The sequence below is a fragment of the Solanum dulcamara genome, chromosome 5, assembly GCF_947179165.1.
Source record: "Solanum dulcamara chromosome 5, daSolDulc1.2, whole genome shotgun sequence".
In the NCBI taxonomy this organism is placed as follows: Eukaryota; Viridiplantae; Streptophyta; class Magnoliopsida; order Solanales; family Solanaceae; genus Solanum; species Solanum dulcamara.
In genome coordinates this window covers 76,706,251-76,825,456 of record NC_077241.1, presented here as the reverse complement: position 1 = coordinate 76,825,456, position 119,206 = coordinate 76,706,251, and the positions used below count along the sequence as shown (strand labels likewise).

Genomic DNA, 119,206 nt, shown 5'->3' with positions numbered 1-119,206 from the left:
ATGGATGGAGTAGCAAATTAATGGATTTATAGGGTGTGTTTGGTACGATTTTTTTCAACTTTTCATATTTCATTGATCAAAATATTTTCTTTAGGAAAAAAAAAATCTTATAAATGAGAAAAATAATTTATCTAATGAAAAAGTAATTTTCATAATCTCCTCCAAACCCACTCAACACCCAACACTTGACCATTCTGACTGTCTGGAGTCAAGATTTACAATAAAGTGGTTCAAAATCTGAAGAAGTAGACATATGAACTAGCCGAAAGAGGTTCGAATCTTCTATTTATACATAAAAAATATTTTAATCATATATAAATAGTATAATTTTTCACCAAAAAAGATTCGGATAAACTCCCTAACCATCATGTAGCGTTGGCCCTGATGACCTTCACCAATCACCACTCTCAAACCCCACCCCCTTTCATCCCATCCCATTCTATAATATTTCGCTAAATTACATATAAATATTTTAAAAATAATATTCTTTATATTTATTTATTAAATATTAAATAAGAAATAAGAAATTCACTTATTCTTTGAGAAAATATTTTAGTAGTAACACACACATAATCTATGATAACATAGAAAAAGATGATGAGATTTTGTTGGTAACTAAATTACCAACAGTGATAAGTAAATTATGATACCAGCTTTTTTATTCAAGACGAAATATATTTGAGAATTAGGTGAAATAAACCAAAAGTGTAGACACTTTTTCTCAAAAATATCTTTTTCTGGAAAGGTCCGGATTAATATGCTATTTTCCTTGAAAATAGTTCCACTAATTATTTCTTAAGAATATTCACCAAATCGTCAATTTGATGTAACATTTGACTTCTTCATTTTTAAAGTTATTTTCAATCCTTTTTATTCTTTTTAAAAGCAAAAGGATATAAGTGGAAGATGGAACCATTTTTGGGGCTATGATTTAATCGAATCCAATAATATCAACGTAAAATATAAATATATAAGTTCTAAAAAATTATTTTAAAAAACAAATATTATATTATGAATTCATAAATTTAAAAAGTACAATGAATTTATTCTTTAGAGACATCTGATTCTTTTCTTAAAAAAGACAAGTTCAGTGCTAGACAACATATGGAATGGTCAAGGTGATTCCAAGTTCACATGTTCAACAGATGTTCTGTCAATTTTATTTTTTGAATGCAATTTTAATATGAATTTTACACGGTGGAAAATAGATTTTATTAAAATAATTAAAATATATATATTTTGTGTGAAGACATTATTTTTTCTGAGAAATTATTGTTATATTTCAAAAAGAAAAACTATTTACTACTGGATACCTTATTAGTAAATATTTTAAATTTTATTTTCTTAAAAAATATTTTTTTAAAAAAATATTATTTTTTTTAAAAAAATCTTTTTTGGGAATAAAAATACTTTAGTCTTTATCTTTTAATTAATATTAATATTTATTTAATTTTTATCAAGATGAGATGTTTTAACCACGTGGAATGCCATGTGACAAGATTTTTACAAAAAATAGAGAGAGAAAAAAGAGTGTATTACACACACCACTGAAGTGTGTTTCTCAAACTAATAAGTGATAGTTTAGGTATGAAACTCACACTTTCAATAATTTAAGTATGAAACTCGAAAAAAAAAAATAATTTAAATGTGTTTTTAACACTTTATCTCATATATATATATATATATATATATATATATATATATATATGTCTTAAAGTCTTATACTACACAACAATATTCGTACATCTCCGGATTCAGTGCAAATTAAACCCATATCATCAAAACTTTATTGCTTCCTACTATTCTCTTTACTCTTTTCACTTTCTTTATTTGCTTTCACTTAATTCCTCAACGAACATATTTAACTGTTAATATCCCTGACGGGCTCGAGCTAGTTGATTTTTCTTGATACCTTTTAGGAGCAAAAAGTAACTAATCACTAAATAAACTGTTCAATTATTTTTTGATATCATCAAAGTATATATACATACTACAGTAAAAACATTGCTCAATTATTTCTTAATACCATCATAGTATATATATATATATATATATATATATATATATATATATATTCTGACAGCATCATGAAGGTCATGGAAAGACGAAAATGGGCCTTTTCATGCGAAGAAGAGACGGGACAATGCTATAATTACTTTGAGTCTTTGGTCCAATCAGGATAAATAAGTTGGCATAGGTCTAGTTTAAATAAATAGTTTACTCCATTGATCTATTTTGTATAGTTTTTCTTTTTTTATTATTAATTCAATTAAAATATATCTAATTATATTATAGAAGCGAATAGAGGAGCTTAGGGTCAATCGGTCATTTGACCGATTTGCCCTTTTCCTTTAATTCCTTATATTTATAATCTTGATATTTCTTTTATATTAATTCATTTGTCTTACTTTTTTATTTATATTATGTTATGTATTTAAAATTTATGAAAAAATAGTACTATAATATGTTATTTAAAAATTACATAATTACATTAAGAGTGCATGAAAAACATATTAAATATTTGATTAACTTTCAAATTTTACATGTGTCACATAAATTGGGACAAATAGAGTAACATATATTATTTGAAAATTACGTTTTGATTCATTTTCAAAATTTCAACGGTACCACATAAATTGGGATAGGAAAATAACATATATTATTTAAAAATTATGTTAAGAATATTATAAATCACAATAATTAATTAACAACTTAAAAATATTTTTAAAAAACATATTAAATTTGATTAACTCTCAAATTTTCAGATGTGTCACGTGCGCGAGAGAGAGGGGAACATATATTATTTGAAAGTTATGTTAATTAAGAGTATTATAAATGACAATAATTAACAACTTAAAATATTTTTAAAATATATGAAAATGTGCAATATAAATTGTGACAAAATGAATAACATATATTATTTAAAAATTATGTTAGAAATACTGTAATATTTAAAAATTATATAAAAATTTGATTAACTTTTCTAATTTTATTCATATCCATATAAAATGAAATAAATAAAATAATATATTGAACACATGCTTACACCATTTTTTGCATCTAGTATGTGGAATAGCCTTCAATAGAAAATGGTGATTTTTTTTTTAGTAGTGATTAATATTTGGATAATTTTGTTTTTAATGAATTTAGATTATAATCAAAGAAAGGAACAAAGCAGAAGTTCAGTTGCTGGTGATCATCATTATATTGTGGCAGCTTTACACTAAAAGTCACACAAAACTAAATAAGATTGTTTTCTAGTGGATTATTAGTCTGCAGATATTTGTTACGTGGCTTAAGTTTGTCTTAATAAAAAATAGATGAAAATTATTTACGTTTTGCCAATTTTTTTATTTTACAAATCAAGCTCACCCTCAAGTTTTAATAAACAATGAAACATCGTTCGTGTTTTGGTATAGATAGATTCAACAACCACAAAAAAAATGTTATCATGTTATAAACAATATATGTATTATAGTGAATGTCTATTATGTAATTTTTTTAAAATAAATAAATAAAAATCCTACTTAAGAATTAAATCAATTTATTATATAATTTCAGAATAAATTTTTTTAATACTTCAATTGTAGTTTTAATATTTCTCGTGACAAATTAAAGTGGGCAGTAATCACATCATTATATTGTGGCACGTCGAATATAATTATTACTTACTTTCCGGCAGACGCCGTTCACGTTTTCGGGGCATTTTTTTATACTAAAAACACACAAAACTAATAAGATTTTGTTTTCTAGCTTTCTCACTAAAAGACATGATGAAAGTAGACTAAAATAACATTTGTTTAATTCCCCCAATGATAGTGGATTATTAGTCTCGTATAGTATTTGTTAAACTTATTAAATCAAATAAACAAATAAAAAACTTAGTCAGAAATAGGGGTGAACAAAATCGAATCACAAACAACACTAAACTGCAGATTGAGTTAAATCAGAAAAAAATTGATTAATGATTTAATTTAATTTAATATGTTAAAAAACAATTATATTTAAATTAATTTGATTTTAATTAGAAAAAGTCAATTCGAGATCAACAATCAGACATTATATATATAATATTTAAATTTTATTTTATACAAAATAGTATTTACTTTGATATAATTTATAAATATTTCTTATACTTTATATATTTTTTATCTTTTAACATATTATATTAAGTTTGAGATTTAAAATTTTAAATAGTCAAATAAAAAGATTATAGTCCATAGATATTAATAACTCCAAATAAAATTTAAATTAATATAAATGCTAATTAAAAATTAATTTAACACTAAAAATGATGATAATATTGAATATTCTTTTAGTGTTAAAAAAGTATATGGCATATGATGATAATAAATAGTGAAAGATAAACTGATCAAGTATGACAATACTATAATAATGTTTTGGTTGTATTTAGTGAAAATCTTCATTTCAAATTATATAATCTCAATTTATCAAGCCGTGTAATGGATGATAAACGGATAATTACTTCCTCTATTTTAATTTATATATCCCAGTTTGTTTAAATATGAAACTTATTTTTTTTAAAATATTATATTTTAAAAATAAATATATTAAAATATTTCTAAATTTTATAATTTTAAATATAATCATCTGAATGAGTCAAATATAAAAAATATTTGATAATTTTCTTAAAACTGACTAATTCTTTGATAGAGAATATCACACGTGACACGTACGTGCTTTATAATGTATACTTTTGAATTTGATAAAATAAATCGAATCGTATCTTAGCATTGTTAAAAGGTGTTTTCTTACATCAACATACTTTACCAATTTTGTCCTTTGACCAAATTCACTTTAATTTTTATTTTCCTTTTCTTTTCTTTATTAGTATTATCTTTTTCAAATTGTGTGACTCAGAATATGCTAAGCAAAAAATAATAAGAATCTATATTATATAAAAATACATAAAAAAAAATTAAAATATTGATTGAACTTTTTGTTCTTTATTAAAAAAAAATTCTTTAGATAAAATCGTCTTTTCACCATTTTTTCAAATTACTATTTATTTAATTTTATAATATTGATTAGACTCATAAAATATATGAGAAGAAAAATTAAATAGTTTTCTTTTACTAAACTCCTAAAATATATGGGAAGAATATGACTTCAAAACCAATTAAGTTTTATCTATTAAATTCTTCCCTATTTAAACTATATGATCACTTTTCATTCCTCTTAATAAGCAAACACTTGCGTGATTATTTTTTTCCCAAAAGAAAATTTTAATCACTTTTTTATTGGGTTTAAATATATTTTAAATAGTACTTTAGATATATATATATATTAAGTAGCAAATAAAAATACTGAATTCTTTAATATACTTAAGAATAGTATTTGTTTTTTCCTTTTCTAATATTTAGAATTTGAAAAATCAACTAAATATTGTGTATTAATTATTTTCTTATTTGTATGAAAAGGTAATTATAGTAGACCATCCTAATTTGCCATGTGTTCAAAGGGATATAAATAATATATATGGCCTTTATAAGAATAAAAATAAAAAACAAGAAAAACCTTGAATAAGGTTTATTGTTAGGTGATTTGCTCTATTTTTTTTTTGAAATTTTTACCTTTGTATTATATCTCACGTTCTTTATTTTTTTTTGTGTGTTTTGTATTTGTTTAACTAGATTCTTTCTTTTTTTAATAATGTGATTATGATTTATGTTGTCGTGGTTTATAGCATAACTCATGAACTCTACCTTTCTGAAAAAATTCAGAAAAGAATTGATTGTGAGTTGTGACAATTGATGATTTACCAAAAGCAACAACAAATTTCAATGTCTTATTGGTGAGTAATGTTATTTATTTTTTATATTCGATTTGGATTAGTCATATTTATCATTGAAATATTCACATGCACCTTACTACAAGTAATTTAATTTTTTTAGTAACTATATTTAAATTTTCTCTCAACAATTAATTTTATATATCTAATTCAAAGACAGTAAGACAATACCACAAAGAAAAGAAGACATTCGTTAGGAATAACATTGATGCTTGAAGAGAGTAAGCAACATTCAACATCAATTTAATATTTCCACTAAGAACTAACCTATGGTCGGAAACTGAATAGCTGATTACATAATGAATCGATAATTTTTAGAAAATAATATTTTATGCCTAATATTAGACTCCTAAAATAACAATAAGTAGGTAAATATATGTAAGTGTATCATATATTTTTTTTCCAATTTTTCATTCATTCATTACAATTTTGTATTGTTAGAATAGATATACTAAAAATATCACAAAAATAGTTTAATAATTTGCCTCTATTAATAGTAAAGCTACAGATCGATAGCAATGTAAAATTTTGTATGAAAATTAATTTTATTCCTAATATTAGACTACTAAAAATAACAATAAGTAGGTAAGTACATGTAACTACATCATATATTTTTTTTATTTCAATTTTTTCATTCATTTAATTACAATTTTGTATTGTTAGATATACTATAAATATCATAAAAACAGTCTAATAATTTGCCTATATTAAGAGAATAGCTACAAATCGGTAGCAATTTAAAATTTTATGTGATGGTTGTCAATATAAAGTTGTCATCTAAAGAGCTATATTATTTTTATTTTATACTAAATAGAAAAACATGTTAATCAAAATAAAAATTAACTAAATGAGAATTAAAGTTTTGTGCTAATTTCATACAAACTTCTTTCATATTTTTCCATAGGTATACACAGAAAAGAAAAATGAGGACCAAAAGGCAAAAATCTAAAAAACCACTTTTTATTATTTTGATATAACAAGCACTTCTTAAAGTTTTTCTTTTTTTTTTTTGGCCTTGGGTACCTATCAAAAGAAATCTTTCCGTTTTATTGCTTAAACTTTTGATTCGTGTGCAAGTAGAAAGCTGCATAAGTCTTCTACTTTTTTTCTTCCTACATTATGATATTAATTTAGTAGCTAATCGTGTTGTTATTCTCTTGTTAGATAATTTTCAGTTAAGTTTTCTTTTATCGCAGCACTCAGGTTGTTATTTTTTATTTTATCACAATTCTATTTGCTATTGTTAATTTGTTACGGATAGTTATATTATATTATTATGCTCTATATAATATAGTCTTATTGTTTAGAGTATTTTTTTTTGCATCAATATCAATTCATTTATGTTATTGTTAATTTATTCCAAGTAGAGTTGTGTTTATATCATGATGTTCATATATAATGTAGTGTTCTTGTTTAGAGTGTGTTCTCGTGCATCAATATTTCACTATATTTCATTTTTCCTTAATTGTTAGTATAATATTGAATTATCACGTTTCTCTTTAAGTACACTTTTTACTTTAAAAACTTTATGCTATTTTTAAAAAACATTTTTATAATGATCTTTTTAAATATACATTTTTTATTAATTAACGCGATGCACACATGCAAAGCACGTAAACTTAACTAGTATTAAAGAATGGACGACTTTGATTTTACTCCATATTCCAAAGTTACTTTTTCGGCGTCCACTAAATATTATTCTTTAAGAATATTTTATATAGTCATTAGTATTCTATATTCGTATGATTTAAATTTACGTTTTATATAAGTCATTAAAGAAAAAAATGCTCTCATCAAGGGGATTTTTTCATTTTAAAAGTTCAAACACAAAATATTTAATTAATAGCGAATGAATCTTATATATTTAAAAAAAAAAAAAAATCTACTCAATCTTTTTACTATAAGGAGTAAAGTTAGAATTCTAATTACTGATTCTACTGAATTTAATAGGTATGATATAAACTTTGTATTTATATTTAAAAATTGGTTTAATATATGTATGTTTAATTTATTTAGAATTTAGCAAGCTATCTGTATCTATATTTATATCTTTTATCTATCTATTTATAATATATTAAAAACATGAAAATCTTTAAAATGTTGATTGAACTTTTTGCCCTTCATTAAAAGATTTCATTTTTAGACAAAATCGTCTTTTCACCATTTTCCTTCAATTAATATACCATTATTTTAATGATATTAAATATTAACGGTAATTAATATAATAAAAAATTAAATAAAGAAGGTTTTTTTATCATAGTCAAATTCCTACACGAAGAATCTTTTTCCAACTAAAATAAACTTAATCTAAAAAAAGTAGTCAAAAATCTTTCAAAATAATAGACAAAAAAGGTTTTTTAAAAATGTTGTAACAAAGGGGCCAGAAAAATAGGCCAGCAAAAAAAGGTTAAAAAGAAGAAGAAGAACGTCAAAACAAATATTGCCAAAACAAAAAAAAACTTTAAAAGTGGCAAAAATTTTCAACTCCTAATATTTAGAACTTAAAAATTAACTAAAATTATACTTCTAAATCTTTTTAAACTATATTAAAAGTCCTAGCATTTAAATCATTCATTTTTATTTAGAAAATGTAAGAATTTTTAATTTATATCTCATGATGAATATCTATTTCACCTGGGATTGTCATTTAGGTATAGAATTCTTCAACTTTTTCTTTGTTTAGGAATCTTGATTGGGTTAGGATAGTAAAATTGAGGTACATTTAGTTTTAGCCCATGTCAAACTTACTTATAAAATTCTATGTAAATCTGTTATACCGCAATTATAAATTATTTTTTTTCCTGATTTCATGGTATAATAATTAAGGATTCCTTTTTGTGTATATTTATTATTAATTAATACGATAAACACGTGCAAAGCACACTTGACTAGTACAGTTTTAAAAGCATGAATTTTTTTGCTTAAATTTTAAATTATTATAATACCCTCAATTTAAAACACTCAATTTATTACATGTTCTATATTTTATCCACATTGAGAGATTGTGTCATTCTCGAATGGTTATGACCTTTTTAAAAAATTATAATTTTTTTGATGAGTTGTGACAACCTTTTTGAATGGTTGTGCATTTTCAGATAAGTTATAATTTTTTTAAATGTGTAAACACATATTCATACTATATTTTTTATTGATTATAGAAAGATGAATTTTCTATATATATATTTTTTAATATATGTCACATTTTTATATTATACTTTGTTAGCTATGGAGCGGAGGGAGTCTGTTCACAAAATTTGAGGTATAGTAAATCCCATCTTGTCACAATTTACATGACTGCGGTTACATTACCAATGGAATCAGTGTGACAAGTAAAACACTCTTTTTGACACCAAATCCCAACTCCTTTTAGGCTGTTATTAATGTCCCCACTTTCCTCTTTTTCCACTCAATAAAAGGAACATATTTCTTGTTTTTCCTAAATGGATTTACCTATGATCCTTTGATACCCTCCTGGGCCTAGACCCCTGCAACAAAATTAAGTAGAAACATAAGTAACACATTATTTGGTTGTTGGTCATATACGAGTCATTTATATCAACACGGTGTAGTAATTAAACTACTTCGTTCTTAATAAGAGGTTTTGAGTTCAAATTTTAGAAATGAAAAAAATTATGTTGTAAGTGTCACCCCTTAATAGGTCCTGCAGTGCGCGATTCAAATTTAGTCGAAACTCCACGGACTACAGATACCTGGTGGGAAGCAAAAAAAAGAAGAGAGAGAGTCATTTATGTAGTAAAATTTGTGTAATTTCACACATTATTTGATTGTAAAAATAAGAAGAAGAAGAGGAGGAGATTGCATTAAGTTATTTTTTCGTTTTAAAATACTTGTCATAATTTATATTTTAAAAGTTCAATAAGTTAAATTTTGATTAATATTTTAAAATATTTTTTTTTCATCATATTAATATGAGAAGAAATATAATTTATACCACTTTTCATATAAATTTTGAATATCTGGATTTTAACTTAAAAATAATAAATTAATATAATTTTGAAAAATAATCAAAATGACTTTCAAGAAATGAAACGGGACAACTGTTTTGAAACAAGGGGGTATACTATTTGGTTGAATTTTTTTTCTTTTCACATAAAACATAGTATTGTTAGTATAATATTTGGTTCCATGTTTTACTTGTTGCATAATTAATTTGTATAAGTTACGACAGAAACTATATATTATTCAATTATTTTATTCAATGTAGAATATGGATAAGTAATGCATAAATAATTAGTCACGTATAATTAAATTTTGACTAACTAATTTTTGCATAACTAATACACATATTACTAATACATACATAACTAATTTATATATTACAAACACCTACGTAATTAATTTATATATAATTATTATCTACATAAATCTAACCACCAATTGAATTACCTCTAAGTACTCCCATTCATCTCATTTATCTATCGAAATTTAAGATGCTAATTTGTAAATATTTAATTAATCAATCATTTATACCTTTTCAAACTGTTTGAAAGACTTTATTTAAGTTGAGGGTATATCGAAAATAATTTTTTTATCTCTACAGAATAAATGTAAGATGTGTGCAACTCTCTTTATAAAAATTACATTGAGTATGCTATTATATCATCTATGCCTTCATCAGGAACTAGTTAGGGGGAGATGTAAATAATTTTTATTTACGATTTTATTTAGAAAATTTCTGTCCATATTATATGTTTTGATGGGAAAAGATTTAAATTTACCCTTGTATTTCAGGTAATTATTTAAAATTCATTGTATATTAATTTTTATTTTTATTAACACAAGATTCACACGCAAAACATGTACCTTAAGACTGGTATAAATGCATAATAAGCATGACACCTAGATGTTATTTTTTAAATTTTATTTTATTAACACAAGGAACACACAAGACGCATACCCTAAGATTAGTATGACAAACATGACAAACTAAATTTTATTCTTAAAATGAAAAGGGTTAAAAATATTTTTAATTAATAATTTGGTATAAAAAGCTTCTATTATTATTTAATGGATCAAAAATATTATTTTCTAATAAATATATTATTTCTTTTTCTGATAAACACATTTTATTCCTAATAAAAATATTATTTTCAAAGATAATCTCATTTTGTCAATTAACAGTAGAATAAATTCATGTACCTTTTTAAGCGATAATATAGGTCATTATATAAGATCATAGTAACTCTACCATTAATTTTTATTTAGATAGCAATAAAATAAATTTCTAATAAAATAAAAATTATTTTTTCTTAATATTTTTGAATTGAAGTAGGATAATAGGATAATTATTTGCTAATAATAAAATTATTATTAGAAAAAATTTATGTTTAAAAATAAAAAAATATATATTTATTTGAAAAATGACTTTTTAACCCATTATGTTTCGATTAAACAATTGACTTCAGGGGAATTTCCAAACCATATTACTAATTAATAGCATTTTTATTAAATTTTATATAATTTAAGAGCAATTTTTAAAAATCTTTTTCTACTCTTAAAATTTTATGTTTATTAATATGAGCAACACAGGCAAAACATGTACTTTAAAACTAGTATAAATGTATAATAAATATGACAACTAGATAAAAACAAATAGAGTAATTACTTTATTATTACTATTATTAAAGGAATACCTTTTTCTTAAATATTATATATAGAGAAAGTCAAAAAAATCTCAATAACTTAATTGATAAACTATTAAAATTTTTATTTTATTAATGTGAATAGATTCCCATTAGTCCCTCCCTTATTTTCTTTTTCACACTCTTAATTGTATCTAAATTTTTACTTATGTGAGTAAATTCATGTAATCCCCTTCCTATCTCTAATTTAAAATTGTAAAAACAAACTAGTGAGAAAAGAGTGTCATATAAATAAGTGTGGGCCCACACTTTTTCTTGGAGAAATTAAAAAAAAAGGTTAAAATAGTAATTAAGAACAAAACCAGGGTTTAATAAACTGACAGAATCCAACCCCAGCTGCGACGCCACTTTGGTTTTGGCTTTTTCTGTCAAGAAATTCGACGGTTTCACAACCCACCATATTCTCGAATGCTGAGTCCGTGCGCTTATAACAATATACCCTCAATTCTCTCATTATTTACGATTTTGTCCGGAATTTTGTGTTTATAGCTATTCCTTTTACTTCTTGAACCTTTCTGCTTTTAGCTAACTCTGTTGATTAAAGTCCATCAGCTTTTCCCAGAAACAAGACAGTAGTCTCTTCACTTCTCCTACCACCCACCCCACCCCACCCCACCCCCAAGAGAACAGCTGCTCAGCCTTGGCAAAGGTAAGTGTTAAAGCTTTGATCTTTTTGGTAAAAATCAAATTTTTGGAATGTTTTGATTAATGGGGTTGTTCATTCTTGATTCTTGGACTTCAATGTGGGATGATCATTGATTCTGTTTGGTTTTCTTGATGTAAAGATTACATTTTTATCCCTTCTTGAGCTATGTGTGTGTGTGTGTGTGTTTCTTGTTGTGTTGCATGTCTTTGTGTTCTTGATGATGAGGAATGGGGTAGGGCAATGTGGATTACAAGTTCTGTTTGATTTTTTCTTTGTTTGGATTAATGGGTGTTTGGTGCTTGAAATGGTTTGTTTATACAGGGGAGGGTTTTAAAATCAATGGGGTTTTAGACTTTTGTCCCTTTCTTTTTTTGGTAAAAGAAAAGAACTTTGGGTTATCTTGCTAGGTCCCCCCCCCCCCCCCCCCCCCCTTTTTTTTTGGGTGTGAATTGGTCCTCTTTGCTTTTACACTTGTGAATGTTATTGGATAATTTGCTTTTTTATGATGAAGCATCATAAATGATTGCAAGTTTGAATATATATCATTTGTTGGATGATGGTTTTTTCAATAAAAAGTTTCACAATTAAGCTGTATGCAGCATACAGTTTCCCGTCTTTGTTTAGTTGCATCTATGAGTTCATTTCTGTTATTTGATTAGTAGAAGATTGTTTTTCACTACTAAAGATGTGGTGCAGCGAATGGGTTGCTCCTTCCTTGACCAGAAGTCTCAATTTTGAGTCCTGGGTTGTAAAAAACCTTGGTAGGGAGTGCTTCTCCCAAATGGGCCCTACGCGCACGAATCTGCATTAGTCGGTCTCCGGTGTGATACCGGAAACTGGATGGGAAACCAAAAAAGGAAAAAAGAAAGATTGTTTTTTGGTGGATTGCTGCAGAGTCTTGATGAATTTTAGGTTTGAATGCTCTATTTTTAAGGAAAAAGGAGAGGCTCCCTGCTTATTTGAGAACATTGGGGTTAAGCCTCACCTTGCAGATAAATGGTGTTGTTTGAATCAGTTTCATTACCTGATTTCTTACTAGGGTAGAGGTTAGATTGTTATTTTTCTCATGCCAAGAGATTACTTTTTTTTGGTTGTTGTTGATTTGGCATGATTTTAATGTAAGAAAGCTGATTTTTTTAATCAACAACAACAACAACATACCCAGTGTAATTCCACAAGTGGCATCTGTGGAGGTAAGATATACGCACACCTTAACTCTACCTTTGCAGGGTAGAGGGACTGCTTTTGATAGACCCTCGGCTCAAAACAAATGTAACTGACACAGAAAAGTAAGAAAGAAAAATAGACAACAAAACAGTAATGTACAAACAAGTGTGACAACATATATTATACACATTGGAGAAAACAAAACTACTTGATTTGCAAGATTGGGAACTAGAGGAGATCTTTGAATATGGGTGAGCGACCTAACTATTTTGTCATGTCTTGATCCTCACTTCTTTTTCGGATGCCTTATCACTCCATTAAAAAGTTGATTTCTTAGACAGACGGTCACTCAACTGAAAATAATTATCTCAAATATCACTTTTCTTTGTTTTGTAACAGAAAAGTTAATTGAAGTGCTTGTGATTTTTATGTTACATGACAAAGAAAAGTGACTTTATGATATAATTACTATTAGTTGAGTGACCGTCTGATAAATTTACTCCTCCCTTACCGATTGCCTTCACTCCTAATGCAACAGAAGCAAATAGTGAAAAAAATTAAGATATATGTTTGTCTTCCCTGCTTTTTGTCGTTTCTATTTCTGACTTCAATTGTAATTACTTCCTTACCATTAATTTAGAAAGGAGGAGAGGCACATGTTCTTTTGTATTTTGGGCATTAAATGGGCAATGCCAAGTTCTACCTTGATGCTAAGCAGTTGGAAGAGTATTGGACAAAGGGGAGGTGATGAGAAATGGTGGCAGATTAACTTGCTGCCTGTATTTGGTGGGCTATATGGAAAGAGAGGAATTCAAGATTTTTTGAAGATACTAGCAGTTCTATCCGGAAAATTTGGATGAATTATCTTACTTTATTCTTTTTTCGGTGTAAAGAGAATATGTTGGGGGGGGGGGGGGGGGGAGGTGAATAGGGGACCTGGTAGATCTATTAGGCAATGTATAAGATTATAGGCTTATGGACAGGGCTGTTTATACTCTTTTGGGATTTGTAAAGTTCTTATCTTAGCATCTTTTCTGGTGTCAAGTTTTTCTGTAATACAATTATTACCTCACTCAAAAAACGAAAAGAAAGGAGGAGTGGGGGATTTTCTTGGCCATTGATGAAGAAGCATTAATATTTTACTAGTCGCTGCAACCTTTTCCTCTTTTTTTGGAAGGAAGTGAACACGCCTTTTGAGAAGGAAGAGACCTATGGCAACATCCACAATTAAAGACGTGGCTTTTTATTTTTTTTCCTTTTTAGTAGAGTGCACAATTTGGTAAGAATGAGATAAATGGAGAAAAAATATAAGTAGGAATACCGACTATAGGAGGTTCCAGTTCACTCCTTTGTGTCCCTGCTTTATATTAATAGATACATATAGATATAGATGTTTTGTTGGATGCTCACATTTTTCAATTTTCAGAACACAAATAAGAGCCCGTTTGGATTGGCTTTAAGTTGGTCAAAACCAACTTAAAGCCCCTTTTTAGCTTTTGGACGTGTTTGTCTAATGCTGACTTTAAGCCATAAAGTTCTTAAAGTCAGTAAAAAATGAAAAGTTAGGATTCCTAACTTTTTTTTCCAAAGTGCTTAAAGTCATTTTCTTTGACCATGGAAATTACTTTTATATCCCTTATATTTTAACTAAATTCCCAAACTACCTTTTTTTATTCTTTTAATCCTAAAATTCACATCATAAGCACTTTTATCCAAACACTCAACTGCTTATTTATAAAAATAACTTTCAGCACTTCAAAGTTCTAAAAGCACTTCATACATAAAAGTTACTTTTTTTAAGCCCATCCAAACGGGCTCTAAGTGTCATGTAAATTGTGATCTAGATGCTAGTGGATATAAACTGGCAGAGAGGAGAACCTTATCAAGCGAGCTAAATCAAAAGTGTGATTAGGATGACTATTCTTATATTGCATTTATCTCCAACTTGGACCTAGATTAATCAATTCTACAGGAATCAGAAAGCTCGGAAGGTGATTATGTTATTCTTCAATGTGTATTACTATTTGTTGATGCCCTTGACTTGTATCTTGTGATTTGATTTTCTTACAATCCTGCGCTGGTTACCTTTTTTTTTGAGTCGAGGGTCTATCTAAAATAACCCTCTACCCCACAAAGGTAGGGTAAGGTCTACGTACATCTTATCCTACCACTGGGTGTGTTGTGGTTGTTGGTCAATGAAGTAGGTCGAGAACCATGATGTCTCAGTTTTGAATCCCAGCTCAGGCAAAAGCCAAAAATAGCCTTGAGAGGTAGGAGAATTAGTCAAGGTGTGCACAAGCCGGCACCACAGTTGTAAAATATATGCCTTTTGGTAAAGTATAAAGAGTAGATGTTTACAAAACTTAATACTATTGGCCTGATGGGAATAGCTAGAAAGCTAAAAAATTGTCACTCTTTGGAACATTTGGATTCTCCAAAGCTGTAGCGGCGGCGTCCTACTTTCTATTATACTTATGACAGTACCTTCTTGTAAAATATCTTACCTTATCAAAAAAATTCTAGAATTCGTTATTAGACTGCTCCCTTTTTCCAAATGTTTTGTGGAAGTTCAAAGAGAAGCTCCTATGCAATTCAGATTTCATAAGTTTCTGTCCTAAAATAAGTGTTCCTGCATCTTTAAGGACAAATGCAACTTTGTTTTCCTCTTTCTTCCTGCGTTCTCATTTTGCTCAAGCGCCGCTTCTCCTCTAAGATTAAAGGAGCAACTCGTACATTTGATCCACTTGCAGTGATAATGGTAGGTCTAAGGGTTGCCAGTTTATCCAACGCCGTTACACAAAAAGTTTAACCTATGTGAAATTAAGACATTGAAAATTTCTGTTAGTTAGACAAGGCCTACATGCTATGCATCTTTATGTTTTGTGTGTTTTAGCGGAATAGAAGAGTTTGTTGCATCATCAAAATGTGTTAGTTAAAAATGCTAATTGATGTGTGTTCTTAGGTTGTGAAAGTGATGGAAGATATGATTGTTTATTCACTTATCCATGTACTGAATAAGATTATATTGGATGCCCTTGCACTCTAAAGCCAAACTATGTTTACGTTATTCCTAGAGCTAATAAAATGACAATTGCAATAATAGCATAAAGATTTTGGTTGGGGGGCTATTGTTCGGTGTCCAAAAGGCAAGTATGGTCTAAAGCTTGGTTGAGAGACACCGCAATAACAATGAAGTTTGGTGAAGGTTGTGTAGATTTTCGAAGAAGATGGGAGAATGAGATAATTTTTTTACTCCATTCTCTTCAATCAATCAACTATGTCTCAATTCCAAATTAGACGGGTCGGCGGGATACATCTTCTATATCCATCTGCTTTAGTTGGACTTATTTCACTCCAATACTAGATAATTTCTTAAAGAATATAGGGGCTCTTAAGACAATTATATCTTAATCTTAACTAATTTGTATCATTTATGTGGATCCTTTGTTTCCGTTATATTTTGTTCTTAGCCAAGTCCACATTGATTCCGAAAGTTTTATAGGTCTTTCAGACTTTACTCCATGAGATTTAAGGTCTACCCACCCTCTTTTTTCACCTTTAGTCTTCATAATGTCGTATGTATCGACCGGTACATTTGGAAATCATGATCAAATAGTCTTGGATGACCTCTCATTTTGGTTTTCTTGTTGTATCCTCTTGTGTGAAGCTTTTTATCTTTGTAGGATATCCATCTTGGCATTCACATTTTTATGAAACTCATCTTTTGGTTATGTAGGGTGTAACATAGTTGGTCTCAACTATTCTGTATAATTTTCCCTTTACTTTGTTAGGTATTGTTGGTAATGTAGCACTCTTATTACATCTTCATCTATTATGCCATGTTCTCTTAATTAATTATCTTATGGAACTGCTTCTACCATCTTGGGTGAAAAAAGATGAGTTTTGCAGCGCATTAGAGATCTTAAGGTCATTTAATTGACCTTAATCTAAAATATTTGCTGATTAGATGTACCACTTTGTGCACCTAAACTAGCAGAAGCATTGTTACCTCCTTTATGTGTTTTTCCTAACGGAAACACTTTTTTAACAATATCATCAAATCACCAAAAAAAATGGAAGTTGGCTCTCCTTGTAAAACGTACTCCCCTTAAATGAAAGAAATTACTCAGTTTTAGCATCTGGTATTTGAAAATGATTGTTGGAGATCTTTGCATGACAGGCTGGCAAGTTTACATCCAGGTTTTGGTTTTGAGTTAGACTGTCCACGGTCCAAGCCCAGACTTGGCTAGTAAGGCTTGCGGAGGTATAGTTCTTCTATGCTCCATTTCGATGCAAGTGATTGATTTCCATATATTGCTATTTTGCATGCGTCTCATATTAACATCTAAAGTTGTTACAGGGCATAGTTAATGGATTTCAAATCCCTCACTTTGTGTTGTCATCTATGGAACTAACTATTCTAGATAAAAAAAATAAAATATCAATTCAAAATCTTTGATATGCTAATTGTCCATGGTTACTTCAGGAGTTTCAAATTTTCAAATCAAATTACTTGGGAACACTGACAAATAACTCATCCCAAGTATGGCTAGTTCTTTTATTTTATAGATGTTTTTGTTCAGTTCTAAATATTAAATAGACCATTTATTTTATAAAAAAATGTCACTAGGGTTCTGGGTTTATTTAACCTAGCGAGACATAATAGCTATGTGGGCTTTTGATCATATATATGTTTGTAAAACATTTTTTCTTAAACAAAGCTTAGTTCACTTGTCATACTGCATAGGGATGGCTTTAATTCGAAGGCATTACTGAAATATTTTCTCATTGTTACATGAATTATGTTTACTTTTATTCTGTTTTTGCTTTGTAGTGTACTCTTGAACCACTTTGTTATTTTCCAGAGTTTAGATGGGGCATGATCTGAATATTGAGCAGCAAGTGCCAGAAGGTATTCTGAGAGGCATAAATTTCAGTATCTTATCAGAGACTGATGCAGTAAGTATATGCCAAACTTTTGGTGTAATTTAAATTATTAAGTGTGTCTGCTTTGTTCTCTTTGTTTCTTGAAATGGATCTACTCCCACCGGTCAACATAGCTAGTCTCAATTTTCTTTTTGGTCTGTCCAAAAATGGTGTCCAACAACAACAATAACATACCCAGTGAAATCTCACTAAGTGAGGTCTGGGGAGGATAGAGTGTACGCAGACTTTACCATGAGGTTACCTTGTGGAGATAGAGAGACTGTTTCCGAAAGACGCTCTACTCAAGTGCATCAAACCCAAGAAGAAGAAAACAATGAAAAAACATAACTTTTAAATAAGAAAACAGTGTACAATTGACAAAAGAAACAACAATAGCAGCAAAATAGTGTGGTAATCAAAGTACAATAAACAACATATGACGAACTACAAGTGTAAAACAAGCCTAAACCCTCACAAGGCAAGACAACATTCTAGCCCTACTAACCTTCTACCCTAATACGCGACCTCCACTTCTTTCTATCTAGTTTAAGGTCCTCGGTAATATGAAGCTGCGCCATGTCCTGTCTAATCACCTCTCCCCAATATTTTTTCGGCTTACCTCTGCCTCTCCGCGTACCGACTAAGTGGGCGTCTGCGCACCTCCTCACTTGAGTGTCTGCGCACCTCCTCTTCACATGCCCAAACCATCTTTGTCGTACTTCCCTCATCTTGTTTGCCATAGAGGCCACACCCACCATTTCAGTCTGTCCTAAAATGGTGTCCATTTTTCTTAAATAAAGGTCTCTTTTTCTCTACTAATAATTGCATTACTGTATTCAAATATACATTTGTTCCTAGAAATCTCAAACCCATCAGAAGTAATCTAAAAAACAAATTTTGAACCCACCTTTCTTTAAATTAGTCAATTCTTAATAGGCTATATCAAGTCGAACTAAGGCTTGTAAAATTTTAGACAGATTAAGTTGCTAATTGTAGTCCTGTCAAATTTTATTATCAAATGAAGCTGGTTCACATTTCTGCATTTCTTGCTTTTCTAGGCCAAATTGTCAGCTAAGGTAATTGGAGTAGTTAATGAAGTAACAGATCCGGCGTTGGGGTTTCCAAATCCAATCTTTCAGTGTTCAACATGTGGTGCAAACGATGGGAAAAAATGTGAAGGTATGAGAGAAGAAGCTGATGATTTGATAATAGCTGATGCATTACTGTTTGGACATCTTCACGGGAAGTAATCATTTTAACTTTATTCTTTTACATCCTTTCCAGGTCATTTTGGTTTAATAAACTTCCCATATACAATTCTGAATCCGTATTTCGTATCGGAGGTTGCTCAGATCCTGAAGAAAATATGCCCAGGATGTAAATCTGTGCGTCGTGATAAGGTCAAGGTCAGGTACTACATACTCAGTACTGAAACTTGATACGATATCAATAGTACGAACTTTAGCTGCACCGTTTATTTTTCCTGTAACATATGTGGTCAGCTATTTATGACAAGATCATCTTAGTAAATTCTTCAGGTGAAGCAGATATATGGAAGTAATTCCTTTTTCTAGTTAAGTTACTAACAGTTGTTTAGTGTTGCTTTAGTAAATGCACTTGCTCCAAGTTCCTGCTCCACCATTTAAGTTTTAGCTGATGTAATTTGGGTTCTGATAGTAAGGTTTACGGAGACAAAACGTATTGGCATATGTGTTGTGGTGAGATAGGATTCTATGCTGATATCCTGGACCACAGCGCACTACACATAGACTATATGGTATTTCTTGCGAAGTTGTATTTACAGCTGTGAGCATTTTCACTTTCCAAAAATGATGTCAGTTTTCTGTTCGTCTTGGTGGAATCAATCACCACAAATTGATTGAAATCAGGTTTGCCAGGGGGAAATAGCAGCTTGTATTTCATTATCAAAAAATAAACAGCAGTTTGTTTACTGGTTTGATTGAAGCATTTTGCCTTTTTCAGACCTCCATCTTCTTATGAGTATGGTTGAAGCATTTTGCCTCTTCAGACTTCCTTCTCTTATCGTCTATACATTTGCAGATAGAAGTGTTCATGTCCAGCTGGTTTAAGAAACTAGAAGCTATTATCATTTATCTGTTGCATATAGGATGTGTTTTTCATGATGTAAATATTTTCTTAGAAAATGCTTTCTAAGAAAATAAGTGTTTTTTTTAAACTTATTTTCTTATGTTCGGTATGCAAGCCAAAAAATATTATTCTATAATCTAGACAAATATTATGGGAGGTGAAGGTTGAGGTTGGGGGTGTAAGGTGGTGGGGATGGGGGCTACGGTGGTGGGTGGGATTGAAAATGAGGTGTGTTGGAAGGTGGGGAGGATACTATCAATGTGAAATGTCACTTGTGTAACTTGTTTGAAATACTTCCTTTGGGGAAGTCATTTTCTCATTTTTAAGGAACTTATTTTCCTAGAAAAAATGTTCTGCAAAAATTTTGACCAACCGAACATGAGAAAATCAGCGTAAAACTGTTTCTGGAAAATGTTTTCCTCTGTACCGAACACACCCATAATCTCTTGGCAAAAAGGTGCCCTGTAATATTGTCTGGAAGTAGTTTAGAAGACTCGGATCTAAGTGAATGGAGAGAAAACAGATATGGGCTCATTTTTCAATATGACATTTAGGCGTCTGTCTTTCTGGTTGAGAACTTCACCTTATGTTTATTCTTGCTATTCTAATAGGCATTAAATATGTGCTATTTATATTTTAAAAAATCCATGTTGTTATAGGTTGTTGGTACAGTACATGTGACATCGATAATGCTGCTGTTGTTCTACTTGCTCCCAGGGTGATAATTCTTTTCTTTGCCTTTTCCAGGGTGCTGATAGGACATCTGCTTGCAAATACTGTGATGTGAGTCTTATTGGTTGTAAGTTATAATATTCGTTCCCTTGTTTTTAATTTCTTGACCTCTATCTATCCAATAAGCAGGGAATTTTTAGAGGTTATCCGCCAACAAAATTTAAAGTATCTCCTAAAGACATGTTTGGGAGGACTGCCATTATCGCAGAAGTGAATGAGAATTTGTTAAAGAAGCTTCAGCAAACTACTGGAGGAAGTTTGGCTTCTGACTATTGGGATTTCATCCCATATGATGCACAACAAGAAGCAAGTGTAAATTCGTCAAATTACAAAAGAGTTTTATCACATGCTCAGGTAGCGATATTTCTTATCAGTTTCAGCTGGTTTCTTGCACTCTCCTGTCTGGTCAAAATTTCACCTTGTTTTCATCTTTTGAGATAACTTTTTTGGGGAAGTAAAACTCTATTTGTTGTTTTCTTCTGTTGATGATATATCTTATCTCCTACTGATTAGATACAACTCAGAAGAATAGCCCTTCATTTTTTGGGAAGTAAAACTCTATTTGTTGTTTTCTTCTGTTGATGATATATCTTATCTCCTACTGATTAGATACAACTCAGAAGAATAGCCCTTGCATTGATTATTAAGAAATTGTATATTGATGAAGACCTTCTTTGGATAGCATATATCTTTTGCCGTTTATGTAGTAAAATCAGAAGCTTTCTTCTGTTTCTTGTTTGCAAGTCTCATTGGAAGGTGAGATGAGAAATATAGACTGGATACTTCTAAGTTTAGCTGAATAAATTGCAGTATGTATATTTAACTTTGATTAAGGTGTTATTTTGGTCTTCAACATTTTTTTGGATAACCGTGGTGTCCGGTTCAGCTTGTGCCTACCTCGACTGATTCCATAGGTTACTAGGCACCTTCCACTAGCAACAAATACCAGGTAATTCTGTCCACCAAGGCTTAGAACAGATGTGAAGAAATCACCTAGTGTTTTATCTCTGCTGGAATTTGAACATGACCGCTAGGCCACACCGCTGACCGCGAGGCCACACCTTTGGGTGCTTCAGCCCACTTCATTGACCGCTAGGCCACGCTGTTGGGTGCTTCAGCATGTTTATTTTAAAAGGCAGAACACCTTAATAGGCACCAGTATTTGTACCAGATTTTAAAGCCGTCTCCTTTTCCCATATTTCCCATGTAAGTGCCTCCTCTATTGACGGACTTAATATAACTAAACGTCTCTGACCATTGGCTTATGTGGAGGCTGAGTAACTGATATGGCTATAGTGCGTGCTAATCATGTTGATACAACTTTTTGGATTAGAAAATAGTAAAATGAAAAAGAAATAATTATAAATCAAAAGGAAAGATAAAATGTACATCAAAAAAAGAAGAAAAATGAACCCCCTTTCTGTCACTCACTCCCCCTCCCCCTTTTCCTTTTTCTTTTTTTTGGATGAAGTGATTTCATTAAATTTCATTGGCTCTCTGAGCATGACTTAACAGCCTCCTTTTGCTTTTGGTTAGCTCTCAATGCTTATAGAGCCTTTTGTCTTTGGAGCAATCATCTTTGCATTAAAGGCATCAAGTAGATGCAAATAGTACAAATGATGGTGAAAGCAAAAGTGATTTTGTTAGCTCCATTACAGTGAGCCCTATACTAAAGATAAGAGCTAACGAAGTTCAAAAAATTGGCTGGGGAGTTTACAGGGGACAGATTTCTCCAGCTATATAAAAATATAAGACACTTAGCCTCGAGACTGTGATTAGGAGTTGCTAAAAAAGTCAGCCTGGTGTACTAAGTATCCGGCATTCACACAGGTTCCGGGGAATGGCCGCACCCCTAAGGAGTGTGATGTAGGCCCTACCCTGAAGCATGAGTGGTTGATTCCACGGCTTGAACTCGTGACTAATGGGTCATAATGGAGACAACTTTACTGTTGGTCCAAGGCTCCTCGTCGCTATTAGGAGTTTCTATTCTATAAAAAAATTCAAAGCAATTGAACAATACAGATGGTTAGAGTTGTTCATTAATAGCCATTTTTTCAAGTAGAGGTGTTTAAATGGAAAAAAAATTAGAGTTGGAGGGCCAGCTTTAAAATCTGGTGCAAGTATATGTGTCAATTTTTATATCAAGCCTTTTTAATAATGTCCAAGCTTTATTGGGGAACAGTGAACTAGCTTATCTCTGTGTTTTCACTAGTGATTTATGTTTTTGCTGTCTTTGCTTCTGATCTTTGGTGCATCTGATTAACTTTCTGACATTTAGGTATATAGCATTCTGAAAGATATTGATCCAGGGTTTCTTGAAGGACTTCTCAGAAGGAAGAACTCAATCTTCCTTAAAAACTGCCTTTTGACTCCTAATAGTCATCGTGTCACAGAATTTGGGCAGCACATGATATTTGTAAGTGAGAAAAATGTGTCTTTCCTTTGATGGTAGCATTGATATCCATTTTTGGCTCTCAGCTTTCTAATACCTGGTCATGTGCTGGTTTTAATGTCCCAGGATGAAAGTAATAGGCTTTACAGAAAGTTGATAGACTTTAGAGGGACAGCAAATGACTTGAGCATGTGTGTTTTAGATAGAATTAAAGTTTCCAAGGTAAGAAATGCAACCACGTTTCTTCTTTCCCTTTCTTTGTTAGCTTTTCGTAGAACTATGTTACATTTGAATTGAGCCTTTACTATTGCAGATACGTGCAGATAGATCTGTAATCAATGATCCTAATGCCCCTCCTACTGGTTTGAAGTATGTGAAAGAATTGGTTCTGGCAAAACGCACTAATCATGCTTTCCGCATGGTTGTAGTTGGTGATCCTAACATAGAGCTAGGTGAAATTGGTATTCCATGTCATGTTGCTGAGAATCTCCACATGGCAGAATCTGTAAGCTTACGGAATTGGGAAAGGATGACTGATCTCTGTGATCTTATGATTCTTCAGAGAGGAGGGATTCTTGTCCGTAGAAATGGTGACTTAGTTCGTATTAGTGTAATGGACCGGTTGCAGAGAGGGGATATTATACATAGACCTCTTATTGATGGAGATGTTGTGTTGATAAATCGACCTCCGTCTATTCATCAACACTCACTAATTGCTCTGTCTGTTAGGATTCTTCCAATAAATTCTGTTCTTTCTATCAATCCCCTTGTCTGTTCTCCATTCCGTGGGGATTTTGATGGTGATTGCCTTCATGGTTATATTCCCCAATCAATCGATTCTAGGATTGAGCTTAGTGAGCTTGTTGCTCTGAATCAGCAGTTGCTTGACGGACAGAATGGTCAAAATCTTCTTTCATTAAGTCATGATAGCTTGACTGCTGCTCATTTAATTTTGGAATCTGGAGTTTTCTTGGACCGCTTCCAGATGCAGCAGCTACAAATGTTTTGTCCCCGTCAAGGGGTGATGACGGCTATCGTAAGAGCACCATCAGGAAACATGTGTTATTGGACTGGTAAACAGTTATTCAGCTTGCTTTTGCCATCAGACTTTGAATATGTTTTTCCATCAAATGGTGTCTGTATTAGTGAGGGGGAAATTGTGACATCTTCTGGTGGGTCTTCTTGGCTGCGTGATGCCAGTGATAATCTTTTTTATAGTCTTGTTAAACACCATGGAGGTGACACTCTTGACCTCCTTTATGCTGCACAAACAGTTCTTTGTGAGTGGTTATCAATAAGGGGCCTTAGTGTTTCATTGTCCGATCTTTACATATCTTCTGATTCATATTCCCGCGAAAATATGATTGATGAAGTCTTTTCTGGTTTGCAAGAAGCAGAACGGTTATCTTATATCCAATTGCTGATGATAAAGTATAATAAGGATTTCCTTTCTGGAAGCATAGAAGAAAGCAAGAATTCCATGGGTTTTGATTTGGAGTTTATGTCCATCATGCAGCAGAAATCAGCTTCCCTGAGTCAAGCTTCTGCTAGTGCTTTCAAGAAAGTTTTCCGGGATATCCAGAATTTGGTATATAATTATGCAAGCAATGACAATTCATTTCTGGCTATGTTAAAAGCTGGGAGTAAGGGCAATCTGCTAAAACTGGTCCAACACAGCATGTGTCTTGGTTTGCAGCAGTCTTTGGTTCCAGTATCATTTAGAATGCCCCGTCAACTTTCTTGTGATGCATGGAACAATCATAAATCACATCTTGTTATTGAGAAACCGCATAAAGTTCCTGAATGTCCTGGTTCTTACATCCCGTGTGCTGTGGTTAAAAATTCATTTCTTGCGGGTTTGAATCCTCTAGAGTGTTTTGTGCATTCATTAACCACCCGTGATAGCTCTTTTAGTGGACATGCTGATGTTTCTGGAACTTTGAACCGCAAGCTTATGTTTTTCATGCGTGATCTGTACATTGAATATGATGGAACAGTGAGAAATGCTTATGGGAATCAAATTGTGCAGTTCTCTTACTACGAAGCAGAGCAAATTGCTTCTACTAAGGGCACTGGTGAAGCCCTAGAAAGTCATAACCATGCAATTGGTGGTCATCCTGTTGGTTCATTGGCAGCCTGTGCCATTTCAGAAGCTGCATACAGTGCTTTGGATCAACCTGTCAGTGCACTTGAGTCATCACCTTTACTAAACCTGAAGGTTATCTCTCTATTTCTGCTGATTTATACTTTTGGGTCGTTATACTATCTTGTGTTGGCTAAATCATTATTCTTAAGGATGTCTTCTTGGAATCTATGATCTACTAATTTATCTGTCAAATACTCTTGTAGAAAGATGCATATCCAAGTAACAATATCTTTTGGTGTCACATGCTAAAAACACATTGATTTAGGGTTTTGACAAGTGTTTAAAATTCATTTATAGTAGTTGCACCAATATTTAGAAAATGGTTCTACTAGCATCCTAAAGTCTTTTTAATAAAAGGGGACTTCTAAAGTTTGCCTAAATACTACCTTATTTAATTGACATTGGAGTAGATATCTCTTCAAAACAGCAATAGAAATACTAGTACCTTAAGACATTGGACTGTTAAAATGCTCCTGAAACTCTCTTTTGTACTTTAATAGTACCTGCTTGGTACTATTTATCAATAAAATACCTTACCTATATTAAGCAAAGGTCTCTTCAAAACAGAGTGAAATAGTAAACCGGGAGAAAAAAAGAGAGACTGAATTTTAACAGCAACTTCCATGGTTACATGAAGCTCTGTAGTGACTTCATATAGCTGACTCCAACTTGTTTGGGTGTTGTTGTTCTATTGACTTCCAAAGCTTCCATGTAGACTTCTGTTTCTTTCTTCATTGGGGTTCAAGGATTGGTTTTTGGATTCCCATGTAATTGCATCTTCTCTCAACATGCACGCACTATTGCAATGGTAAAGCATCGTGTATGCCCTTCATGCTGACTTTTTAAACACTTGTTGCAAGATTGTATGCTCTGTAATAATGTGATGTTGTGCTGGTTTCTGGTAGTCCATACTATGCCCTTTAAGTTATTTTTGTTGCTGAAATGCCTTGTAAAATTTTTCGGTATTTGGATGTGACTTGTACAGAAAATATTGGAATCTGGAGGAGGGAGTCGTAGTGGCGAGAAAACTGCATCAATGTTTCTTTCAAAAAGACTTGGCCGATGGGCTCATGGTTTTGAATATGGAGCTTTAGAGGTCAAGGGTCATCTGGAAAGGCTTCTTCTTTCAGAAGTTGTTTCTACAGTAATGATATGGTACACTCTCTTCTTGCATTTTCGTACTTATGCTATCCAGTTTTATTGCTATCATTTTCATTATTTCTCATCTGACTAGAGATTTCTATATTGTAGCTTCTCCCCCGAAACACGTAAAAGCACTCACAATTGTCCCTGGGTCTGTCATTTTCATATAGATAAGGTAATGCAGTGAGACATTCATTTCTTATTATTTTAATGGTTTGTTCTCTTAGATTTCTGTTCTCTTAGGAAATAGTTAAGACGAGAAGGCTGAAGTTGAGATCAGTTTTAGATGCTCTTAATATGAGATATAGAGCCGCAACAAAGAAAGCTGGGAATGATCTTCCAAATCTGCATATAACACGCAAGTAAGATACTCCGCTTTGTGTTTTGTTTCTTATTTGTTAATGGATGCATGGAAATGGGAATCAGAATATGAGGAAAGTAAATTCAGTTATTCTGTCCCAGCTTTTAATGTTATGAAATCGAATCATTCTGAATCCTCCACTACCTTATTGCACTTCTACTGTCTCTTGGTGACTGTTTGAGTTCTTGTATTCCTTTAATAACTCTTGTAAATGTGCAGGGATTGTTCAGTTGCTGAAGCCCGAAAAGAGAAGTCCGAAATTTGCATCACTGTTTCTATGGTTGAGACCTCAAAAGATCCTTCTTCACTTCTGGATACTCTTCGTGATGTGGTGATTCCATTCCTTCTTGAGACGGTGATAAAAGGTTTAGATCTTTTTTCTACTTTGTGAATTACTACTTAGCAAGCTGATGTCCTTGAGCTATGTTCTTATTTATTAGTTATCTTTTTTTGTGAAAGCAGTTTCATTTGTGCTGTTATTAGCAAACAACATGGAATCTGTTCCTGGCTTGTAGTGAAGGAGTTTCACTTGTACTGGTTATGAAGGGTTGTCTATTCATAGAACTGGATTTCCTTTTCTGTCAGTATCCATTCCAGCTGATGACTATTGAATCCATTGCGATTATGACTGCAGGACCAGATCTCAGAATCTTGTAGTGATTTTTAACTAAAATTTGGTTTAAATGTTTATATTGTTTAATGTTGGTTTAGAAGTCATTAAGTTTATTTGCTATTTACCTATGCATTGCTCCTTACAAATTAGTTTGATTTACTTGATGTTGCTATAAAGGAGAAGTAAGGTAATAAAAGAGAAACAGCCTTTTTCTTGCACGAGTTTACAAGAAAGGGAAAAGGAAGCTGCTTGATACGGCCAGTATCAGGATTAAATTATAGGTTAAATTTATAATATCTGATGATGTTTGATGAATGAAGATAGAGGTTTTAAAAGAACTTAATTGAGCTTTTGCGAAGCTGAAGTTACAGATAAGTTCTGGCATCTTGGACATTGAGTTGTCTAAAGTCATTTCTATTGGTTATATCCTGATCTTCATGAAGAAGAGTGCATTTGCATGTGAATTGTCACACTTTTGTGGCCTCATTAGATTATTAAAGTGATTGAATTCTTTCAACCAAAGATTGCAAAAGATTAATAAATAGCATCTATCACACATGACATTTCAAAGTGACTTTAAATTTGGACATTTGTTCTATCACTGAAAAGTTGTGGCACGATGTCTTCTTGTTGGATAGCTTTTGTTATTCTGTGGAGCTGCTATTCTGCTATCATATGATTTGATGTTTCATTTTTTTAGGTTTCTCCGCATTTAAAAAAGTTGATATCTTATGGAAAGAGTTGCCAAGTCCTTCAAAATCTTCCAGAGGCTCTACCGGGGAACTGTATTTGCAGGTCTTCATGTCAGAAAGCTGTGACAGAATCAAATTCTGGAATGCGCTTGTGGATAGTTGCCTCCAGATAAGGGATTTGATTGATTGGGAACGCAGTTATCCTGATGATGTCCATGATCTGACTGTAGCCTATGGAGTTGATGTAGCATGGGAGTACTTTCTATGTGTAAGTCCTGGTTGTGAGAAGATTACTTTTTTTTTAGTCATAATTTTCAACAGCCGTTTCATTTCTTTGTTGATATAATGCGACCACATTGTCCTTCCAGACCGGCAGTCATAGTATTTCTCCTGTAGTTTCTTGTCCTTCGATTTTGTTACTATCTTCTGTCTTTTGTACTTTGATTATCGCAATATTTTGTTGTAGTTAATGTTCCTTTTTTTTCCAGAATGCTTCCTCATACTTCCTATAGTATTTTTCCATGATTTCTTCGCTTCAGTTATTTCTTTTTCGATTAGCTTTGATATGCTTTTCCTTGAGCCGAGGGTCTATCGGAAAAAGCCTCTCTGCATCCAAATGTATGGGTAAGGTCTGTGTACACACTACCCTCCCCAAACCCCACTTGTGGGATTACTCTGGGTATGTTGTTGTATAATGCGGCCACATTGTTGTTATACCCAGATGTTTAACATTATTCCACTTACCATTCCTTTCATTCTATACATCTAGAATAAAATGGTACAATTCTTCTTCATAAAAGAAAAGGTACAATTCTGACTATGTTGAGTTGAAGTGCAGAAACTACATTCAGCTGTCTCTGAAACTGGCAAGAAAATCCTTCCCGAACACTTGGTACTTGCAGCAGATAGTCTCACAGCTACAGGAGAATTTGTTCCCTTGAGTGCCAAAGGGCTGACGCTGCAAAGAAAGGCTGCTGGTGTTGTTTCACCATTTATGCAAGCGTGCTTTTCGGTAATGTGATCCACATTTTACCCTTGTTGGCTGAAAGGAAAGAACTTGGATATAATTTTAAGTCTCACCACTTTTCTTACACCTTTTCCCTTTTTCAACTATTTAACTTCTAACATTACAAGTGATGATAATTAATATGTTAAGGAGATGTATCTCCAAGTTTTGAAACTTCGATGGATGTTGAATCCTATGCAGAATCCAGGGGACTCATTTGTTAGGGCTGCCAAGATGGGATTAAGTGACGATCTTCAAGGGAGTCTTGAATCATTGGCATGGGGAAAGACTCCTTCCATAGGGACTGGTTCTTCATTTGACATTATCTTCTCTGGAAAGGTATCAATGGGAAAATTTCCTGGACACTCAATATTGTAGTATTAATTACTGTTAATACCAGTGATATTATGTTTAGTAAAACTACCTTATTTTAATTCCTAAAATCACCTAAATAGTGTGAACACCGAATTTCTTTGTGAATTAAATTCCTATTTTTATGCATAGTTATACGAGATGTGCATTTTCCTTTTTTTTGCTACTCACACGTAAGATAGTATCTTTTTGAATTTAATCCATATTTTTATGCATTGTTATATGAATATGCAATTTCATATATGTGTATATATGAAAATTCAGTTCTCATACAAGTATACTACTAAATACATTACAATGAGATCTAATACATTAAACATACCATAAAAAGTTAGCACGTGACAAAATTAAATGCTCATACAAATTTAGTACGGAATACAATAAATAAATTCCAATACATTAAACATACGAAAAGGATACATTAAGATGACATATATTTAGTAAATGTATATTAATACAGTCAGAAAAATTAATACATAGAATTTGTATTCCATTATATAAAAATTGTATATAATGACTATATTTGAAGAGGGTAATTTTTACATTTTTATTGTTAAAATACATAAATATTTGTATGAAAATTCAGTTCTCATACGAATATACTACTGAATACATTACAGTGAGAACATTAAACTGTTTTCATGTGGGAAAGTTAAATGCTCATACAAATTTAGTACTAAATACAATAAATAAATTTCAATACATTGAACATGCACAAAGGATACATTTAGATGACATATATAGTAAATGTATATAAATACAATAGTAAAAGCTAGTACATGAAAAATTGTATCTCATTATATAAAAACGGTATCAATATAATGGATATACTAGAAAAAGATATTCTTTTTTATATTTTTATTGTTAACATACATACATATTTGTATGAAAAATCAGTTCTCATACAAATTTACTACTGAATACATTACAATGAAATCTAATACATTAAACATACAAAAAAAAACGTTTACATGTGGGAAAGTTAAATGCTCATACAAATATACTATTATATATATTGTAGTGAAATATAATACATTAAACATACAAAAATATATGTTTACACGTGGAAAAGTTAAATGCACATACAAAAAGGATACATTAAGGTGACATGCATATAGTAAATGTATATAAATACAATCGTAAAAGTTAATACATAAGAAGCTAGATCTAATTTACCTACAGGAGATCATTTAACCAATTTTTTTATGACAAGAGAAACACGCAGTCGCTACCTTTTGGGTGCGCATAGGGTAAACCCCCCGTTCCTATGCAATAGCTCGCAAAGAGCATCACTTGTATTATTGATCAACCTAGTAAACAACTCTTTTGCTTTGGCAATTTTTGGAGGATTTGATTCTTGCCTCCGTTTGTGGTTTTAATATCTTTTGCACCTCCTTGTTCCATGCCAATGATATTCTAGTTGATACCTTTCCAAAGAAAAAAATACGATAATGTAATTCTTGTCTATTATTGTCAGACGCTGTTAACATCTGATTTTGTCTTTTTAAAAATGTTACCTTGTAAACCCTTCGGGGTGGCCCAGTGGTTTGGGCTTGAAACTTCCATGTTGGAGATCTCAAGTTCGAAACCCCTTGCAGCGAAAGCAAGGGATTTGTCTTCTGGGTCGAGCTCGTCACACTAGGCTTGCCTAGTGCGAGTTACCTCTCGTGTGTGGTTTGCGAGCTATTGCATAGGAGCGGAGGTTTTACCCTGTGCGCACCCAAAGGGTAGCGGTTACGGGATTTCCTTGTCATTAAAAAAAATGTTACCTTGTAAATAATAGTAAAAGCACACCAGCTTATTGGGCATAATTATGACATGCTATTCTACCTAAAGTTTATATTACCTAATAAGTGAAGTAAACTTGCTCCATTTATTTTATACACTTCATGTATCTTCGAAGATAATGTGGCTTATCCTGTGAGCTGTTGTGTATAATTTTCGTTTCTTAATGTGAATGGATTTGTTCCAGTGTTGTCATTTATCATCCTTGATATGGCATCGTTTGTGTTTGTTCTATGGCAACATAATTTTATCCCATTAGACTTTATTCCCTCTATTTCTTCCCCTGTTCCGACCCCTTGCTTTTTTACTTTAATCCCCTATTCGTACATATTATGGATTCAATAGACCAAGTTAAGTGATGTGATAAAACAATTTAAGACTTTGGCTCACATATCTGGACCTTTTTAATCAGGGATATGAGCCTGCTGAACCGAAAGATGTGTATGCTCTGCTGGGCAACTTTGTTACATCGGATAAGCCAACGGTGAAGGTCACTCTTGATGAAGACAATGAAATGGATGGAAAGTCTCTTGCTCGGCGTCTTTATAAGCTTGATGATCTCAATAAGAAGAGTTGTAAAAGCCAGTGGTTAATTGCAAATCTGAGAAGTTTCCTTTCATTCAACGACATAAAAAAGCTCTCTCAGTCATTGAAACAAATGTTGTCCAAGTAAGAAAGTGCTTCTCTAGTGCAATTCCTAATTTATTCCTTTTTACAAAATAATGACTTCGATTTTCTATTTCATTGATACAGTTTATTTCTATTAAATTGTTGTTTTTTGGAGTTCATTTACTTTTTCTTGTGTTCCTTTGAAATAAGTTTCGAGGTTATGAGAATGTTAATGACTCTGATTAGTCTATGTTAATCTGAATTAGTTGGGTTGGAGAATATATCTGAGGAACATCTAGTTACTTTAGAATCTAACTGTAGATACTAACCGATCATGAAAGAAGAACATGAAGTCAAAGTGGTTGAAGAAGAAGAAATTATAGAAACCGACATGAGCACACGACAATTATTGCTGACAATTGAAGTACCCATTAGTTCTCACTCACTAACTTATAATTGTTAAAAATGGTGCAGATATGCTATTGATCGTGAATTGAGTGAAGCAGACAAGTCCATAGTAATGATGGCATTACAATTTCATCCCCGGAGGAGTGAGAAGATTGGAAAAGGAGCACAGGAAATTAAGGTGATCTAGATGATAGTGTTCTTGATTATTGAGAAATACTAACTAAAGTCGTGATATGAATGCTGATGTCTAGAAAGATTGGTTTATAGCATATTTGGTTTAAATCTCGCCATGTTCAATCAATACCTTCTTCATTTTCTGCTATATTTACTAATGGCCTTTTCCCTTTTATCACAGATTGGTTACCACAAAGAGTATGAAGATTCCCGCTGCTTTATGTTGGTGCGTTCAGATGGAACAGTTGAAGACTTCTCTTATCGCAAGTGTATGCAACATGCTCTGGAACTGATTGCTCCTCAAAAGGCAAAAACCTCTAAATGGTTGAATGGAGCATCAGCATAAGTTGCTGTTTTAATTCACTTGGTTACGGGTATGGTATGCGTAATAAATTTGGTGCGTGTTAAGTATCTGGCACAAATACGTGCAATTTTTGAACACCTGTTAGACACGGGTAGGTCAAGACAATTGACGTTACTCATGTAACATAGTTTGTACCATGTCCGTAAACCAATTTAGTATACCCCGTTATCTTATGCTTCTTTTTGCTGCTCCCACTAAGGTTTGTTTGCCTTTCATAGAGTCTAAGGCAAAGGGAAATTAGTGGGAGTAGCAACGAAAAGCTCTGAGGGGATTATGCATTTCTTGTTGTATTAGTAGAATGTTTCATCAATGAAAACAAATTTCAGACTTGCAGTAGCTAGGCCCTCTCTTTTCTTAGCCTAATTTTCTCCTAGTGACCTAAACCGCACGGGTTTGAGCAATGGTAAATTGTCTCAGTGTGACTGATAGATCATGGGTTTGAGCCGTGGAAGTAGCTATTAGTGCTTGCATTAAGGTAGGTTGTTTACATCACACCCCTTTGAAGTGAGACCCTTCCTTGGACCCCGTTAATGTGGGATTCCTTGTGCATCGAGTTGCCCTATTTTGATGGTAGTTCACCCGTCATCACTGCTCCATCCACTTTCACTCCTAAACACTACTGCTATCCACTGTTATTAACCACCACTATTCACTATCCAAAACACCATCGTCATCAGCTATCACTGCCATTAACTATCGTTTTCATTCATCACTCTAAATCATCATCAACCATAACTATAAATTGCCAATCAACGTCATTATTTACCACCATAATTATTTATCACAATCGTCCACCCTAACTAAGTTGTCATGTCACCACCAACTATTACGACAATCGCTATTGTCTGCTACGATCACCACTACTAGCTATTATGCACAATTACCACCATTACCCAATGTAATCTTCAATCGGCATTAACAACCATTGCTATTAATTATAAAGGGCATTTGAGAAGTACCACATAAGGGGTACTCATTTTTTGTTTTGACTGGGACGTTAGAAGGAAGAATTAGTGTTTAATTTGACAAGTGATTGTGGTCGAAACGAGCTAAAATAGTTGATATGAGAAGAAATATATGACCATATAGTCATACATTGATCTGACTAAATAAGATTTGTGTTGCATATTGCACATTTAGAGGGGTAAACACTCCTTATGATTATTTTTTTTCATTTTCAGAATTTAAACTCGAGTAATTTAATTAAGGTCCTACCATATTTATAAAATTAGGATTTTTTTGGCTTTATGTCCAAAAATGTGTCCTACCATGTTTCCTCCAAAAATTATATTCATTAGGATTATTTTTTTTGGCTTATGTCCATAAAAACCAAGCCAAGACTTTTCGCAACATATGTGGAAGTTAATTTTTCAGACGATCATTTAACTTGTAATATGATTGTGGAAAAATTATCAAACTTATTCGTATCAACTTTAAAAGCACAAAATTTCACTTCATTTTTTTCAAATTCATGAGATTAAAATATACCCAATTCAATAATCGCAACCAACAGAAAAAAGCTCTAGACAATTGGTGTTTAGGAATTTTACTTGGCACGAAGCTGATTTAGTCGGATCAGTAATTTTTTCCGATGCTAAATCGGTTAGATATTACATTTTAGACTCGAAAATGGTATAATCCCAAAAATAAATTCTTAATATTTGTTGAGCTAAAATGGATTATACATGCATGAATTTAGACCGTGATTAGAGGTGGAATCCCCAGTAGTCTCCAATATACAGAGTCCTCTTTCTCATTTTACATTTTCTTTTTCCTCTCAACAGATCCTCAGACACGACGAAAGAAAATCAAAAAAATATTGGTACCAAAAAAAAAGAAATGAAAAAATATTGATGAAGATACCAAATTGCCTTTTGTATTAAATTTGTAATTATTTATATTATTTTTCTTGGATCTTTCAAATAGCATACCGTACTACCGTATATACTTGTTTACTTTTCAACAAATTTCGTTGTTAAAAGGAAAATGTAAAATACTTTGAAATTAAAGTGCACAAACATACAACATGTGAAAGCAACATGTGAAATATTTTATTGGTGTAAAAAATAGTATTCTCCTATACAATAAGCGGATAGGAGTACACAGTTCTTAATTACTTTTATTTTTGTGGGTCAGAAAGGTTATTTCCGATAGATTATCAGCTCAAGTATTTAAAAGTTAAAACGATTAAAAAAGTAAGGTAATTAATAACTAAAATTCCAACAGTTTAGAAAGGTTTATGCAATTAACTCTAACATTAAAAATGGAAGTAGTTTATAATGTAAATTATTTTTGATTAAATCAAGTGATATATTCTAAAAATTGAGGCATTTGAAAGAAGAAACAAAAAAATATTGCCTATATAAGAAAGGACCTTAAAACAAAATGACATGATTTTTTTTTTATAAACCTTAGAAAAAGTATGTAGCACAATAATTCAAAGCAAAGAAGGCATGAGACATGTTACGATCCAAATAGGACTATATTACATATCGTCTTAAAAAAGAACACGTATCATTTAAATTTTAATTGTGCTTTATAAAATATATATTTTTTATCATTTCAATGTGAGATTCGTGTAGAATAATAACATGTGCAATCTCAAAAGCTTTTAGTCCATCTTCCATTAAATACGCCAAAAAAAAAATATAGTTTCATCAAGAAAAACAAAATGGAAAATGAAAGGTCAGAATAAAAGAGGGCAAGTTATAAGGAGAGGCCAAACATGAACAATAATGTTAGAATATGGGATAGATTATTAGACCTAGATCTAGAACATATGTTGTCCCTACGTGATGGTGTTTCTATAAAAAGACACTATATTTAACTAGTATAAATTAATAGGGGCAGGAAATGTATGATAACAACAATTTTGTTGACTTAGATCGAAAAAATGAATCATAAGGCTATTCTTTTGCTCCTCTAATTGAATCAAAAGAATTTTTTTGAGTTGATATGTAATTTTTTTTCTGGCTAAAGTGTTTTTTTTCTTCCTTATAATTAACATTGATATTTTAAATGAGAAATCGATAATTAAGTTTTGTTAAATCGGCTTCAATTTACATATAAAGAGAATTTTATAATTTCGAGAAAGATGAAAACTCTTGCATGTTTAAAATGGGGAAAAAAATATATCTTAGTGTTGGCCGAAAATGATATGCTCGAAAGAGTTGCATGTGATACTATATCAGTATGTTTGTTGTCTATCTATTATTTATTAAAAATATAAAGCGATATTGGATGAATTATTTCTCATCATTTCGAATAATTTTTCATAAATATTATTCTCTTTATTTTAAAATACGTGATTTTTTTTTGTTTGAGCACACTCTTTAAAAAATTATTTATTCCTAAAAAATAAAGAGTTTTTATTACCCCCTCTGTTCATTTTTACTTGTCATTATTTGACTTGAGATATTCATTAAAAAATAATTATTGACATAAGTATTTTATCACAACATTTCTATTAATTGATGTTTAGTATTAGGTCTTAAAAATAGATGTTTAGTATTTAATGCTAAGGTAAAACATGAAAAACAATAATTGTATTTTCTTGATAGGTCAAAAGTGATAAGTAAAAATGAAAATCTATTTTAAGAATAAGTGACGAGTAAAAGTGAACAGAGAGAGTAACTTATCTTAATTAAAATAAAGTACTCTCTCTATTCCATATTAGTTGAATTTCTAAAGTAATTTACATATATTAAGAAAAGCACTCAAAGGAGAAAATTTGAACCATATTTTTCTCTATTACCCTTTTATTTAATCAACCTCATAAAGAAGATTAAATATGAAATCATAAATGTAAGAAGTCCTTTATTGGAGTATAATCTTGTAAGTGGTGTAGTTTAACTCCTAGAAAATTACAAAACTTCATTAATGGAAAGGGTAAACATGAAAAAAGTTTCAAACATTTCTCTTAAACTTTGAATAATTCAAATATTTTAAACAATAAAAAAAACTCTAAAAATTCAGTTAATATGAAATTGAGAGAGTAATAAACTAATTAATGATTCTTGATTATGTAAAAAATTTCCTCTTTTTTCCGTTTGCAATTATTTGCATTAAAATGGACAAAAATAAGGCAGTTATTATAATGTAATTTTCTCGTTTTGTCACTTTAGTACTACCTCCGTTTGATATTAAATGAGCAATTTATTATAAATATTTATTAAATTAAGATAGAATTAATTAAAATTTTCCTATTTTACTCTTATAATTAAGCTGAGTAGGACCAAGACAGAGTACCTGGAGTGCCAGTTCAGTGAGACACCTCAGGAGGTTGGCGCGGAAGTTAGGCTCGGGGACCAAGCCATCCAAAAGAAAAGTAGTTTTAAGTACCTTGGTTCTATAATGCAAGGCAACGGGGAAATCGACGAGGATGTCACACATCGTATTGGGGCAGGATGGAGGAAATGGAGGCTCGCCTCCGGTGTGTTGTGTGACAAGAAGGTGCCACCACTACTTAAGGGCAAGTTCTACAAAGTGGTGGTTAGACCAGCTATGTTATACGGGGTGGATTGTTGGCTAGTTAAGGTCTCCCACGTGCAAAAGATGAAAGTTGCCAATATGAGAATGTTGAGATGGATGTGTGGGCATACTAGGAGCGACAGGATTAGAAATGAGGCTATTCGAGACAAGGTAGGAGTGACCTCGGTGGAAGACAAGATGCTGGAGACGCGACTGAGATGGTTTAGGCATGTGAAGAGGAGAGTCCAGATGCACCAGTGCGGAGATGTGAGAGGTTGACCATGGATGGTTTCAGAAGAGGTAGGGGTAGGCCGAAGAAATACCGGGGAGAGGTGATCAGACAGGACTTGACGCATTTACGACTTACCGAGGACATAACCTTAGATAGGAGGGTGTGGATGACACACATTAGGGTAGAAGGCTAGCACATAGTGGCATTTCTCCCCCTTAGCCGTAGGCGCATTAATGCACTATGATTCCTTGTACTTTGATTTATGGTATTTATGTTACTATCTAATAATACTTACTGCTTTTTGTGCTTTGATTATTTCGTTATCTATTTATCTACTTTTAATACTCTTGTCTGACCTTTTTTTATGCTTCTAATGAGCCGAGGGTCTTTCGGAAACAGCCGTCCTACATTGGTAGGAGTCAGGTCTGCGTACACTTTACCCTCCCCAGACCCTACGATGTGGGATTGCACTGGGTTGTTGTTGTTGTTGTACTCTTATAATTAATATGATATTTTGAATGTAAACAATTTCCAATATTGACTATTTTTATACTTTATATATATTACATTGATATAAATAAAGAATAAAATAATAAAGTCTTTTAATATATTAATAATTTTTTAATTATTATGTAAAGTTAAAAATGCAACGAAATGATTCCTAGATATTTGTGCCCTGCCCTGCCAAATACTTTTCCTCACATGATACAAAATAATACAGACTGGGAAAGAACACAACTACAGTAATTATAGACACACGGCACATGCATTTGAAAAGTCCAAAAATCAAAAATAACATTGCTAATCTGTTCTTCTCAACCACAACAAAATAATTTCATTTTAATTTAAGGAAACATAATAAAACTACAAGAAGTGGGGACAGATTATTGAATAATGAGTCCAATTTCATCTTTTCCAGTTACATTTCTTGGGAGGTTTCTGAAGAAAAAAAATTGGTTGACTGTTGAGAAATATGAAGGTTTATGAAAATAAAAATAAGAAATGTGATAGTTTGAATTTATGAAAATAATAAAAAAAAAATAAGGATCGCAAAGAATAAAGTAGATAAGAAAAAAAAAAAGGTAAGCACTAGAGGTAAAGAGGCCCCAAAAGTAATATCATCAAAAGAATTGATCAAAGAACCTGTTTCTTTGAGCAGACTCACAAAAAATAAATAAATTGTTGACTCATTTATTTACACTTAATATATATTTGAATCTTAATCATTCAGATTCAATCTATTTTTAATTTCACAATGTATTAAATAAATCTCAATAAATCAGATTGTAACAAAGCTTACAGCTATTCTTCATTTAAAATAATACCTTTATCTTAATTCAAATGAACGCACCAAATCATAAGAAGTCACATTTGTTGTTTTTCTTATTTAATTAATGCAATCACATGTTTACAGTTTCCTTTATCCTCATTAATTTAACATGAACCTTACTTTCTTAAATTAATCAATACAACATTTGAGTTGATAAGCATTCTCATGGTGTAATCTGTAATGTTTAATTAGTACAATATCAGAAAATAAAAAAGAATTATTTGATCAATAACAATACTAGTACATGTTTATTAATACCCCAGTTCCATATTAGATGAACATCTTACTAATAATATTTGTCCATATTACTTGATCACTTACTAAATCAAGATAGAATTAATTAATTTTTTCTTATTTTACCTCTACAATTAATATAGTCTTTTGAATGTAAATAATTTTCAATACTAGCTATTTCTATACTCTATGTATATTGCATTGATATAAACAAAGGACAAAATAGTAAAGTCTTTCAATGTATTAATGATTTCTTAATCACCGTGTAAAGTTGAAAGTGTTCATCTAATATGAGACGAAAATAGTATAAAATAAAATATTTTCATAAGCAATATATTACTCTATATAACTATTTTACCTCGCATCATATTTGATTGTCAATGTGTTTTGCTCAAAAATAGCCATTATTTTTTTATAATGCTTTATTGATATAAATTTAATTCCATATGCATGTTTATATATTGTTAGAATTCAAAATTAGAGATAATATTTTAATATTTGAATGCGTATTAAGCTTCAATTATCTAGATTTTAATATATATTTTAATATTCAATTGTGCGTTTAAATTTAAATATTTTAATTTTAATAAAAATAAATGAAGTGTGACACTAATGAAGGTCGGTAAAAAATAAAAATAAAGAAGAGGGGGAGATCTCGTGTGGTGAGTCAGGCATATACTTTCTTCTCGCATCTTTTCAGCACCTCCTCCTTCAGACTTCAATCAATCATCATCCCAATCTCCTTGATTATATATGCTTCAGCGCCCATACACAGAGAGAGAGAGTATTACGAATATTCGAATACGAATTTTGTGTATAGGAAATCTCGTGAAGATTCCTAATAACTCTCTCTAACTTTTGCCAAATCTCTCTTCCTGCTCGTGTTTGTTGATGCTTATCTAAGAGCTTCTTCTATCTGTTCTTTCGAATTGCAGATTCCTCATCCTCAGGTATTGCGAAGAAAGCAAAACAAGTTTCACTAGTTTAAACAGAGATATGTATGCATGCGCTAGAGTCTGTTGATTTGGAACTGTCAACTCCACTGAAATTTGAACTTTTAAGCTGTGTCTGCTGAATTTTGGACCTTTTTTAATTCGAATTTTGACTACAACGGCGTAGTTGTTGAAGTATCTGCCAACTCCATTGGTTTGTAGTTTGTACTGACATCCTTTTTTTTAATTTTATTTTTGAATTTTGTTGATCGGCTTAAAGTATTGAAATATCTGCCAACTCCGATGTTCTGTACTACCAGTAATCCTCTTTAATTCTGTGTTATTAACCGGAATTTTGGATTTTCACTAGAAAGGCTTAATATTTCGTTGCGAGTGAGCTTCTGCGCTTTTTTTTTATGTGAATATTTAGCTTGATTGATGTGTGTGCAGTGGCGGAGTAAGAAATTTTATCAAGGGGTTCAAAAAAAATCAAGCACGCCTAAAACTAAGCCTACAAATGCGCCTAAAATTAGAAAGGAAAAAAAGTGTAGTTAACGAAGTTCAAACACGCGAACTGGTACAGCTGGGCAAAATATTGAACCCCTTTACCACTAAGCTAAGCCCTTTGAATTATACTTAGGGTTCAATGATAAATATATACACGCAAATCAAAAAACTATCTTATATATATAGTGTAATTTTTTAACGAAGGGGATTCAGATGAACCCTGGACCCAATGTAGATCCGCCCCTGTGTGTGTATCTTTGTTTCGTCTCGACTTTTATGCGTGTGTAAATGTTTTTTCTTGTGTTTGTGCTGGCATGCAATTAAGCAGTGTATGTGAGTTTTATGCACGTTGAAATGTAAATAGTCATTATCATGCTATTTATATGTAGTTTGATTGTTAGGCGCAAAAATTTCTATCTCAAATATTTTTCATTTATTGATGTGGTTGTAAGATCCCTAGTGATAGAGGCAGTAAACCTGGTATAGGCACTCTGCACAAGTTTGATTTCATGAAAGTCAAAAAAGAGGGGAAAAAAGGATTAGCATGGAAAATAACATTGATTATATATTAGATTGTAAGCTTTGGCATGAAGTGTGAGAAAAGAAAATTGCTTAGTGCGGTTTATGTGGTTTGCGAGCTGTTCCACAGGAGTGGGTTTACCCTGTGTACACCCAAAGGGTAGCCGCTACAGGTTCCCTTGTCATAAAAAAAGAAAAGAAAATTGCTGCAAGAATATGATGCAGTTATTTACCCAGTGATCTCTTCAAACTAAAAAGTTGCGAAAAAGTGTTCAAACTCTTGATTGGTCACCTGTTATGATTGTCATTTTAGTTCTGCATAAATTACTGTAGTTAAACATTTCTCTTCAGTTGTGAAGATGACCTATCATGTTTTCCTTTAGTACGAAATCGAGGGATGGTCCGAAGAAAATGTGTTATTTGATTGTTTTTAAATAAAACTATGCATGAAGATGTGCAACTTATCTTTGGACACTGTGGACAATGCTTGACCTCAAACTTGAACTAATAATTTCTTTTCCTCTGAATTTGTCTTTGTTTGTAAGTTTTTGTGTAAGCATGTTATGATATGTGGACCCATAAGATTGATATATGCTATTAAATTATGGTTTGATGATGCACATCAATTGTCCATGACCAGAAGATTTCATTCTCCAAAACTATAGCAAGAATTTGACAACATTCTTGGTGATCAGCTGTTTCAGTAAGTATTGTGCTATCTTGAAATGGAATTGGTGTAATTACCTTCTCAATTTTCATCAGCCAAACAGTTCTAGCTTTATAGTATTTGAAAAACAGTTTCTCATTGTCAGATTTTCTGCTTATGCCCCTTTTTTTAAAAAAAAAATAAATTCTCATGTCCTTGTCTTTTTCCTTTTCTTTTGGTTCTACAGTGAAAAATGGTTGCTTTTGGAAAGAAGTTGAAGGACAGACAGATCCAAGAATGGCAAGGGTATGCAGAATATCCCTTATATAGACCTAGTTGTTGTAGCTTTCTTTCATTTAAACTTGCTGGAAACTAGAGTATGCATTTTCTTTTGCTGGTTTACATTTTACTACACAAGATAATTTCCATGGGAGCAAGTTAAATGCATTTCAACCTTGCTACATTTGAGAGTACTTTTACCAGTGCAATACAGTTTAAATTAGTGACATGTAGTGAAATCGTAGTATCTGCTGTATAACAGTAGAACACAAGCTCTGTCAAGAGGATCTTGACAGCGTTTCAACCGCAAATTAAATATGGGAGGGTTAAGGAAAACACATTACTTTGTGATAAACAACTAGTAAACTTGTGGGAGGGTTAAAGAAACACACTTTGTGATAATAAAGAGACAAGGCAAACTTATGTGGAGACATGTGAAGGGAAATAGCTAAGCAAAGAGATATATTAGACCCAACCTCTCGAAGGAAAGGAAACTCAAAAAAGCTTTGCATTGAATCCAGAAACATATTTGATTGTTTTGTCAGCATTGAGTGGTTTTTGTATATTTGAAGAGCTTTATTTTTGGACTTCCCAGATATTACATCAACTACAAATTAATGAAGAAAAAGGTTAAGCAGTACAATAATCAAATCAAAGCTGGAGCACTTGATCGTCGGCATGTTCTTAAGGATTTCTCACGGATGCTAGATAATCAGGTAAGAATATGAGGGTTGTGCACTAGAATCCCTTATGTGCATATCAGCCAAATCAGGTTAGGGTTGGTTTGTTGATCTTTACTTACAGAGATTTTCCTAACATTTTGTACTATAAGAGTAAATTACGACTCTCGCCAATGCATTTGTTATTCTTTAAACAAAAGTTTGATCTTTCTTGAAGTACCTATTCCTACTTCAACTGAAGCAGGTAAACTAGCTGCAAGTACTTTTAGGTGACTGAAAAAGGCATCCATTCTCCCAAATACTGACTATTTGTTGAGTTTCTAAGAGAGTTATTATTCAGTCTCATCTGAATAATTAGTATGTTATGGAACCCTCATCTGTTTTCTGCCTCCTCTTCCCTAGGAGAGTAGTCATGTTTCAGTCCATGTTTATTTATTTCTTCTGGCTATTGTGTCATCTCTCCCCTCCCCCTTCTCTGTTTGTGTTCTGAATAGGGATTTGGATAGGTCAATTGTCAATGGCAGTCTCCTGGAATTAGCCTGATTTTTTCTATTTGCTAATACCTTATTCATCTAGTGTTTAAAAGGATGCTCCTTATAGGGCAAACATTCTGTCACACTGTGGGATCTATATTCTTACTTAAGAAGGAAAACATTAAAGCGTCTGTAATTTTCTCAACATTTGCAGATTGAAAGAATTGTTCTGTTTATGTTGGAACAACAAGGAGTGCTGGCAAGCAGGATATCTGAACTTAATAAACAGCAAGATTCTCTTCAAGAACAGCCTGATATATCCAAAATAACTGAGTTGCGAGAAGCTTATAGAGATGTGGGACGTGATCTTCTGAAGCTTCTCTTTTTCGTTGAAATAAATGCCGTTGGATTGCGGAAGATCCTCAAGAAATTTGACAAACGTTTTGGGTATCGATTCACTGATTATTATGTCAAAACCCGGGCTAATCATCCTTATTCCCAACTTCAGCAAGTTTTCAAGCATGTGGTAATATGATAAACTCAACTAGCTACTTTATTTAATCATCTTCTACTAGTAATAACATGACTGCTGCAGTTCTATAGCATCAACTACTACTGCAATTTCTAGGTTTACTATTTGTAGTTGGCATTTTTAATGAGAAAAATGAAAAAGAAGAGCTAGAAACAATGCAATATTGAATCTTCAGTATTCATGATGAGAAAATGTGAATTTCCTTGAGAAATTTGATAGATTTGTCAAAGAGCAAAATCTCACTGACAAATGACAATAGTTCAAGGTGGGCGCTGTTGACCATGAATGGTGATTGCAGGGTCTAGGAGCAGTAGTTGGAGCAATATCTCGTAATCTTGCTGACCTTCAGGACCGTCAAGGAAGCTACTTGTCAATTTATGACCAGCCTTCTCTTCCTCTACAGGTTTTTCTCTATATCCTTCAATCTTTTCGTGTTATACTGATTTCATAAATCCTCTGTGCATCTAAGTTTGTTGAACAAATAATTTTGAGGCTATTTTTTTCTTATACGTTAAATTGTTTCGCAGGATTCTGTTGTTGATTCAATGCAAGCAGCTGTTGATAGATTAAGTCATTCAACAAACTTCCTTAACTTTTTGGCCCAACATGCACTTATCATGCAAGAAGATTTTCCGACTCCTGTTGAGGAACAAGTTGATGATCAGAGATACCATTTCATGTCACTTATCTTAAACTTGGCAAACACCTTCCTTTATATGGTCAATACATATATTATTGTTCCAACAGCAGATGATTATTCTATGAGCCTTGGTGCTGCTGCAACAGTTTGTGGGATTGTGATCGGTGCCATGGCTGTTGCACAGATCTTTTCCTCTGTGTATTTCAGTGCTTGGTCAAACAGGTCTTATTTCAGACCTCTGGTATTTAGCAGTATAGTTCTCTTTGTGGGGAATGTCATGTACGCACTGGCTTATGATCTCAAATCAATACCAGTTCTCCTTATTGGTCGAATATTTTGCGGGTAGGTCTCTCTCTCTCTTCCCAAATCTGTGCACTTATGCATGTATTGCATGCACATGGTAATCTGTGATGAATATTTTAGAGATTTATTTGCTATATTTTAGGGGTGATGTTAGGGTGTGGAGAGAAGAATTTAACATCTTTTAGACAACTAATCTTCAGAGATGTCAAAGATGAGAATTGTGCTGAATTGATTTTGGAGAGTGATCTGAGGACTTCAAAGAAGTTTTTGTGTTTAATAATCTTTAACAACTTAACATAATATACTTTAGTTGCAGCAAGCTAGGATAATCGTCAGTTGATTCTTGTGTATCGGTGGAAGTAAAACATTTTTTTGGGGACCAGGTAAACTAACCACCTTTAGTCTGGAATACCACAGGGTCATATGAGTGAAGATTTAAATAATATGATATTAGTGAATTCAGTAAACGATCTGCTTGCTCATTTTCATACTACGTTCTCATTTCATCCCATCTCCATTTTGTTCTTGAATTTGCAGTTTGGGTTCTGCCAGAGCAGTGAACCGACGTTACATCAGTGACTGTGTGCCCCTTAAAATCCGGATGCAGGCTTCAGCTGGATTTGTCAGTGCTAGCGCTCTTGGGATGGCATGTGGCCCTGCACTTGCTGGGTTACTCCAAACTAATTTTAAGATTTACAAGTTGACATTCAATCAAGATACTTTGCCTGGTTGGCTCATGGCTTTTGCATGGTTAATCTATTTGATATGGTTGTGGATCTCATTCAGAGAACCTGCTACCGAAACTGAAATGAACACTGGTCCTCAAGAACCTGCTAATAATGGTATGTTGAACTTTTTGTTGCATGGTATTGGTATGATGTTGTCTCTTATAGACTAGTATTGTGTTCAAAAATTTCATCGTGTAAATTAGTATATGTCCACTATTCTCTTCCCTCCATTCGCCATGCTTTAACTGGACTGATGTCAGTTAAACTTCAAACCCGGTGCAGGACGTTTACAGCTATTTCCATTATTGGAATAGCTACCTTGTAAGAATGGTGAGATGTACAAAAGATAGATATTTCTCCTGGTTTGGGTTAATGCTGGTCAGGTTGAATGAATATCTATCTGAAAATCCTATTGAATTGGTAACCACTTCTTAGGTGCTAAATTCATTGTCATTTTATTGTGTCATTAGCTAGTGGTTGTACAGATCCTGCCAATACGATCACATTTTGAGCCCAACTCTGATATTTGTGTGAGGTTTCTAATAGCATTTTGGATCTCATTAACCCATATACTTGGTTCCTCCAACTTGTAACTTATTGGGGATGCTTTGAAGGAAGTTGGTCCTTATGCTCTAGTAGCCTTAAAAGAAACCATGATGTTGATAATAGGATTGACTAATGGACAATAGTAGAAGTTCTAGTAAAGAAGTAGACATTGTCTTTCATTACTTAAAAGGTGTCATATGTGTGCTAGAACATCCCAATACCATAAGATTGAATCAGAGAGATGGAATGTATGACACATTTATAGTACTTCTCCAAACTTAGATTTAAAGTCTCAAGGCAGGAAACAAGATATATTTCACAGAAGAGCACGTATTAGTAAGTAGCACAAAAAAGCCTTACTCGTCATTAATATCTTTGCTCGCAGCAATGGTGACCTCTCAGAGAACTTCTTAATGAGCCTCTAAAGAACACTTTTATAGTGTATATCGAAAGGTACATCACTGTATAACTTTGTTGTTGTTAGGATTGGAAACTCGGGTAATGAGGAATTTAGTCAAACAATGTTAGAATGACAACAACAAAGACACTAGTAAGTTGATAATAACTGTAAGTAAAACAAATAAAGAAGGCACAAATTTAACGTGGTTCGGTCAATGTGACCTAGTCCACATGCGGAGAGGAACAATTTCACTATATCAGAAAGAGTATAAAATTAGAGATAAAACTCTAATTTATCCCAAATACCCAAGAGAACAACCTCACAAGAGCACTCCAAAGAAAAGGTTCACACAAGTGTTTCCTAACACTCAACTCTCTTACAAAATACTCTCAATAAAGGAGGAGAAGAAAGACAAGAATCAAAGGCTTTTGACTTTTGGTGTGTTACAACTGATGGAGAGCTTCCTTATTTATAGGGCTGAAATGGACTTGCTAATGTCATCAAAGATGCTAATGGAAGATACAAACTTCAAACATATTCAATGTGAATATATCAATTTTTTGACTGCCAAATCTATTGTAGTTGTTGAAAAATCTTTGACAAATGAAAAAAACCAACTTCCTTAAACCTTGGAATGGACCCTACAAAGTGAGCCAAAATAAGAAAGCGCACATTACAAATCTCCACCTTGGCCTAAGCTAAGTCATGCTCCATCTTCTCAGAAGATGAATGTAGCAGAGATGAGGATGTTTAGATGGATGTGTAGGCATACTAAGAGAGAATAGAGATATGAGTAGAAACGAAGCTATATGGGACAAAGAGGGAACGGCCTCTGTGGCAGACAAGATGAGAGAAGTGAGACTGAGATGGTTCGGGCATGTGAAGAGAAGATGTGTGGATGTGCCAGTTAGGAGGTGTAAAAGTTTGGCTATAACAAAAGTTAGGGGGGTAAAGAAGCTCGAATAAGAACTGAGGGGAGGTGATTAGATAGGACAATGACACAATTTCAATTTACTGAGGATATAACCCTCGTCAAGAAGATATAGAGGTCGAGGATTGGGGTAGAAGGTTAGTAGGTAGACGAGAGTTGTCACATTTTATGTGGGAGAGACACGAGACTAGCCTCTTTCCTTATTCGTAACCATATTTAGGAATGATATATTTTCTCTGTTATTTAATGTTTATTACTATATGTTGCTCTATTTGCTTTGTGTCCTGTTTTTTGCTATCTTATTTTCTTATAATCATACTTAGAATTCTTCTTTTCTTTTGAGCTGAGGGTCTGTCGGAAATAACCTCTTATCCATAAAGGTAGGGGTAAGGTCTGCGTACATCCCCAGGCCCCACTTGTGGGATTGCACTGGGTATGTTTTTGTTGGAAATTAAGAAGTTCAATTTACATATTATATTTCTACCATCATAAAAAAATGTTAAAAACTAATTTTTGGAGCATGTGAATGAAGTTGGTTTTATAACTTATAGATGATGTACAGTTTATCCTTTGTGCAAGTGCATCACATAATTTAGACCAACTAGGAAAAAAAAGTTTGTCATACGAAATGGAAGAGCAGGAGTGCTTATTTAAATAGAGTCTGATGTTAACCTTTTTTTTTGTACCAGTAGAAAATGATGCCCTTGAAAATGGTGTTACACAACCATTGCTCTTAAAAGTGGAGGACAATCAACAAGATGATGAGAATGACCAAGAATATGATGAGAGTGAAGAAGCTCCTGAGGAATCTCGTCAGCCAGCCAACTCTATAGCTGAAGCATACAGATTACTTACACCTTCAGTGAAGGTAAGTTTCCAACTCTGGATAGAGTCCATTGAGCAAAAAATTGGGTTAGTGATATTGCTTTCATTCCTGCTTAATGGCTGTTTTTCTCTTGGGAGTTATCCACAACTTGCTCCCTTATGTTTGTTGAACTTTGGAATTCTTCATTTTGTGAAGATTGTGATAATAATGCCAAAGATGAAATAAGGACAGGTAAGTAGGACATGAATGTAGTTTATCATAATATACCTATAATACAGCTGGAGGTTAACAATGGTGATTTGCGTATTGAAAGCTGTGCATGGTTAGTACATAATCTTGTCTTACTAGAAATGAAAATACAACTGGAAAGTAACCATATGTCTGATTGGGCAGTGCCTTCTCATCATAGCCAAGAGAGAAATCAAGAAAGAAAAGGAGAAGAAAATGAAAATGGATCACTCTTTGTATGCATATGGAAAAAATAAGCATATTATAATTAATTATGCTTTAAGATTTTAACTTTAAATGAATGGTGACTAGACTCGTTCATCTTTCCAGGTTCAATTATTAATCTACTTCATGCTGAAATATGCTATGGAGATTTTACTTTCAGAATCCAGTGTTGTTACGACATATTACTTTAGCTGGTCAACGGGCACTGTGTCAATTTTTCTAGCATGTCTTGGCCTCACGGTTCTTCCGATAAATGTTGTTGTTGGGAGCTACATAAGTAATATGTTTGAGGACAGGTAATTTCTTTTCCACCACAACATGCTTTGGATGCTTACTTTCTGGACAGGAGGCTAGATTTTCTAAAATTTTCGGTGCTCACATTGATGTATTATAATGAGAATGGAATAACTTTCCTTTACTTGCATAAGAAGGCTTCCTTCCAGCCAGTAGTAAGTGCAATAGTTTCTTTTTTGGGCCTTCATTTTTTCTAGTGCATTGAATTCCTTGCTTGTGGATCATTGTGCAGATAGTATTTGTTGTGGCTCCGCCTCTCATCCATGTTAATTTGTATATGCACTTGTATATTATAATTTTGTGCTACTGAAATTGCAATCACTTCTTGAAAATCAATATCTAATTATTCGAAAGCAGAATCAAGATCATGTCTGTCAAAATTAACTACCATCATGTTGAATATTAGCTATGGGATTCTGATAGGTTTCTTTGGTTTGCAGGCAAATTCTGTTGGCATCTGAAATTATGGTTTTTCTTGGTATACTTGGGAGCTTTCATGTTATAAGCCCATACACTGTGCCACAATATGTCTGCTCTGGGCTCATACTGTTTGTAGCTGCTGAAGTGTTAGAAGGCAAGATCTCTCTGTCCCATTCTTTTTTCCTCATTAAGAAATGTATTTGTCGACTGAACCTATCAATATGACAAAGCAAAATAAGGTTACTAGCTCTGAGTGGATAGTGAACTGAATTAGAGCGGTGTCACAACATTCTAGGTTCTCTCAATAATTCTATCTGTAGGTTTCTTTTCTATTGCTGTCTATAATGACTTCTAATTCAAAGATGATGTTTTTTAAACTCTTTTGATAATCAAGCTTATCCAAATATCACAAACTCAAAGTCTTTGATTTCAGAAACTAGGTTTAGTGGTTTACAGCAGTATATCTTGGATAAGTGGATCCGTTACTGGGTGATGTATGGCTTTGTATTTACTTACTCCTTAAAAGAATGCACTCTTAGAAAACTGATTCTTAAGGTCTCTTTACGACCTTAAGAACTCTTTAAAGTAGTTTAAAACCTCATTTCTTATAATAGAAATAGGATTTTCAATCTAAGTGGATTGATGCACAGATACTAATTGATGAAAAACGACAAGTTGGACTTTTCACTACTAATTGCTTTCATTATATCTTCCCGGGATTGAGCATAACCCTGCTGAATGTACTCCAAGCTCTCTTAAGCACTCTTGAATTGGATAAAACCGAACTCTTTAAGCATAAACTAGGAATAATTTAATCTTGATGATGTCCGGCTTCTTTGGGTAATGTTTTACACTGTTTGCATTCTGAGTCTCTGTCTCTCTATTGATTTGACTGACATTTACAGGTGTTAATCTATCGCTCCTCTCTCGAGTCATGTCATCCAGACTTTCTCGTGGAACGTACAATGGGGGTCTCTTGTCAACAGAAGCTGGCACAATTGCTCGGGTGATTGCAGATGTAACCATAACCCTTGCTGGGTATTTGGGGACGAGTAGGCTCTTGAATGTCACACTCCTCCCTTCACTTTTGATTTGTGTAGCTTCTATTATCGCAACCTGTTACACGTACAATTCTCTTTACTGAGCGCCTTTTGGATTCTTAAAATGTTGTCAACCATATTATTGATGTAAATTTTCGGTTAACTGTAATTAGTTCATTGATTTCTTTACTTAGCTAGATTCTTATAATTCAATGTCTGCTGTTTGTCCTATAAGAAATTGCTCTTAGAAACTGCTACTGTGTTCTAAAGTCGGCCTAATTATCATTGGGTTACACTGCTAGTATCTATGCGACTAAAATATTGAGCTGTTGTTAAATCATGTGGGAATTTAATGGGAATTACGTACTTCACAGAAGTAATTGTATGTCACGAATTTATTAGCACCTCTATTTACCCCAAAATGCAAGTAAGTGGCTACACGTTTATTACTTAACTATGGTAAGATGATGTTGTCTTCTTACTTTAATTTTATACTCCGTCTGAGTCATTTTGTTTAAATTGTTTGGTCCTATTAAACATCGGATGTGGATAAGTATTTAGAACAAATATGGTGTGACACGGTAGCTTAGGATAAGAGTCTACATCAATATATAAGCAGATTTTATATTTTAGTGATGCATTTTAAAGTCGTGCAGGAACATGCAATAATACTAATGTGGCTTAGGTTCTAAACGGGACAATAATACCAGCAGGCTAGACCTAGATCTCTCCAATTTTTTTGCCAATATAGAATTTCCTATCCTAAGCTAAAGTGTAAACTGTAACGTATGGTACTGATGTGGTGTGGTTTGTTGTGTAACCTGTCCAACATAGTTTAAATGTATTAAATTTTCATCCAAGAATTAAACATTACTCTCTTATTTTTTGGTTTTGTTTTAAATGGACTGACATATTTTTATATTTAAAATAATTAAACTTAACTTTTTGTTCTGAAACTTCAGAATTGGTCATTCTTTTAGAAAAAAAGTTCCACCCCTATTGTTTGTTCATGATGAGACTATCAATTACGTGCCACCTCCACCTAGCTTTACCCACTCAATTAATTTCGACGTTCAATCTGCCAACTAGTTGTATCACTAATAAATGTTGACAAATTTTAAATTGTCTTCTTACAAAGTGACTATATTTGCTAAAAAGGAAAAAAGAATCTCACCAATTTAGTAGGCACGAATTTAGTAGGAACGATCATGGCCTTGGGAGAAGGTACATTGTACTATTGTCGACTTCCTACTTTCGACGTTTGGACATACAAATTGTGAAATTTGAAAGAAAAATTCTATTATCTTCCTACTTTCAGCGTTTGAATATATAAATTCTAAAATTTGAAAGAAAAAAAATTGAACAAGTTCTGCACGTGTCATACATGGCAAATTGGCATATACACTCAAAGTGATTTGTATTATGCCATATAGGACGTATATTATGTCGTATAGGACATGTGAGTCTACTTATTTAATTTTATACAAGTTTAAATATCTACTTGTGTACACTCAAAGTTAAAGGAAGAGCAATCATAGATGTCAGTTAAAATCAAATTAATGGTCATGTTCATGTATTATTATGTCATACTCCCTCCGTCCCATATTAGATGAGCATTTTCAACTTTACATGGTGATTAAGAAATCATTAATACATTGCAAGACTTTACCATTTTGCCTAATATACATAGAGTATATAAATAGTTAGTATTGAGAATTGTTTATATTCAAAATGTTATATTAATTGTAGGGGTAATATAGGAAAAATTTAATTAATTCTATCTTGATTTAGTAAGTGATCAAGTAATATGTGACAAATATTTTTAGTAAGATGCCCCTCTAATATGGGAGGAAGGTAGTAGTTAATTTGTCTCATAACTTAATAAGTTTAGAGAAGAATTGGATTAAATAAATATTTGGTGTCCATTTTTTGTGTGGTCAATTTAGGTCTTTTGTGGCTCTACAACTTCTTGGTTGGAAGCTGAGTTGTACTAGCTAGTCACCAATAAAATTGACTATGAGCCGTTTGGATTGGCTGACCAACTTAAAGCCCCTTTTCAGCTTTTGGATGTGTTTGCCTAATGCTAACTTTAAGCCAGAAAATTCTTAAAGTCGGTCAAAAATGAAAAGTTAGGATTCCTAACTTTTTTTTTCTAAGTGCTTAAAGTCATTTTCTTTGACAATAGAAATTACTTTTATATCCCTTATATTTTAACTAAATTTGTGGGATTTCACTGGGTTGTTGTTGTTGTTGTTGTATATTTTAACTAAATTCCCAAACTATCCTTTTTATTCTTTTAACCCTAAAATTCACATAATTTTCCTCATTTAAGCACTTTTATCCAAACACTCAACTGCTTATTTATAAAAATAACTTTCAGCATTTTAAAGTTCTAAAAGCACTTCATACATGAAAGTTATTTTTTTTAAGCCCATCCAAACGGGCTCTATATATCATAAATTTTGATGATATTTAAATTGTCCTTTTTCAAATTGGGACCCTTGAAGAGAATTGGAGATGAAAGAACTATTCCACTGTCAAATATTAATGAAAAATGGGTTAGTTGAAACACAAATTAAGAACAACAATTAATAAATGCACTGTGACCTCAAAAACTCGTAAGATAGAGTTATGTGGTTGGAGGAGTAGGAGTTTAATGGAAAAAATATTGGTAAGTTTTAATCTTTCTCTCATTATAATCTCCAGCTAAGTTTTAATCTTTCTCTCATTATAATCTCCAGCTACTCAATTAATAGTTGTTACTATCTCATTAAAACCTAAGCCTACATGTGTACCCCTCAAACCGCACAAAAAAAGTATATTAGTTATGAAATTCATTGTTAATACGTTCGTTAATAGTGTAATTTTCTTTTTTGCTGATTAATCAATAAATAGTATTAGTGATGAATTTATATTATTTAGGGACAAAAAGTATAAGTATCTATAAGAAAATGACAATACCAACAGGAAAATTGATGATTAAAAATCTACATCTAGTCCCTTAAAGTCAATAGCACCATAAAATTTTGTTCGTCAATCATTATTATAAGCTTCACAACTAATAAAATATATATGATTGTCACCCATCATCATTATAATTTGGTTGCCACTCTGTGTTATATGTTCTTCCGCTTAGTGTCAATAAAAGTATAATTCAGGGACGTAATGATTGATGGCAATTTCCTTTTAAGACTGTAAGATTATTAGACATTTTGATATATTTTAGTTTAAAATTATAGGATAAAAGTTTTTTTTATTTTTTTAAATTTTGTATCGAGTAAAAATCAGACAATCAAAATAAAACAGAAAATTTAGTAATATCTATCTTTCTTAATAAATTCTATAATGACCCACACAAAAATGTTAGGCATTTGATTGAATTAAAAGGGCCAAAACTTATAATGATCACGTGAAAGAAATTAAAAGAGAAAACGATAGGCATCTTTTATATATATATATATGTTGCACATTTAATTAAAATCCTACAACTACCTTCTTCCCCTTGCCTCATCTACTACCATAATAACTAAAATAGTACTAATTATAGTATATATTTTCTTCTTCTTCTTTTATAATTATTATACACAATTTTTTTTGGACTTAACTAGTCACTTTCTTTGTTCCTTTATATAGTTTCTCCAATCACTACTATATAGCTCCACTTCTTTCTCCAAAAAATTCACAATTTCTGCATTTTCTTCTTCCTTAATAATATACACTGAAAATTCTACTAAGGAACGTTTTGTGATTTCCAAATTTATTGCCGTCCAAATTGTTTGGTGTTTTACTATATATATTCTTTTTTTTCTTCTAGTTTTCCATCAATCTCATCATTGGGGATATTAATTAATTAAACACAATGGAGTTTAATTTGATTATTGCTGCTCTTCTTGGAATTTTCCTCTTTCATGGATTTTGTTCATCTGAAAAAGGTAAATAAATCTTACCCTTTTCTACGTTCTTTCTAGCTAATTATTAGTTAGTTTGCGACTCCACGTACAATGGCAAAAAAAAAGTTAATGATGCATAAAACTATAGTAGAGGTACGCATTTTGGCAGTGAGTGAAAACTTATTTTCTATCTAATTAGTAGAAACTTTTTGGCCGATAAGGATTAGTTCAAATACATCGAAAAGGTATTATTGTTAAAAACTTTTCTTATTGCCGCTAAAAATCTTTTTGTTGTAGTTAACTAATGATATACTTATGTATATTAGTAATGTAAATGATTTTTATATTATTAGTCTAATTTAAGTTATATGCAATGTCGATTTAAAAACTTTATCTACTCTAAAAAATATAGTTTAACTTGTAATATATAGCAGGTTAGTTATCATGTTTATTATGTCATCAATTGATGTTTATTAGTATAAAGGTTACTTGTAATTATTGTAAAAGTAATCCGATTGTGTAAATATCTTTACAATTCTTCTTCATTTTGATACATCGAAAAATAATATTTTAAAATATTGATCAAATTTTTGCAAATGTTTTTTTACAGCATAAAAATTTGAACTCTTTGTATAAATTTGCAGCTCCAAACTACTCATTTATGCGCCAAGCTACAACAGCACCGGCGATTTCTCACTACGACTACATAATCATCGGCGGCGGCACCGCCGGCTGCCCGTTAGCCGCCACGCTCTCTCAGAACTACAGCGTTCTGTTACTCGAGCGTGGCGGCTCGCCTTACGGAAATCCTAACATCACATACTTATCCGCGTTCGGATCTGCACTTTCCGATGTCTCACCGAAATCGCCTTCTCAGCGATTCATTTCCGAGGACGGTGTAATCAACGCGCGCGCGCGTGTTCTGGGCGGCGCAAGCTGTTTAAATGCCGGATTTTATTCACGCGCAGGCACGAAGTACGTGAGCAGTGTTGGATGGGATGGGAAGCTCGTGAACGAATCGTATGTTTGGGTGGAAAATAAAGTGGCGTTTCAGCCGCCGGTGAAGCAGTGGCAATCCGCCGTGCGCGACGGTCTTGTGGATTCAGGGGTGGTGCCGTACAATGGATTTACGTATGATCATATAAATGGGACTAAAATTGGGGGAACAATTTTCGATGCCGCCGGCCAGCGGCACACGGCTGCCGATCTCCTTGAGTATGCTAATCCTAGTGGAATTACTCTCCTTTTGCATGCCACCGTCCACAAAATCTTGTTCAAAATCAGAGGTACGTAATATTCTCATGCAAAAAAGAGAGAAAAATAAAAAATAATTATAGCTCTTGTTTCAATTCATCTACATGAAGTTAAAATTGCTAGTAATCATTGGTCGGTCATACAACAGTGTGTTTGTTTCGGAGCAATGTACTCACAATCGGTAACCGTAACACTATGAGAGCTCACATACGTTTAAAGTTTCATTGATGACCACTTAAAGTTGTTCGCATATTTTATTTGGACATCTCAATTAAGACTTGTACCTATTGAACACCTAAGCACTTTGAATTAATATCTATTTGACATTTTTTTGACAATCAGCCAAAAATATTAAGTGTGTGAGATATACTTGCGATAACATGGCACAATAACGAATTATATTATGACATGTGCCATTTAGGTCCATATAATTATTAAAAATATATATTATAATATGAGTGAAGATAAAAAAATATTTTAAAGTAAAAAAATAAAAATCATGTAACCCCTACCCTACTCGACCCACCCACCCCAACCCTTTCCTTGCTTGCTACCCATCATATTCTAAAATCTGAACCAGTCCGCTACCACTCTTTCTCTTTTTTTTTTTCTTTACCATAAACAATGGAAGATTAAATTAAAGATAGAAAAAGAAAGAAAACGTTAATAGTAGCAATCTAACCCAACTCACCCACAACCCAAATCCTTCCCTGGTATCCATCGGAATCGATGTATCTCTTTCCCTTTTTTTTTGCTTCTTCTTTATCATACATCAACAATGGCAGATTTAGATTCAAAAATAAAAAAGAAAGAAAATTTTAATAGTTAAACAATGTTCTAACTCTAGAGGAGAAAAAAAATAAGGCGGAGCATTAATGGCAGAGTGATGGCGTTGTTTAAATCGCCGGTGATGACTTGAGCCGTCTCAAGTATGTCATGACATAATTATGATCAATATAAACCTTTTTCTGAATGGACTAAGAAAAAAAATGTCAATTAAGGTTTGAAATTATTTTTTATGTATATTTAGTAAAGTTTTTTTTAACACAAATGTACGAGATGAACTAAAACTAATGTCTTCTACCGAAGTCATATATTCAAGCCTATGGATACATTATTTTGGTGAGATTAACTAATGAAACTCATATTATCTTTTTAAATTTATGATTAAGAAAGTAGTACTTAACAACTTTGTGCAGGATTATCAAGACCAAAAGCTCATGGTGTAATATTTAGAGATGCATTAGGGAAAAAACACAAAGCATATTTAAGAAGAAGAGAAATGAATGAAGTAATAGTTTCATCTGGGGCACTTGGAAGCCCACAAATGTTAATGTTAAGTGGAGTAGGCCCATCAGAACATTTAAAGGCCCATAACATCACAGTTGTATTGGACCAGCCCAATGTAGGACAAAGGATGATGGATAACCCAATGAATGCAATATTTGTTCCATCGCCTGTACCTGTTGAAGTCTCTCTTATACAAGTTGTGGGTATTACAAGTTTTGGAAGTTATATTGAAGCTGCCTCCGGCGAGAACTTCTCCGGTTCTCGTAGTAGTCGGCGTGATTATGGAATGTTCTCCCCAAAGGTGAATTTTTCTCGTGATTTTAACTTTTATACACTGATGATATACAAATATTTTGTAATATCAGGTTATCTAATAAATACGGTAATAATTCGTAATAAATAGGTGTAGTGAATTGAAAAATAAGGCTGATAACTTATCATAACAAGCTAAAACATTATCGGTACATATAAATTAAATCAATAGAAATCTTTCACAAAATGTGTGTAAATTTGGCTCTTATAGGAAATCTCTTATTCCTAGATGTATAATTGAGTTTAATTTTTATATAATGGCAATAAAATGACTTTTTATACTATTAATAGCATGTTTGTCCAAGCTTTTGAAAAGGCAAAAAATATTTATTTTATTAAAAGAAAAATGCTTATTTTAGAAAGCGTGAAGTGTTTGATCAAGTTTTTAGGGGGGAAATAGTACTTTTGAATAGCAGCAAAAGCTGAAAAAATAGTTTTTTCTTAGAAGCACTTTTGGTCACTTGGTCAAGCACAAAATACTGCTCTAATATTAGCAAAATTGCTCTGCAAATTGATTAGTTAACTACAAATTTTTACTCTTTAAAAGTACTTTATCGAAAAGCACTTTTGATATAAAAAGCTTTTCAAAATAAGAAAGATTTTGAAAATTATTTTGAAAATTTGATCAAACGTTATTATGAGATTATTAATAATGAAAATAATACCATGTTAAAATACATGGTATATTATTGGTATACAAAAGTTAAATACTACATATAATTTAAGAGGAAAAATTAGGACAAGAAAGTGCATGCATTCTTGTCAGGCCCAGACTTTCACTGCCTTATGTTAAATGGGCACAAAATTTTTAAAAATAACCTCTTTTTGTTTTCAGATTGGGCAACTATCAACAGTGCCACCAAAACATAGAACACCAGAAGCCTTAGAAAAGGCCATAAATTCAATGAGTGCACTAGATGAAGCAGCATTTAGAGGAGGATTCATATTAGAAAAGATAATGGGCCCAATATCCACTGGATACTTGGAGCTCCGAACCCGGAACCCGAATGACAACCCATCAGTCACATTCAATTACTTCAAAGAGCCAGAGGATTTACAAAGATGTGTAAATGGACTCAAAGTTATAGAAAATATAATTGAGTCCAAATCTTTTTCAGAATTCAGATATGATACACTTTCATTGCCAGCATTACTCAATTTGACAGCAAGTGCCCCTGTGAATTTGTTGCCAAAGCATGACAATATTTCAGTGTCATTGGAACAATACTGTAAGGACACTGTGATGACAATTTGGCATTATCATGGAGGGTGTCAAGTTGGTAACGTGGTTGATAAAGATTATAAGGTTATTGGAGTTGATAATTTGAGGGTAATTGATGGTTCAACTTTTAATTACTCTCCTGGTACTAATCCTCAAGCCACTGTCATGATGCTAGGAAGGTTAGTACTACTAATTTATCTCTCTCTTAATTTATACCACACTTAGTCCTTTTTAGTATTTTGAAAATAGCCTATCGAGGTAGTGGTAAGGCACGTGTATATTCTATCCTTTCCAAAAGTGAGATTTCACTGGATATGTGGTATGTTGTGTTGGTCCTTTTTAGTATGTTATAAAGAGTATGACATCTTTGAAATGAACTTTGGAGCAACAACAAAATTGTCTTTGTGTGATATATGGGTTATTGGTTTGAGCAGTGAAATCGGTCATTGATGCTTGCATCAAGGTTGATTGCCTATATTACCCTTTGAGGTGTGGCTCTTCCCCAAATCTTGCATGAATATGGAATGTTTCAAGCACCAGATTATTATTATTTTCAAAAAAAGAATGACATTTTTATATTTAGTAACAAAGTTAATTTTAAACTTGTCATTTTACACTTAAAAGAGACAATTTTTGACTGGATAAATTTTATGGCTTTTTTTATATCATAACTTTTTTGAGCAAAAGGATCTTTCTTTTTTTTAAATTTTGCGACCAAACTAACACCCTCGTGTAAATTGAGATGGGGAGAATAAAAACTACTCTTAGTATACTTTATACTAATGTCTTAATTGGTTCTTGAAATTAAATTGTGATGATTACCAAAGGATATTTTTAATTTATTTTTGGAATGTGCAGGTATATGGGAGTAAGGATATTGAATGAAAGACTTGCTAAAGAGGAGAGTCAAATTAATTGAGAATAAATTCGTTTCTTTTTCTTTTGTTATCTTTTGTGATGAATGAGGGTGGATTAATTAAGAAATAACATCTAATACCACGATGATGTATATTGACTTTATTCTCTGTAATAATATAATCCCCATAATTTCAGTAATATGGCCAGGCCAATAAGTGATTTTGAGTTTAATTATTGATGTGGAGAATACTATGAATTCTAGACTGTTATTTTTATTCTTTCAACTCAATTTTTTTTTATCGACTCGAATTATGTTCATATATATGGAAAAATTAAAATCTATACATACAATTAAAGAGTTAACAACAAATTCTAAATCTTGATTTCGTCTATACACGAATTTCTAATGATCGTTTTTGTTAGAAAATTAAAGACATTTATGACGAGCCAATTTCAAATGGGATTAGTTCATTAATTGTGGGTTCGCCCGAATTTTATAACTTTGATCCTTGTATTTGTATTAAAAAGTTTATTAGTTTAAAATTCAGTAACTTTAAAAAACTAGAATCTCGAACCCATAAACTCTAAAGTTTGAGTTCGCCTTTATAATAATGTACTCCATTGAAAGATTGCATTTTTACTACTAAATAAACCTGAATTGATCATTAGCGATGGATAAGTTATATAGTTAAAACTTTAAAATTCATCGCTAATTTTATTTAACGATATATTATCAAAAAATTCTATTAGCTAGGAATATTTTAGTGTACAATCAAGAATGGGAAATATATACGTAAGTGTGGAGAAAGTATATTACAGAGGATATACCTCAAAGGAGCAAAAGATTGTTTGCCACCTACTCCTAAAGCATCTCTGCTCTGTCAAGGGGAATTCTATCCTTTATATATTCCTGAGAGAATTTAAGTTATATATATTGTTAGCGTAATAAATTTTTTAATATTGTTAAGTCATTTATAGGTAAATCATATTAAATGTGAGATTTATAATTTTGAAAAAAATAAAATATTTGTGATCTTAAAAAATAAAATCCATGTTACAATCTAGGTTAATTAATAGGGTGTATCGAAAATTATTCATAATTTCTTTCTCACACCATAGCAAGAGAGAGAAAAGTAATTAGGTATTTAAATTTGTGATCATCTCATATAAAAAGGTAAAATTGATAGAAAATGCATATGAATTTTATTGTTTTTTTATAGTGATGATGGTGAGATTTGATCTGAGGACTTTGTCTATCTGATTGTACCATATTCATGAAGTGTGTCAACATCTCATCTAAAAGTTTAAACTAATGTAGAGTACATACTTCTTTTTATTACTCCCTTCATTTACTTTTACTTGTCACATTTTAATTTGGCACGCCCATTAAGAAAACAATGATTGATATGATTATTTTACCACACTACTATTAATTGATGTTTAATTACAATTGGGCCTTGAAAAAATAATTTGAGGAATAAGTAGTTAATGTTAAGGGTAAAATATGAAGAAAAAAATGCATTTTCTGAATATGTTAAAAATGACAAGTAAAAAGAAAAACCTATTTTTGAAATATTGAATAAGTAAAAATGAACAATTTAATTATATTCTCAACTATAAATATAGGAGAAGGGTGTCAAGATCATGGTACCTGGAATCCAAATTAACATTGGAGATTTATAAAAAGAATGATCATGATCATGATGGATCAGTCCTTTTGTTTTCAAGATAATTAAAGAAGCTTTAATTTGCATGGCATGAAATGCTCAAAAGCTGGAGGCATCACAAGAAGATATCCTTCATTCTTCTTGGCATAATTCAATGGCATATCCAATTTCAGTAGTGCAGCCACTAAGTGTTGTATGTCCCTATAAATTCGGTTGATCATTTCCTTGAGGTGGTTCAAAAAAACATTCAGCTTAGATCGAAAACAATCTTAATTTCTGTTTTTATGAGATAGAAGTAAAATATGCTGACACTTTTTATATGTGAGTTTATACATAATATGTTGTTGGTGGTGTACTTATTAAGTGAACCAGTTGTAGGGCAGCTCTCCGTTTGGCAGATAGTTCAGAATATATATAAATTAAGTGATATCATAACATTCACTTAATATAATCTGCCAAAGGAGAGTTGCCCTATAATTGCTTCTGCTTAATTATGTTTATATGATGAGAAGAAGAAGAATTATGGAAATGCATTACAATTGGCATAATAAAGGATGCCTCCATCTTTGTGTTAGGTGATTTATTTCATTTGATTTTGTTGGTAAGTGTTTTGTTTGATTTTAGCCTAAATAGGATCTTTTCATGTGTTCTTCAATCCATAATACATGCATAATGTAAATAATTATTTCTCCATTATTCTATCCATTTTAATTTATGTGGCTTGGCACAAAGGTCAAACTAAATGAAATCATTAATTTTACAACCCACAAATATTTGAATAATTGTCAGACAAGTTTGTCTGAATAACCTAACTAAAGCTAACTGCATAGATAAACACGATCATTGCATGTATATATTATATATTTATGCGGATTTGGGTTTCTTGGGTATACGTGAACTAAAATTAGCAACAATGGATCACGTAATATATAGTCAATGAATTTTATTGATCTATATGTTAACAACACAGAATACAAATGCAATAATATGAATCAAAAAGTTGAACCCGTACACTTATCTTTTTAAAATCTTGAATTTGTCTATGTCGGGTGAACCATATAGTCATGAGCATATTGAAAAGACCTCTAAGCACGTCAAAGATTGGAAAATTGGTTAACCAATGGAGCATCGTGTCAATTATTTGCACTTGCCTGGACTCTAAACTTGGCAACTATAATAGATTATAATTATATAGGATATATACTTTATTAAATGTTGAGATGGCTAAGTTGGTCTAAGGCGACAAATTAAGGTTTTGATCCGAAAGGGCGTGGTTTCAAATCCCACTCTCAACATATATAATTTTTTATATAATTCCTTTTTCCATTTTTTAACTTTTGGAATATATTTTATCATTCAATTTTTTTCATTTAGATTTTTCTATTTGAATAATTACCAATCAGTTTTTGGTGAAATGGTCTGATGGATCCTAATTCTTACAGAGGTTTATATTATGGACCCTTCTATTTAATTTTTACCAACTGAATCTTTAAACTCAATTAAAAAAATATTTTAAAACCCCTTCTATCATGTGTGTAGTTCACTTGCCCTAAAATAAATGACACGTCAAATCCATATCATATAAATTAACGACATATCATAATTATCATCATTAACTATTTTTAAAAAAAATTATTAACCAAAATTATTAAATAAAATATAAAATAATAATTTTTAATTTATTTTTCAAAGTAAAATTTTGGACTCCAAATCACTGTCCCTCCTCTTCTCCTCATTCCCACCGTGAAATAGCCCGTACCCACCGGAGAAAGTCGTCGCCGCCTCCACCATTCCTCTTACCAGCGAGACCACCTATATTCTCTCCCTCACACTTCTCCATCTCCGCCGTACACCCTCATCATTTTCCTTTCCTCCTCGTCGAACCTACACAAAACCAGCACCCTTATAAGCTGCCGCACCACCAACTCCAGGTGGCAAAGTACCCGCCTCATTCTCTTCTCCACTGTCTTCCTTTCTTCGCACCACTGATGACGCCCTGCGAACCAAAAAAAATTCCCTCGCCGCCTTCAATCTGATGAAAAGGAACCACGTCGCCTCTCTCTTTAGTCTATTGCGAATCAGTGGGACTCCGACGAGCACCACCATGAAATCAGTGCCACTCTCTCCCTTCACTAAGTGCCAATGCGAAGATCTGCTAATGAAGATGATAATAGAGTGAAGAAGAAAGAAAAGAGGGGAGGGGGGGGGGGGACAGCGATGGGTATGGGTATGGGTGTGGGCGTGGCTGAAAGGGGTGAGGGAAGAAAAGGGTGAAAATGAGCTAGAAGGGTTATTTGAGAGTGGAATGAAAAGATAGGGGATTTCTATTTATTTTTTCTTTTCTTTTGTTATAAACATTGAATTAAAGGTTAATTATGGAGATGGGGTTGATTTTAAAATATTTGTAAACTTAGGGTAAAAGATTAAAAGATCAAAAACTTTTAACAAAATTCAAAATTCCATCCATTTTCTCCATTTTCTAAACGCATTTCTTCCTCTTTCTTTGTTCTCCTCTCCTCTCTTCTCTTTTCTTTTCCCCAATTCTTTCTCCTTTATTCGATTTTCTCTGTTCTCCTCACCTCTCTTCTCTTCTCTTTTCTTTTCCCAATTCTTTCACTCTGATTTGATTGTAAAAATTATAAAAAAAATTGATGAAAAGAGAAGAGAAGAGAGGAGAGGATATGTTGTTTATATAAACATGAGTTGTTCAAGCAACCAAGAGACGTTGTTTAAACAACCCTAAATTATTTAGTTCAAACAACAGAAGCTGTTTAAACAACTAAAAATTATTTAAACAACCAAAAGTTATTTAGTTCAAACAACCAGAAGATATTTAAACAACCCTAAGTTGTTTAGGTATTTTTTATGATTATTTAGTTAAAACAATGAGAATATTTTAAATATCAGTTAGTTGTTTGGAGAAATATAAAAATATTTGTTAATTATTTTGGAGATCGAGATATGAAAATATTTATTAGTTGTTTAGACAATTGTTTAGACATCTGCTAGTTGTTTGGAGGTGATGATAACGTGGAGGAGGGAAGGTTAGGGGGAGGATGGGGCTGGGGGGTGGATGAGGGGCAGGAAAAAAAAAGGGGTTCTTTTGTAAGTTAAAAAAACTTGTGGGTTCTTAAAATATGTGTCATTATCACTAATTATAGAAGAGTACATTTTACTTCATTTTCAAGACTTGTGTCCTATTTTTTTTATTTACACTCTCAAAAGTCTTTTTTAATTCACTCCCCCAAGAAAGAGATTCTTTCTTTTTAAAAAAATTTATTATTTTATTTTTTAGTAATTTTTTAATTTAAATATGATCTTCACTTGCCTTAACAAGCGTGTGATCACAGTCTCTCGCCAACTCATCTATTTTAATGTCGTATAAGCTTGGCCAATGGTCAGAGGGGTTTGATATATTGTGTTTTACTGAGTTTAAGGGTTCAATTGGTAAATGGTAAACGTATATAAGCAACTCTTTGAACGAATATGCTCTTGGGCAGCATAAAAAACATCTCTCTCTGTCTATTCAAAGATCTGAGACTGCTAGTTAAGTTGGTGACATTGGTTCCTCGATTTTGATAGATTGAGATGGATTGATTTGGATTAATCTTCGCTATCGTGCCTCCTCCTTGTACTAGTTGATGTTGGGGCAGTGCTTACAGCCAAGTGGCTGAACGCCCCTCTCCTTACAGTCAAGTGTCTGAAGCCCCTCTCTTTACCCTTATTTCAGACAATATGAACAACAACAACTCGACATTCTCAATTTTACCAATTGAACAAGTCTGGCATATCATCGCAAAGTAGTACACTCAAGTGGACTCTGCCTAATGAACGGATACAAAGATTGTATCCAGAAAGATCTTGGGATTATATTTGGGTCATAATCATTATGTAGGAGAGATGGTCGAGTAGCTTAAGGCGTGGCATTGGAATTGCTATGTAGGCTTTTGTTTATCCAGGGTTCAAATTCCTCTCTTTCCGCACTTTCACCTAATTCACTGGTTAAATAAAAAGATCCATAATACAAACTCGTACAAATACAAGGATCTATTAGACCATTTATCCATCAGTTTTAATTACGAGATTTTTCTTTGGCACTATCAACTTCAACCTCACTACACACCAATAGGAGTTAACTGCTTTTTGGCTACATGCATGCTAGACTTGAAAGAGATTGATAGCTTTATATGACCCCATTGATATGTTATGCAAATCAGCTAGTTGACTTAGTCTACCCAAATTTATTGAATTAAACTAGCAATTTCCCCTTTCACAAGTTAAAAAAGTATTAAGATCTCGATGATCAAAGTATCTTGCATACATAGAATTTAAAGAAGGATTGCACTCCAGGAATGTGAATGTGATGTAGGCAATCTAAGTCTCCTGCACTACTCAAATGAGTGTGCGACTCCATATGAATACCTTTTCAAGTAAATAAGAACCTCAAAATTTCTCGTCTATCAAATTTCCATGGTAATAGGACCCTCACAAGGAAAAGTACTTGTCATTAAATCATTGTTTATTATATTTTGATAATCAGTCTTTCCTCTCCGTCCTTTACACCTAACATAAGCACATGAAGTACAAAACAGAATGGGTATTAATTTGGAGGCGGAAGTATCAATGATTAATTTCACGATTCAATTTTTTTCTCTATAAGTCACAATAAACAACTTTATTGTTGCTCGAAAACTCTATTATAAATTTATAATTATCGTAATAATTTTTAAAATACTAGTTGGATACAACACACCGTTAGTTGTGTATTTGTACAAAACATTTCTTGTATTGATCAAGTCTATAGAGTGCAACTCTTGCACATAGGAAACTTGGCATATATAATAATTATTATATAATATCAACCGCCCGAACGGCAAGAGTGAAAAATACAGCTATGTATCTATTTCAATTTATCATTTTTTAAATTTTAATAATATTTTCAGATAGTTTTTTCAACCCTAATTAATTAATTCGAATTGAGACATATAGTCTATTGACACTTGCATATTTTTTTTAGCATGTTGAGGAGCGGAGCCAGTGTAGAGCTAGGAGGTACGGTTGAAACTTCTGTTGCGCAGAAACTTCTATAGAACTTAGATTGACCCAAAAAAATAATGATATTTTTTCTAGAAATGTAATAACTAAACATTATTGGTGGGGCTAAATGTACTATGGTGATTGAAAGCAACTAGACTACACAGAATTTTGGAAAATTTAGAATCAAATTTATGAAAACTGACCACGTCAAGCAATAGGTCCAAGAATTCATTAAGAAAAAAAAAATTCTAGTGAAGTTTCCATGAAAAATAGATTGATAGCTCCGGCCACTACAAAAAGCAATGCATAAATCATCCTTCTCTGTTTGTTTTTTTCGTCTTTTTGCATCTGCTAAGCGACGTTTCCAGCTAAATTTTCCTAGACACATTCGCATGAGGGGCGGACTTAGAGTACATGTTACGAATTCATTGGCACTCAATATATTTGTCTTGGATGACCATTATATTATATATGTAAAAAAATCACTAAATAAGTATAAATAATTGCTTCGAACTCCATAAATCAAATGAGTTTTGGTAGAATTCCAAATATGGATCCATAAAGTTTTAATCATGAATCCGTCTATGTTTCTAGTGGTGGATCCAACTTTAAACTACGGGTTTCAAAGAATTTAGTTTTGACTTAAACCTTTTATTTGTATTTAAAAAAATTGTGGTTAAGAACTTATAAAAAACCCTAGCTCCGGCTCGGTGACTATTCCACTTAATTTGATGCTAATATAATCTTACGATTTTTTTGATGGAAATTTTGAGGCATATAAGCTGTCAAAATTAGTATTAATCGGCAGGACTAAAGACCCTTTCAAGTGTTTAATCAAAAAGTTAATGATTTATGTAGTGACTATTCCCAGAAAGACAGTCTAATTTTCAATATAGTACTAAATGCCCTATGAGGCTATGTGAAAGACATGTGCGGGCATTGTAAGTTGAGATAGAAATGGTCAAATCATATCTATAAAGTAAGTCTGTCTTATTTTTGTTTTTGGACAGTTCTCAAAATAGTGTCTCAATATAGTCTTTTTTTTTGCTTAAATTTTTTGTCAAATCAAATCAAGACATTAAATTGAGATTGATGTCAGTAATTTTTTCCCTCTAGACTTGTCTAAATAACTCAATTTAGTCCAACACTTCAATTCCTGCAAGCTGCAGCAACCAAAAAGCCAAGAAAAAAATACCACAAGGATCCTGAAATCAAGAATGCAATCACCTTGTTTCAATTGTATTTGCTGCAAGAACTCCCATGGAGATAAAAATCACCCCTCTAAAATCAGCATAATCATCACTTGCCATCGCGAATTCATGGATGCAGTAGCTTCATCCATCCATCCAAATTCCCAATTCACTAACCATGAATGTTTGCCTTCTTGTGCAGAACTATTTGCCAACTTAAAAGATGCATATCCACACTACATCCAAACTAATCTTGCTGATGAAATCCGAGCACACGAATACTATCACCTCACTCTTTCGAAACGTGTTTGTCTTGATTACAATGGCAATGGCCTTTTTTCTTACTACCAGCAACAGAGAATTAAATATCATCCAACACTCGATTCAATCGCCTCTTCATCATCAGCTCCACCTCCCTCTACTTCTCTCGACGAGCCTTTCTTTAACATTTCGTATAAGTCAGTGAGTTTAAGTACTCAATTGCTCTACGGAGGCCAAGAATCGGACTTTGAACGTAAAATGAGGAAAAGGATTATGAAATACATGAATGTCTCAAAGCATGATTATTCCATGGTATTTACCGCTAACCAATCTTCTGCTTTTAAGCTTTTGGCAGACTCTTATCTTTTTGAGTCTAATCCAAACCTCCTTACTGTTTACGATCATGAACATGAAGCAGTGGAAGAGATGATCGACAGCGCTAAGAAAAAAGGTGCTAAAGTAGTATCAGCAGAGTTTTCATGGCCTAATTTGAGAATCAATTCAAGAAAATTGCGAAAGACGCTTGGTGTCAAGAAGAAGAAGAAAGGGTTATTCGTTTTCCCTCTTCAATCTAAAGTGACAGGCACAAAATACTCGTATCAATGGATGAATATTGCACAAGAAAACGGCTGGCATGTCTTGTTTGAAGCATCTGCTTTAGGTCCCAAAGAAATGGAAACATTAGGCCTTTCAATCTTTCAGCCTGATTTTCTCATTTGCAATTTCTACAAAGTGTTTGGTGAAAATCCATCTGGTTTTTGTTGTTTGTTTGTGAAAAATTCAAGTATATCCCATCTCAACAAATCCTTTACTAGTTTGGGAATTATTTGTCTTGTTCCAGCAGACGCAAAATCACTTGAAGACAAAATTGCCTCTTCTTCGTCTTCAACTTCATCAGAATCTCATCAAGAAACAAATCAAGTGTCTGATGAAGAACCAAAGAAAATAACCACATTGTTCGAAATACTAAATTGGGGTAACAAATCGAACAAGAAAACTATTTCAAAGACAAGTATGAAGTTTGATGAATTGGAATGCAGAGGATTGGATCATGCTGATAAATTAGGCCTAATACTAACAAGTAGCAGAGCAAGATATCTTATAAACTGGCTAATAAACGCGTTAACGTGCCTTCAACATCCTTATACTGAAGATATTCATCATCCTTTAGTGAAAATCTATGGATCAAAGATACATTTCAATAGAGGACCAGCTGTGGCATTCAATGTGTTTGATTGGAAAGGCCAAAAGATTGATCCAACACTAGTACAGAAGCTCGCGGATCGAAACAACATATCACTTTCTTGTGCATTTTTGCAGCATATATGGTTTACAAAAATGTATGATGATGAGAAAAAGACAATCTTGGAGATTCAAAGAAGTGGTGATGATAATAATAATAATAATAATATTATTAAGAAGGGGAAATTGAATTGTGGTGTATCAGTGATTAGTGTTTCAATTGGGATGATGACAAATTTTGAAGATTTGTATAGGTTATGGAGTTTTATAGCTAGATTTTTGGATGCTGATTTTGTTGAGAAAGAAAGATGGAGATATAAGGCACTTAATCAAACAACTATTGAGGTGTAGATTGAAATTTTATTGCTAGAACTAGTACATTGATTCTTTTATTCTTCTTTTTTCCTACTACATTATTAGTCATTTGTTTTGCAAACTATGTTGCTCGGCTCTTCAAAAATGATATCGTATTCGTGTCTGATCCTCCAAAAGATGCACTACTTTGGAGGATACGAGATGCACCCTATGGTATTTTTGAATAGTCAGAGCAACATAGATTTGACATTTTTTATTCATTCCTTTCTTACTTTTTATTTCTTTTGACATTTAATAAGTGTTGATGATGCCTCTCAAAAGCAATCAAAATGCGCTACGAAATTTTATCAACGAATTTGTTTATCCAAATGATATAGTTGAATTTGTTATGAGGTGAAGGGTATACGGATTGATTTGACTCGTTGATTAGTTTTTTAACATATAAATATGTTAATAAATGAGTTTAATAAGAACAATAATCTAGCAAAACAGAATAAAGGAAAGATGCTTGTTGTTTTAGCTTAGTTCCGAAGACAAGTAAGTTTGACCGATTTCATAGTCGGGGATGGCTAATGCCTTGTTTCTTGAGAGCAAAGACTTGGTAATGAATGCAAAATAATCGATAGCTCGAACCATAAGAATATCAGCATATAACTTGTGTTATTCGAAATTCAACCTTTTACAAATAGGTGAAAACTACTATTTATAGACAAACCGTGCAATTAAATAAGAGAAAAATACGTGGTATGGCAAATCTTACTACTACATTACACGTTTAGGATATAGTTTAAAAATAATTACGGCTCGCAGCAAACATAGCTATCTATTTACATGGTATGACAAATATATATGTATATCAGTTACCATTATATATTTTTTCTGATAAATATACATATACAATTCGATAGATATACATATACAATTCGCCTCCGCTCTCCTCTCTCCTCCCTTTATCGATCTTTCTCACCTCTATCCTACTTCTCTCGATCTCGCTCGCCTCTCTCCTCCTCTCTCTTAATCTCGCATGCCAGATATACAAATACATATGTATACCAGTTATATATATATAATTTTTTGATAAAATATGCATATACAATTCGACAAGTATACATATATAATTCGTCTCTCGCTCGCCTCTGTCCTCCTCTCTCTCAATCTTGCTTGCCAGATATACAAATACATATGTATATCAGTGTTTGTTTATTTTGATATACAAATAATTCGTGGGTATAACGTTTGTATAATTCGCTACAGAATTTGTATAATGACAAATTTAATGTTTGTCATTATAATTAATTAGAAAAACTATACTCATATGGAGTAATTGTGCTTAAAAGATTTGTCATAACTGAAAATTCCCCATTAAATAACTTTTGTGACTCATTTCCATCTTGGGCAGCCCAATAGTTGGGTCCATGTGTAACAAAATATGTTAAACTACCCAATTGGGCCATTATATAAGCTAAGCCTTGTGGTTTTGTACCCATAACAATTTGTTCAGTTGGACATATTGAACTTTTCCCCTCAGGGAAATCATCAATTCATCATCAAGACTCCAGAGTAATAAATCACTTGAAAAAAAAATGGTGTTCGATATTTATTTGACTAATCAGCCTATTAAAGATAGTCTCAAATTTTAAATTGCTATTAGAGCAGAATGATAACTTCCAATTTAATACAAATATAATTACTTCCAATTTAATACAGATATAATTACATATGAGAAAGTAAGATTTGGGGAAAATAGAATATACGTAGATTTTATCTCTATCTTAAAAGTAAAGATGTTGTTTTCGATAGACCTTCATCTAAAGAAGTTCAAGAAAAAAAGTAATAAAAGTACAAAGAAATAGCAGAAGTAACAAAAATAACATACACTAATAGAATAATAACTATAACAAAATAATATGATTATCAAAGTACAAAACAACAAATAATAACACAAATTGAATGACCAAAACTAGAAGACACTTGCCCTTTAATGTAAACAAATATTTCAAAGTAAAAAATAATTAAGGGACTGTCACAAGCTTTAAATGCTAATTAATTTAGACTTCAAAGTTGGTACAAATTTTGACAAAAAAGCATTTTAATATTCTAAGCTCGAATTATTCGAATCTTACCTACTACCAATTAGCAGATCTAGAGAAAGGTCATCACTTCAAAATGACAAACTTTTTTTGCTGTATTATTTTTACAATATAGAGGGACTGAATTTGAATTTCCACTTTTAGCGGATGAAATTAGAATTTTTATAAAGAAATTTCAAAATATAAAATATATATATATCGAAAAGGTAAATTAAATAGATTTAATATCTATTATATATATAAAAAAAATTAACTTTATATACGATATAGGTAAAAGAATATTTTTGATTGTTATAAATTTTAAGGTATACTAACTTAGAGTGAGCCGTCATGGCTTACTTAAAAAGTCTAATAAACGTGATTTTCAGTTGGAAAATTTACTTAAAGTTGCCTCCATGACGGCTCTATTTTTTGGCTTCCAAATTTTCCTTCTTGTTTTAATCTTATCGTTGAATGTTCACTAAGTTGGTGAATGAAAAAAAAAACAAATTAAAGGACTTTTATACTCTCTTTATTTCAAATAAAAATGACTTAATTGTTTATCATAATGCAAATTGCAAGTTGGATCTTTAAAATATTTAATTTTGTCAAATTAAGAAGGAATTAAATATTCCCTTCTATTATTACATCCAATATCTAAAAGCCTAGAAAGTTCGTGACAAAATTATGTACAATATCACGTGCAATTCCTTCTTTGAGCTTGTGATAAAAAGTCATGGAATCTCAACAAAAACCAACCCCCTAGATAGACTAGCTTGTGGTGACTTAATGTTATATATATTTCGGTTTTCTATAGTTAAATTAATTTAAATTTATATAAAATAATTTTATATTAGGGGATAAAGTGATTTCTAACAAAGACAATTTCATATTTCAAAATTTAAAGTCGAAATTTTTGGCTATCAAGACTATAATATATAGGACTACATAATTAATATATCACGATCGAATTCATCCAAAATAAAAAATTTCAATTTACACTCCAAAAGAAACTATATTTGTCAAAAAAATGGAAAAATTATCTTAAAATTCTATGAAATACTTCGAAGCAAGATTGAAAAGTATAGAATGCTTTAAGGAATATAGAATCTCTTACCTATCACTAGTTAAGGAAATATTTGTCAAAAAAGTATTGAAAAGTTTAGCTCATTTTGATAATTTAATCCAATAAATCGCAATAACACCTATATACGCAATAAATCGTTCTGAAATAAAACTCATTAAATGAGAATTCAGAATACAATAGCGAAACTCCCTGTTCTGACCTCTTAGCTTTGAATGAACTTGTCTTTTTAATTTCTTAATCAATAACAGAGTCACAATTTTTATATTAAAAAATTAAAAATATACAAAAAAAGTTAAAAGAAATTCAAGAGCTATTACAAAAATATAACATTGGTGTATATATCATAATTATAATAAAAAACAGTTGAAAATAAAATGACAAAAATAAATAAAAAAATATATTCAGGCTTAGCCGTTAAGGTGCGGATATATATCTATCCTCTTTTTAAAGATATTTAAGTTCATTGCGGCATAATCTACACCAATTCAGCAGTATAATTTTTAACTTATCTCTTTCAAGATACAACAACTTAACGATGTCATGTGACTTAAACAACTTCGAATTAATTGAAGACTCCAAAGCTCCATCAAAAGAATATCTTCCTTCAATATATATTTACTTTGTTATTATAATGAATTAGTTGAAGATTTAAAATATTTTCTTTGTTTCAATGTCCTCCAACAGGTCTTGTTTGTATCTCATCTTCTTGCATTTGTAAAGTTAATAAAATGGGGTCAGTTTTGTTTGTCAGCACATATAAATTAGCACCTCGCTCGTTTCTTTTCCGACAGCCATCCAACACGTGAAAATTATTTTCGCTAATCGATGGTCAGATATCAATACTTCGTAAAATTATATTAAATATATTATTTTTATTTAATAATAAAATTTTAATTTTAATTTTTTTTTCAAGCTTTTTAATTATGTTTCAACTGTGTAAGTGTCTTGTGGAAAAAATTAAATGATTGAAAAGACACATTTTTATTTACTTAAGAATCGTTTGGTACAAGCTAAAGAATAAGAAATAATAATTCAGAAATAAAATATATTATTATTTTATCCTGCATTTAATTAGAGAAACTAATTAATTCCAAAATTATATATTTTATCTCATCAGTTATATTATAATAATAAAATAAATTATCTCATAAATATAATGAAATAACTTATCCAATAAAATATCTCAATTTATATGAAAACTTTATTTATCTTATTTTCGTAAAACAACCCATTAATGTTGTTGAATCATTTAATTATGGTCCTGTTCCGACAATTCATTTTTTTCCCCAACATGTATAGAAGTATTGTTTTTTCAGAAGAAAACAAAAACAAAAACACAACCAAAAGTATATTTAATTTCAAACAATGTGGAGCTTATGTGTACAAATAATGAGGCGACCATAGAAGAATGTTGCAACAGAACATATAACTTAATTATACTGTTGGATTTTCCTTAATTACGTTATTATTTTTCACTTTTACATATACTAGTAATAGTAGTCTCTGTCCAATAATAATTATTCATTATTGACTTAACACATGAATTAAAAAGCAATAAATGATAAAGGTAAAATTATAAAATTACCCTTATTAAATACAAGACATTTAAACATTAAATAAATAAATAATTTTTAATAGCAAAGATAAAATAGACATATCATAATAAATTATTCATTAATTTTATAAACTAAAAAATATTATTGAATATTTTAAAATAATATAATTGACGAATAAAAATTGACGGAGGGAGTATCTTTTATTCATTGAGTCAATGATCTTGGTTGAAAAAGCTCTCCATTTGGTAGGTTGCATTTATGACCATCTTATATAAATATTTATATATTTAAAACCTATAAAAATAATCTATTTCAAAATATAATGAGTGAAATATATTCATGTATATTCATGTCATGATATTTTTACTGGTACACATTCATTATCAAAAACCATCCGAACCATCACAAAAAATCACTGATATGTCACTGTATTTTATAAAAATATACTTATATTTCAGACTTAGAGCTAAGGAGATACTTGTTATTGGGTGACTTTGCTGCTAATCTCAAACTCTGATTATGTACCATATTTTTTTTATTATTTCAATTAAATATTTATAGGAACTTAAAAATATCTCAATAATATCAATAAGATTCACTATATGGGGTCTCATCTTCTTTTATAGAAAGCAAATCTGTCCCCAAAATAAAAGAAAGATTACTCGTGCCCACTTGATATTGTTTGAAAAGAATATTTAAGATGTGTTCGGTACGGACGGAAATGTTTTTATTGAAAATTTTAAAAAAATCATTTTTATTTAATATGTAAATAAAAAAAAATTAATCTAATGTTTATATATAATTTAGATAAATACTATGAGATATGAGAGTAATCAATGTGGAATGTCATGTGTTTACTTGTTTTTCCTATTATGATAGGGTACTCATTTTTTTCATTTTTATGAAACTTATTTTCTAAAAAAATATTTTTGAAAAGTTTTGATCAATCAAAAATTAAAAAATTAAAAAATTTAAAAATATTTCTGAAAATACCAAACAAACCCTTATTCCTACTCCCTCCATCTCATATTAGTTGATCATCTTTCTAAAAATAGTTGTCTCATATTAGTTGTCCACATTACTAAATCAAGAAAGCATTGATTAAATTTTTTCTATATTATCCGATAATTAATTCTTTTTGAAAGTGTTTACATTTGCTTGTAAAAATTCCAAGAAGTTTTTTAAGGGGTGAATTAGTAAAATTATCTTCTTATTTATGATTTCTTAATGTGTGTGTAAAAAGGAAAATGATCAACTAATTGGGACAAAGGGAGTAGTTTTTTATTTTAATTTTGAATTAAAACACACAATTTAATTATAATTATTATAAATTAAATCGCGAAATATATACTCCCTCCGTCCCATATTAGTTGTCATGTTTACTAAAAATATTTGTCCCAGAATAGTTGTAAATTTAAACAATCAAGAGAGAATTAATTATTTTTTTCCAACTTTTCTCTTGGCATTAATTATTATAGAATTAAGAGACACGTAAATATATAAGGATTAAAAAAATAATAAGGGTTATATTAGTCAAATAACGCTCTTAATTAATGTTTTCTTAAATATTGTGTAAAATTTTATCATGACAACTAAAATAAGACGGATAGAGTATCATTTAATTATTATCATGCGTAAAGCAGCATCATTCTAGAAATAATAATTCAAAAATAAAATACATTATTATTTTATCCTTCATTTAATCAGAGAGACTAATTAGTTCCAAAATTATATATTTTATCTCATCAGTTATATTATAATAATAAAATAATTGCAACTTTAATCGCACCTCAATATAAATCTGACATTGGGCATAAACCAGCAAAAAAAACTTGGCCCAATGGTGTTTGAATGAGTTTTTTTAAAGCAACTTATAAGTTAAAAGCTAAAAGTCAGAAGTTTGAGACATCCAACTTTTGACTTTTGTTCTTTTTCCTCACATTTTCAATCTAAAAAGGGTGTTTAAACACTTTTTATGTTATCTAAACACTCTCAAAATTAAAAAAGAGTTTAAATGTCAAAAATTACTTAAAATAAGTCAATTCAAACGCCGATGTTATTATATATCTCAACTCCCTCTCCCTCCCCCCCCTTAGGGTCAATAAAAAGAAAAGAGAAAAAATGAACATAAAAGTAATTATTAGAAATAAGAGTATTCTTAAGTCATTTTGCTAGTCAAAGAATATTTTTTAATTCAAAAATATAATAATAGGGATATTTTTTATCAAAAAAAACATAACCGAAAATAGAGATGGCCAATTTTAAATAATTCAGAAGTATATTTAACTTTTTTTCCTATTAAAAAAAAGAATTCTAAATACTTTTATAAACACCCAAAATAAGGATGCAACTAAAATTCCAAACCTAAAAAGGCCAGATGTCAACAATTATGGAGAGTCAAATAATCGTCAAAAATGATAAATAATGACTTTATCTTTGACATGACCCATAATGGCAAAGTCTGTAAATATGAGAAAATCATATAAACATCACAGACGAATCGTATCATATAGATGTAATTATTGTATTAAGCAATAGAACTTTTTCCAGATTAATTGATCACAACTACAATCATAATTAGAGTCGCAATTTGACAAGTTCAAGTCTTAAAGCCCGTTTGGATTGGCTAATGCTAACTTTAAGCCATAAAGTTTTTTAAAGTCCGTCAAAAATGAAAAGTTAGGATTTCTAACTTTTTTTTTTCTAAGTGCTTAAAACCATTTTGTTTGACCATAGAAATTACTTTTATATCCCTTATATTTTAACTAAATTCCCAAACTACCATTTTTATTCTTTTAACCCTAAAATTCAAACACTTATTTTCAACATAAGCACTTTTATTCAAACACTCAACTGTTTATTTATAAAAATAACTTTAAGCACTTCAAAGTTCTAAAAGTACTTCATACATAAAAGTAAAGCACATCCAAACGAGCTCGTTCCTCTATTTTTTTAATACTAAAGCTACTCCATGTAATTAAAGACTCTAAACAAATTAGTTATGGGTCTATTTGGTTCTAAATCAAATTATTTCAAGATTACAATTAGAATTATAATTGAAATAATATTTTATTTTTATATGAAATATAATCAGTATTTTGTAAAATATTTTGGTCTATCATCAAGTACTTGATAAATTTAGACCCAAATTTTATTTGAGGGTAACTCCTTTAATTCATATATTGAGTATATTATTATTATTACGTAAATTTGATGCACAAAAATATAAATATTGATGAACTCAAATTCATAATCTATAAGTCATAAAATAACTTTATAATTTCTCTAAGTTCCCTTCAAGATCAAATTTAAAATTTAATTTATTTTGTGATAACGAACCCTAACAATTTGTTTCCTATCTAAATGCTACATTCAACCTCGTGTTGACTTTCTAAAAATCAAGACTATATTTTGATTTTCTTTTATAACTAGCGTAAAATTCATTAGTGATTAATTAAATTATGAGTATTTATCCTTATTTTTTCTGTTTTAACCTATTTATCTGATTTTAATTTGAAGTACAATTTTAAATTAAAGATTTAAAATATATAAGATATATATTTTTTAAAACGGATTAGAAAAAAAAAAGTAAGATAGAGAATTTAAATTTTATTTGGAAAATTAAAAAATGCTGGTCTGTATTTGAGGCTAGGAGAGTAGTATATAAAATCTCATACGAAGGTCTCTCAACGCACAACTTAAACTCATTTCTTTCTTCTTTCTCGAATCACTCTCTTTCTCTCTTTCCGAACTTGTAGGATTCCCTCTCGAACATTCTCTCGCCGGAGATACACTGCCGGAGAACGAAATAAACGTCGTCGGCGGTCAGGTGATTGAAGGTTATACTTTTGATCCGTTCAATTTTTTTAGCTCGAAGTTGTAGCTGGAACAAATCGGAAATGGCCTCTCAACCGAAGAATGTTGGAATTCTCGCCATGGAGATTTACTTTCCTCCTACTTGCCTTCAACAGGTAAATTTCTGTGAATAAATTAGGTAAAATACGTATATACATCTACATGCGTATATTTATATTTGCAGATGTGTATCTACAGTTGTACGATTGGGTTGTATTTTAGGTGCTACAGTTTTGGCTGAGGAAAATTAAATCGGGTTTTTAGGAATAATGCGTTCCTCAATGTTATAATTACAATTTAGACTTTCACAATGCCTTTTTTTATTATTATATATATTTATATTGTGATTTGTATTTCTGAAAGGTTTCTTTTTAATTTTCCGTAATGAATTGTTATTTTACTTCAAAATTGTATATACTTATACAGAGAAAGTCATAATTGCTTCGAAAGTTAGAATTTCCATTTAAGATCTCATGATTTATGAATCTGAGATCATAGATTTTAATTTATTGCACTTGCATGTTAATTGTTACATGTATTGTGTATAATTGTACAGGTTACATAGTTTTGGCGCTTGGAAGCTCTTTTCTGATATAATGTGCCATTTAAACAAGTTTATAGATTTGAGGGAATAGATCTGCTAATTAAACTTTCCAACTTTAGGATTTTAATTTTTGTGAAATTTAAATTTCTGTAAAAATTGCAATGTTTAGGAAGTATTGGAGGCTCATGATGGAGCAAGCAAAGGCAAGTATACAATTGGTCTTGGACAAGATTGCATGGGCTTTTGCACTGAGGTTGAAGATGTTATATCAATGAGGTATGCAACTAACTTCAGTAGTTGCAGCAACTCATATCAATTTCAAATTAGTGAGGGTCAGAATGTGAATTCTCATTGCTCTGGTTCATATGGCCCGATTTCATTTCAGTACTTTACAATACTGGGGACTAATTTCAGTAGAAACTGTTGTGTCTCTTCTCATTGAATTTTTCATCTTCAGTTTGACAGCTGTTAATTCCCTTCTGGAGAAGTATTCTGTTGATCCAAAGCAAATTGGTCGACTAGAGGTTGGAAGTGAAACTGTTATTGATAAGAGCAAATCCATCAAGACATTCTTAATGGAAATATTTGAGGTATTGACTGTTGCTTCAGGAATTCTGATTAGTAAAAGTAGTCCATTGTGGTGCTTTCTAACATGTGGACCAGTGAGACTTAACTACTAACATTTGCATGATGTGCTGCTGATTAGCTCTAAAATAGAATATTAGTTGCAGCCAAGTATTATAAATTATTAGAGACATGGACTGTTTAAGTTACTTATTCTGAATGAAGTATGTCCTACTTTCATCTTGGGCCTCAAAGTTGTTTGCTGATGCTGTTTGTTACTCATCTAAAATTCTAAATTATCACGTAGGTGAAAACAGAAGTATTTCCTCCAAAATGAGCATAATATTTGCTTTGACATTTAACCTTGGAAAATAAAATGTTCTTTGCATCAATTCTGCTGTTTGTCTTTCTTGACTTTCCTCTTCACTGCTAAAGCTTTACTTTTGTGGCTATCACATATGTTTATCATCAAAACTTATTCTTGTGCTTTCCCATGTGAAACAAACAGAAACATGGAAATACTGACATTGAAGGAGTTGACTCGACTAATGCCTGCTATGGGGGAACTGCTGCATTGTTCAACTGCGTAAATTGGGTGGAGAGTGCTTCATGGGATGGACGCTATGGTCTTGTAGTTTGCACGGATAGCGCGGTATGATCATTATTTTCATGCATTCTACAACTTGAGTTTTGTCTATTGCTTGCTTATTAGATACATAGACTGCAATGCCTGAGCCTTGCACAATTTTTATCCATTTATTTGAGAACTTCTTTTCACAGGTCTATGCAGAGGGACCTGCTCGGCCTACTGGAGGAGCTGCAGCCGTTGCTATGCTTGTAGGGCCTGATGCTCCTATAGTATTTGAAAGCAAGATCAGGGCCAGCCATATGTCCCATGTCTATGATTTTTACAAGCCCATCCTTGACAGTGAATATCCAGTAATTTCCTATTATTCCTGCTTGTCTTGTTAATCTATTTTGTCAAGGCTTTGGATTAAATTTAATTTTGATTTTGTTAGAGTAGTATGTTTTGAGAGTGGTATATTACAGAACTGATAGAATTTTTGCAAGCTGCCACTTGCTGCTGATACCTTTACTATTGGTAGAGAAAGTGGATAAAAACATGATTTACATTATATCAGAAAACAATGTATTGCATGACAATCTGTAGAATTTCAGTATCTCTTATTACTTCCTTATTACCGACATTCTTGACGCCTGCTGCATCATCACTGTTGAAGCTAATTTTCCATATGTGCTATGTTTTATGATGTTAATTTTTGTTGCAGGTGGTTGATGGTAAGCTTTCACAAACCTGTTATCTTATGGCACTTGATGCTTGCTACAATAGTTTATGCAACAAGTAAGTTTCCGGTTGATGCAACCTTATATTTGGAAATAGGTTTCTTAACTATCTTCTTTTAGTGACCTTTTACTTCCTTTTAGATATGAGAAATTGGAAGGCAAGCAATTTTCAATGGCAGATGCAGCCTACTTTGTGTTCCATTCACCGTACAACAAGGTAGCTTATGAGAATCCCATACAGATTATAATTTTCTTTTTCTATTTCTCCAAATAAAGGAATATAAACAGTTATCTGAATCTTTTTTTAATCCTGCAGCTCGTGCAGAAGAGCTTTAGTCGATTGCTGTTCAATGATTTTCTAAGGAATGCTAGGTGTGTTACTAATTTTCTATTAGAAAGGAGTTTTTTCTTGTTTAAAGGAATTCTTTGGACTGATTATCCTCATTTCTGCATTTGCAGCTCTATTGATGAGTCTGCCAAAAAAATCCTGTCCCCCTTTGAATCCTTAACCGGTGATGAAAGCTACCAAAGCCGTGATCTTGAGAAGGTTCACTTTCTTGCTGAAATGATTTTCTTTTTTACTAGTGACTTCCTGCGATTGTCTTCCAGTATGTTGTTGGAAGTGGTGGAAATGAAATCCTAAGTAATATATATATCTCCTGAGACTGAACTGAAAATGGAATTCTTTTCATGCACATACAGGCATCCCAACAAATTGCTAAACCGTTTTATGATGAGAAGGTGCAACCTACCACATTGATACCAAAACAAGTTGGCAACATGTACACCGCATCTCTCTATGCTGCTTTTGCATCCCTCCTTCACAATAAGCACAACACATTGGTAAATACAAGTTCTCTTATTTTGTTCTTTACTGCTTAACACATTGGTAAATGCAGTTTACTTTTGTTCCTTACTGCTTGTTTCACCACCATTGTCGACATAATTATCCTGGATTCTGAATCGTTTTGTTACCTCAGGCTGGTCAGCGGGTAATCATGTTCTCCTATGGGAGTGGATCGACTGCAACAATGTTTTCACTTAAGTTTAACGAAGGCCAACGTCCTTTTAGTTTGTCAAACATTGCAAGCGTGATGAATGTGGCAGAGAAGTTGAAATCGAGACATGAGGTATGCTAATTTTTTATCTACACTCAATTGTTGATTTAGACTCCATCACTGACTTCATTTAAGCTTGTAATCCAAGTAGCTGTCGGTGATTTTATTGAACCATCTCTCTTTTTTTCATCATAATCCTGACTGATGTCAATAACATTTCGTGCAGTTCACTCCTGAAAAATTCATCGAAATATTGAAACTAATGGAGCATAGATATGGTGCCAAGGACTTTGTGACCAGCAAGGATTGCAGCCTTCTCGCACCAGGAACCTACTATCTAACAGAGGTTGATTCCAAGTACAGAAGATTTTATGCGAAGAAGGCTCGCGAGAATGGGCTGGTCAATGGACACTAGGACACAGCCACGGTCCTTGCACGGTGTAAGGCCATATAGTAGGCTCGTGCTCTTTAAGTTATTGTTAGCGCGTAGAAGAATAACTAGGGCTCTGGTAGATTTGATTGTTGTTGCATGTAGTTTGTTTTCCATAGTAGTAGATCCTATGCCTTTGTTCTTTTTTGATTTTCCATCGAGTTGTAATGTTCTGTATCGCCTGTCTTCATCTGTTTGTGAAATGATTGTAAAAGTCATCAACCTAGTCTTTGATTGGAATTCGTTTCTCATCTGTAATAAACTGATTTATTTATGAGAAAGATCATTTCAATGGGTGATTGTTGAAATTTGTGGTGGTTCCTCAATATATGCTTCCACCCTTGATAAACCCGTGAAAGTACGATAACTTATGCATGCATTATTTAAAAGCATTTAAAAGCGTGTTATGTCTTTTTGTGCCCCATTGGATTATTAAGTTTGTGATTTTCAGATAACGACCCGCGGAGTCAATTTTGACTTGCTTATTTACCTTCTAATTTTGATAGTAACGTTGAGGTTGACTAAGTTGGTGAAGGAACAAAAACAACAGATATTTTCTTAAATATCTTTTAATAAAATAACTTCAATTAACACAAGTTGGACCATTAAAATATCCGTACTTCCATTTAAGAAGCTAAGAAAATTAATTACTCCCTTCTAGTACATCCTATTATGATAATATGGAGTACCTAAAAGGTCGTGACAAATATATGCAGTACCACTATTAAGGTATGTCAAAACTCTCTATATATGTTACATAACACGTTATCCCTTAACAAGCAGTAGTATGATTGAAATTAAAATTATGTTTAAAGAAAAAAAAGATTAATAAACAAATGCTCAGTTAAAAACCAACAAATGACTACTAACTAGGCGGCAAAATAACTAATTCGTTTTATGTAAAATGTAAGATAATAAAACTTCAGCTCTCATGTGTATTTGGTAGCCCACTTGGCACTTGTTGAAGGGCGATTCTCCCATTTCCCCTCTCTTTCCCCCTTTCCCACTGATTCTGCTTGAAATAATTGAACCTCAAATTTGGTGGCTTGCATTTGAATTAGTATATTTAATCCAACGCAAACATGACAACACACAGATCCATTCATCTTCGTTCTCCATTACAAATTTCCTTTCTTTTTCATTTTCATTGTTGGAGAAGTAGTGCAGGTTTATTTTTAAATTTGTTCAGTGTTTTTTTGGCTCAAAGTTTTAGTTGCAACAATCAGAAATGGCTTCTCAACCAAAGAATGTTGGAATACTCGCTATGGAGATTCACTTTCCTCCTACTCGCCTTGTGCTGGTAAAGTTACTATACTAGTAACATTTTAAATTCATTCAATTATTGTTCGTTTCAATTGAGCACCTAAAACCATGATAAAGTATTTTTATTTGTTACTTTTGGCTCAAATTTTGGGGAAGTTTATGCGTGTGTTCTCAAGGTTTATTATGTACTTAGGAGGTTTTAGAACTTATTGAGGCTAAGTCCTAAAATGCGTATAACTAAACGAGATGACATATTTTAAGTGGTTAACTTATCTATAAAAAAGGGCAGCCCGGTGCACTAAAGCTTCCGCTATGCGCAGGGTCCGGGGAAGGGCCCGACCACAAGGGTCTATTGTACGCAGCCTTACCTTGCATTTCTGCCAGAGGCTATTTCCAGGCTTGAACCCGTGACCTCCTGGTCACATGGCTAACTTATCTATGTAATTGACATTTCAAAATACCCAAAGAAATTTTGAGTAGAAAGTGTATAATAGAGACATTTTATCATGTGTGCACGTGCAGGTTTTCTATAGACAGTAATTTGAGCGTGCCTTCATATTTAGTGGTGTATGCAAAATGTGATGTGATATCGACAAAATGAACAAGTAAAATCTCTTTACCATAGTCATATTAGTAACAATTAATTCTAATACATTTGATGAAAAAAGGAAAAAACTGAACTTTCCTTGTTCATATGAGAACAATTAACTATGACTACTTGGACCACTGGATCACAAGTCAGATTTTGTCATCTAAAACTACATGTAGGGTCCAATATTTTCACATATCATTTATGTATGTATATTTAATAGATGAAACTGTATATACCACTACTTCGGTCAATGTAAATTTGTCCTTCTGCCCAGAGGCAGGCGGAGCTAGGATTTGAACTTATGAGTTGAGGATTCAAGTCCTTTTAAGTTACTAGATTCTAAATTAATGACAAATTTTGGACCAAACCTACATGGTTCAGCCTATCTCGTAAGCTATACTTTAGCTTTACCCCTGCTTGTGCCTATAGATACAGTACCTGCAGATGTGTATCTATGACTCTATTTAGGTGCTCTAATTTTGCTAAGTGAGACAAATCGACTTCATTCAGAACATTGCTTATTGTTATCTATGTAATAATAATTAAAAAAAAGATTGAAGCACGAGGAATGCATTTCAAAATGCCTGTGTTATTGCAATATATAGTACTGAAAACTCTTTTATTTTCTGTAAACATTTAAAAAAAAAACAAGTATACTATTACCTCTGTGTTATACAGAGAAATCATTATTGCTCCGAACGTTAGGGCTTAGGATTACCATTCTATTTAAGCTCTCATGATTTATGAATCTAAGATCATAGATATTATGTCATGAACATGTATTGCTTATATTTATTCGCGAGCAATCTAGGCTACATAGTTTAGTGGTTTAATAGCTCTTATATGACTCAAATCACTTTCATAGTTTTTTGAGGGAATAAAACTTTTACGAGTTAATTTAAGTAAAACTGCAATGTACAGGAAGAATTGGAGGCTCATGATGAGGTAAGCAAAGGCGAGTATACAATTGATCCTGGACAAGATTGCATGGGCTTTGTCATTGAGGATGAAGATGTTGTATCAATAAGGTATGCAGTTAACTTTAGCAGCTACAACAACAATTACGACACATCAATACTTATCTAGTAGGGGTCAGATATATGAACCTCTATAATCATTCTGCTTCATTTGGATCCATTCTATTTCACTACGTAATAAATTGTCATTAAGAAACTCCGGAGTAACTTTATTAGCTAATACTGCAAATACACTAGTACTATAGTTTTGTCTCTTCTCATCAGAATTTTTCATCTTCAGCATGACAGCTGTTACTTATCTTCTGGAGAAGTATGCTATTGATCCAAAGCAAATTGGCCGGTTAGACGTTGGAACTGAAACTATTATCGATAAGAGTAAATCTATCAAGACATTCTTAATGAGAATATTTGAGGTAACGCCAAGGCAATACAGAATAATAATTTTTCCTACTATCGCGTGTTCCAACATGTGGCTAACTGAGACTTAACTTCTAAGCCTTCGCGTGACATACTGCTGATTAGCTCAAAATAGAATATTTGTTGCCGCCAGATATTATTAAATACATGAAATGTCGCGAAATCACTTATTCTGCATGAAGTATTGCCCTTTGTTCATTTTGTGAAACAATCAGGAACATGGAAATACTGACATTGAAGGTGTTGACTCCCATAATTCCAGCTATGGGGGAACTGATGCACTGTTCAACTGCGTTAATTGGGTGGAGAGCTCTTCATGGGATGGACGCTATGGACTTGTAGTATGCACGGATAGTGCGGTATGATCATTAATTTTTCATGTATTCCACAGCTTAAATTTTGTCTATTGCATTGCTTATTGGATACATAGTGTGAAATGCCCGAGCCTTAGCATGATTTTTATTCAATTATTTGAGAACTTTTGTTCACAGGTCTATGCAAAGGGACCTGCTCGGGCTACTGGAGGAGCTGCAGCAATTGCTATGCTTGTAGGGCCAGATGCTCCTATAGTATTTGAAAGCAAGATCAGAGCTAGCTATATGTCGCATGTCTATGATATTTACAAGCCCATCCTTGACAGTGAAGATCCAGTAATTCCCTTTAATCCCTTCTTGTTTTGTGGATCAATAATTCTATTTTGCTCATTTTTATTTATTTATTGAGTTTTTAATGTAATGTGTATTGAGAGTGTGGTATTTTACGGAACTTGATAGAATTTTTTCAAGCTACCCCTTGTTGATATCTTAACCTTTAACTTGTCTTTCTTACAGAAATTGGTTTAAAACATGATTTAATTTATATCTAGAAAACAACATGTTGCATAACAATTTTTACAATTTCAGTATCATTACTGATATTTTGCACGCAGGCTACATCCATTGTTGAAACTTCAGGATTTTTCGTGTGTGTGCTCTGTGTGATGTTATTTGTTGTTGCAGGTGGTGGACAGTGAGATTTCGCAAACCTGTTATCTTAAAGCACTTGATTCTTGCTATAAGGGTTTATGCAACAAGTAAGCTGCCAGATGATGCATCCTTATATTTCGAGTTAGACATGTTAACTGTCATCGTTTAGTGACCTTTTTGTGTCATGTTTTTTAGATATGAGAAAGTGGAAGGGGAGCAATTTTCTATTGATAATGCAGCCTACTTTGTATTTCATTCACCATACAACAAGGTAGGTTATAAATCCCATGCAGATTCATAATTTGTTTTCTCTGTTTCTCGAAATTGATTCATTTAAACAATTATCTGAATCCTTATAATTAATCCTGCAGCTCGTCCAGAAGAGCTTTGGTCGCTTGCTTTACAACGACTTTTTAAGGAATGCTAGGTGTGCTAAAAATCTGCTGTTAGAAAGGAATCTTTTCATTGTTTAAACAAATGCTGTGGACTGATCATCCTCATTTCTGCATTTTCAGCTCTATTGACGAGTCTACTAGACAAATCCTGTCCCCCTTTGAATCCTTAACTGGTGATGAAAGCTACCAAAGCCATGATCTTGATGAGGTTCACTAACAATTGCCTACTTTTTCTTCCTGAAATGTTTCTTTATTTTACAACCGACTTTCTCTGATCATCTTCCAATAATTTATTTGAATCATTGAGTCGAGGGTCCTTCGGAAACAGCCGTCCTACATTGGTAGGAGTCAGGTCTGCGTACACTTTACCCTCCCCAGAACCCACCATGTGGGATTTCACTGGGTTGTTGTTGTTGTTGTTGTTGTTAATCATTCAACCTAACCACATTTGATACAAAACAAGTTGCTAAGCCTTTTGCCTGATTAATACAGGCATCCCAACAAGTTGCTAAACCATTTTACGATGAGAAGGTGGAACCTACTACATTGATACCAAAACAAGTTGGCAACATGTACACCGCGTCTCTCTATGCTGCGTTTGCATCCCTCCTTCACAATAAGCACAACACATTAGTAAACACAACTTAAAACTTTTCTTCTTTTCTTCTTTTCTTCTTTCGTGTATGTTTTTGAATCAGTTTTCCCCTTCAGGCTGGTCAGCGGGTAATCATGTTCTCCTATGGGGGTGGATCGACTGCAACAATGTTTTCACTAAAACTCAATGAAGGTCAACATCCTTTTAGTCTGTCAAACATTGCCAGTGTGATGAATGTTGCAGAGAGGCTGCTAAAGAGATATGAGGTATGTGGAAATTTTCATAGCATTCAAATGTGTTTTTAGAATCCATCTCATTGAACCTTGTCATCGACTCAACTGACAAATTATGTTGTTTTTTTTGCAGTACACACCTGAAGAATTCGACATTTTTGTTGGACTTTACGAGGCCAGAAGAGAGTTTGGCATAAAAAACGACTATTGGTGTGAAATGCCTGGCAACCTTCTACCGGTAGGAGCCTACTACCACAGAGGGGTTGATTCCGAGTATAGAAGAGCTTATGATAAAAAGACTCCTGAGATTGAACAGGAGATAGAAGAATAAGGAGTGTGCCTGCAGGATTTTGCTGCTGGATGCATTTGTTACACACTTTTTTTCTTTTTTCCATGATGTATTTCTGGTTTGTATTTACATTCTCATGATTAAATTGGCTGTTTGGTTGCATCTGTTTTGCTATTTTGTGAGGTAGATAAATTACATTCTTCAATCGCGAAACTTTCACTTAGTGTATTTAATATATGAAGAAAAACACACGAAAGAAGCTAAAGAGGTTCACATTTGCACCGATGGTTCGGATGTACACCTCGATCTTACCTGGCTCTGACTTCTTGAATTATGAGGTAGATAAATTGATATATGAAAATATTGTGAACTTTTTAAGTTTAAAGTAAAGTTAGAAGGACTATTTTTGTTTTTATGTATAAGTGAATAGTATATTGATTGCATTTGTTATTATTTGTATACATAAAATGACATTACTATACAGATTCCTAACTAAAATATTGTAGATACTTATTTGCATTTGATATTTATATCTAATGGAACAATTTAATATAAGGAGTCAAAAGGGAGAGTATATCCACATAAACATAATTAAATGAACTGAGTTAATAATTCGTCCAAAAATTAGTTAGGCTGAAATAGATTATGCTAAAATAGCTTTAAAACAGATTATGAGCCCGTTTGGATTTGCTTTAAGTTAGTCAAAACCAACTTAAAGTCCCTTTTCAGTTTTTGGACATGTTTGCCTAATGCTAACTTTAAGCCAAAAAGTTCTTAAAGTCAGTCAAAAATAAAAAGTTAGGATTCCTAACCTTTTTTTTTCTAAGTGCTTAAAGTCATTTTCTTTGACCATGGAAATTACTTTTATATCCCTTATATTTTAATTAAATTTCCAAATTACCCTTCTTATTCTTTTAACCCTAAAATTCACATATTTTTCCTCATTTAAGCACTTTTATCCAAACACTCAACTGCTTATTTATAAAAATAACTTTCAGCACTTTAAAGTTCTAAAAATACTTCATACATAAAAGTTACTTTTTTAAGCTCATCCAAACGGGCTCTATATTCCAACTCGCCCAATTTTTCTTTAATTTTTTTTTGGTTTATTCTTTTATAATACTTTAAGTAATTCTATATTAAAATGTATACAACATATCAAACAAAAAAAAATATTTAGATGGCATATTAACTCAAAATTTCGATAAACTGAATTAGATTGATCAAGATGAGTTGAGTCATAATTAACATGCTCGAACTTAAACAAATGAGAGAAGTATTGAAAACATCTCAAAATTAAGTGTGCATTATTAGTTTTGTTCCCGGACTATTAACAGCCTTAAAAACACCCCTCAAGTTGACTAATTGAACTTAAATACATAAATTTAAAGATATTTTCAATGCTTTTTTTAAAATAAATTATATTTTCATTAGTTAATTTTATCGTGCTAAATTTACGACTAAAATTTGTGATATCCCCACAATATGTCTAAAGGACATGAGCCATACACATGCTGGGGACCACTGAATAGCTTCACACTTCAATGGGCCCCTAGTGAAATTCCCCATACCCCACAGGCCCACACCATTGCTGGACTTCTTTGTAGTGGTCCAACAATAATAAAATGGGCCCACCGTCCAATTTGAGCCGTCGGGTGGCCCAACAAAGGTGTCTTAAGGCACAAAGTAGAGCCCATGTCCCTTTTGCCAGTGGACCACTCCACACCTTGAGGAGCCCACCACAATCTCTACCACCCACCTTAAGGCCGAAGCGTATATTTAAGTTATGTCCTAAGCTTATAAATTTTTTGCCAAGTTTATTTATTTCAAAATAATTACAGTCATGTTTGTCTAAACTCAATTTCGATAAAGTCTAATATATGAAGCGTCGTGGCTAAAGTTTAGATACTTCTACCTAAATTTCAATTATTTTTGTCTTAGTCCCCTTTACTTGATTTCAACTATTTTATATGAAGTTTAGTTATTTTTATCTAAATTTTATTCAATAAATATGAAGCCAAAAATTCATTGGATTCTGATGTTAAGAATATTAACTATAAGTGATTAGAACTTAATTTTAAATCTAATATTGTATATATTCAATAAATTTCTTGATACAAATACCTACTTAAGTAAAAGTTATTGAATTTGATCGAATTCATAATCGAACTTCTAGCCTCCATCTCTGACAAAAATGCTTATACTTCATAGATCACATAATTAAAGTTATTTTGAAATAAATAAATTCGTAAATTTATAAAGAATTAAAGAAATATCAAATAATAATGTCCAAATAAGACAACTAGTGGTGATGGGCCATAGTCCTAAAATATGACATATAATTGAGAGGCCTTCTAGGTGAAATGGGCCCACAGTCCTTGAAGCACGCGCCTGGTCCCACTTAATTGCGGACCCCAGGCCCACCACCTCTATTTGCGTTCATAAGAGTTTTCTCTCGCGAACCTACTTATTCCTTTTTATTTCATTTCATGTTTAGATTTATTTTTTAAAAAAATTCAACATTACTACTATTTAGTTAATAATAATAATAATAGAAATAGAAATTGAGATAAGATACTTTTTGAAGCATAATGACTTGTTAATAATAGTAAAATTTTGATAGGTCGAATTGTAAATTTTGGAAGCCTTTTAATAAAACTCCATTAACATTGCAAGTGTTTATTTTTAAGTAACAAAATAACTAATATGGGTTATGGTGGTCGTAAGACTGCTCAACTCTTAAATAAAGGTTTCGAGTTCAAGGCTTCACTGAATATAGAAAAAATTATGTTGGAAGTGTCACTCCCACTCAGTTATTTTTCCTCGTTAATGCACAAGTCTTTTTTGGAGTGATAACACTGCAATATGCAATTCGAATTTAATTGATTTGGGCTCCGAACGCCTGATCGAAAACAAACAAAAAAAAAAAGTAGCAGAAACAAATATGATAAACAAATGTAACTTTTTAGATTAGTATATATAAGCATTCGATAATTACACTCTATTATATCAACTTTGGCTGATTAGGTAAGAAATGTAGTACCACTTAGTTAAGAAAAAAGTACAGCCTGTTGCCCATCCATAGTATACTTTTTAGCAGAATATTCTTCTCTAAAGTCTTTATTCTATGACGGAATTAACCTCGAACCATTAAAGGTTACGATGAAATGATAAGTTTTCTCTTTATTTTAGACTTCTCGAGTTTAAATCATGATTATGAAATCACTTTTAACAAAAAAACGTTTTTACCTTTGAAAATGAAACTTCTCAACAAAAATCTAGATTAATTGAGTATTGAATATCAAATGGAAAAAGGAAACTTATATAAATATACAATATTAACAAAATATTTATCATCTATAGCAATAAAAAAAAATTACTGAACACTTATAATACAGTTTTAATACATAATGCAGAGAACTATTTATAAAATATATATAATATAAATTTTATAGATGGATAATACATTTATTACATATTTTAATAGACTTATAATACATTATGTCAGTTTCTTACTACACAAATATAATATATATTTTAAAACATTTATAATCCCCTTGTGGTCGGGCCCTTCCCCGGATCCTGCGTATAGCGGGAGCTTAAGTGCACCGGGCTGTCCCTTTTTTTTTATATTGTATACATAATTTACTTTTAATATAAGTGTAGATTTATTATAATATTGTTATGTATTGATATAAATGATAATAAATAAAAAATATCACTAAAATCGGTAATTAATTTTTAAAAAGCAATCAATCAAGTAATTTTTTCTACGTAAAATCGTATTATATTTTGGATCGAGAAGCTTTCATTTTGACCCACTAGACGAGGTGGGCCGTGGGCCACACCACCAATGGAAGTATACCACTATACGCAAATCCAAAGTCCAAACTGATCCATCAAAGCCCACCGGGTCCCCACTCTTTTCAAAGTCCTAATCCACTTTTACACGTGCGATACGCACGTGCACGTCTCCAACACTTTTTTTTTCAACACTAATCACTTCACTTAAACCTGTCTTTTCAGAAACTCACTTTATAATTTTGCTCATTTCCCAAAAACAGATCACGGTCGAAAGTTTGTCCAATAAGATTATTAAATTAAAGAGTGTCTATGCCAGCGGGGAGGAATTTTAAGTATAATATTTATTTATAATCTAGATGAATATTATGAAGATAAGAAATATAAACGGTGCGGGAGAGTTGGAGGGTGTCAGTGGAGCGAAGACAATCAATATAAAATATCTTTCGATTTTGATAGAATTTGTTTTTTCTACTCTCATCGTCCCACAAACATTGTAATATTTTTTTAAAATTATTTAGAGTATGCAATAAAAGACCAAATGTAGATGCCTATTAAGTGCAAAAGTGACATATTTGGTTTCCACTTCAATGGATTAGACTTTAGGGCTTTAAAGATATGGCAATTCAAATTAAAAAAAATAATACAAATTGTCAGCTCTACAATAAACAGATATATGATTTATTTGAAATTACCTGAAGAGAGTTGCACATCATTCAACTTCTAATTAACATTAGTTTAACAAAAGCAAAAGAAACAAAAAAAAAAGTGAATTGCTAGTGTCCTCTAATTTGTACATAGAGAGTATCATATTTGGCCTAAAAATCTGTCTCTGTCTTCATTGCTACTGATGAATTATGATGTAGGATCGATCACTCGAAACAATTTTAAGCCATAGGCCTTCTTGATCGCCCATTAACCCGTCATCTCTATCTTCATCATGGCTTTGAAGATGTAACTTGAGCTTCTTGTTGATGATTTTCACTTCGACTCAACAACTGTAGCTCTTTTCTATCATAAATCTCAAGTGAAAAATCTCTTAGCATATGAGGTTTAACATCATTATTGTTGTTATTTCTATTTGTGCTAGAACTTAAACTAGCTGGAGCCATGCTAGACTTATTCGACCCAACTTTAGGCCCCGTAGTTGTTGCTACTGCATTATTCATCGCTAACGGTCCTGCCATCATTCCTGGTGCAACTGTTGCAGCCACTAATGATGATATTGACCTCGTAGCCAAATTAAAAACAGGTGTCCATAATTGAGGATACTGCAAGACGTTATTATTGTTATTGTTGTTGTTATTGGTCATGTTTACTTGAGACGGTGGGACCGTAGCTGGTATCATCCAAATGGCATTGGATGGTACCATCATACCCCCATTGCTCATAGCCCATATGGGTACTAGTCCCGGCGGAGCAGTGGCGGTGGTTATTGTCGCCGGTGTGGTTGTAACCGGAGCAAATTGTGAAACATTTTCTGCATTTCTATTCAAACTTCCCACATCAATGAACTCTGAGTTTGTTGATTGCCTTCTACGTTTCTGAGGATGGTTCTCGTCGATTTCTCGATTATTCGTCGGAGAACTCGTCGGAATCTTAAGCGTCCCGTTGACAGAAATTGCTATCGCCGGTACAGTTCCGGTACCGGTAGCTTCAATAATAGATTGCTCCGCATGTTCAAGCAACCACCGAACAGTTTCTCCGTCTGACTTGTGACCTAGTTCTCGGGTCAACTGAAAGATCCGAGCCGCACATGTAGCAGGTATTCGGATCCTCCGCCCACGGCCCTCTACTTTTGTGTGGCGGTCCTTGGTTGAAGACCGTCGCGGAGCGGAGGCAGCAGCCACCGGCATAAGCATTGACGGAACCAAAGTATGATGATCGGAATCAAACGATTCTTCTTTCATAGCCGAAAACACCACCTTTTTCTCATCGGCAACTGTATCACCGTCGATTTTCCGGTCATTCAGATCCCCACCGGCGCCGTTGCTGAGCTCGGAAGTTCCACACTCATCATCTGGGTCATGATAATTCGACATATTTTTTAGAAATTATTTGCACTCAAAATTGTTCAAATGGGAGACGAGAAAAAAAAAGAAAAGAAAAGTGGAGCAGTGGAAAATGGAGGAAGAAGGATGAATCAGACGGTTGAAGTTGAAGAGGTATATAAGGGAAGAGGTAGTGTGATGATGACACGTGTAAGGGTAAGAAAAGTATGACTTTTTCTGTGTGGACCATACTGCCACAAATGGTCCTACAATTGGTGTACGAAAAATGGATCTAAAAATGTGGCCCTCCCTCACCCCTTCAATAGTGTAAGGTCCCCACCATAATGAGGGGCATGAATTGGCATACTCTTTCTTTTGTTAATTAATATTAACTGATCCTTTGGCACAAGAGATAAGAGGTGATAATTTTAAAAAAACTATAATTTTTTTTATTTTGTATTTAGTCAGAGGTATTTGTTAATCTCGAGATAATCTATTTTACTATATATACTATAATGATGGATACATTATCTTAAAAAATAATGAAATAATTAATCACATAATATATTTTAATCAATGAGATAATTTTGTCAATCTAATCCATGTTACCAAATAATCCCTAATACATGTCTTCTTAAATGATCAAATATGTTAAAACAAAGGCTTAATACATAGTGAATTCTTTAAACTTGTGAGGATATTCCATTTTAACACTCTAACTAAGGCATGTCTTCCATCTGAACTCCTCAAATTCTACTAAAATGTTATTCAAAATTTGAAGATTTTTTTTTTTTTTTGCATTTTTTATTCGTTTATTAAATAATTAAGTAAATCATATAAAATATATTATCTATTTTAATTATACAGATCAAAATATTTAAAACTTTCTGTGAGGGAAATTCAGAATAGGGGGATAGAGTAAGAAAAATCATGAACTCATGATGTCAATATATGTGATTTAGTCCTCATTTTGACACTGTTATAGTGTCCATTTATGACCTCATTTCTCCATTTTGGAATTTTTATGACCTCATTTCTCAACCAAGTTCTCACAACCTTCTAAACAAGAGTGAGTTCATACTTCATTGGATGTTTGGGGAGAAGATTCATCTTCAAATCTTCCCTTCCTTTCAAAGTTTTGTATTTTAAATTCCCTCAATTCATTTTATCGAGCACAAATAATGTGAATCGAGTTTATTGTACATTTAGTATACAACGTCAAGTCATTTTGTTTTCCCTTATCGATGATGTGTTTACAAGTGCACACATATATATTTTAAAAATTAATTTTACATTTTTTATTTATTCTTAATAACAAGCTTTCATATCATAGAGATGTCTATGACATGTTTAAGATGGATAATTTTCATGTACACTCAATATAGTAGGGTTAATTACCTATTATACCAGTAATATCATTTATACAGAAGATAATAGATCCCTTTGAGAATTCAATTCCTATTTTTATGCATAATTACATGGAAAATATAGTTTCTTTTTTCCTTCTTTTGCTACTCACAATCACCTAAGATTGAATTCCTTTGTGAATTCAATCCCTATTTTATGCATAATAATATGGGATATGCCATTTTCTGTTTTCCTTCTTTTGCTACTGATCACGATCTTTCTTTCTCAAAAAAAGAAAAAAGAAAAAAGAAGAGGAATTTTCAAAAATAGCAAACACTTGAAATATAACTAGGTTGCTTAGCTACAGTTTGTCTAATTACATTTCATAGTTATAGTTCCAGTTGTTATGTCAATTTCCTTTTGTATATCTCGCTACATTATACAAATTTGACTTTTCTGCTTATATATCTCGCTGCATTATAAAAATTGGGCTTTCAAAGAGATTGTATGTACAAATACAAATTTACTTTAGAAATTTGTATATGAGCTCCGAACTATACAAATACAAAAGAAAATACAAATTTGTTTTAGAGATTGTATATGAGCCCCCATATTCCCTTCCAAATTTGTATATGAGCCCACAAATTTATATAATTGCAAATTTTTAAATTGTAGTCGCGATTCATAATTATGTGAAACTATAACTATATTAAATAATACATTAGTAATGTTTGTCAAATTCTTATAATTTTCCCCAAAAAAAATCCTCTTTCTTGACAAATCAATAAAATTATTTATTTTCATGCTTAGGCTTTCAAGATCTACATAATATTGTCTTAATCAAATATTTGATATTTTTATACATGTCACAAAAATGTAAATATACTTCTGAATACAATAATTTAAATTCCGATTCATTAAATATACAAAAATTAAAGAATACATTAAGATGACATATATATTTAGTAAATGTATATAAACATAATCGCAAAAGTTAATATATAGAATTTTGTATTTCAGTATATAAAAAATGTATCAACATAATGAATATACTTTTTAAAAGTATATCTTTTTTTACTTTTTTATTGTTAAGCATGCATAAACAAGTATCCTTAAATTTCCGTGCTTGGTGGAGAAGAAGCGTCACAAATAACTACTATAAGTAATTTAATTATGCTCCTTAGCTATAGTTTGCCTAATTACGCTCCATAGCTATAGTTTTGTTTGCTATCGGCATTTCCGTTTGTATAATTCGCTTGTCAATATACAAACAGGGTAAGTATATACAAATTCTGTATTTATACATTTAGAAATTTTCCATAACTCTGTTTTATATTTTACTTGCCGATATACAAATAAGGTAAGTATATACAAATTTTGTATTTATATTATTTAAGATTTTTTAGAACTTATAGAAATTAAATGTATCAACAAATTATATACAAATTAAATAAGATAGTTATATATAAATTTTGAATTTATACAGTTATGAATTCTCATAACTTATAGAAATCAAATGTATAACAAATTGTATACAAATAATTATGGTAAACATACACAAATTTTAAATTTATACAATTAAACCGAATTATACAAATTAAATAGCAAAATTGATTAAATTGTAGCCGCATTTAATAATTAACTGAAACTACAGTTTAAGTACATAATAACCATTAAATGTTGGAAAAATTACTTAACTACACACTCCTTTTTACCATATTCTCATATTTTCCCTACCGTTGCAAAAAATATCAAAAATCCCTTCTTTTGCTCCCATCATCCCCTTTTTCGGATACATCAATTCAAAATATGATACCCATGATTTTCTTCCTTTTTTCACTCCACAAATTTCTCACAGTTACATCTATTAATCTATTTTTGAATTTCAAATATTTTCTTTTTTCAATTAATGATTTCTAGAAATTCAAGAGGCAGATTTCTTTCCATCACTTCAGTTTTTTTATTTAGTTTTTTCATCTTAAAAAATTGCTGATACATATGGATTAATGTCGATTTTTGTTGTTCATCTTTTTGTGATACAAATAGGTTCACATTTTTAATGTATCTAATTGTTTTTATTTCTTAAATTAATGTACAATGCCTTTGTTTCAACATTATGATACATTAATTTGAATTGTATTTTCGAGATGGATAGATTTATCATGATACATTATAATTTATGTACCTTGTTTGAATTGTTAAGTACAATATTTCTACTAGATACATTAAATAGGTAATTGTTGCCTATAAGATGTTATATTTGAGATAAATACATTACTGATAATCGTTATGTATCAGATACATTTATTATAGAAATTTAAATTTATGTATCATGTCCAGAACTCATATGTATCAGGAAAAAATTAACAACAAAAAGTCAAAAAAAATCAACCAGTTATTCTATCAATGTTGTGTCATATTCATAACTATGAATATGATACAAACTGATATTGTTATAAAGACACTAATGTTTATGTATCAACAATTATATTTGATAATATCTACAGATACATAACATTCTAGTTGAATAAGTTAATGTATATATATCTAGTAGTAAAAAATAACAATTTTTGTAATAATTATGCATCAAATAAATAACTATGAGCATGATAAATACTAATTTGTGTTTTAGTAAATTAAGGTTATGTATCAAAACTAATATTTGAACACAATATATTGTACATGATAAAAATATAATGTATCATAATATTGAAACGGAGGCATGATACATTAATTTAAGAAAGAAAGAAAACTAGATACATTAAAAATCTGAACTTATATGTATCACAAAAAGATGAATAACAAAAAATTGGAAAAAAAAATCAACAATCTAATTTGTTGAAAGCAAAAAAATGTGATAACGAAATCCTTCTATACATTCTTCTTTGCTCTGTACCAACTCCTGTAACTTTTTTTTTACTTTCAACAATGGCGTCATCCATGGATCTTGACTCAAAGTCCTTACCGGAGCCACCACTAACTCCCGTATTTTGACCAACAACTATTTCATCACTTTTGTATCGTTCATACCTCACCTCAGTTTTTCAGATTTTGAAATTTCTCAACAAGATCAACAGATCCGTATTGTATCAGTACAACTTGTCGACAATTTTGATTCAAAAATTGAGAATTTTTTTGAAAGAATGGAAAGAAGAATTTTAAATTTTGAATTGTAATAACATATTTCAATTTGCCAAGGATTGAATCTCATTGTTAGTAAAGTTTTTTCATAATTTATACTTTCTTTGTTTACTTTTTTCCTTTTTAAAACTAACAAAATATTCAATTAACAGATCTTCCGTTAATTTTCCTTTTTTACCGCAACAGCTTAAATGCATCACCATGTATAAGAAAAGATGACTTATGTATTCGAGTTTCTCAAAAAATAAGAATTTTTTTGTAATTTGAAAAAGAATAGAAATGGGATATAATTGACTTATGTAAGTTATACTTAAATGTTTGTCATTTTGCATAATTTCTCGAAAAATTACTTGATTGAGTGCTTTTTAAAAATTAATTACTGATTTTAGCAATATTTTTTATTTATTACCATTTATAGCAATACATAGCAATATTATGATAAATCTACACTTGTATTAAAAGTGAATTATGCATATAATATAAATGTATTATAAGTGTTTTAAAATATATATTATGTTTGTATAGTAAGAAACTGACATAATGTATTATAAGTCTATTAAAGTATGTGATAAATGTATTATCTATCTATAAAACTTGTATTATATATGTTTTATAAATAGTTCTCTGCAATATGTATTAAAACTGTATTATAAGTGTTCAGTGATTTTTTTTTATTGCTATAGTCTATAGATGATAAATATTTTCTTAATATTGTATATTTATGTAAGTTTCCCTAATTTCTCCTAAGCTCAAACCCATGCAATTATTAAGGTCCATATTTAGGCTCAACCAAGTTGGCCCAAGTCTTATCCTATGTCAACATTACTATCCAATAATGCATAGGCCCAAAAATGAACTAAAAGTAGTCGCTGATATGATTTAGCTACTATATATTTGTATGGAACTCAATTATATATCCTAGTCTTCATATAATACACAAAGTGTCAATAAAGTTAAAAAACCAATTAGTGGATCTTTGTGATCATAATTTAGTTATGTATTTAGGCTTTGAAATAGTGGATCTTCAAGAATTCTTCTCTTAAGTTGTTCAATTCCTCTCCTAATATAATTATTATATTTTTATTTAAATAGGCTTAGGAATAATCTATAAGGATTTTGAAGTATAATTACATAGTAAGAGGGTCAAAATCAAAATATCAAATACAGAATTATGAGAATACTGTTGTTTCGATGATTGTTTATGAGATATTATCAAATATCAACTTGTAGATTGTTTAATGTTAAACCACTGATGTATACCATATAAAACAATATAATATAATATAATATAATATAATATACACATTCTATATAATTGAAGCCCCTAAATGCGCCAAAGGTGTAAGTCATCAAAGTTTATTTATATTTTAAAAAATGGCCATGCGGTGGGACGAGTCAATCTGTTGAATGAATTCTATATTAATTTTTAGATCCATAGTACATTATATTGATTTGCAAAATCCTTTTTATTAAGATACTAAAAATAAAATTAATAAAAGAAATATTTTTCCAATACGCAATATTAATTTAGTACTATCAATTTTCCCACGACAACAAGATTAGATATGTCTTATTTAAAAGAATTCTCGTCAATGTCTAATATTTATACACAATTTTCTACCAAAAAAAATATATTTATACACAACAAACTTCAAAATTTTGGTAAAAGAAATTGCTTCTGTTGGCAAAAACTATTTGAACAACATCAACATTTGAGACCATATTCGAATTTCTTAAGTTTGACAAAAATCAATTGACCTACTTTGATTTCTATTATATACAAGTTCAATAATGGTGTTCTTCGATCAAAACTAATCTAAAATAATCACATATAAGCAATGAGTTTTCAATTTTTTTTATTGCATATACGAAGAAGACAAGGAGGAAGAGGCGGATAAATCGTGATGAAAGTATATATTTGTATAACGTTTTTTAACGTGGTCAAACATTATACGAATATTATTAAAAAAGACATCTCGTACAAATTTCTATTTTTTTCAAGGTGTCAACTGAGTCGCCGATTCAAGTGGTACGTGAGTTGGGTTTAGAATGTCGTGAGACAGTTCGACCCAACTCAGGCCATTAAGGGTGATCATATTGGTCTGAATTTTGGCCCATGCTGAGTTGGGTTGCCCTTAATTGGCCAAGTTGGCTGTCGGCTCAATTATTTAGGAGAGCACATAGGAGTAATTTGCATAAATTAAATATAAATAAACAAAAAAAATACAAAGTATATTGCCTGCATCAATTCTATCATCAAATTCACGTATACTTCCTTCGTTTCAATTTATTTAACTTATTTATTTAAGAAAGCAAACAAAAATTTTAATTCTTGTGATCTAAAATTAATGATATGTTAAATGTACAAAAATATCCTTTAATCCTATGATCTTAAAAGTTGAAATTAAAAAGTTAGCTAAAAAAAGAAGAAAGAGTCATTATTTTTGAAACACACCGAAAAAGAAACTAAGCCAAACAAATTGAAACATGTCAGTATCATTTTTCAATTTTATTCATGATGAAATAAATACCATTACAACATTCAATACAACAATAAAGGAAAAAGAGACAGAAAATAAAGAGAGAAAAGACAAAGCCAACCCCAAATATTAGGGATTGAAACACAGTTGATTCATTGAACAAGACAAAAGAAGACATAAAAATTGGATCTTTTCTCTAAGTTTTCAAGCTACTGGTGTCTTCCTATTTGGCTTGAACACATTCTCAATGAGGGACTCCTTGATGGACTTCATTTCAGGGAATTCCTTGCTCAATTTCGAAGCATCGAGCTCATTGTTGCTTCGTGGAGCGACAATGACCTTTGCTTGCTCCTCGATTGTGAAGTTCTTCCAGCTGAAGCTCGGGTCAATATAGTCACGATACATCTCCAGGATCTCGTTATGGCTAACAACTCCAGGATTTGTGAAGTTCCATATGCCAGTGAGGTTTCTCTTTGCCATCTCAATTGAAATAGGGAGAAGTTCATCCAAGATTGTCATCGAGTTTGGGATGTCTACTACCTTCTCATATCGAGTGATCTTGGTGATGAAGTTTCGGGGGTTGGTCAAGTCCGCGGAGATGGGCATTCTGACTCGTAATGTACAGACGTTGTCGTAGTTTTTCAGCAATTCCTCCACCTGAAATGATGATCAGCCCAAGTAAGAATAAAATTGAAGGTTTTAATCACACTCCAACATTAGGTATAATAGTTGGTGGTGATCAAGATTGGAAATCTTCTTCCAGGATGGACAAGAGTCAAATTAACTACCAATCCAACAAGTATCACAAACATGGAAAGCCCTAGATCAAAAGTTCCACGAATACCAAAGGAAGGTTGTAGACCAAGATAAAAAACAATCTGAATAGAGCTCAAAGACAGAGAACGACTCAATGACATAAGAAAGAATTAAACAAGCCAAGAACAACAAATATTGCAACTTTATAGAAGAATTATTTCTAGTAAAACGTTGCATTTTGAAGCATCTATAGTGAATCCGTACTCAAGCTTTATCAACTTTGGAAGTCAACTCTGCCTATTAACTCATCATTCCTCTCAAAAACTCGATCAATTTGCAGCACAAGCATTACTACGCAATCTCTCTGATCAAATCATTAACCATATAAATAACTAATCTAACACATTATAGCACACCCAAATTTAGCAAGTAGATTCATCACAACAAATACGTACATTCCATATAGGATCTCGCCCCTGCATTTATAATACTAAGCAAAATCTCTAATCTTTTAATTACGTATAGCACACTATACACTCAAAAGAATCAACACCTTCTTCCTACTTCTCATAGATTACAACTAGTACAACAACCCATCAGTTCCAAACAAGTTGGAGTACAGTTACATCAACCCTGTCTACTAGAATATATACTCACACACTGTATACACATTATATCATCTCAATTCGAAATCAGTTGAGTCGGCTATATGAATCCGTCATTCTGCTCTATTCAGCTCCATTTCATTCCAATACTGAATAACTAGCTTAGTTCCATATGGATCCACACATTAGATCATTAATTAAACAAAAACTTGCATAATCAACAACTACAGAAAAACCATAGATCCATGCATTAGGTAATAGATCTCAGAAACAAAATTAGATCAGAGAATATAAGTAAACAGTGAGTTCTCACCATAGCTTTAGTCTTTGAATAGAAAGATCCGATGAAATTAGGAGTATCCTCTTCCTTGAATCCGATGCCCGACCCTAATGGGTGACCCGAATCGTATTCGAAAATACACCCAGTAGCATAGTTGATAAGGATCAACCCTTTCTCTCTACAAACATCAGCAAGCGTCAGCGTCCCGACGACATTAGCTCTGATGGTCTCCACCTTATGGGTTTCGCACCAGTCAACGTTTGGCCTGCCGGTGACACCGGCGGCGTTGAACACGTGGGTCGGGTTGACGGTGGCGAGGTCGGACTCTAAAGAGCTCCGATTCTCTAATCGACCCGACCCGTATGCGTATTCTATGCCTTGAGCTTCGCAGAGCTTACCGAGTAAGCCACCAATCCAGCCGGTTCGGCCATAGATCAAGAAGCTGAATGGCTTGTCTTGTGATGAACCGTTAGCTGGGAAACCCATAATGGAGAGAGAGAAGAGTGAATCTTGGAAGAAAAAGAAAAATGGCGTTCGACAAAGAATGAAAAATAGTTAGAAAATGGAGTATTTATATAGACGGTTTGTATTAACAACAGGTGGATGGACCAAGCATACACAAATCTAAAATTCCAAGTCACTAGTAATAGTGTATGCTCACTAAGTTTAAAAATAAATGTCTCTTTAGACAAAAAAAATTATGTCGGATTACTCCATATCGTTATTTTATTTTATTTTTATTTATTATTTATTATTTATTAATTATATTTTTTTATAACAACTCTATCATGTACTTTTTTTTAAAGTTTATAATTTAAATTATTGATGTGTGACATTATGTTACGATAGAGAATAATACAATCTATTCATTAAAATAATATAATATAATATATTGTAAAACAATACATAACAACCATCATTTCTCATCTCAAGAGACAATTAATTAATTTTTAAATTTAAATTAAATTTTATTGAATAGTTTAAAATTAAAACGGAGATATTCAACATAATTTTATGCAGTGATTAATAATTAATAATGACATCTAAGAGTTTAGTATATTTGTAAATATAATAGTTGAAAATTATGAAGTCTCATGTTTAAATTTTTATATTGTACGTAATCTAAAATTAGTCGAAACTCTCTTGACATCATAATTATAATTTTGTTGTTTTAATTTATTCGACAGACTTTTCTTTTTAGTCCAATCAAAAAAATAAAAACATATTTCTATATTTAGTAACATTTTAACTTAATAATATTTATTTTACCTTAATAAAATAATTTATAACCACAAAAATATATATACCTAATTTTAGTCCACAAGTTTTAAAAGATTATTTTTCTTTTTTAACATTATATCAAGTTAAATTACATCGATAAAGGAAGTATATAATAATAGCGAATGAATGATTTTATAGTGGTTAATAATGAAAAAATCGTTATACATAAATTTATTCCTACATAATAGTATAATTTTTTATTATTACTATAAATATTTTTATTCCAATTTTATTTTATAATATAATATGAGTAGACGTAAGAAATAAACAAAATATGTATGAAAAGGTTAGGCGGTCACTCAGAAATTTGGATTTAACGTGGGAAGGAGTGATGTCTTTATTTGGACAAGATGTGGGTGAGACATGAGAACAAGTCCTTTTCGAAATTATGGATGTACAAAATGAGACAATATATTTATGTACTATAGTCACTATGGCCCTAATAGATTTTTTTTTCTTTTATGTATTTGAGTCAAATATTAATTTAATTTTGTTCAAATATTATAGTAGTAATTCTCCATGTTATTTATTTCTTTAAACTAATAATTTTGGTTAACCGTTCAAAAATCATTGTCATAGAAAATATTGTTTTTCATTTGGCTTGTTAATGACGACTCAATATTTATGCATATATAATATAGACACATATATGCAAAAAGTTTATAATCACCTTTTGTTTTTACATCTGTATCATATTTTATAAGATGTAAAGTTGTTAAGTTTATAACAAACATATTATAGTAATATTTTTATTTATATTGTTATGGTTTAATTCAATTTAATAAGATTTTCGCCATATATTTGTAATAATTTGTCTTAGATTTTGTCATATAAGACTTTAATTAATATTTATTAATATAAAAATTTGAATGATTAATTCAAAATCTGAAATATTTCTATAGTTTAAAAAATAGGCAATTTTTCTTTCTTTATAATTTGTTTCTACAAACTTCAATATCTTTTAAGCAAAAGTAAAATTATAAAACTAACCATACAAATTTTTTGGGATTGTAAAAATTTGAAAGTCTAAAATAAATGTTTTACGACTAGTATTCCCCTCTTGCACCATCCTTAGAGAGTGCATAACTCTTTCATGTGAATTAAAATTTCGCTTATAGTAAAAATTATACTCAACGAACATATAGTACAATTAAGAAGGTTTTATTAAGTTTATTTTGGGGTTTTAGTACTTGAGTCAAGGATCTATAGAAAATAATATTTCTATTTCTGAAGAGAGATAAAATATGCATTGTACTCTATTCGTTGTGGATCAAATTTTAAGAAATTACATTGAGTATGTTATTTTGTAATTTTGGGTTCAAAGTATTGAAAATAGAAATTTATAATAAAAGTGTTTTAAATCCAAACTAATCAAGTTTGATTTTTTAGTTTTGGTGTTTAGTGTTTTCACTTACTTTTTTTAATTTTGTTTTTGAACTTATAAAGAAGCTGATTATAATGAAGATTTGATAAGTGAAATTGTTTTTTTGAAAGACTGCAAACCGTTTTTGTCTGTTTCAATAAACAAAAAAGAAATGTTAGAAAATTAGTAATCCTAGAAATTTTAAAGAAGAACTCGTATATTTATTTAAACAGCTGATTTTATATATTATTATTGCACAGATCTCCAGAGATTCCCTTTTTTTTGAGGAATATTAAAATTACTTTTCTATTCTTATTTCATCCAATCTCAAGCCATGAATTTAAAAATATATACTTGTTGTTTGGTTTTAGTTTTTGGGTGAACAAACACATTGAATCTTAAATCTTACATCTTGACGTAACTTGAGGATTTTAATTTGATGGATTTAAAATTTTAATTCTTATAAATTTTTTTTTTTTGAAATTATGTGATCATAATGTAATGTATTTGTTAAAATTTTAACAACTTTTGTACATACATATATATACTCGTGCTCTAAGCTTGAACCTCAACTGCAAAAATTGCCTTCGTGAAACTGCTGGCATCAAATGTGCATTCGTGGTTTGTATTTGGGGCTTTGCCACATCTTGGAAGGAATAAAGTGCGAAACATTTGAAGAATTGACCACCCTCGGTGAAAATCCAATCTTGTATCCGGAGGATATTAAAGCTACTCTAATGAAAAAAAGAGTGCTATGTTGATAAGATACTATTAAGTTCATTTTTTATCACTGTACTCATAAAGACTTTACTTTTTAATCATTGTCGGATCAACAATAACAACATACTCAATGTAGTTCCGCAAATGAGAAATGAGTCGAAATCGTCAAAATACAAAAACACCTCTTTTCACTCTAGTTTTTAAAACCAACAAAAAACAGGAAAATGCACCAATGCATGATGGTGCAGAAACAATATAAAAGAATTAACCTCAAGCTGCAGAATGAGGATTCTTGAAATTTTTCAAAACCTATGGCAGAAAATCCCTAGATCAGATGGTGAGATTTTCTTGAACACCGGTGAATGTACCTATTATCTTCCCTCCGATATCTGGAAAAGTTTCACAGCCAGGAAGTGACTTGACTTTCCCCGTTCGATCAATTTCAACAGGATACTTGAGGAGGTGGCCTTTCATTTCAGTTACTTCATCAGCCGCGTACTGTAGCCAGTTGTGTTCACCAAATACTCTTATCCGTCTCACGCATTCAAGACTCTCTGGATGCTCAAAACATTGCTCCAGAGTTCCAGTGTGCTCTGCCCACAGTGACATCCTATATCCGTATATCTGCAGTCGAGATGCAATAGCAACTGAGTCACACAACATAACTTCTTCCAACAAAATGCATTAGAGGTTAGAAGCAGCAAATTACGACAGTACAAGAAATGTTTCAAATTTACCTGCGCATGTGGTCCAGAGTGTTTGTTTGCCCATGTATGATGAGGCTGATAAGCGCCCATTGCAATTTCAGTATCTCTGGTGCCTTCCAGAGAACGTTGGTTGATGTTTGCAGATCCCAATATGACATACTCATCGTCCACTATCATTCCTTTTGAGTGGACATAGATCATAAAACGTCGACTTTTCTGAGTGAGTTCCTGAATAAGGATGAATTACATTTGTAACAAAGATCAGAGCCTGATAATTATGGGAGAATGATGAAAAACAAGCTAGCTTAGTCAGAGGAACAGTCGATTACCTGAGGTGTACTTGGCTTTGAACTTCTGACAACTGTAGTGATTCGATTTTCTGGAACCTCGCGATTGCCAAGGCAGAAGAAAATCAAATAGTCCTGGGGTTCATATGTGTTTTCCAGTCCTACCTCTTGTAAAGCTTTGTAAATAGTTTCATACATCATCTGCATGGTATTGTGCTGCAAATACAAACAACATTGGTTATGAAAATGCAACCTGCATAAAATATGCAACAAATTCTGAACACTAACATGCAAATAGGCCCAAATATATCGAAGAACAGTAAACCATACGTGTCAGCTGTTTAAGTTGGATAAGAAGCACTTGAAGGGACGAAGAACTACTAATTTGTCTTACGAAAAAAGAAAGGACTAGTAATTTATAGAAGAAGGAATCAATAACGAAATTATATCAGAAACAATGGACTAATATATACCTGCCAGAAAAGTATTCTCTGAGTAGCTGTACTGGTCGGAACACCCTCTGGCCACATAGGAAGAACTATATATGCTGCAAACCTCTCATTTGCTCGTATTTTGTTGGCAATTTTTAGAGCAATTTCCATTGGTATCAAGTTATTTGCACCTAGAGATAGAAAGATTTACACAATCATTATATATTAATTCTTGCTTTCAAATTAGTGATGATGAACAATATTAAGAGAACTTTGAATTCACAAGGCTTGACTTCAGCAGTTCAAATATAACGACAAGTGAAGAGCAGTGAACAAGATACGAAACAATTAAACAAATCTTTTATCACATGGACTTTCTAGTCACTTGTGATATTAGACTGATTTATGTGGAAAATATTCAAGAGAGATTGGTTCATAGTTCATTAAAAGAAAAAGAAATTTGCTTCCTCTTAAATCAGTATTTTAGAGTCCTCACCTAAATTTTGGTAGTTTCTCCAATTATAGGAAGACCCTAGGAAGTACTGGTTCTCGATGTAGATGAAATGCTGGGCAGCTCGAATTGCCTTTACATAGGCAGTATGTATGCTCATGTCTATCAGCACATTCTTACCGCACACTAGGTTCTGTTACAGGAAATGGTCAACACATTAGTTAGCTTACGGCATATAGATAGCATGTGTTTTACATATTAAAACATGTAGAAGCAAATATCTTGCCTTGTTAGTAGCTTCTTTGGGATCTTTGGGGAAACCTTTAACAGAATTGGAGTCGATCGACCGGAAAATCTGCACGTGTAACAATGTTATTCAGGGGCAATCATTAGGGAACATAACAAGCAATGCTAGATTCAACTCTTAAGTACCTGGACATGCCACGTATCTGCATCATCTTCTCTTAAGCAAGGGACATCAGCTATTCCCAAAATATCGGGAATCCTGTCAAGTTTGAGTAATGCATCGTCATGTGAAGCTTTCATCTTTTGAAGTCCATGGCGTTTTGAAGCCTTCAACCAGCGCTCCTCAAAGTTAGTTAGGACATCATATGCAGCAGGCCCCTCGATCCGACTATGTAAATCATGCCAAGGTTCTCTAGGACAACCAGTAGTAGGGCCCTGCCAAAGTTCAAGAAAGATATACATAACAAACAGATCAGTACGGCAGAGATCAAATTTCAATTGCTTGTTATAAGAAGCTAGCCTACCAAGTGCCTAGATAACACCTAAATTTATGACTCGACTTTTTTGAGCATCACTAAACCTTTTCCAGAGGGAGTTGCAACGTTATCTGATTGCATCTTTCTGCAGAACCTCCACTTTTATATCATTAAGGTAATAACTAGAGGATAACAAAACTGTGGATCAAACAATAAGTTCCCAAGTTTAGGTGTTTGAGACCTATGTTACCATTTTCTCATGGGAATAGAGAAGGCCATAATTTATATGTGGAATCCCAAGAGATATGTCCTTTAAGAACATTTAGTGAAATTAGGGAACGGTCAGTATAGAAGTGTTTGACCTACCTAATGGAATAAGTCATGTTAAGAAGCAAATAACATGGTGTATGACTGTATGAACTGAATTCTTTAGAGAAAAATACAACAATATCAAAAAGTCCCACTCAATTAGTCACACAAACAGAAAGTCAAGTCAAAAGTAATGCATCATAGACTAGAACAACAACAACAAGAACAAACCCAGTGAAATCCCACTAAATGCATCATAAACATAATATTCAAATATTACCGTGTAGTTAGGCTGATGAAAGTCATCCTTGTGCACATTTTGCAATGTTTTAAAGATAGGGTGTTGTGGAGTATCATAACGCCCTTTGCACAAATCAAGTCCCCCAACGAAAGCCATAATCTTTCTCTGGTATTTACCAGCATCTGAATCCACTATTACAGTTTTTTGATGATGCGTGTATATTGTTTCAGTTTCCTGATGACAAAAATCAAAGTGGTTCAGTACCTAAAACAATCTCAGGAGAGAAAAGTACTTCAGAAATAAATACTCAGGCAAGAAGAAGAAGCTACATAAGGGAATATACTCATTCAAGAAAAGTCTCTCAGACCTAGTTAATGTAAATACAAGCTTCGGAAACTTCACCATTTACCGGTTAATCTATATTTCAGTGCCACGAGAACTGTGATCATTGGAGACGAAAGTACAGCAGTAGCTAACATGATATGGTTGGGAAATACAAGAGTTTCAGAAATGGTAATTAAATACTTTATGCATAAGTCATAAGTCAGAAGTGAACCTGCTTTTTGGCCCAGCTGTGTCCTTTTCCAGCAGAACGAGGACAAAGTAGCACTTGCACGGAAGAATGCTTAAAATAGCGACGAGTTTCTTCATCATTAGTTCCCATTATTCCTTCCTACATATCACAAAGAACTCATTAAGGCTTCTTTCAGAGAAAATACATTCTGCTTCTAGTTCTATCATGTATAAAGCTTCTGATATAGAGTCAATAGGATATTATTTACGATATTTTAGGTATACAATGAAAGTATGACTATCTGGTAGATAAATCCGATCTAGTTGTGCATTCTTGATAGTAAATAGAGTAAGAATTCATGCTAGAAAGAAATACATGTTTATGAAACTCATCAGCCAAAATGCAGGTAGAATCTATGTAAGGTTATACTAATTTGATGCTTATTCCTGAATGGCATACTATTAAAATTTAGTCAGCGATGAGATTCTTGATTTCCCCTTTATCAATTGACTGAGTCAAGTGTTCTATCTATGTTTCTCAAGTAAAGTTAAATAATGTTTTTTCTTTTGATTACCTAACTTTTATTGCTCAAAAATAGCAAAGAAAAGAGATATGATACTTTGGTAAGGAAAAAGAACAGAAAACTGTCTCTAGGTACTTACAGTTTTGTATCCCAAAATGCTCTTAGAAGTAGGATCATCCCATATGAGCAGCAGTACTCTCACACCTTCCTGGGACTTCCTCTTGAGAATTTCCCCCAACACACTCCTTTCAGCATTGTCATTATCTCTAACAAGTGTAACTAGGTGGTAGACAGACCATCCTGTAATGTAAATCAACCGACGAGCTTGATTGATTGCATCAAATATATCCTGCCAGCACTGTCCATGCTGATACTGCACTCTATTTTCAAGCCACAAACTCGGGAGGCTGCCTTCAGGTACATGAGCATCCTGATAAAGTGTTACTTTGCCACCTCTTCTTAGAGGGAAGTAAGTCCCGGGCACACCCTGATACTCGTGATCTCCTCCCACACCACCATGATAAAGGGGTACCCTCTCCATTGGAGTGAATTGAATTGATAGAGAAAGGACAGCTCCCTCTTTACACGGCTTCCCACTACCGTTAAGAATCGGAAATGTTCCCTCAATCATTGCACCAGAACATAGCTGCTCTACAGAAATTCCCACAGCACCAATAAGTTGTGATCCTACAACATCATTATCTTTAACAACAAAGTGCACTTCTGATGCATAATGTGCCACTGGTACATAAAAGTGTTGCATCCATACCGGATTTTCGCTATTGGTAATCACATAGGTTCTAGCAACCACGGCATTAGATACTGAAACTGTGACATAAGGATCACTAGTAATCTTTGGGGATCCTTCTTTTTTACTACCAAGTTTTGCCAATCCTCCCAACAAGTTATCTAATTTCTTATGAAATAAATCCATGTTTGGCAAATTTTTGGCCTCCTTCACCCAAATATCCAAGTTTCCATGCAACAACAATACCCTAACTGATCCTGTAGTTGTCTTAAATGGGACAACCTGGACCCCATGTTGTGAACTTCCAGACATAGAATCAGAATAAGACAATTGAGCCATAAAAACACCTTCTTTAACAAAACTGACAAGCAAAAGTCAAACTTAATCAAGAATCTGTAACACTCTATGTAAAGATCTCAACTTTGACCCAAATTACCACAATCACAGTCACCAAAACAAATCTTGAAATAGAAATTCCTAAACAAATAGAAAATAGCAGAATGGAGAATAAAAATATCAGCAAGAAATGCTTGACAAATCAAGAAAAACCCCAAATGGAAAATGATAAGCAAAAGTTGTACCAGAGGATATATAGAACAAGAAAGTTGAAATTTGAAAAATGGGGTTTCTTTGTGTGTGTACAAAAAATAAAAAAAATTGACTTGGTAAAGGGCTGCTGGAACTGAAGGGAACTGAGAAAACAAAGAAGGAGTTGAACAAGTTGGACTAAGAATGATCCTTTAGACTTTCTTTGTTGGTATAGAAAAAGAAAATCATATTAAATTCAAGTAATCCATTTTTTGGATTTAGTTTTAAAAGATTTGAACTTTTGAAAAGTTTGAATTAGGCATCCATAAATTACAATTAGTACTAATTGGTACAAATTAAAGCTAAAAGTTGCACTTTGTAATGAGATTCAAAAGAAGGGCTTCTACTAATTCAAAGGAAAAGCAAAAAGGCGTTCCATGGAAGCTTCTTGTGTTATAGTTCGGCAGCCGTCACTCTTGAGCCGGCCCGCGACAAAACGTTGATTGGACTGATTCTATAACTGTGATATCCGCGAACACTCTTTCTCTGTCTCAATTTATATGATATAATTTAATAAAATAAAATTATGCGAATGGACAAACATTACTAGTATGTTATTTAATATAACTATAAGTTCACATAATTATGAATCGCAGCTACAGTTTAATGAAATTTATTATTATACAAATTTGAGGGCTCATATACAAATGTAGAAATGAATTTAGGGGCTCATATACAAATTTTTAAAACAAATTCGTATTTTTTTTATATTTGTATATTTCGGGCTTATATACAAATCTATTGGGCTCATATAAAAGATTTGTATCTGGATATAAAGTGAATTTAATGACTCATATACCAATCTCTAAAGCAAGTTTATATTTGTATATACAATCTCTTTGAACATTCAATTTGTATATTGCAGCGAGATATACAAATAAGAAAGCTCAATTTGTATAATGCAACGAGATATACTATAGCTATGAAATGTAATTACGTAAACTATAGCTAAGAAGTTGAATTATATTTTAAGTCTTTGCTATTTTAAAAAATTCCTCTTCAATACTTTTCTTACACGGTATGATTAAAACTTTGCCCTCTAAGATGTAGATAGAAAAATATCATCGAATTATTTTCCGCTATATAGAATTTGACTCATAATTTTTTTTATGATTTTTATTTTACTTTATTAGAGGTTAGACACGCAAAAAATAATGAGATAAATGATTTTGAACGGAGAGAGTTAAATGGTCAAACGTTTTTATCAAATGCCAATAGATCCCAACTCCGTATTTTATTTAGCGGAAAGGACATCTGGTGATATTTTTAATTTTTTAATTTGGATTTAAGTGTTAACTAACCTGCAACTAGTAGTAGGTTAGCTAGACTTTTCTTTTTATATTAATAAGTACAATAAAAATTAATCTAGAAACCTGTGAAAGAGTGCATGTTAAGCAAGTGCTGAATTCTTTTTTTTTTTTTTGGCCTTTGACATCAAGAAAACGATATAGAAAGTTCACAAGAATTGGATTTGTTTTTACTCAGTTTTTGAAGAATTTTGAATTTTTAAAGTTTTGGAAACTAATCATGAGAATACTATGAAGAATTTGATGACAAAAGTCTCTGAGATCTACCGGCAGTCAAATAACAAGTGCTCTTAGATAGAAAAACATAGTAATTCAATGGAAGAAAAAAATATGAAAATGTCATATTTCAACAGTTAACAAAGTAGGATCTGTTAGTCTTGCGCATATCTGAGAAGCACGTCAGCGTATAAACAATAGAGTACATTAATTTTTTTTCTTACATTATAATTAACTTCACTAGGGCAATTTATATTGGGATAATTTTAAATATATATAATAAACTAGTTCGTTTATAATAAATATAGTCACGATTTATTTACATAAAAATAGTAATATACATTGATTATACAATATAAATTACTTATATATTGAATATACATTATGATATATTTTATATATGAAATATACATCAAATGAATATTCTTTGATAATTAAAATGACCTAATGATCATCTTATTATTCGATTTATATTTTCGTCATTTTAGTGGGTTAAAGTCCAAGAAACAAAACCATGAGGCAACCCAGATAGGTCGGGCCCAAGCGGACAGTTTCTTGGTAGTTGGGCCTGACATTGTTTGGTTACAACTTTTAACCTTCATAGACCAATAGCAAGTTCTAAATAAACAAGATGTTGTTTTTTTCATTTTCATGTTAAAGATCGTAAAATATTTTGAACTATCAGCTTCAATACTGTTTGTTTGTATGATACTTTTCTACATAGAAAACATTTAAGCACTAAACAATTACCACCATTACAAGAAAAACTGTCAATATTCCAGAGCTCAAAAGTACTGTTAGTTGTATACTGAAACACAAGTCTACCATATATGTATACCAATTCTGAGTACCATATATTACAATCCGTCCTAATCTACGCGATTTACCTAAGGTTTTCCCCATGCCTTAGTGATCACAATTGACAGTTGAGAATTCTGCTTCAAAAGCTGTTTATATTCATATCATCATCAACATATATATGTGTTCTTGATTTCGTCGTTTTTTTCTCTATCTCTTGCGCTTGGACTTTAGAGATGTCACAGACTGTGAGTTGCTATGCCAATTGCGCTTTCGTTGATTGATGAACCAGTTATTGATTTGCTTCAGCTGTAGTCCTGTTTCCTCCACAAGTTTTGCCTTATCATCCTCCTGCAGAAATTCCTTACTCTTATAATGCAACTCTTAACTATAAGATGATAATAACAACATTCACTTGTATATCTATGTTGCTCAAGACTTTTTAAAAATGTACGTGTCGATAATTCTTCAAAAAGTAGTATGTACATTTTTTAGAATCAGATAAGGGTGCAACAACAATTTTGGAGAGTCTGCGCAACATATGATCAAATAATTTGGTGACAAAACTCACAGTTGGATAAGGCCATTTTGAATGTTGCTGCCACCAATTCTTTAAAACAGTAGTGGTGTCACCAGGCAACTTCCCTGCTCTTCTCTTTCTCAATATCTCCTCCCTCACATCTTCAATCCTTGATCTAAATCCCTGCAAGAACCAACATTTGGTAGCTATAAGCGGTGGAACCAAAATTTTCACTAAGGCGCTTCAGAATATATAGAGGTGAACATTTTAAAAATTTAAGGAAATTCGTCATCTACTATATACATGCATAAAAAATAATTTTGAACTTCTATATATAGTACTGAAAACGGGGTTCAGATGAACCTTTTACGACCCCTAGCTCCGCCCCTGATAGCAATGATGTCCAAAGTTACAAATTAAGACTTGTGAGCTAGTATGCACTTGGCTTCCTATGTAATCCCTATTATCAGCAAAGCACACCTTACACTATGCATGTTAACTGGACAAATTCAGCCCACAACTGACAGGGGCCCAATTTGATAAGGAGGCCAGAAATAACCCAACCCGCTACTTACGGGAAATGAGTTAGCCAGCCTCTTAAGAGATCTGGTCCAGCCCCGTCCCAGGAGCAGGACCAGCCCTCCCCTTTTTTCCTTCAAGGTTACCATTTAAATTTGTCCTTATTTTAAAAGTTTTGCATATATAGCTCTTGGAAAATTACAGTGTATTCAATGTTAGACTCAGTCTAATGTTATTTGCTCATATATTTGTCAATCTTATAAAAAAAAATATTAGATTGTCTTTTAACATTCGTAATAAAATTGTAGATCATAAATGGATCTCTAAACTATGATCTAAAAGGTTCATAAGTTGTAAGAGAAATAAAAACGAGAAAACTTGTTGAGGAGCTAGATCACCTGTTTGAGCTCAATTTTGAGTTCCTGTCTGACCCTCTCCATTAGAGACCTTTCAGATTCAGTAGGAAGACCAAATCCCATTCCCATCAAGTCATGTGCATCACCTCCTGATACATCTAATGAAAAATCCATTTGTAGTTCATCTTCATCATCAGACATTGTTGCACCTGTTCCCTCTCCAAGTGTTGCTCCTGATCAAGACCAAAAAAAAGAATGTACATTTCAGAAAACTTACATAATACAATCTACTACATTTGTCTTGTGTAATATAGAGAATTTGATGCAGCTTTCAGACTTAACCTGATCTATGTACATTCTTAATTTAATAAGTATTCCCTTAGTAGTTAATGCTTTATACTCCATCCATTTCAATTTGTTTGTCGGATTGACTCAATACGAAGTTTAAAAAAATAAATTAGTAATACTTTTGAATCTTATGGTCTTAAATTAAAGATATGTAGAATATACTAAAATGTCATTTAATTTGTGGTCTTAACATTTCATATGAAAAATTGAAAATAAAGAGTTGTCAAAAAATGTAAAAGACATTTTTTTTAAACAGACTAAAAGGAAAATAAGACAAACAAATTGAAACGAATGGAATAACCAGTAGTACTCTCATTAACCTTTTGGCTTTTACATGCATGCATAAAAGCTAAAGCATGTATGGTAATGCAATAGTACCCATGATTGGGAAAATAGATAGTGTGAAAATTCTTTATTTTATCTGTGCATAATAACTTAAAATCCATTTCATAAATGGCTTTTGAAAAACCCTTGACTTAGTATTTTATTTCATCTAATGCTGTCTCCAGGTGCTTGTTTTCTAACATCCTATTCTCATAGATCTAAATTTTAGATGATAAAGTTATTTGATACTTGTGTTAATAATAAATAGGAGTAACAGATATTTGATGGAATGATCGAGGTGAATCCACTAGGCGAACAAGAATAAAGAGCTCATAATCACTACTTTCAAACAACTTTTCTCAATTTAAGGCGCACCTATTCTCACTAAAGTTGGTCTAGTCTCTTTCATGTCAAGTTTTGATCTTTAACTAACCATTCTTTTCATTTTGATTTATGTGATATAATTTGACTTGACATGATATTTAAGATGAAAAGAAAAATTTATGATCTTAAATATGTTATAACATTTGCCTGAGTAACAATAACACTTAAAATTTGTGATGTTGAACATGTCGATATAAAAACTCATCAATAAAAAGAAAATGTGATTTTAAAGTTAAAATTATTTTCAAATATAGAAAACTGTCATTATTTTTAATTTGGAATAAACAAAAAAAACAAATGTTGCCCACATCAGAAACAGGAACGGAAAGAGTAACTTAATAGGTCAAAAAAAGAGATATTCAAAAAACCCGATTTTTCATCTTAAAAATTTGATTTAAAAAAAAAATTGAGCGAAAAGAGAAATCTGCATTACAATTTAACTTGACTTTTATATTCATATTGAAATTAGACTTAAACATCTTTGTATCTTGTTCAAGACCAATATTCACTCCCACGTAAATTGACCTGAATATCACGATTATAAAATAAATCTACTCCCTAATAATAGGTTATATAATTGACACGAATTTCCCTTTTATAGTATTAGCAACTCACTACTTGTTGGACATGAGTAGTCCCCCTTTTGGCCTTTTATACTTCCCTCCGCTTTAAGTATTATTTTTGATTTTGATTTGACACGAATTTAAGAAGAAAGTAAAAAGAGTTTTGAATTTTGTGTTTTTAAATTAAAAATATATATAATATATCAAAAATATCTTTTAATTTTATGATCTTAAATATGTTCCGTAAAAAATTAAAATTAATTAAAAAATTGTCAAAAACGAAAAAAAAATAACTGATTAAAAAAAGTGAGACAAACAAATTAAAATAGGAGTAACAATATTACATGGTGGAGGAAGGAGAATATATAGCATTAGCAGCTCATGTTGGAAAACCAAACTTTTAATTAGTAACTTAATCATCAAGTAACACACAAATTTTTTAGGTGGGTTACACTATTGTTTGGATATACACAATTTCTAAACATGATTGGAGGCAAAAAAATAAATAAATCAAGATCCCACATGATATGTTTGTTAGATTAATCCCCAAGCAGTGAATCAGAAGTCACAAACAAAGCTAGAGAATAAAGTGTTCTAGAAACTCAATATTCTAAGTAATCATACTATATATAATGCAGCCTCACATCAATCATCAGTTGTTAGTGTTTGTTACCTATTCTAATTTGCTCCTTCCATCACCAACCAACTAAACTCTCCAACTACATATATATATATTTCCAATTTCCTTTCTAGGTCCCACATCCACCCAACTCTCAAACTTGTACTATGCCACAAACAAGAACCCAAAATTGCTTTATAATTATTCTAAACATTAATCATGAACAAATTCACTCAATGAATTATCATGCATACATCAACACATTATAAGGTTCACATACTTCCCAAAGGTATTATTAATGTTTCGCTTACATGGAGTAATATACACACGGGGTCGTTTGATAGAGTGTATGTAAGGTGTATTAGTAATGCAGGTACTGTTTCTTATTCACTGTTTAATTTGATGTATTAAGAGTAGTTTTCTCTTAGAAAATCTAACATATGTATTAGTCATAGTATTATTTAACTCTTTGTTAGGTAGAATTTTTAGTACATGTATAACTAATACAACCTATATATTCACTATTATAGAGTGTTTAACTAATACATAGCAAATTATTAGTAGTACAAGAACTTTTAATACATGGATAATCATGGTTGAGAATCGTTATTTATACACTAAATCAAACAATAGATAAAAAATAATCTCAATATTACTAATACATCCTATTCAATACTAATTTTATACACATTACCAAACCAAGTTTGGTTGTTTGACTGAAAACAAGTCATCTCAAGATTAATTATTCTGGATTAAGTATCCTGGGATAAGTTATTCCACCATGTATATGGGATAACTTATCCCATCACTATGGGATAAATAGTGGGATAAGTTATCCCAAACATGGCAACCAAACAAGACACTAAAATTTTATTCATAGAATATTTTTTTTTCCCGAGACTATTTATTTTTATCCCGGACAGCAAACGACTCACCGTTTAAGGAATCGCAATTTAACCTGCTATATAGCATACTGTCTGCTCAATTTTCCAGATAACTCGTTCCATTTTTATGGATAACTAAATGACTTGATATACAATATTCAAATACTATTAAAGTTAAGCTACAAGTTAAAAATAAAAATAGTTGTTAACTTACCTGTAAGAAGTTGTAAATTCTGCTCAATTTCACGGCAGGCCATAACAGCTTCAACAGCATGGACTCGGACATGTTGCTGAAGCTGTTCTTTAAAGGAACACAAAACTAACAAATACTGTGCCTGTTGAAAAAAAAAAAACTGAGTCGCTGCTCATTTCAGAATTGCAACAAATCTGAAACAAAAAAAAAGCACAAAATCAATTACCAAGAAATTGTCGAGTTCTTGTCTTTCATGAGGAGAAAGAGAATGATGTTGTTGCTGAGAAGAAGCATAAGATCTCAATAGATGATGAGATTGTGAAAGCTGAGCATCTATTAGTGGCAACTGATCAATAGGCGTAGCAACACGAAGACATGCTACGTGTGCTGAAAGTAGTTGTTCATACAAAGGATGTGTAGCAATTTCACCCTTTAATTGCCTCTGATGATTCTGATGCTGATGCTCATCTTCAGAAATCATCATACAAGAAATATCACCACCTAAACCACTAGTGCTACTAGAACCCATTAGCCCTACTCCTTGTTCCTGTTCCATTTTTTCTGATCTTCACAACATGTACATGTGTATATGAATCTGTGTGAATTTTTTTTTTCTTCACAAAACACCAACAAATAGTACACAGATGAAAGAGAAGAAAGAGAATCTTTTTATGTACTATTTCTTCTGATTTGATGTATATTTTACCTAAGCAAAATCATAAAGTAAACCAGTTTTCTTACTATTGGTGGTCTGTTATATATATTGGGATCTGAAACAACACAACTTTCTACAGAAATTCTGAAAACTCCAATTTTTAACACATAAACAGAAAACAAAAGAAGAAGAGAGAGATTATATTTGATTGCTTTTTGGGATTTACTGGAAAAAGAGAAAGGAGAAGAGAAGAAGGATCAGTGGAATCATTACTATGAAAGGGAAGCAAGAAGAGAAACGTCGGTAATGAAAGCATAGATAAAGCTGCTGCATCTGTGGCCTGACATTTTGTGGATTTTTTTTTAAAAAAATAAAATTAACTTTTAAGGTGGGCTAATATTTAAAATAAAATAATTGACATTAATCTTGATTAAGATAAGGTTATTGGTAAGATTAGGTGATAGAAAATTGGGTACTCTTTACGCATACATATTTAATTTGAACCTAACTCTTGACCCTTATTAAAAGCTTTTGATGTAGTTATTTCTTTTCTTGTTTTTTCTTGGGCTCGATATTTAGTATTTGTATTAAAATTCGATTAAATTTAAATTTATATAGAAAAGTTTTTTTTTTTTTTTTTTTTTTTTTTTTTTATGGGAACAGACCCTACACGAGGCTCCCACCTCTCGTGCACAGTCAGGGGTTAAGCAACACCCCCAAGCCTTAACATAAATAATCAAAATAAAAATACAAGGAGGGGGACATAAACCTTACCTCCGATCTTATGGTGGTTCATAAGTCGGCTAACCTATTAAGGTCGGCTAACTCATCCCCGATACAAAAAGAGACTAACTATAACTAGAAAGCAGTAAACCTGTGAGAGGACTCCTCCCGGTACAATTCAACTATGAAAGCATAAATGAGGGAGACTCTCCCCTTCCATGAGAAAAAAGAAAAGTAACCTACA

General features: G+C 31.9%; 10 protein-coding genes and 1 long non-coding RNA gene across 14 annotated transcripts; 6 read left to right on the top strand and 5 right to left on the bottom strand.

Annotated features, from left to right (window-relative positions):
- Window positions 1-11,865: 11,865 nt before the first annotated feature.
- On the top strand, window positions 11,866-33,447 carry LOC129889970 (DNA-directed RNA polymerase IV subunit 1). Its single transcript, XM_055965456.1, has 20 exons — window positions 11,866-12,124; window positions 17,469-17,552; window positions 18,154-18,247; window positions 19,273-19,393; window positions 19,499-19,620; window positions 21,071-21,106; window positions 21,185-21,409; window positions 23,334-23,471; window positions 23,574-23,669; window positions 23,761-25,665; window positions 26,579-26,748; window positions 26,845-26,911; window positions 26,980-27,098; window positions 27,317-27,462; window positions 28,411-28,670; window positions 29,241-29,414; window positions 29,610-29,747; window positions 31,978-32,234; window positions 32,649-32,760; window positions 32,938-33,447. Exons 3-20 carry the CDS (start codon window positions 18,161-18,163, stop codon window positions 33,100-33,102), a joined length of 4,338 nt encoding a protein of 1,445 aa, XP_055821431.1. The 5' UTR covers window positions 11,866-12,124; window positions 17,469-17,552; window positions 18,154-18,160; the 3' UTR covers window positions 33,103-33,447.
- A 6,581-nt stretch (window positions 33,448-40,028) lies between these two features.
- LOC129889969 (SPX domain-containing membrane protein At4g22990-like) lies at window positions 40,029-50,901 on the top strand. 3 transcript variants are annotated; one of them, XM_055965454.1, is made up of 12 exons: window positions 40,030-40,336; window positions 41,985-42,047; window positions 42,238-42,296; window positions 42,865-42,985; window positions 43,637-43,948; window positions 44,253-44,357; window positions 44,482-44,936; window positions 45,435-45,739; window positions 48,192-48,370; window positions 48,887-49,077; window positions 49,516-49,649; window positions 50,401-50,901. In XM_055965454.1, exons 3-12 carry the CDS (start codon window positions 42,244-42,246, stop codon window positions 50,637-50,639), a joined length of 2,094 nt encoding a protein of 697 aa, XP_055821429.1. In that variant the 5' UTR covers window positions 40,030-40,336; window positions 41,985-42,047; window positions 42,238-42,243; the 3' UTR covers window positions 50,640-50,901. The 3 variants fall into 3 exon arrangements, with proteins under 3 accessions (XP_055821430.1, XP_055821429.1, XP_055821428.1); XM_055965455.1 differs by lacking the exon at window positions 41,985-42,047 and having other exon boundaries at window positions 40,029-40,336; window positions 48,195-48,370; XM_055965453.1 differs by lacking the exon at window positions 41,985-42,047.
- Window positions 50,902-54,197: 3,296 nt separating this feature from the next.
- LOC129889967 (protein HOTHEAD-like) lies at window positions 54,198-59,592 on the top strand. Of its 2 annotated transcripts, none has more exons than XM_055965451.1 (5): window positions 54,198-54,467; window positions 55,070-55,711; window positions 56,879-57,270; window positions 58,117-58,682; window positions 59,362-59,592. In XM_055965451.1, exons 1-5 carry the CDS (start codon window positions 54,395-54,397, stop codon window positions 59,420-59,422), a joined length of 1,734 nt encoding a protein of 577 aa, XP_055821426.1. In that variant the 5' UTR covers window positions 54,198-54,394; the 3' UTR covers window positions 59,423-59,592. The 2 variants fall into 2 exon arrangements, with proteins under 2 accessions (XP_055821426.1, XP_055821427.1); XM_055965452.1 differs by having other exon boundaries at window positions 54,314-54,467; window positions 55,036-55,711.
- Window positions 57,222-61,099, bottom strand: LOC129889968 (uncharacterized). The gene is made up of 3 exons (XR_008766974.1): window positions 61,013-61,099; window positions 60,190-60,271; window positions 57,222-57,303 (listed from the first exon to the last, which is right to left on the bottom strand). It is a non-coding gene; the product is annotated as an uncharacterized LOC129889968 (long non-coding RNA).
- A 6,014-nt stretch (window positions 61,100-67,113) lies between these two features.
- LOC129889966 (molybdenum cofactor sulfurase-like) lies at window positions 67,114-69,401 on the top strand. The gene has a single exon (XM_055965450.1). The coding sequence runs from the start codon at window positions 67,283-67,285 to the stop codon at window positions 69,107-69,109; it is 1,827 nt and encodes a 608-aa protein (XP_055821425.1). The 5' UTR covers window positions 67,114-67,282; the 3' UTR covers window positions 69,110-69,401.
- An 8,045-nt stretch (window positions 69,402-77,446) lies between these two features.
- On the top strand, window positions 77,447-81,849 carry LOC129889965 (hydroxymethylglutaryl-CoA synthase-like). Its single transcript, XM_055965449.1, has 12 exons — window positions 77,447-77,756; window positions 78,354-78,460; window positions 78,642-78,774; window positions 79,257-79,400; window positions 79,529-79,687; window positions 80,038-80,111; window positions 80,195-80,270; window positions 80,370-80,425; window positions 80,513-80,600; window positions 80,756-80,896; window positions 81,034-81,183; window positions 81,338-81,849. The coding sequence occupies exons 1-12, from the start codon at window positions 77,685-77,687 to the stop codon at window positions 81,524-81,526; spliced, it is 1,389 nt and encodes a 462-aa protein (XP_055821424.1). The 5' UTR covers window positions 77,447-77,684; the 3' UTR covers window positions 81,527-81,849.
- A 657-nt stretch (window positions 81,850-82,506) lies between these two features.
- Window positions 82,507-87,661, top strand: LOC129889964 (hydroxymethylglutaryl-CoA synthase-like). The gene is made up of 12 exons (XM_055965448.1): window positions 82,507-82,841; window positions 84,318-84,424; window positions 84,654-84,786; window positions 85,006-85,149; window positions 85,282-85,440; window positions 85,789-85,862; window positions 85,951-86,026; window positions 86,127-86,182; window positions 86,271-86,358; window positions 86,643-86,783; window positions 86,862-87,011; window positions 87,112-87,661. The coding sequence occupies exons 1-12, from the start codon at window positions 82,770-82,772 to the stop codon at window positions 87,307-87,309; spliced, it is 1,398 nt and encodes a 465-aa protein (XP_055821423.1). The 5' UTR covers window positions 82,507-82,769; the 3' UTR covers window positions 87,310-87,661.
- Window positions 87,662-91,726: 4,065 nt separating this feature from the next.
- LOC129888565 (transcription factor TCP9-like) lies at window positions 91,727-93,427 on the bottom strand. Its single transcript, XM_055963524.1, has one exon. The coding sequence runs from the start codon at window positions 93,108-93,110 to the stop codon at window positions 92,007-92,009; it is 1,104 nt and encodes a 367-aa protein (XP_055819499.1). The 5' UTR covers window positions 93,111-93,427; the 3' UTR covers window positions 91,727-92,006.
- A 6,600-nt stretch (window positions 93,428-100,027) lies between these two features.
- LOC129889963 (bifunctional dTDP-4-dehydrorhamnose 3,5-epimerase/dTDP-4-dehydrorhamnose reductase) lies at window positions 100,028-102,276 on the bottom strand. Its single transcript, XM_055965447.1, has 2 exons — window positions 101,702-102,276; window positions 100,028-100,684 (listed from the first exon to the last, which is right to left on the bottom strand). The coding sequence occupies exons 1-2, from the start codon at window positions 102,152-102,154 to the stop codon at window positions 100,232-100,234; spliced, it is 906 nt and encodes a 301-aa protein (XP_055821422.1). The 5' UTR covers window positions 102,155-102,276; the 3' UTR covers window positions 100,028-100,231.
- A 2,802-nt stretch (window positions 102,277-105,078) lies between these two features.
- Window positions 105,079-110,857, bottom strand: LOC129889961 (phospholipase D beta 1-like). Its single transcript, XM_055965446.1, has 10 exons — window positions 109,357-110,857; window positions 108,737-108,853; window positions 108,220-108,414; window positions 107,341-107,589; window positions 107,195-107,263; window positions 106,954-107,101; window positions 106,500-106,648; window positions 106,069-106,242; window positions 105,770-105,967; window positions 105,079-105,656 (listed from the first exon to the last, which is right to left on the bottom strand). Exons 1-10 carry the CDS (start codon window positions 110,302-110,304, stop codon window positions 105,363-105,365), a joined length of 2,541 nt encoding a protein of 846 aa, XP_055821421.1. The 5' UTR covers window positions 110,305-110,857; the 3' UTR covers window positions 105,079-105,362.
- Window positions 110,858-112,806: 1,949 nt separating this feature from the next.
- On the bottom strand, window positions 112,807-118,592 carry LOC129889960 (homeobox protein knotted-1-like 7). Its single transcript, XM_055965445.1, has 5 exons — window positions 117,811-118,592; window positions 117,606-117,726; window positions 114,312-114,502; window positions 113,446-113,577; window positions 112,807-113,225 (listed from the first exon to the last, which is right to left on the bottom strand). Exons 1-5 carry the CDS (start codon window positions 118,138-118,140, stop codon window positions 113,085-113,087), a joined length of 915 nt encoding a protein of 304 aa, XP_055821420.1. The 5' UTR covers window positions 118,141-118,592; the 3' UTR covers window positions 112,807-113,084.
- Window positions 118,593-119,206: the final 614 nt, after the last annotated feature.

Excerpts from the sequence above, each read along its gene's own strand:
- LOC129889963 (XM_055965447.1), bottom strand. The coding sequence starts at position 102,154 with ATGGGTTTCCCAGCTAACGGTTCATCACAAGACAAGCCATTCAGCTTC. Across the intron at positions 100,685-101,701 it reads ATTCAAAGACTAAAGCTATG|GTGGAGGAATTGCTGAAAAA; the intron begins GTGAGAACTCAC and ends TCATCATTTCAG.
- LOC129889964 (XM_055965448.1), top strand. The coding sequence starts at position 82,770 with ATGGCTTCTCAACCAAAGAATGTTGGAATACTCGCTATGGAGATTCAC. Across the intron at positions 85,441-85,788 it reads TCCTTGACAGTGAAGATCCA|GTGGTGGACAGTGAGATTTC; the intron begins GTAATTCCCTTT and ends TTGTTGTTGCAG. Across the intron at positions 87,012-87,111 it reads GGCTGCTAAAGAGATATGAG|TACACACCTGAAGAATTCGA; the intron begins GTATGTGGAAAT and ends TTTTTTTTGCAG.
- LOC129889961 (XM_055965446.1), bottom strand. The coding sequence starts at position 110,304 with ATGGCTCAATTGTCTTATTCTGATTCTATGTCTGGAAGTTCACAACAT. Across the intron at positions 107,590-108,219 it reads TTCATCAGCCTAACTACACG|GGCCCTACTACTGGTTGTCC; the intron begins GTAATATTTGAA and ends GAACTTTGGCAG. Across the intron at positions 105,968-106,068 it reads CAAAGCCAAGTACACCTCAG|GAACTCACTCAGAAAAGTCG; the intron begins GTAATCGACTGT and ends ATCCTTATTCAG.
- LOC129889965 (XM_055965449.1), top strand. The coding sequence starts at position 77,685 with ATGGCCTCTCAACCGAAGAATGTTGGAATTCTCGCCATGGAGATTTAC. Across the intron at positions 78,775-79,256 it reads TCTTAATGGAAATATTTGAG|AAACATGGAAATACTGACAT; the intron begins GTATTGACTGTT and ends TGAAACAAACAG. Across the intron at positions 80,426-80,512 it reads GATTTTCTAAGGAATGCTAG|CTCTATTGATGAGTCTGCCA; the intron begins GTGTGTTACTAA and ends CTGCATTTGCAG.
- LOC129888565 (XM_055963524.1), bottom strand. The coding sequence starts at position 93,110 with ATGTCGAATTATCATGACCCAGATGATGAGTGTGGAACTTCCGAGCTC.
- LOC129889960 (XM_055965445.1), bottom strand. The coding sequence starts at position 118,140 with ATGGAACAGGAACAAGGAGTAGGGCTAATGGGTTCTAGTAGCACTAGT. Across the intron at positions 113,578-114,311 it reads TCAAAATTGAGCTCAAACAG|GGATTTAGATCAAGGATTGA; the intron begins GTGATCTAGCTC and ends TGGTTCTTGCAG. Across the intron at positions 113,226-113,445 it reads CAAAATGGCCTTATCCAACT|GAGGATGATAAGGCAAAACT; the intron begins GTGAGTTTTGTC and ends GAATTTCTGCAG.
- LOC129889969 (XM_055965453.1), top strand. The coding sequence starts at position 42,244 with ATGGTTGCTTTTGGAAAGAAGTTGAAGGACAGACAGATCCAAGAATGG. Across the intron at positions 42,297-42,864 it reads CAGATCCAAGAATGGCAAGG|ATATTACATCAACTACAAAT; the intron begins GTATGCAGAATA and ends TGGACTTCCCAG. Across the intron at positions 44,358-44,481 it reads AGCCTTCTCTTCCTCTACAG|GATTCTGTTGTTGATTCAAT; the intron begins GTTTTTCTCTAT and ends ATTGTTTCGCAG.
- LOC129889967 (XM_055965451.1), top strand. The coding sequence starts at position 54,395 with ATGGAGTTTAATTTGATTATTGCTGCTCTTCTTGGAATTTTCCTCTTT. Across the intron at positions 54,468-55,069 it reads ATTTTGTTCATCTGAAAAAG|CTCCAAACTACTCATTTATG; the intron begins GTAAATAAATCT and ends ATAAATTTGCAG. Across the intron at positions 58,683-59,361 it reads ACTGTCATGATGCTAGGAAG|GTATATGGGAGTAAGGATAT; the intron begins GTTAGTACTACT and ends TGGAATGTGCAG.
- LOC129889970 (XM_055965456.1), top strand. The coding sequence starts at position 18,161 with ATGGGGCATGATCTGAATATTGAGCAGCAAGTGCCAGAAGGTATTCTG. Across the intron at positions 18,248-19,272 it reads TCTTATCAGAGACTGATGCA|GCCAAATTGTCAGCTAAGGT; the intron begins GTAAGTATATGC and ends TTGCTTTTCTAG. Across the intron at positions 19,621-21,070 it reads TGCGTCGTGATAAGGTCAAG|GGTGCTGATAGGACATCTGC; the intron begins GTCAGGTACTAC and ends TGCCTTTTCCAG.
- LOC129889966 (XM_055965450.1), top strand. The coding sequence starts at position 67,283 with ATGCAATCACCTTGTTTCAATTGTATTTGCTGCAAGAACTCCCATGGA.